Below are 127,979 nucleotides of genomic sequence, written 5' to 3'. Positions count from 1 at the left end.
AATATTATGATCACATTTCTAAAGAGTTTACAACTGGTTCTGGGCAAGGAAACAAGCCTGCATTTTGCATGACACCTTTTCAGCAACATCTCAAAGTATTCTTTCATTAAACCTACTCCTGAGGACATCATTGATAATCCAGCAATGTAATTGAGCAATGTACCACTCACACATCAGAGAATTGTCCTTGCATAACTCCAAACCCAACATTATATATTGTTTTACAAAACATATAGAACAATATATAAAACTCAAGGGCCATTTTATTCCCAATAAGCAACACCCCAAAATTAATCTGCTCCTTTCACACCCCAAATCTTGCACTCATGTAGTTTCTCAACACAATATTGAAGAGACATTTTCACATTAATGTTTATTAAGGGTCTTATTATCTAAATAGCAGTCTTAAGAAAACATTAGTGTGGGGGCATTGAAAGTGGATATTATTTCCATTCCTGAATATTAAACTGATTTCTCAGCAATTTAATGCATTAAGCAAATGTGTTCCTGCGATCCTATTAACATTTCAGTGGTTAGACCAAGCATCTCACTATTTCCTGAACAAAAATAGAAATTTCAAACCTGACTTGCTGAGTTCATTGCTTAATTTTCACATTGTTACTTAGTTCTTTCATAGTTGGAGCTGCTAGATTATCACATCCATAATCATTTCCACGTAAGATGGTAGATATTTACAGAAATGCATTATTTGCTACATTAAAAAGATCACAGCAAGAGAACTGATTTCCTTGCAGCACATTGCCAGTTTGAAGAACAACACCTCATTTTCCACTTAGCCACTTTACAGGCTCTATGACTCAATATTGAATTTCACAACTTCACAGCCTGGCTACATGAAGTCTGTTGTCCATTTTCCCTGCATTCTCTCCTCACACTCCTACAGCCTTGTCTTGTCTTGTTCACTTTGCTCTCTGTTGAGAAGATGGATTTTCTCCCTTTCACTCCTTAATGCACATCCATTTAACATCTCTTTTTTTCCCTCGTTAACCTTTGTGTTTTTCACTGAAATATATTCCATACTCTCCTCTTCTGCCTTGTATATTAAAAACTATTACATATAATTTAATATAAAGTATATTACATATTTTAATATAAAGTATATTAAAAAATCATTTTCCAGTCCCTTTTAGTTCTGAAGAAAAATCATATCAGTTTGAAAACATTAATTCTGTTTCTCTTTCCACAGATCAGATGTGGAAAGATATGCTGAGTTTCTCCAGGATTTTCAGTGTATGTTAGGGGAATTAATGCCTCAAACTAAGTTATTGGAGGAAGCTAAAGATTTGATTCATGGCTTTCAGCAATCATTAAATGGATTCATGATTTTGGCATCATTATTGAAAGATCAAAATACTTAATTGTTTCATGTTGCCCTTAAGATACCTTTTTTAAATAGATTGCTTCTGATATAGAGTCTGATCACTTTGCTTAAGTTAAACCCATTTTCTTTGTTTACTCCTATCACCTGGATAATTAAAAAAAGCAAAGACCAAAATCCAGTGATATTTTTGTCAAAGGCAGATATTTAAAACAAAAGCAAAAGGATACCATTGTCAGCAAAAACAAACAAACAAATGGGTTTTCTGAATTATTATGGCTGTGCAAAATAGACATTCAGCTCGTAATAGTACATTCACTGCCAAGAGCTTCTCTTTCCCACAGTGAATTTCAATCATTGCATAACATTGCTACAGAAGGAGGCCATTCAGCCCCATGTGCCTGTGCTATCTAATTAGTAATATTCAAAGTAAGACGGTTATATATATCTTTCACAGAAAATTTCAAAATAACATGTTAGTTAAAAAAAAACCTATCCTCATTAATAGGTTTGTTAAATAAAATTTGAGCAAACAAGGAATGTTTCTTGACACAAGAAACAAAATAAGAGTGTGTCTTATAAATAATTGTAGGAGTGATATATTGTTGTATTGTCTGTAAGAAGCTAGAAACTAGGTTTTATTTGTAAGTGTTCTGGGGGCTATATTCATTGCTACAGTACAGAGTCATGTAACTTGAATCAGCACCAGCCTAAACCTATTCTTATCATACAAGACAGAATGAAAATTATTAAGTAAAAGTGTTTTTGTCTTTACAGGCCTAAAATGTGATTATTGGCTACATCTAGTAACCAAAAGACAACCAGAACAGCAGAATGCATTGTTGAAGAGTTGAAGAACTGGACTTCTTATCAAGATCATTGGTCCAGTATTTGTGTGTAAAATATGACAGCAATTAGTCTCAAATTAATATTTGAGCTGGCAGTTAAATGATCCTCATCCCAGCTTCACACAAATAAAATTTTCAATCAATCTTCAGCCATTTTCTGAGGTCTGATGGTCTTTTTATTGGTTTCTCCAATGTCCTACAATTGAACAGAGCAGATGCACTTGCTCCTTTTGCAGATAAATGGAAATTGCTGGAAAAATGCAGCAGATCTGGCAGCATCTGCAGAGAGAAAGCAGAGTTAACATTTCAGATCCAGAAACCTTTCTTCAGAATCCTTCTTTGGTTTTTATTTGCTCCATTTGCACTGTTGAAGTGAGCCTTAGGCCCTGTGGGATAAACAGCTGTTGTTCTGAACACAAACAGAAGGCATTTTAATCCCAGCTACACTAAAACCTGTACAAACAGGAGGCAAGAAATAATTTATTTACAGTAATGGGGCTGTGATGTCATGGTAAATTCTGTAATTAGCCCAAAAATAAATCACACCCAATCTTAGCCTTTTCTTTTTGGCTGCGCTGTATTTGAATGTAATCTCCTTTGTTTAGATTCAGAGCTCAGCATTCACTCTTCTAACTCACAACAAATTAAAATTCCAAATAAGTCATCAAATTGTGTGCCCATTTGAAAACACAAAATTTGTAGTGTCATTTGATACTTGATACAAGTGTTTGATACTTGTTGATGGATGTGGCTACAGACATGAGTAACATTGGTTTGACGTTTTACTGGCAAATTGATCATGTGACATTGATCACATGGTATTTGCCTATTGCTTGTGAATGTTATTATACTCACTTTAGTATCCATCACCAAGTTCTGAATAAAATACTTGACATTTTCTTTCACAGTTTAATGAATGAGATAATTCATAAATCAGCATGCAAGAAAAGAAAGATTTGAGGATGTGTAAAAGTCAAATTAAAACTACCTCCATGACATTTCTATGTTCTCAATCACAATGAGACACATCATCAATATAAGCAGCTTCTGATTGAAGTTTTTGTAATTTTTTAATCTTTGATAATATATCACAAAAAATATAAGAAATCAAACTCATACCAGACAAACTCTAATAGCACACTATCGAAGTTCAGACTCAGAGGTGATCCTGTTATATGGGACAAGCACTGAAACTTCCTGACTGATTCCAACACTACCACACAGATAATAAGCATCCATCACAGCAAGGGCTGCGCAAACATTCATTCTAATTTCTGTTACCTTTCCCCAGTTTGTATTTCGCTCTTACCCTCTTAGCTTGGAATTTTTCTCACTTTCTCCTCCCCTTCCAATTTTGTGTTACTTGTTTTCTCTCTCTCTTCACCAATTTGAATGTTCCTAATTCTCTCTGAGTTCATGTTTCTCTGTCTCCCCAGTTCCCTTCTCTCATTTGCGTATGTCCCTCTCTTAATACAGTTTCTGTTAAACTCTCTCCCAGTTATGTAGCTTTCCCTTCTTCCTCCACTCTATATTTCCTTTTTCACTCATTCCCACCCTCCCATTTACTGCATCTTTCTCTCAATTCCTCACTCACATGACAGAACCTGGTCAAGACTATAGGGGCCTCAGCAGCTGGCTGGAGAGTCAGTGAGTGAGAGAACCACACTGCCTCTTCCACGTAGGTATGGCAACCCATTCAGGCATTGGCAAGGCCAGTGGTAAGCCTTCAACTGGAATTAAGACTCCAGGGTAGAGGGGCTGCTCAGTGAGAGTTGGTGCCTAATTCGAGAATGGTCACACTCAGCAGTGTCAAGGAGATGGCCGTGGTTGAAAGAAGCACTGGGATCATGGAGGACCCAGGAGTCAAGTTAATGATTTATGGAGAGGTGAGTGATCTGAGATGGGAATCACGGAGAGGAGGCAGCAGGGAGCAGGGGTGGTGTCTGGCTCCCAGCAACTTCTCCTGTGGAGAAAACCAACCCCACACAATCACTTCAATTCAGGGTCTCTCCCTCTCCTGAGGTGACAATCATGCATGAACAGCTTGACCTGTTGCGCATGCCACATGGTAATGGGTGTGCTTTCAGTTAGGCTAATCCCAGCAGGGGATGACCAAGGAACTTATGTGGCCCTTAATTGGCCTTTTAATGGCTTCCATTGATTTTGGGGTGTGAAGTTGAACATGAGTCTTTCTGTCCAGTATTTAATTCTGGTGGAAGGAAGAAGCTACCATGCCACTCGTTAAATGCTCTGCCCACCACCAAACTTACCATCTCTGGGAACAGAAGATTCTGCCTACAGTTTGGGTTTCTCTATCTCCCTCCTCCTCCCACAGTTTTGATTCTCTGCTTTCTTCTCCTCTCCAGTTGCTCTCCCAGGACACATAAAAGTTTGCAGCTGATTCTTATTGGTGCCAATGACTTATCCTTACAACCACCAAGAAAGCAGTAAGTTTCGGTTCATCAAGGTGACAGAGGCTTAGACAATTCAGTTTGGTTACAATTACGCCGTGACAGCTGAGGTCACAGGGCATGTGGCTGATCAAAATGAATAAGGTTCATTTGTGAAGGTATCAAATACAATGATAGATTTTGTGGGTAATGTTCAGAGGTGAAGTTGAGGTCTCCGAGAAATGCAAACCTCTGAACAACTCACCTAACCAACTCCACAAGGGCTATCTGCCCTGCAAATGTCAGAGGTCACACATTGAATGTATCAGCCACCCCAGTACCAATCAAACCAGTATCCAAAGGGACTGTCTAAGATGGAGGAGAAAGATCGACAAACCATACAAAACATTAAGGGCCATTTCTCTTGAGTCACCAACAGCAGCACTCGAGAAAGCAATGAATCAATCATTCAGACAGACTCCTGTCCTAACTCCTGGGAGTTAGGAACACAAATTAGCAGAGATATTTTCATCAAATAAATAAGGGCTAGATTGAAATTTTGTCTGCAGGATTTCATTCCCTCCTGCTTTTGGTTTGACTGTAAGACACCATGACCTTACATTTCTTTGCCAGGCTAATTAATTAAATGCCTCGGGCAACCTGTGTAAGCAGACTGGCAGTCTCTGTTGCTAAAGATGGCACAAACATGATTAGCAATAGTGAATGAGATTCATTGCTTCACCATTCCATTTTCTTTTTATGTTTTAGCCACAATAATATGTCTTTATAAGTACATAGTACCAACTGCATCAAAAATATCATCAATGCACTTTCTCCTTCTCTTGAGTTTTTCAAAACAATTTGCTCGACTTTCTCTTCCTTTCAAGAAAATGAGTCCAATTAAATTGTTGATTTCAGCTTTCAGATTTTTACTGACTTGTATGTGTTATGGACCACAAAGGTCAGTCAATACTTTACAGTAATGTAACTTTCTTACTGGGCACGGTGGCTCAGTGGTTAGCACTGCTGCCTCAAAGCACCAGGGACCTTGGTTCAACACAAGCCTCAGGCGACTGGCTGTGTGGAGTTTGCACATTCTCCCTGTGTCTGCGTGGGTTTCCTTCCACAATCCAAAGATGTGCAGGTGAATTGGCCATGCTAACTTGCCCATAGCGTTCAGGGATGTGTACGGTAGGGGCATTAGTCAGGGTAAATATGGAGTAATAGAGTAGGGGAATGGGTGGGTGGGTTCCTCTTTGGAGGGGTGGTGTGGACTTGTTGGGCCAAATGGCCTGTTTGCACACTGTCAGGATTTTATCTGCAATGGAGCACGCAATTTGAAGATTCATTATCAAATGAGAATTATGTAATCCACCACAGCCTATGTAGCAGAATTCTGCAAGCATTAATGAACAAACAACATGCATTGGACACACTGTAGTGGAAACTTTGCTGCCTTTGAAAGCAGTGAAATCTGGAAATGATGGTACTGGAGTTCCATATTAAGGGCTACCAGACGAATTTGGACTAGTTCCATCATTTCCAAGTTTCACTTTCACCTTTTTTTCACTGCAGAAGAGAGCCGAAAATTGAGAACAGGTAGCTAAGCTAGTGCAGACTGGCAGCCACAGCCATCCTGGTTTCAGTGGGGGAGGAGGCCTCAGAAACTGGCAGGGCAGCCAATCTACAGCCTGTTAGTGATGTTATGACAACTGTGGTGCAGGAATTCAATTCTCCTCTTTCCCCTCATACCACTGGTTATAACAGAGTTTGAAATTATATTATCACATTACTCCCATCTAGTTCTCATGTTATAGGAACGGCCATCAGCATTGCAATATCAGGTACAAATACCCTGCTGGAAGCCAAGCCCACACCATACTGACTCTGGATTAGTGGTGCTGGAAGAGCACAGCAGTTCAGGCAACATCCAAGGAGCAGCGAAATCGACGTTTCGGGCAAAAGCCCTTCACCATACTGAAGCAGTTCAGAAGCAATAGCAACGGTGCTCAGAAGGTCCTGCCCTATGTTGGGTACCTCTTTCTTGCGCAAATTGTGCACATTGTAGGAAATCCCCTGAAATTGTCAGCCTGACCACACTGGCTCATCAATCAGGTAGGCTAGGTCCCCTGTCATTCCTCCTGCAACTGAAATAATTGTAGCCCAGGCAGGATGAGTGGTTGTTAATTAATCACTTCAGGGCCTTATTTATCACGGAGAACTTAATTTCTGAGGTGGCACTGTGTGGTTATCTCCAACTAACCAATTATCTAGCCTTCCTCATTTCCCAAGAGGGGAATATTCCACCCTTGGTCTTGTTTATTTGATTTGCCAATGGGTACCTCTTAAGTATTGTCGGTGCATGCCAGGAAGCCCCTTCACCAAAGACCATAATAATGCTTTTAATCAACCTGGTTAGGATACAAGGTAGGTGGTACTTGATCAAACCACCTCTAGTCCAGAAGTAGGAACACTACCACTACAGCACAAGACCCTTACAAATGTTAAGTAGGTTCGTTTCCATCAGGGCATGAGCCTGCCTGGTGAACCTGACTGGATGGTAGACCCTGAATCACTAGACCACATATATGAGCAAGCAAATTATTTATCTCGTAAAACAGAGAACTGCGGATGCTGGAAATCTGGAACAAAAACAGAAATGGCTGGAGAAGTTCTGCAGGTCTGGCAGCATCTGTGGACAGAAAATAAATGAAAGTAAATTATTTTAGTTAACTAATAACTAGCCAGCGGTGTCTTGTAAGAATCTGCGCTGATCACATGTTGTTATCATCCAAGACTGACAGCCAGCCTTAAAAATGGGATTGTTCCTGATAATTAACAATGGGCCTGTACCCATGAGTACACCATGACATTATTTAACTTCCTTTCCTACAACCATGTCCTGAACTGATCCATTGCATTAATCACTAATCATTGTGTCAAAGTTGAGGGCCTGTAAAAGCTGCTTCAATGCAGAGAAAATATAATCTTTTCAAATAATGTTTTGGTCCTGAAGAAACTTCTTTATTAATACCATCTGTATGTTGGTAAACAATATAAGCTAGGAGAAAGTGAGGACTGCAAATGCTGGAGATCAGAGCTGAAAAATGTGTTGCTGGGAAAGCGCAGCAGGTCAGGCAGCATCAAAGGAGCCTCCCTACCTTTTATCTTAGCCTGCTTGACACACCCTCCTCATTCCTAAAGAAGGGCTTATGCCCAAAACGTTGATTCTCCTGCTCCTTGGATGCTGCCTGACCTGCTGCGCTTTTCCAGCAACATATTTTTCAGCAAACAATATAAGCTCACGCATCATGGAAATACCAGAGCTGCTCCTGATCTGCCTAGTATTTAAGAGGGGGTTTGTTGAAAATAGATCATTCCCAACCATCCTCTCTCCCCCACCAAAGCCTTATCTGTATTCCTGCAAACATTTCTCCAATATATAAAGTTTGATGCCATTAAATCTTATCTTGCAGCTCATAAAATGTAAGTTATTAAAATAAAGTTTGTATATCATATTCAACTATAATTTAATAATCTGGAATTTCCACCATTGACACTGACATTTCTCTCTACATTGTACTCTCTGATGCTTCCCTGCCCTCTAACAAAAATAAGTTTAAACTGCAAAATATACTGGATATGTCTCATTAATTGTTGATTCTGTAGCTCTTTATTGTATGATGAGATTTTTTGTGAGCTGTATCGGAAATATTTTATACAAGTACGAGGCAATGTGATGGGAGTGATTACGATGCAAGTGGGTTGTTCAGGCCAGTGTGACTAAGCATCCTAGACTTTACAGAACTGATCCATGCTTGAAGTGATCATGCCGTGGCCTGAGTTGACTACATCAGTTTGGCCAATACTTCAACTCTTTAAATCTGGTGCATGTGGAGTGTATATGAGCATTTATATAGCTCAGCAAAACCTTCTTGCTCTTCGATGCTATGCCATGGTCAATAAAGGATATGTGAGCAGGCTTTTCCCATTTGCAGTCAGTGCTTTGTTGAGTGAGATTCATGACACCCAGATCCACTATGGCTTGTATTGACTTTACTCACACAGTCTTCCTCTCTTCACTTCATTGTGCATGATTTTTGCAATTGTCATATCAGGCAAGACAGAAACAATCGTCACTGCTGGAACCTTTCACCGTTGGCAATGTATTTAAACTCCAGCCATACACTGTTCCAGATGCTGCAAGTCAGGAACTGGCCCACATACTGTGGCACTTGACTTATCACTGATCAATTGGCTCAGAGAAAAGGGAAGGTCACTCCGCACTTCATGGACAGGACCTGGGGGCTTTGGTGGGCAGTGTGGTGGAGAGGTGGACAGCCCTATTATCAGCGAATCATCACAGTCACAGCCAACCTGAGCACAGAATGCAGCCTGGGTCAATGCTGTGTGCTGGGAAATCTCAAAACTGTAGAATGAAGGGCAATGATTTTCTGCACTCAACAAGAGTAAATTTCTCCCTGCTACCTTGGACACACAGGGACATCACTCACTTTCACTTGGCCATTTCACTTTCCTCTTACTAAAGCTTGTGTGGTTCCTCCAATAACATCAGTGTGAACTCATTCTTAATCTGCACTGGTTCTTAGACAACTAATTCTTCTCCTCTCTTATGCAGGCACCAGTGGCACCCTGCAACTCTCACCCAGAAGATACCAGTGCCAGAGATCCTCAGCTCCATCTCTACCTCCTGAGAAAAAGCCACTGAACCCTATGCAACTATCATAATTGCATGTGTTATGGCCACACAATGGCCCTTCCTGCCCTTTTCACTTCCTACTCACTCATTTGGGACTTTCTCCTGATAATGTATCACCACTAAGTGATCTTTCATCCATTTCCATCACTCTCATTCTTTCCCTTTATCTTATTGTAGAAACATTGACCAACAGTTTGGTTGAGGGGACCAAGACAAGCATGGATTAGCAAACAGTGGGAGATAACATTCAGATTCATCACTTCATATGATGATGATACTATGGATTTAAGAGGTGCATTTTGTCCTGGGTTTTTTTTGAAAGACAGTTTGAGTCATAGATGCCAAGCTGTCTCTACTAATCCAACAAGTTAAACAACTTGTTAGGTCTTGGTTTTATTTTAAGTTAGAACAATAGAAGCAGCATGAACAGATGGAGTCAGACTCCTACAGAACCACAGTTTTAGTTTAGCTTTCAGTAGTTGCTCGGATTTTGAAGCTGGTTGTGGAAGCTGCTACATCTTTCTCTCTGCTACAGCTAAAAGCTTGTATTCCCTCTCAGCTGTGAGAATCACACGTGAAGCATTCTGTTATACTGACATCATCTTTGCCAAGGGTGTGTTTATGGCATGTTACTATATTAGAACTGTTTAGTAGTTAAATTATCTATTATTCTGTTAAGTTTTCCAATAGAGTAAAAGTTATATCAATTTTTCTTTCTTTTCTTTGTATTCTAACTGTAGTGTAAGAACAAAGTGTGTTTGGCTTAAAGCTAAGTAGTGTGACTAATCAAATCACTTCTGAAATGCAGAGCCTTACACTTGCTGATAAATAAGATAAGAGTTAGGTCTCGGCTTTCTCTTTGACATATTTTGAGCGGGTTTGGTCTGGTCCATAACAATATGAAGAGAAAAGGTTTGATCTAGCTGCAGAAAGCATGATCACTCTTGTGTGGCTGGGAGATCCCAATGACCAACAAACCTAGTAAGCTTTGTTCTGTTGTGTGGTTCTTCCATTAACATCTATTTGATGCATTCTTAATCTGCACTGGTCCTTAGGCAACTAATTCCTTCTCCTCTCTTATGCAGGCACCAGTGGCACCCAGCAACTCTCGCCCAGAAGATACCAGTGCCAGAGACCCTCAGCTCCATCTCTACCTCCTGAGGAAGAAGCCACTGAAACCTATTCTGTTGACAAGCTCTGCCCTGTACGAGGGGAAGCTGGCAGAAGTGGACAATGTCTGAGCTGCTCAACTCTTCTCATTACAGAACAAGGATGTGATCTAGAGAAACTGGCATCAGTTGCATCTTGGATTCATTTGTAAGTTAACAATTGGGAGATGCCATACAAGGCCCTAGTTCCTCTCCAAGATAGGGAGGAACTAGCTTTGTGGCAATGTCACTGGACTGGTAAACCAGAACCACAGGTAAATGCTCAGGTGGCATGAGTTCAAATCCCACCATGGCAGATAGTGAAATTTGAATTCCAGCTTTAAAAATTCTGGAATAAAAAGATGACCTAATAACCATGTAATTATTGCTGATTGTTATAAAATTCTATCTGGGTCACTAATGTCCTTTATGGAAGGAAATCTGCTGTCCCTACCTGGTCTGGCCTACATGTGACTCCAGACAACCAGCAACATGGTTGACTTTTAACTGCCCTCTTAAATACCCAAAGAATCACCTGTAAATCCCATGAATGAATAAAAGAAAATGAACCATTCACATAAAAATCAAGGCAACTGTGAATTTGACCAGCACTGGGATGGGATGGCCACCTTTCTGCATGTAAGTTCCACTCCAGCAGCTGACACAGTTCAATATTGATGGCCCAGAACATAATTAATTGGTGCTTGCACTGTCTTTCAGAGAGAGTGAATGAAAATGCCTGCGAGGCCTATAGATCCAGATCTAATCATTTGTTTCCACACCATCAATTGATCTTCAGCTGCTGCTTCTTCCTTTGAAGGATGGGCCTGTCGGCTGGAAGGTGCATGTCTTGCTGACAATGTTGCAATTGCTGTCTCTTTCTGTACTGTTTTTAGATCTGAAACAAGGCCACAAGGACTTCAGCCACAGCAATGTCCATGTCAGATGTGTGAACAGATAATCTAAGGGGTAGTTCAGAAAGACAACATGAAGGAAATCCTGAGGCCTCATATCCACCACAATCAAGCCTCATGCTCTCACTGTGTGAGATGGGGATGTTTCAAATGGGTCAATGTCATGCCTCCATAAGGAATGCTGACGATGTCTTACTCAATTGTACATGACATAACCAAAGTTTTCCTTCAAAACTAGGTATAGAATTCCACCATTAAGCCAACATGATAGCAAACCTCTCCCCTGAAGGAAAACCAGCCTTGCACATCACACACATTGTCCTCGTATACGTATAGTTTAGTGCGCAAATATGGCACTGTGTTGTTTTCCAGTCTAGCTATGGAATGTGTTTCTAAAATGGAAAGCTCAGATGACACTTGTAAGTACTTTTGTACAATTACATTAGCTTAGCTGACATGACAGGTAAGCAGTTAGTGAGCACAATATATTGGGCCAGATTGCTTGTAGCCGTCATTCTGATTCTTCACATTCAGCAGTATGAAGCAACATATTGTGGCTTCAGTCAATGTGGCATGGAGGGTCTACTGTCAGTGAGAGGTCAATGTATTTCTTGCAAAAATGTTTTGAGCTCTGTACCATTCCATCAATGTATATTGCAGAACCAAAGTACACACGCTATATTGAGAAAATTTAATGCAGACACTGCTCCACTGTGATAGCACTCTCTCTGATTAAAAAAAAAGCTATCCTTCCTTGAATGTCTCAGGTCATGTCATCATATACTTACAATTAAGTGTGGAATGTGCCAGCACCAGATCATTGTGTTCCAGTGTGAAGTATGAAAAGTGATGCAGAAATGGCAAAGATAAGTTAACTTTTTCAGCGTGCACCTGCTTGGCTGCATTTGAGATGTCAGGAAGCAAAGTATGTAATAGTCATGATTGCTTGAGGCCATACTTTATAATGTTAATTGCTGACAAAAGGGTGACCTTTCAATTACATCTAATTTGATGGCAGATGGGGTACATTATATAAGCAGTGGATGTGTGATTGATATAATTGCTCTGAGAAGGGCCTCACATGGAAATTATTGTGCCCCCTCTCTTGAGGAGGACACAGTAACTTACTCTACCCACTCTGCATGAAGTGGCAGCCACCTTCCTTCTTATTGTGCAGTTGAATTTCATATGAAGATGGCAAGGTTTTTCACAGGCTCTGCCCGTGACCAACATTGATTTCCCCATCGTTTATCTTCCCTTTTATGTTTCTATACCCGATGATCATACAGCCACTCCACATCCCATTCTGCTTCTTTGTACTTCTGTTTAAGTTCCCCACATACTCTGAGAACTATGGCTGTGAGTTGCCATATCTTTGCTGGCCATTTGTTATCCTCATATTAAGATCTCAGTGATTGCCACTTGTAAGATCAACACCGCACCAAATCGCACCCCCTCCATCCCTTCCTCACTCCTGCTATGCTCTATGAAATCCTACCCGTCTGTCCTGAAGTGCGTCTTTTCACCACCATCATTCCCTCAGCAACCCAGTCCAATGAACCCAATCCCAGACTTGAGCATCCCATTTTCCCTCAGATTACACAGATTACCTCCTGATATGGTCTCATTTTTGAGTCGCCCTCAAGGTGTGACTGTGGCCCACCCTCCAGACTGACTTGTGAGATCAGTCCTGACTGAAAAGGACCCAGTCCCTAGCCTGTTATCTCCACAGATCCCTGACTGATCTACTCGTAATCCCCAGGCTGGATGTACTAGACCTGCAGGACTGATCATGGCCCGCTCCCTGGACTGCAAGGATGGAGATCCCCAGACTCTGGTCAACCAAGCCTCTGACTGACTATGGCCAATCTCCTGCACTCAGATTAAATGAGCCCCTTGAAATGTTGTGACACTTCTTGACTGAACAGAGGCTCTTTCATGGCACTAAGGACTTGTCGTCTTTGAATTTCAGACATGGCCATTGTTTAAATCACGTGCAGTGTGTTTGCCATTTGTATCACAGACACACACTGTAAGTTTGCCAGTAATGTAATACTGTGATCTACATCGACATGTCCTACCCATGAATGTTCATTACTCCCAACTGTGAGAAGATGGCTGTGTCTACCCCTCTGAACGAAACAGCAATGCAAATCAGAAGTCTCAGAGTCAGCACAAACCGAGTGAGCACAAAGAAAGCAAACGAAGAGCTATAAGTGGTATCTCTTGTCGATACATGAGATGTGTGCATGCCTCTGCTCACAAAGTGATCTGGCAGAAACATGCAGATCAAAATTGTCTTTGAGCTCGAAAGTGAAGTTCTGATGTGGCAAATGAATTGGTCCAAAAGCAGCCATGAGGAGATGGTGTGGCTGGTGATTTGGTGATGCCAAGTTACGTAGATGAAGGGTGAAAGATGGCAGTGTTCATAGAGCCAAAAGGGAAATGGCAGTGATGGTGGAGCTGGATAAAAACCCGAGAAGCAAGCAGTGAGCCATTACAACATGTAACCACCCTCACCTTTCTCTGATGCCATTTCGTTTCTCAAAGAAGGAGGGGATAATTGGAAGCTGCACAGAAATGAGGAGAAATTGGCTAATAATGAGATGCAAATACATGGAAATAGGATATTCATTGCTCTTTAGTGAGATTCTGAGCTCGCTTTTCAAATTTTGATTGGAACATTAGAAAACGTTGCTCAGAAATTAGACGTTTTCATTGTCATTGCATTTCCCAATTTGCTTGTTATTGCCCACAGCACTCAAGACAATGGGAAGTTCCACCATATCCACCTTTGTTTTCAGGTCTTCTTAAAGTGGTTTACTTACACATCACCCATTATTTCCATTAAAATTCATAATGGATAAGAATATATATAAAAACGTAAGAACTAGGAGCAGGAGTAAGCCATCTGGCCCTTCGAGCCTACTCCACCAATTAAGAAGATAATGTTTAATATTTTGGTGGCTTAAGGTCCACTTGCCGCCCATAATCCTTAATCCTTTGTTGTTTAAAAAAAATCTATCTTAGCTTTAAAAACATTTTACTGATGTAGCGTCAACTACTTCACTGGGCAGGGAATTCCATAGATTTACAACCCTCTGGGTGAAGTAGTTCCTTCTCAATTCAGTCCTAAAGCTGCTTCCCCTAATTTTGAGGCGATGTCCTCTTGTCCTAATTTCACCTGCCAGTGGAAGCATCCTCTCTACATCTATCTTATCTATTCCCTTCATAAGTTTGTATGTTTCCATATAAAATCCTCCTCATTCTTCTAAATTCCAATGAATATAATCCTAGTCAGCTCAGTCTCTCCTCATAAGCCAACCCCCTCAACTCCACAATCAACCTAGTGAACATCCTCTGCACTCCCTCTCATGCCATTACATGCCTTCCTCAAGTAAGGAGACCAAAACTGCATGTTGTACTTCAGGTTTGGCCTCATAGGAGTCTATACAGCTGCAACATAACTTTCCTGCTTTTAAACTCAATCCCTTTAGCAATGAAGGACAAAATTCTATTTGCCTTCCTAATTACCTGTTGTACCTGCAGACCAACCTCCTGTGATTCATGCACAAGAACACCCAGGTCCCTGTGCATAGCAGCACGCTGCAACTTATTAACCATTCAACTAACAATCCTTTTTACTGTTATTAATGAGTACAGGCTGTAACCCAGGCTCATAAGAAATGCTTCAAAATCCGAGAGAAGGCATTTCAAGATTTAGTATATTCCTCATCTTGCATGTAATGCAGTAAATTACACTATCCAAAAACTGAAGCTGTATTTTTAGAAAATGCCATGCATCATTTTTAAAATAGAGGGAATTATTTATTAATCCATAGAATATTTTATGAATGCATTAATCCATACTGTATTTTATAGATGTATTAACCCACTCTATTTTATTCATAAAATTCCATTTTGTTCCACTGTGCAAATGATGGATTTTCCTAACATTAAATAAAGGAATGCATTCTAATTAAACACTCCTTGAAACATGTTTCATCAAGTTTGAGATAATTAAAACTTGTCAGACTATTTATAGGGTCTATAATCTGTAATGATAACAACAAAGTCTCTAATATGTGCAGAATATAATGATAGTAAGTTTCACTATGAAGACGTTACCAGACATAAAGATGAGACAGTCAACTGCAGATTAAAGAATTACCATATTTCAGCTTGTTCTAGTGAAGTGATTTAGTTTCTCTGACAGTTCTGCAGAAATGAGAGCGAATATTTCAAACAAGGTAAAACTGCACAGGATGAGCTCAGGCTACAGCCATTAATACATAAAAAAGTGTTTATCGCTTCTCCTCTTTCACATTACTCATAAAAAAAGTATAATTCATTTTATTTATACTCATACATTTAAAAAAAACACAAAAGTCAGCATAATCTTTACCTGTTCCAAGTGTGTCTCTGTAGAGAGAGGATCATTTATCCAAATATCAGTAATTCTCATAGAATGCACAATAACAGCAACAGAACTCCACTATTCCTCAACAGGAGCATGTCTGTTTTTTTTTATGGCCTGTCACTTACAGGGCTATGTACCATGTATTTAGACACTATCTGAAACTACAGGATCTTTAATCTTCATACTGGTCAGGATTTCTTTTCGTTATACGATCAGTGATCCCAAGAAGACCAGCGGTTACTTTGTTTCTATCAGCTATTAAAATTACATTCTCTGGTAATGAAATATTAAAACAAAGCCTCAGATGGGTAAGAATCCTTTGTCAATTCAAATTGCTCTGAAGAGGTGACAAGGGGCCAATCATGTGATGGTCACTGGGGAGGTAATCTCAGGGCCTCAGCCAGGAGCATTGAAACTCTTGGCTACAATGAATATTGGACAGAAAATTCTGATTCAACCACTGAAGCATATATCTATGAAGGGCATTTTCCAGTTTATGATAGCTGTTGTGATCAGGCAAACTAGTCCAAAACAAGGAAAATCTCCTCTCACCTCCAGCCCATCAACTAGCTGCTGTTGTTAACATTCATGTTGCCTTGATTATTATTCAGAACTCAACAGCTACCTTCAAGTAAATTTGGGATACGTTGGGCATGAAGATGAGTTTGTGTTGCATTAGAGTAGATAGCAGGCATCCCAGCATTAGTACTCTGCTTGATATGCATTCTGGTAGTGACAAGGTTATCGATAGAGAATCTATAACTTCAGTGTAACACTGACAGCAGAAATGCAAATTCAGTCAGTTGTCACAAAGATGGTATTTCAAGAAGCAAGCAAAGTTGTGAGATACTCATATACTTCTATGATGTACTGCAATGCTGAACCATCACATTTATACCACACTAGACTTTGTTTCTCTTGTTAGGTGCTTCTGTATCAGAAAATGCCTATAAGTGCAGCAATGGTACAATGGCAGGAATTTTGAACTTGCATAATAGGTTGGTTTGGGTTGGGTGGGATATAAACCTTTTTAAATTCTTAAACCAGAAGGAAATCTATTCATTTCTGGATTTAATATAGGTAGGACAAAGAGACAGGTGATCAGTCAGTTCACAGGATTTGAATCATTGGTTTAAACATTTTAATAATCCTGACTGTCTCAGATTTTATGCATTCCAGACTTAACCTCAGCCAAGGAAACCCAGCAGCTAAAGGGAGCTGAGGGCTGGAATGGATTTGATCTCCAGCAGGGTGTCTTTAACTGATGTGGCAATTCTTATGTCTCATAACATAAACTGTGTGGATATCAACATTGAGGAATAAATCAGGCATTGTAGTAAACATTTTGCATAAATATTATATTCTGCAGTGACAAGGGGTCTGGGTTAATGTTAACCTATAAGGTTAAATAGAAAAACATAATTCAGTAGAGTGTTATGCTTTAAGTGATCTGACAGAAGGAGTATGAGATTGTTATGTTGTCAGGTCACAAGCTGTGATACAGAGATATTTAATGACAATGTCTCCTTGTGGTACGCTGATATACTTACTGTGGAACATAATCCAAACAACAGCTGGTGCATGTGAGGGGTTCACAATTTTTCCAACAGTGAGCCAGGAAGAAGAGTATTCCCTCCAGCTCTGCTCCCAAACAAACTAATCTGCTTTCCTCCCTGCATTTGATTTTTGCTGTGTTTATGGGATGTTGCCTGTATTGGAACAGTTAAAACCTAGTGGTCAAACAATACATTAACTTGTTAAGTATTTCAATACAGTAAAGTTATGCCATTCTATTTTAACCGTGTTGCAGGAATAAAGTATGTTTTAATGATGGACCAATCAAATCATATCTGAAATAGAGTGCCTTACACTTTCATTTTAAAAAGAGGATATAAATGTTAGTGTCCAGGCTATCACTATAATATACTTTGGGGGTGGGGGGGTAGGGAGGTTGATTGGTTGGTTGGTTTGTGTCTGGTCTGATGTAGTCCACAACCCTAGCTCCATCCAGTCCCGTAAAGACTGAAGGAGATTTCACTATATCTTTGGTCAATGTGATATGAAAAATAAATTGAATGATTTCATTGATGCAAAGAAAAATTGGTCCTGATTTTATTCCCAATCTTAGATGCATTGTACTTATTTTCTCTTGTCGCAATGTTTTGGCCTATTTCTGTGCTTTTGTTCTTTTTCCTTACCTTCACTATTTTTTCCTAAGCTCTTCCATTCTAAACTTTTTACTTTAACTCCAAATGAACCACTAATGTAAACATCACGTGTAATGAACAGTAGGTTTGCTGCAATGAATCACAAAGATGGGTTATTGTTTTTAATCCACTGGTAGGAGAGACTAGCATCCACAACCTCAGGGTGAAGGGGCGATCCTTTAAAACATAGATGAGAAGGAATTCCTTCAGCCAGAGGGTGGTGAACGTTTGGAACTCATTGGACAGAGGATTGTAGAGGCCAGGTCAATGTATGTATTTAAGATTCAGATAGAAAGGTTCTTGATTAGTAAGGGGATCAAGGGTTACAGGGAGAAGGCAGGAGAATGGGATATCAGCCATTATCGAATGGCTGCAGACTCGATGGACAGAACGGCCTATTTCTGCTCTTATACCTTGTGGTCTTAATCCTGGCTAATAGCTTTGCACCATAGAGGTTTCGCTCTCAATCACTCCCAAATTATAGTTCTCAAAATCACAGTTACAAAGTCAAAAACATCTGGTAGTCATAAATAACCCTAAATAGGTACAGGTCTGTCTTTCTTTTCTCAATCAACATCACGTAAGCAGATTATCAGGTCATTATCACATCACATTTTGTCAGAGCCATCTGTAGGCAAATTCACTGCTGTGCTTCCTATACTGCAATGGTAACTACACTTCAAAATTACTGACTGGCTGTAAAATGATGAGACATCTGATAGGTTGTTTAATTGCAATTTTATTTTAAATAATGCCTGTGACAAGTATTCTCATTCATCTCTCGCAATGGAATTCACTTAGAGAGAGGTCTATGTTTGGGCTTCGAAACAGAGGCGTTTCGTGGCTAGTTGATGTTCATGGATGCGGATCGTTAGCTGTCTTCCTGTTTGTCCTATATAGTGTTTTGTGCAGTCCAACCTCATATTGAGTGAATAAATCTCTCACATGCCTTTTGACAGGACAAATGGCTCTCACGTTTATGATTTAGTTTTGTGACAAGTCAAACAGACAGTATTGCTGCCACAGAAATGAGTAATATGTTAGATGAATTTCAATATTGCTGTAGTGCTAAGTATAGAGGGCTATATGCCCTAATTACTGATGACTATCAAACAACACTTCTACAGCTGGCAGCCTGAGGAAGGGGAGTTGTTTAAGGGTGGTGAGGATGTAGTTGGGGGGGTGAGATAAGTACAGGTTCATTTGAATAGTTATTTCAGATGTAAATTACTTATTCAATAGTCTAATATCTCCCAAGTATTATTTTATTTATTTGCATCAGAACCCGCTGAAGTCTGACTTTTATCAGAGGGTTCCAAGTGTAGAGGAAATGCCGAGAGGAAAATTCAATTTCAGGGTGTCCAAAGTTTGAGAGAAGATTTGTAGCTCGGGTGCTCGTTGCTGTGGTTCTGTTCGCCGAGCTGTAAATTTTTGTTGCAAACGTTTCGTCCCCTGTCTAGGTGACATCCTCAGTGCTTGGGAGCCTCCTGTGAAGCGCTTCTGTGGTGTTTCCTCTGGCATTTATAGTGGCCTGTCCCTGCCGCTTCCGGTTGTCAGTTTCAGCTGTCCGCTGTAGTGGCCGGTATATTGGGTCCAGGTCGATGTGTTTGTTGATGGAGTTTGTGGATGAGTGCCATGATTCTAGGAATTCCCTGGCTGTTCTTTGTTTGGCTTGCCCTATAATGGTAGTGTTGTCCGAGTCAAATTCATGTTGCTTGTTGTCTGCGTGTGTGGCTACTAAGGATAGTTGGTCGTGGCGTTTCGTGGCTAGTTGATGTTCATGGATGCGGATCGTTAGCTGTCTTCCTGTTTGTCCTATATAGTGTTTTGTGCAGTCCTTGCATGGAATTTTGTGCACTACATTCGTTTTGCTCATGCTGGGTATCGGGTCCTTCTTTCTGGTGAGTTGTTGTCTGAGGGTGGCTGTTGGTTTGTGTGCTGTTATAAGTCCTAGTGGTCGCAGTAGTCTGGCTGTCAGTTCTGAAATGCTCCTGATGTATGGTAGTGTGGCTAGTCCTTTGGGTTGCGGCATGTCCTCGTTCCGTTGTCTTTCTCTTAGGCATCTGTTGATGAAATTGCGCGGGTATCCGTTTTTGGCGAATACTTTGTACAGGTGTTCCTCTTCCTCTTTTTGCAGCTGAAACTGACAACTGGAAGCGGCAGGGACAGGCCACTATAAATGCCGGAGGAAACACCACAGAAGCGCTTCACAGGAGGCTCCCAAGCACTGAGGATGTCACCTAGACAGGGGACGAAACGTTTGCAACAAAAATTTCTAGCTCAGCGAACAGAACCACAACAATTTCAGGGTGTGTTGCCTTTCGGGATTCTGCTGGGTCCCTATGCACAATTCCCATCTACACCGGAACAACAATTATCTGGCTATTGTAAAACCTGGGCCGATATTATTTAGAGTATCGCAGGCCATACAAGGTCTTCAGTAAACCAAAGTAACAAGTATTCCTGAACTGAAACAGTTTATTTACACATTTCAACATCAAAAAATGTTTAACACTTGTAATATTTACAATCAGTTCCAAATGTAATTAATATTAAGTTGAAAACTACATGCAATGTACTGTTAGACTATTCACACAACACAAAGAACGCATGCATTTATAAACAAAGTTAACTTTATTAAAAACGTGGACAAGCCAATTATTGAAGTATTGAAGATGTTCATTAAAAACTTGGAAACTTTAGCCTAGAAAGTTCTAGGAAGAAATTACATGAATAACCAAGATCAACAGTCAATGAGCTACTCAATCATATTAAAGTGTGATCTTTCATTTTCCCCTGAGGATTCAAACTGTTTTTTTATTTCCAATTGTTTTTGGAGGTCGTATTGTAGCTGATTAAAGGGTACCATGTGATTCAGTGCTCTCCTGGTTAAAAAAATTGTTCCATTACATTCATCTGAAAATACAACCATCTTAAACAGCCAGGCTTTCAACTTGATTCCAGTTCAAGCTTAGATTGGTGCAATATGTCGTATACAATGAGGCTACATATTTAAGACATTAAATGAGATGAACACTTTTCTCTCAAAGTCACTCTCTTTTCCAGAGGATATTGGAGGCTGGATCTTTAAAGTTATTCAAGGCTGAGTTTGAGATTTTTGACAGGAAACAAGGCAAGGGTAATGGGGTGAAGGCAGGAAATTTGAGCCAGGACCACAATCAGATTAGCTGGGATCTCACTCAATAGCAGGGAGACGTTGCCAGGGCCAAATGATTTACTCCTGTTTGGTCCTATATACTCATGTTCACGTGAATTATAAAACTGTCTTTTCTTTGCTGTTCTTTTCTCCTGAAGTCAAGATGTAAAGCTCTTATCAGCAAATAAAGCCTGACTGGATTCAATTGATTTTTAAACAGGTAATCAATATACATTACAATCAACTACAGGAGAATGGAATGCTCTTTTATATTTAATATTTGCAAGTGAATTTCTGTAGTTAATAGAAATGCTAAAATCCTTTCCATTATTCAAGCTATCATCAAACCTAATCTCAAGAGCACTACACTTAATTTCACTTGCACCACCAATAAAACACGACACAGGTAACTTAAGCTTAAAGACTTCATTCTTATTTTTGGTCCCTCTGCATTATTTTGCAGTCTGAGAAGATAATCTAATTTCATTATAGAAATACATCAAGTTAGAATCTTGTGCTTTTAAAAGTGCTAACGGCAAAACGAACTGCAGCAAATAGTGTGACATGACTTGAACAGTCTCTCTATATTCAAACATTTTAGGACTTTTAAATTCTGGTTGTTTACATATAGGACATTTGCTCAAGTACTACAACTGTGGACACTTCTAATCATGTTTTCCACTCATTAGGGGCTATGCACAAGGCATCAATATTAAACCCACCTACAATATCTAGTAAATACATTCATTTCTCTAAACTACCTCTCATCTATATGCACTAATTTATTATTTGAAGGCTAAATCTTTCATGAGGCAACCATCATCATGAAACACAAAAGTCAGCTGTTGAATTTCAGAGATTGAATACATGTGAAGGTAAAAGCTCTGTATAATTCTACAGAGAATTAATTATATAGCTTAGTCTTGCAGCCTGGAAATTAAATCAAATTATAATATTTCTAATTTCTTAACTAATTGGTGTTGGTTTCTAGGCTGCTATTCTGAGTTTAAGAAGAAATAGCATTGACTCCATCTATTCTTCCTGCTGCCTTAGGAAAGCAACCAACATAATCAAAGACCCCTCCCACCTCCGTTATATTCCCTTCCATCCTCTTCTGTCAAGCAGAAGATATAAAAGTTTGTACAAACTTTCAAACAGATTCAAGAACAGCTGTTATCAGACTGCTGAATGGACATCTTTAATGTTAATATTGATCTCTCTCTGCATCTTCTCAGCAGCTGTATCCCGTACTCTATTCTGTCAGTCTGATGCACTTGTATAATTATGATCAGCTTGTAAAACACGTGAACACTTTTCACTATATTCAGTGTGCGTGATAATAATAAATCAAACAAAAATAAGCAGCAAAATTCCAATAAATTAATATCTTCGGTAATCTCACAGGTTCTCTCATATTCTGTATATATAAACATGCATCAGTGCTATCTAACACTGAGAGATGATCATTTCAGAACTATTAAACACCAGTTTTGTCACTAACTGGCATCTGTGCGTAAATAAGATTCAAGGCCACTGTTAAACATGAGTTCACAATTTGATTAACAGCTCGTCTGGTATTGTATCCATCGGAATACAGTTCTTCAATAAATGGGAGTTCATTGCCTTTGATATTCTACACTGGCTAAATGTTTATAAAAATTGCCACTTTTTGCAATCTGATTGATTGCACCAGTGACAAACAGCTCAACCTGCTCTCAACCATTTGGATCTACTTTTTGTTAGGTTTTGTTGAAGTCAACTTGCAACCGCAGCTCCGTTTCTGTATGTTTCAGTTTGATTTCAAATTCTTCAATATTTTTCATTTGCTCTTTACTTCAGGTTATCAGGACAAAATCAATGTAGGCATTGTATTCAAGTCCACATTACAAGGTCATAAAATGCAAGAGCAGAATTAGGCCATTCGACCCATTGAGTCTGCTCCATTATTCAAATCATAGCTGATATGTTTCTCAACCCCATTTTCCTACATTTTCCCCCATAACCTTCTTACTAATCAATAACCGATCCATCTCTGTTTTAAACACACTCATTGACTAGGCCTCCACTGCCTTCTATGGCAATAAGTTCCACAGATTTACCATCTTCTGACTGAAGGAATTCTTTTACTCAGTTCTAAAGGACTGGCCTTTCGCTCTGAGGCTGTGCCCTCAGATCCTAGTCTCTCCTACAAGTGGAAACATCTTCTCAGTGTCCCCTCAATATTCTCTAAGCATCACCGAGATTTCCACCATCCCAACGCTACTAAATTCCATCAAATACAGACTTAGAGTCCTCAATCATTCCTCATACGATAAGTCCTCCATCTCCAGGCTAATTGCTATAAACTACATCTGGACCCACTCCAATGCCAGCACATCCTTCCTTAGATACAGAGCCCAAAGCTGCTCACAATATCCCAAATGAAATTGGATTCTTCCATAGCATCAGCAGTACATCCCTGCTTTGGATTCTAACCTTCTGGAAATGAATGCTGACATCACGTTTACCTTCCTAACTGCCAAATGAAAATATATGTTTACCATTAAAGAATCCTGAATAAGTACTCCAAAGTCCCTTTGTGTTTCAGATTTCTGAAGCCTTTTCTCATTCAGAAATACAGGTCATTCTGCTAAACATGCATTTCATCAGCACAAATTGGCTATAACATGATTAACGAATTGTGAACATTGTTTGGATAATGGGACTTTTATACTGAACAGGTATGATTTTCCATTAGTGATCTTCTACAGCAGGATTTCCTATGGCGGTTTTCCATAGCAAAACTTAGCATTCCATAGCATAGAGGAATACAACCGTTGCGTTATAGCAGAACAACCTGTAGTCCTCAGCTCTATTCTTTCCAAAGAGTATAACCTCACAGTTTTCCACATTGTAACCGGTCTGCCACTTCTTTGCCCACACTCCTAGACTGTTCAAGTCCTTCTGCAGGCTCTCCGCCTCCTCAACACTACTTGCCCCTCCATCTTTCTTTATCTCTAACTTTTCAAAAAGCCAGCTCACTGCACTGAGAATAAAGTCATCTTCACTCACTAACCATCATTCATAGACTGGAGTAAAATGATTTGATTCAGCTCACACCTCATGGACAATTATATTATTACTTGAACTTTTAATTATTTAACTACAAAAGCACCACATCATATTCCTCCAAAGATGCCCATGCTTATGTTTTGGTTGCTAACCATGATATAATCTCAACGCTAGCTAATTCTATTGAAAAATTAAGACATGGAAACCCTAACGAACAGGTATTAAAACCCAGTCATTAACAGATGTAATATCTAAACAAAGATAATAGATGTTTAGTTGGAACAAAATATTTAACTTTTCACATGCTTTCTCTCAGAATAAATTCAATGCAGTTTAAATCCTAAACTTAGCACCAAGTATTTCCTAAAGATATTGAGATTGGAGTTACATTTCTACATGCCTTTGGGATGGTTTTTAACCTTACAGCACGATGCTTTTAAGTCGAGCATTGGTGCAAGTATATCATTTAAGAGAGTGACGTATGTTTCAAATATAAAGATCAAGTGCACAAAAATCGAAACTAAATTATGTGAACACATACACTGCTTTGATATTATAGTTCAGTCATATTTCCCAAAAAATAATAAGACTTCATAAACCGAATTAGAGACAACATTGCAACACAAAACAAATTTCCCTTCAATTGGTAGTATTACTAATGTCTATGATTGGTTTTAAAATTACATCCTTGAATAAAAATATTAGCAGTCACAACTCAACAAAATTAATTTATATTGAAACAAATAATCATATATCAAGGAAAACAAGGCAGTATGACATGCAACGAAACTGAGTTCAAAGACCACTTAGCCAACCATTTAGTGTGTGCGTGTGTTTGTTTTCCCCCAAACGTGGAACAGAAGTTCCATAAGGCGTCAATAGACCAGTTTCGCTGCATTGAGTTCATGAAAAATGTGTTTGCAAGTATTGACTTGTTAATGTCAATATTCCACTACATCACTGTCCAGATTTCACTTCTGTCCATCAAAATGCTGCTGTTATATTTCCAGGATTATTTTACAATGCAAACATCAGATTCAACACGCTGAAATAGTTCATCAATTGGCACGTTAATTTAATTCTTGCTTTCTTCTAGCTTTTCTTCTTCTTCTGTTTTAAAGAAAAGCAGTGGAAACATTCCTAGGATGCAACCAATGGTCACACCTATAACCTTGCCCTAAAAAGAAATCAAGAGAAGTGTCAGGATTTTTTTTTAAATAGATGGAATATCCACTTAAAACATGAAGTAATTCACATTTCAAAAGGCTGATCATTATACAGATGGCAGTGTTGTGCTCATTTAAATTAGCCACAAGAAACTCAGTAGGTGAACTTTAGAACAAACACTGACCCTATTACACCTCAGTTCCCAGATCCACATCCAGTTTTATATTATTACACACTGCAGAACATTTTTATTTTAACTGCCACCAAATCTCCCATGTGACTAAGTAAAATAATTTATAAACACAGCCAACAGGGGGCAGCACATCAATAACAAATGTGAGGGAGTCTGGGAAGGAATTAAATTGAAATCAGTTTGGATGGGGAAATGCACACATTCATGCCCACATCCAGTTTTATCTCAGGGCCCAGGGTCAGCCTTAATTAAAATGCTCAACACTCTGGCATGACCCCAATTACAAATCAGAACACTCACCCACTAAACCTACTTCAAACCTTCCAAGTCTAGCTTCTGCCCCAACGTAACAGGATAGTACCCATTCTCGGTCCTTGACTCTTGCAGTGTAGTGGTTGTGTCCCTACATCTGAGCCAGGGGGCCCAGGCTCAAGTCCCACCTGCTCCAGGTGTGTAATAAATATCTGAATAGGTTGATCAGAAATATATACCCATTCCCTGATCCCAGTTACCCTTCACAGGGTCTGCTGATCCTAATTGCGCAACCCATGACTGAGACCCAACTTCACTTATCACAACATTATCCATTGCACCAATCAGATCTCATATTACCCAATTCTGACCCTATTTACAGCTCTTAGTCTGCAGCATGGGTTCAGCTAAATCTCAGTCCTCCACCTTTACCATTAAATCTCTTCTTAACAAGGTCCCAATCAAACATAAGTTAAACCTGAGAATACTAAATGATATTAATGAGACCTTGCAGTGGCCAGGTAATTCCTCCAATCATAGGAACAGGAGGAGGCCATATGGTCCTTGAGATTTCACTGCATTTCCATTAGATCATTGCTGCACTGTATTTGGACTCAATGTGCTGTCGATCCACTTAACTCTATATAGCACCTATAGTTAAACAAAAATGTGCAAACAGTCTGGTTGAGCATAAGAATGGAGTTGTTGGTGAGGAGATGCATCAGGGATTGAAGACTTGTTAATTTTTAAAAATTAATTATTTGATCGGATGAGCACGCCCCTGGCGAGGCCAGCATTTATTGACCATCCCTAGTTGCCCAAAGGGAAAGTAAGAGTCAACCACATTGTTGTGGGTCTGGAGTCACATGTAGACCAGACCGGGTAAGGATGGCAATTTCCTTCTCTCAAGGACATTAGTGATGTATTTTCTACCAAATAATAGTCAATTCATGCTCATCATTAGACTCTTAATTCCAGACTTTTATTGAATTCAAATACCACTACTTGCTGTGGGGGGATTCAAAGTTGAGTTCCCAGATTAACAGTCCAATGATAATACCACTAGGCCATCATTGTCCCCGGTCAGAATTTCAAATGGAAGAAACGGTTGTTCACCCCATTATGACAGCATGGCATTCTAGAAAGTGTAGAGGAGTCAAGAGCGCTGGGGTCTGGTTCCCGGTCATGTGGAATCTGACATGTTTCTGGGTGATGTTGATTGGGCATCATGTGGATGAGAAATAAAAGAATGGGGCAAAGGTTGATCCTTGGCAGAAGTCCAAGGCAATGGTACAAGGTTCCACAAGGGAGGCACTACAGATGTTCCCCTGTCTAGGACGAGATAGATAAGGATAAAAACAGGCAAGATCAGTTGGGTGATAGAAAGAAAGTGAATGGCAGTGATGTGATCAATCACATCTAAGACTGTAGACAAGTCAAGGGGGATCAGGAAGGATACATTCCTGTAGCCATATCTACATACAATCTTACTATACCCTTTCCTAATGAAAATCCACAGACCTCAAGATTGAAAATTTTAACTGACCCAGCCTTTTGTGGAACAGAATTCCACAGCACATACATTCCTGATTTCACTCCTGAATGACCTTGCTCTTATTTTAAGATCATGTCCCCTGTGATCTGGATTTCCCACTAGATAACCCTGAAAATAGTTTCTCCAATAAACAGAAGATTGAGAGATGACCCAATTAGTGCAAAAGAAACCAAAAAGTGGTTTGTCTGACAAAAAAAAAATGTTTTGAAACGTGGAGAAGCTCAAATCTATGAGGTCCCAAGTCTAGGATGGACATAATGATATCCACGATGAATTCAGGAGAAATGTCAAGGAAATTTTGTCTTAACCTACGCAGGGGGATGAAAATAGAGAATTCACGATCACATGAGGTGACTAAAGCAAATGGTGAGGATGCATTTCAGGGAAGTTAGATAAGTACTTGGGTTTCATAACCCCATCACCCTGTGGATAACAAAATGTACTCAACTCCCTTCCAATCACTTCTTGCAAGGATGCCTGCCTTGAAGAAGTTTTCCTTCTCTCTCTACAAGAATCTCAGGGAGTCCCTCTCCCACTGCAACTCCCAGGTCATGTCCTCTGCCCTGAAGCTCTTCAACCATGTCGTGAAACAAACCCACTACTACAGCCACATCTGCTTCCTCAGTGCATGCCTCCGTAACCAACTCATCCCACACGGACTCCGGACCACCTTCAAACCGGCAGCGTTCGGACCCGAACAGGACAAACAGTACAGACTACAGATTCAAAAACACCAGCAACAGTTCTCCTTCAAGATCCTCCGCTCCACGCTTGCAGCAACACGCCGGCACCTAACCTCTCTACAGTCTGCCCTGCCTCAGCTGAGGGCCACACTCTCTCAGAATTGCAAAGGACCCACTCTGTACTACATCCTCAGGAGAATCCATACTCTCAACAAACAGTATTTCAATTCCATCTCAAACATCAAAAACTGTAAGTACAACAAACTTTTATCCACCCACCTCCATAACCAGCGCTCCTCAAACATTCCAGAAGATTCCCCTGGCCTCGGAAACGCCATTAGCCATGCGGCTGATGCAGCTGCCACCCCCACGCTGATTGATGATGTCACTTCCGCCCCCATTATGGCCACTCCCACAGCCACTTTCGCCCCTCACATCATTGCCGATGCCACATGCTCAGTGACGTCCGCCACCCCTACTGCCGTGTCTGCCACCACTTCCGCCCCCACCAGCGCCACTCACCTGCATTCTGCTGACACGCCCCCCACAGACCCCACTGTCACTATCCCCACCCCCCAGAACCCCGAGGGGAGCACTACCCCTGCTCATGCCTCCACCCCCATTCCCCCCACCATCACACCCACTCCAGGTACTGGCTCCGACCCCACTCCCAGCTCCCAGCCCTGCCGAGTTTTCACCATCCCCCCGGACCTCCCACTCACTGAGGACGAATGATCAGTCCTCAGCAAAGGACTCGCATTCATCCCCCTCCGTCCACGCAATGAATTTAATACACGCCGTGACATCGAACACTTCTTCCGTCGCCTCCGCCTCCGAGCTTACTTTCACAATCAGGACCCCCGCCCACCTTCCGAGGACCCCTTCGCCCACCACCAACACACTGCATCCACCTGGACACCCCACGCTGGCCTATTACCTGCCCTCGACCTCTTCATTTCCAACTGCCGCCGGAACATTAACCGCCTCAACCTGTCTACCCCCCTCCCCCACTCCAACCTCTCACCCTCAACGCGCAGCCCTCCAATCCCTCTGCTCTAATCCCAACCTCACCATCAAGCCAGCGGATAAAGGGGGCGCAGTGGTAGTCTGGCGCACTGACCTCTACACCGCTGAAGCCAAACGCCAACTCGAGGACACCTCTTCCTACTGCCCACTCGACCATGACCCCACCCCCCATCACCAAACCATCATCTCCCAGACCATACAGAACCTCATCACCTCAGGAGATCTCCCACCCACAGCTTCCAACCTCATAGTCCGGGAACCCCGCACTGCCCGGTTCTACCTCCTTCCCAAGATCCACAAGCCTGACCACCCTGGCCGACCCATTGTCTCAGCATGCTCCTGCCCCACTGAACTTATCTCTACCTACCTCGACACTGTCCTATCCCTCCTAGTCCAGGAACTCCCCACATACGTTCGAGACACCACCCACGCCCTCCACCTCCTCCAAGACTTCCGTTTCCCCGGCCCCCAATGCCTCATCTTCACCATGGATATCCAATCCCTCTACACCTCCATCCGCCATGACCAGGGCCTCTAAGCCCTCCGTTTTTTCCTCTCCAGACGTCCCCAACAGTACCCTTCCACCGACACTCTCATTTGTTTGGCCGAACTGGTCCTCACCCTTAACAATTTCTCCTTTGAATCCTCCCACTTCCTCCAGACCAAAGGGGTAGCCATGGGCACACGTATGGGCCCCAGCTATGCCTGTCTCTTTGTTGGCTACGTAGAGCAGTTGATCTTCCGTAATTACACCGGCACCACTCCCCACCTCTTCCTCCGCTACATTGATGACTGCATTGGCGCCACCTCGTGCTCCCGCGAGGAGGTTGAGCAATTCATCAACTTCACCAACACATTCCACCCTGACCTTAAATTTACCTGGACCATCTCTGACACCTCCCTCCCCTTCCTGGACCTCTCCATCTCCATTAGTGAAGACCGACTTGACACTGACATTTTTTACAAACCCACCGACTCCCACAGCTACCTGGATTACACCTCTTCCCACCCTATCTCTTGCAAAAATGCCATCCCGTATTCCCAATTCCTCCGCCTCCGCCGTATCTGCTCCCAGGAGGACCAGTTCCACCATAGAACACACCAGATGGCCTCCTTCTTTAGAGACCGCAATTTCCCTTCCCATGTGGTTAAAGATGCCCTCCAACGCATCTCGTCCACATCCCGCACCTCCGCCCTCAGACCCCACCCCTCCAACCGTAACAAGGACAGAACGCGCCTGGTGCTCACCTTCCACCCTACAAACCTCCACATAAACCAAATCATCCGCCGACATTTCCGCCACCTCCAAAAAGACCCCACCACCAGGGATATATTTCCCTCCCCACCCCTCTCCGCCTTCCGCAAAGACCGTTCCCTCCGTGACTACCTGGTCAGGTCCACGCCCCCCTACGACCCACCCTCCCATCCTGGCACTTTCCCCTGCCACCGCAGGAACTGTAAAACCTGTGCCCACACCACCTCTCTCACCTCTATCCAAGGCCCTAAAGGAGCCTTCCATATCCATCAAAATTTTACCTGCACATCCACTAATATCATTTATTGTATCCGTTGCTCCCGATGCGGTCTCCTCTACATTGGGGAGACTGGGCGCCTCCTAGCAGAGCGCTTTAGGGAACATCTCCGAGACACCCGCACCAATCAACCAAACCGCCCCGTGGCCCAACATTTCAACTTCCCCTCCCACTCTGCCGAGGACATGGAGGTGCTGGGCCTCCTTCACCGCTGCTCCCTCACCACCAGACGCCTGGAGGAAGAACGCCTCATCTTCCGCCTCGGAACACTTCAATCCCAGGGCATCAATGTGGACTGCAACAGCTTCCTCATTTCCCCTTCCCCCACCTCATCCTAGTTTCAAAATTCCAGTCCCCTTGACTTGTCCGACCTGCCTAGCTCCTTTTCCACCTATCCACTCCACCCTCTCCTCCCTGACCTATCACCTTCATCTCCTCCCCCACTCACCCATTGTACTCTATGCTACTTTCTCCCCACCCCCACCCTCCCCTAGCTTATCTCTCCACACTTCAGGCTCTCTGCGTTTATTCCTGATGAAGGGCTTTTGCCCGAAACGTCGATTTTGCTGAAGCTCCTCGATGCTGCCTGAATTGCTGTGCTCTTCCAGCACCATTGATCCAGAATCCCTTCCAATCACGCTGCATTTACTTTATATCTATGTATCTTCATTATAGATTTCTCTAAGAGAAATAGGTCCAAAAACTCAAAGCCTCTCAATATTTTGTAGACCTTAATTAAATCGCCCCTCAATCTCGTTTTTTCCCAAAGAATGAATCTAGCATAACCAATCTTTCCTCATTGCTACAATTCTCCATTTGAGGCAACATCCTTGTAGATCTCCTCTGATCCTGCTCAAGTACAATCGCATCTGTCCTGCGATGTGGTAACTAGAATTGTACAGTGTTCTAGCTGCAATCTAATTAGCATTTTATACAGTTCTAGCACAAAATTCCTGCATTTGCCAATGAAGGAAAATATTTCATTTCTTAATCATCTTACCTTCCAGCCCTAATATCTTAAGGGATCTGCATACAGGCACACACCACAGTCCTCTGCTCTCTAAATCTCTCTGTACCTTACATTTATTCCTCAACTCCTTCACCCTCCCAAAAATCCATTAGCTCACACTTCCTTGGACTGAATTTCACTGCTTCTTTTCTGCCCACAGGGTCAATCCATTGTCATAATCATAGAGTCATTGAGATGTACAGCACAGAAACAGACTTTAGTCCAACTCATCCATGCCAACCAGATATCCTAATCTAATCTCATCCTATTTGCTACCACTTGGCCCATATCTCTTTAAACCCTTCCTATTCATATACCCATCTAAATGCCTTTTTAAATGTGGTGATTGTACTAGCCTCCAAGACTTCCTCTGGCAGCTCATTTCATACACGCACCAGCCTCTGAAAAAGTTGCCCGTTAGGTCTCTTTTATATCTTTCCCCTCTCACCCTAAACCTATACCCTCTAGTTCTGGACTCTCCCACCCCAGAGAAAAGACTTGGTCTATTTATCCTATCCATGCCCCTCATGACTTTATAAACCTCTTTAAAGGTCACCTCTCAGCCTCCAATGCTCCAGGGAAAACAGCACTAGCCTATTCAGCCTCTCCCTATAGCTCAAATCCTCCAACCCTGGCAACATTCTTGTAAATCTTTTCTGAACCCTTTCAAGTTTCACAACATCCTTCTGATTGGAAGGAGACCAGAATTGCACACAATATTCCAAAAATGGCCTAACCAATGTCCTGTACAGCTGCAACATGACCTTCCAACTCTTGTAGTCAATATTCTGACCAATAAAGGAAAGCATACCAAACGCCTTCTTCACTATCCTATCTACCTGTGATTCTACTTTCAAGGAGCTATGAACCTGCACTCCAAAGTCTTTTTGTTCAGCAACACTCCCTAAGACCTTACTATTAAGTGTATAAGTCCTGCTCTGATTGGTTTTTCCAAAATGTAGCACCTCATTTATCTAAATGAAACTCCATCCGTCACTCCTGAGCCCATTGGCCCAACTGATCAAGATCCTCTCGTAATCTTAGGTAACTGTTTTCACTGTCCACTACACCTCCAATTTTGATGTCATCTGTAAAATTACTAACTATAACACCTATGTTCATATCCAAATCATTTATACAAATGACGAAAAGTAGTGGACCCAGCACAGATACTGGTGGGTCCACCAGTGATCACAGGCCTCCAATCTGAAAAACAACCCTTCAACCACCACCCTCTGTCTTCTACCTTTGAGCCAGTTCTGTATCCAAATGGCTAGTTCTCCCTGTATTCCATGAGATCTAACCTTGCTAACCAGTCTCCCATGGGGAACCTTGTCGAATGCCTTACTGAAATTCATATAGATCACATCCACCGCTCTGCCCTCATCAATCTTCATTGTTACTTCTTCAGAAAATTCAATCGTTAGTGAAACATGATTTCCCACGCACAAAGCCATGTTTACTATCCCTAGCCAGTCCTTGCCTTTCCAAACATATAAATCCTGTCCCTCAGGATTCCCTCCAACAACTTGCCCACCACTGAGGTCAGGCTCACCGGTCTATAGTTCCCTGGCTTTTCTTTACCACCTTTCTTAAGTAAGGACACCACATTAGTCAACCTCCAGTCTTCTGGCACCTCACCTGTGACTATCGATGATACAAATATCTCAGCAAAGGGCCCAGCAATAACTCCCCTAGCTTCCCTGAGTTCTAGAGTGCACCTGATCAGGTCTTTTGAGGTTTTTTTTCAATGTTAGTCTTCCAGTCTATAGATTTATTCATCACAAACCACATCAATCATTTCTGAATTTCTTCATCATACCCCTACAGTCACGTTAAATTCTTTACTAGACACTATGACCATCTAGGGACAGAGAGCCACTAAGCTCCTGTAGAACTCCAGTGCAAATAACCTTCCGGGCACAAACACTCATCCATGACAATATTTTGCTTCCTGTTGCTGAGCTAATTTTAGATCCAGCACACGAACTTGTCTTGGAACACATGCTCTTTAATTTCCAGCTGGGTGCCTATGTGGAACCTTGTTTCTGTGAGGAGCCGACTCTCAGCCTGCATCATCTTTATAATTAAAACAAAAATTGCTCAAAATACTTAGCAGGTCTGACAACATTAAGCTGAAAATATTAAGGTGTTTAAAGAGAATCAAGTTAACTGAAGATTAGAGAAACAAAACAAAGCAGAGTTAAGATTGAGTCAATGATGGTTTTTCACCAGAAAACCGAGAGAGAGGGGAGCCTGGGGTGAAGAGATGCAGGGGGATGAGGAGAAGAAACTGAGGGAAGGTAGAGTTAAGGTTTTGAAATAGGCACACCATCCTGAAACATTAACTTCGAAATCCAGAGAAACGTCTAAATATAAGTAATGTCTCATTTCAGAGCAAATCTATGCTTTATATGTTATTTTTCTCTAAATTTCATCTTTCTGCTTTTTCACATAACGTTTGAAATTTGCAGTGAGCAAGCTGGCTGCATTTTTTCATTGATGTTTCTCCCACAACTGAGTACGGTACACATCATGCTGATGCCCATGAATGACATTCTGAGCAATTAGTGAGTGAAAATGCTCTACTGCTCTTTCAACTGACTACAACTGGGACAAGTAGTAAATACCAACCACAGGTGTCAACTGGAAGTCTAGAAACTGATAACAAACTGGCCTCAATTCCCACTTGAAGCTGGATCCAACAAATCCAACTGAACTGGCTTTTGCTAAAATCCATATAGACTACATCAAGTATACTACCTTATTTATCTTAAATATCTCAATATTCTCAGCTAAATGAATACAAGTCAAGGTTTTTGGAACTTGATTTCACAACTTTTTAACTTGTACTGTAGCTTTTCTCAGATGTAGAAGACCAAGTCAGTTTGCCACAACATACTCTGATGTCAGTGATAATGCGAGTTCAGTCCCTGTAAGATAGTTTTTGAGGCTTATCGTATTTCTTTGTACAATACGGATATTGTCAAATTCACACGTGTGCACAACTATGTTTAGCAACTTGCAAGTGAAGAGGATGTTACATGTAGTGAGGAAGAGCCTCTGGAGATCAATTTGATGCTGAGGAATGGTGTCTAAAACCAAAGCAAGATTCCAGATGGAGTTTAATCAGAGCTCTGTCCAACTGAAGAACAATTTCCTCCCTTTGATCTCTTGAAATAAAAGCCAACATCCATCTGCTTTGCTTGTTGTTTATTTTGTGAGAGTGCACAGAAAATTTGAATAATTTGTGTTTATTTCCTCTTCTGAAGTGCTTAGCCTCTTGCTTTTTGGTAAGTATTCCAATATCTCTTTTTTGGATTCAAAGCTGATGACCGCACACATGAATTCCATCTGTCATGTTACTGCCCACTCAAACTATATATGTTCCTTTTATAACTACCTGCCATCTGTTCAGTACAACTTATTAGGTCTCCTATCTTGATATCATCTACAAACTTCTGTCTATAACTTTGTCCAAATCATTAATAAATAAAGAAGGTTATGAAGAAAAAGGAACTGAAGGCTGCCATTCAGCCCAATTAGCCTGCTCAAACATTTGAAAAAGGTGTAAAAGTAGACCATTCTGCCCCTCAAGCCTGCTCCAGTATTCAGGAAGATCATGGCTGATTTGTTTGGATTTTGTATCCCACATTCCCATTTACCCCAGAAAGTTTTTAATCCACTTGCCCAACAAGAATCAAGGTGCCACTAACTTTAAACCTCTTTGCTTCCATCACCTAAAGTTGCACTACATTCAGAAAAAAAAAAATTCTCCTCACCTGTCCTGAAAGGACAACCTCAAATTTCAAAACTGTGTTCCCTGGTTCTGGACTGACACATAAGAGAAAACATTCTCTCTACAGTCACTTGGTCAAGACCCTTCAGGATTTTATACACTTCAACAAAGTCATCTTTCATTCTTCTAAACTCCAGTGCAAACAAGCCCAGTCCAGCCTGACAAATGTATCCACATACAACCATACACTTCTTTCTTGTATCAATCTAGTCAACCTTCTCTGAATTATTTCCAATGAGTGTTTATCCTTCCTTAATTATGGAGACCACAACTACGCACTGCATTCAAGATATGGCGTGAGCAGGCAGCCCGAGATGGTGGCGTGAATACACAACCCGAGGTCTCCCAGCATCTGCAGCACCATCAAAGGCAGGGAGATCTAGCCAGCATGGGGAGAGAGATATAAGTGCCCAGCACGAAGGAGACCAAGCCCTTCTGAGGATTGCGAGGCCTGTGAGAAGGACTGTAATGTTGAACTTGGAACTTTTTTTCCTCTTTTTCTACTTTGTACATAAGAATCTGTACCTCGGTACCTTTATGCCTAAGATGGTGCCAGGAATGGTGACTTTATACACTTTTCAGTGTAATCTTGTATCCCTGAACTACAGTGCACATGACAATAAAATCTAACTCAATTTCTCATGTTCTATATAACTGAAGCATAAAATCCTTACTTTTATGTTCAATTCCTCTTAAAGTTTAGCATCCCATTAACTTTCTCAATTACATGCTGCACCTACATATGAACAACGTTTAACTCCTGCACACCTAAACTCTCTCTGCACCTCTGAATTTACAATCAATCATTCTTCTGCTTTACCATTTTTCCTGCCTGAGAACAATTTCACATTTTCCCACATTAGATTTCATCTGCCAGAGTTTTGCCCCAAAACTCAACCTATTTCTCTTCACAACATACTTTTCTATATATTGTTAACAAATTTCTCTCTCATGTTTTTGTTCCCCTAAACTAAGTAATTGATGTAAATTGTTAAAGCCCACTTATGACATCCTACACCAGGAAAAAAAATCCATTTCTACATACCGTACTTCAGCCAGCCAACCTTTTATCCATGCTAATATGTTACATCCGCACCCCACCATGAGCTTTTATTTACCATAATAATCTTTGGTGTGGCACCTTTTCAAGTGTTTTCTGGAAATTCAAATATGCTTCCAGGCTCCTTTCTATCCACAGTACTTTACTCTAAGACCATAAAACACAGAAGAAAAAGTAGGCCTTTCAGTTTATTGAGACTGTTGTTTCACCATTCAATGAGATCATGGTTGACAATCCTCAATTACACCTTCCTGCCTAATCCCATTAACCCTCACTTCCCTTACTTATTTAAAGTCTATCAAGCCTTGAATATACTTAATGATCCAGCTCTATAGTCCTCTGTGGTAAAACATTGTGCAGATTCACTACCCTGAGAGGAAATTCCTGCTCATCTGTCTGAATTTGGTGACCCCTGATTCTGAGATTGCACCCTCTGGTCCTAGACTCCCCTGGAAGTCATACCTCCAAAGAATCTTGTAAACTTCAAAAGTTTACTCCTTCAACAAAAAAAAGGTCTAATTAAACTCAACATGATTTCCCACTGATGAAACCATGCTGACTCTTCTGAATTTTTGTGTGTACAAAGTTATAATCTCTTAAATGACCTTGACTAAATGTTCCTCACAACAGACATCAAGCTAAGCTAATCAACCTGTTCCCTGTTCTCTGTCACCCTTCCTTCTTCAATAGAAGGATTAGATTTATTATTCTCCAAACTGATTGAACATATCCTGAATTTAGATAATTCTGTAAATTTAACACCAATGTCACAATTCTCTCAGTAGAAAAGTCTTTGAGCCTAGGATGTAGTCTTCCTGGAATCCAAAGACAATCAACCCACAGCTCCATAATTTATTGGTCCACTTTCTTCATCATTTTAGCTCCTTTCTACCTCATAATTTACAGCAAGTACTGGAGTGCTCTTTGTATCTTTATTAATATTCTCCATTCTCACTTTCGAAAGGACCAATACCCTACTGCTTTTTTAAAAATGCATGCAAAAACTCTGGCTATCTTTTTCAAAATTCCTAGCTGTATTCCTCCCGTACTCCAATTTCTTTCCCCAATTGAACCTTTGGTCATTTTCTGCAGTTCTTCATATTCTCACCAATTACATGATCTGCCATTCACTTTTGTGCAGGTGTATGCTTTTCCCTGAAGTTTGATGCTTTCCTTATTTAGTTAACCACAGAATGTGGATCATCCCTTTAGATCTTTATTGTCAAACGCTTGCAGCCTAAGCAATTGCAGCTGGACTTGAACACAGAATCTTCAATCACACTGAAGTCAGACTGATCCGTGAGGCCACCCTCTGCTGTTAATACCCTCTGGTTCCAATTGCAGCTTGGCTGATTATCAAGTTTTCAATCCCAGCCATACTTCACATTACCCAAATCCTATTCCCAGTTATAATTTAAACCCACACAAATTCCTCCTCTGAATCAAGACTTCCTGCTGCTGTGGCTCATACCATCCTGAATTACTTCAAACACAGGAGACAAACAAACAAAATGCACTTTTGCCAAATATGTAAATAATGTAGTTTTTTAAGCCAGTAATTTATTTGTTCAAGCAGATTAAATATAAATGACATGGTAATACCTTGTTTAAATGCCAATTCAGGCTTTTTAAGGGGTTAGGGTCTTTTGTCAGATGATGATAGTTAAAGGCAACTGTCATGCTTTTAGTCATCCAAAACTTCCGAGTCTTGGGTTGGAATGAAGGTTGAATGCAAATGAGAAATTTAACATTTCACGCCATCTAGACGGACAAGTTCTGAGTGCAAGTTCAGGCAATCTTAAAATTGAATTACATTTGTACTGGACAAAATTATTCAACTGAATTAGGCAACCTTAAAAAATGCTTCAAGGTGTGTGCAAGGGAAATAAAAAGCCTGACTTGTGAGGTACTCTTATCACTTAAATTCATACAGTCCCTTTATTGTACTAAAATACCCTAGGGGTTTTAACAGGAATGTATTCAAACAAAATTTTACACAACCTTATGAAAAGATTTTCAGACAACTGGTAGGATATAGGGAGAAACTTAAAGGAGGTAAAGAATGTAACAATGCAGAGGGGTTTAAGGGAAGCAATTCTAGACCCTAGAGCCTAGTCAGCTATCCACAAAGAATTGACATGGCCCATTTACATTAGATGTTGTGGTAACCAGATTCTTTTCTTTCTGACATGAAAAACTACCTGCTGAAATTAATGATGCCTGCAATAAAACAGTTTCACAATTCAAAGATATGCTGCCTCCAATTCATAGGAACATAATATTAAAAGGAGAAAGCTAAAAAGCCATCCAAAATTAAAACTGAAATTAAAAAGAGTGGAATCCTCACAACACAAAATTGTCCAATTTCCTGGAAGGGATCAGTAAAGTTCTCGAGAACCTAAATCCTTTCAAACACACGTGCACATTAAGTATCATCTCCACCGATACATCATACTTAATTATAAAAAGAGGTGCAAATTCCATCACTGACTCCATGCTACGTTCATTGATTTACTTGTAGTACAAGGGTTCTTGGAGTTTCAAAGTATTTTAAATTAAAATTACAGCCACTGAAGGAAATGTTACCCTCACCAAAAACAAAACACCTTTTAAGCCTGGTCTTCATTGCATACAATGTTGGATATAGAAGAGCCATGAGTGTAACTCTCCAGTTTAATTATCAAAATTAGCTACAGGAGCGGGATTACTGCAATTACACAAGCAAAGAATTAGGAATGGTTTAATTTCAGTTTAAATGATAATGACGACACTATATTGTCACTGCATAGACCAATTTAACGAACTGACCAAGTTAGCCAAGGAGCAGGAATTGCTCTTACAATTTGTGCAAAGGGGGAAACTATGGCTTTTTTCACAGAACAATGCACATCTGGAACCTGTTTGATTATGTGATGAACACTGATTCACGAGAACTGAACCCATCTCAGGCTGAGGCAGAGACCATCTCATGGAAAAGGGAGGTTTCTTGCAATGATAACACTAATCAGGGCTAGGGTGGTCTCCTAGTCTAATGTTGGATGGCTGCCCCAGTTGGTTCAAAGGTCAATTTTCCAGTTATTGCTACCCTTTCCAATTAGCCTTTGTTTTCATTTATTTGATTAGTTAGCTCCCCCAGGAGATTACAATGAGTCTGGGTGAGTGTGGAGTGATTTGTAATACACAATACATTGCAATAGCATGGGGGGGGGGGGGGATGTATGCTGGATAAACCTATGCATCTTTTCTTGCTATCATTTACATACCAATTTATGTTACCTTAAATTCATCTTAAAGTTATGCTAATTCCTTGAAAAATTCTGAAGTCTAAATTGATTTAAACTCTGCTTTGAGCAGGTTTAAAAACTGGATTAGCTCACTAGGATTTTTTTTAAAAAAAAGTAAAAACCCAACACAACAAAGATCATTGAGCATATAATCACACATCCTGAAATCTGTCCATCCTCAGGCACTGGTGTCAAGATGGTCATCCAAAATGGCTCACTGAATTTTTTTGGGCAAGTCAGGGTGGAATAAATGAGTCATGTTCAGAAAATTGTCTAACGTGCACAGCATAGCTTAATCAGCAAATCAGAAAAATCAGCTCCTCAGAAGGATCTAACCTTTCCCTGAAAATAAATATTTAGATGGTATACTATAATGAAATGTCACAAAACAAAACCTTAAAACTGAAACAACTTCATGATTCATAAAATTTCAAGAGATGGTATGCTAATCCAAATCTATTTTGAACTTTGTCTTCTTGAAGAGAATTCAGCCCCTGTCAATCCACAAATAATAACTGCGTTACTTTGTCAGTAAATATCTTAATGTTCTGCCAACATATCCTTGTGGAATGAGGAACATTTCAACTGTGATCTAGACTTCAGCCAAGTTCAGCAATGCCAACAGTACATGAGAGCTTCAATGCGACCATAGCACTATGCTACTATAGCAAGCAGACCATTTCATGGAAGCTATATTATCAGGACAAGGGGTAAAGGAAAAGAACAAAGAACGACGCAGTCTAGATGACGTAATCCAGGATTTAAAGAAAGGTATTTGGGTGAGGAGTGTGATAATGGTCCTTTATTTAATTTTGGCCTTTTAGTTGATACCTGAATCTCTTTGCAAACAGAAGTTCACTTTTCCAGTTGTTCGTCTCAAAGCTGTCACTTGTACTGGGACAGTAGAGTTAGGGTCTCAACAGGATATTTGCTGGTGTGACAGAGTATAGTAACCATGACTCTGTTTTCTGACTCCAGATTTCTAGCAGACATAGTCCAGATGTAGCTAGACAACAGTCAAAAAATAGGGGACTCTGACCAAAGTACAATGTGGATTAAAAAAGGGACTGAGGTTTTTCATTTAGAATCCTTCCCGGTGTCTGGTAAGTTGGACAGTTAAGCACCTTAAAAAAAAGGGAGTTGGTTTTCTCCCACTATTGAGGGTTGTCACATTCATTCAATAACCTCCCCATTTTTCTCCTCGACCTTTACAAAATAGATTTCCAATTCTGAACTAATTCATTTGCATTCTTTCCCTCGTCTCTTCCACAACATCATTTGTTGAAGATGTTAAAAGCAGAATAGTGGCTACCTGGAACAATATATGAAATGATCTTATAGAATGGTTCTCATGATATCACCAGCAACACTTCAGCACCTTAAAAGAAACCCAACTGAAGTTTGATGCTTAAGAGAAAACTGAGCCCAGCCTTATTTAACACAAATCTGTCCTCAAAGACTGCATCTTATACTGAAGACAAATATTAGAATGCCATTGGCCTATCATATCACAGTAGTCAAATACAAATCAGAGATCCAAATATATCACGTTCTCGAGCAGTCTCCACCAGTTCAAAATATGGCCACATTTTGCCAAAATAGAAACACCATGCGGGTACGATTACAATTCGTCACATAATCTTCATAACAAAACAAGAGAAAAACAAATCAGACCCAGGTATAAATATAGCCCTTCCAGCAGCCATATTATTGTCACTGGATAATGATGTATCCGCCAACATTCATGAAAATTTCCGTGCTTGATGTACACTCTTGTATTACTTAAGGTCCGAGGCAGTCTAGACAAACTAACAACTGAAGACTGGCCTACCTTTGTAAGAAAGGGTCACAACAGTCTTTGATTGGATCTGCCTGTACCCACCAGAGTAAAACGAGTTACTCAGGATGATAATTTGTACAGTGCACCCATAGAAAATGTTTGGGTAGAAACTTAAAGGAAGATCTCATTGAAACGTTTAAGGTGGTTCAACATTTGATCAAGTTAATAGCTGGAAACTATTTCCTCTGGCAGCAGTCAAGAGCAGAACCTCGAAATTATAGTGAGTACATGCAGGGTGATGACAGGAAGCATTTTTTCATACAAGGGGATAATGGAAGTCTGGAACTTCCTCTGCCCAGAAAAAGCTGTTGAGGTGAGATCAATTCAAATTTTAAACTGTTATGAAATAAGGGAGGGTAGATTGATTGGAGATACAGACAGCCATGATTTTATTGAATGATGGAACAGGCTCAAGAGATTGATTCATCTTTTCCTGTTCCTATCGATCTCTCAGCTGACTTTCACATCCAGACAAACATGAAGATAGCTTGTGAGCACTCAGATTCTACCATGACACTAATGGCATGACATTTAGTGTCTCGTTTTTTTGCCTTTCGATGAAAAGATGATAAACACCTGATCAGAGAAGTTTAAATAATTTAAACATGAAGGTTAACTGTGCTAGTTTCCCCTATTTTTCCAAAGAAGGGTTACTCGTTATGCAATACAGATGATTAACAGGTTCAATGGGAACCTGTTAATTAATTTTACCAGCTCCAAAGTCATTTAGTAAAATCTAATTCATTCCAACATAACTGATTTTCATGGCAGGCAGCTTAACCAAACTGCTTTGTGTAAGCTGCAGCATGGAGCCTGTAAGATGAGCCTGTAAATTGATGAGAACGGACAGGAGTTTGCTTGGCTTCAGATATAATATTTTCCAACATACAAGGCAGGCTGCTGAGATATTTGTAATCAGGAAATATGGAAAAGAGAAAGGGAATATAGCATAGGAGTAGCTGAAAATTTAAGCACTCACCAGCTGCGAGCTAAGTCGTGTTTGCCACATATCAGCCTGTTTTGGGTTTAGATCAGGACTTGGTAGACCCAGTCTTGATGCAAGAGCCTCCACATACCCTGCAAGTCTGAAGCAGTCAAAAATAGTATTAGATTAATCACATATTAAGTCATAATCACATATTCCTAGAGAGGGAATGCAACAGGCAGTTCACTCCCAGACCTCTTTAAAGTAGGCTCATGTATGCAGGTGTATGTATAGGGATGGGCAATAAATGCTGGCCAGCCAGCAATGCCCATGTCCCATAAGCGAATAAAAAAAAAAACTGCTGTGCCCCTGACAGCAGGGTAGTTTTATAGCCTTTTTTTAAAAAATGGTGTACTGTATAATATTCCAAAATGGGAGGAATGTTACAAATACGTCCAAGTTCAAAAGAATGTTCACTCCAACCAATCTGATTGGGACAGACTTTAACACAGACAAGTTGGTATTGAACTAACATCACAAAAATGTATTGCTTTCCATCTCAACTAATGTTTAGTCCAACTGTCTGTCTGAATTTAATGCATTTGCAAGCTTCAATTCAGTTCACAGTCATCGTCTATTTCTTGCACACCACAACAGTTGGTAAATAGGGTTGCAAAGCAAAAAAATTATAAGTTTGAAAAGTGAGAAAGACTTTTACATAATCTAAATTATTCTGTGAAATGAATAAGTAAACAGTGAAAACAGAAGGCAGTTTTATCTTTTTTTCGAAAACATGAGCGATTCCTGAGGGACCTAATCAGCATGTAAATTAGTGGATAGTTTGCAGATTTCTTCCCTAGCTCGTACCCAGCATTCCCTTCCTCTGAAATCTTAAATTATCTTGGGGAAAAATTTATCCAACAGACTGCACTGAAGGATCACTCAACCCAAAACATTAATTCTGAATTCTTTCCACAGATGTGAGGCCTGCTGAGCTTTTCCAGCAATTTGTTTTTGCACCAGCATGATATAGGCACAAGATACATAATACAGCACAAAGGAATGTGTATTTCCAATAACAGGCAAGTGAAGACCTCATTCAAGGGGTCAAAACATTGCTCTAAACTGATGTGACCCATCACATTAAAATTCTAATAAACGCTCTTCAAAATTGTTTTCAATTTTGATCTATGAAATATGCTAATGCATTACAGTCTCAACAAATCCAAAGACCTCGTACAAAATATCCAACATTCCAAAAACAGTTTATCCACTGTCTAACAGACACTGAAACTGATGGCTCTCCACCCAAAGATGATATTCATTAGTCCAAGGGGTGAAAAGTACACAATATCCAATGACTCCATTTGCTTTTTTTAAAACTAATTCTTTGCCTAACAATCTGTATATAATGTGGAATGGGTTAATAGATTGCAAAATTTCCATTTAAGAATAAGTTAGCATATATCTTGTACACAAATCAGTCAATGCTCTTAGATATCTGTCCAACAGAGACTACCTTTGTAAAACACAGTTGTACAGAGAAAGTACCTCAAGCATATTTCTTGTCCTTAAGAGCATAGATAACTGAGAATATAATTTTTTAAAATATTCAAGGGATGTTGAAACTGCTGGAAAATATAGCACTAATAGCTCACATCCTTAATTCTCTTCAAGAAAGTGTTCGTGAGCTGCCTTTTTGATCCACTATAATCTGTGCAGTGTCAGTACACCCACAATACAGTTGTAGAGTTCCAGGATTTTAGACCCAACAATGTACAGTTGCTCCAAATCAGGATAGTGTGAGAGAGTGAGTGGAAAATGTTCTTAGTAATGTTCCTATACATTTGCTGCCCTTACACATCTCAGTGGCAGAGGATACAGGTCTAGAAGGTGATGAAGCAGCAGCATGGGCAAACTGCTATAACACACCGTGCAGATGGTACATGCCAGTTCTATGTCATGCTAGTGATGAAAGGAGTGAATATTCAAAAGGTTCCTTCTAAATTAGAGTCACTTACAACTTAAAATATTAACGGTTTCTCTTACTACAGATGTTTTCAAACTTGATTACTGCCAATGACTTTTTTCTATTAACAACAGACGGTGGAAATAATATCACACAAGCTGCCTTCGCCTCAAAGATTACCAGCCTTTCGGTTTGGAGGTGCACGCATCCAGCAAATGGACAGCATTCCATCACATTCCTCACTTGCGCCTTGTAGTGGGCAGACAGGCTTTGAGTAGTCAAGAAGCAAGTTACTTGCAGAACTTCCAGGTTCTGACCACCTGTTGTGGCTGAAATATTTACACAGATGAGCCAATTCATTTCTGGTCAATGATGACCCTCAGGAAGTTGATGGAGAATTCAGTGGCGATGGTTACTTGCCAACGATCAAGTCAAGCCTCCACCAGGTCTTGTTGCATGTGGATTGCTTAGGTAGGTGAGAAATTGTGAATGGGACTGAGTACTGGAATTATCAGTGAAGAGCTCCATTCTGATATCATGTTTACCTCAGGGAAATCCTGTCACGTCCTGCATGAACCTCCAACATCCAAAAGCATCTTCCTTTAAGCAAGGTATGACTACAAACTGTGGAGCTTTTCCCTAATACCATTGACTTCAGTTTTGCTAAGGCTGTTGATATCTCTTTTGGTCAAATGCTGCACAGATATCAAGGGCAGTAATCCTCATCTCATCTGAAATGTTCATTATTCATTCAGGGATGCAGGTGTCACTGGCAAGGTCGGTATTTGTTGCTTGTCACAATTGTTTTTGAACTGAGTGACTTGCCATGGCAATTGCACAGCCAACCATGTTGCTGTGGGTCTGGAGTCACATGTAGGCCAGATCATGTTAGGACACCATTTCCTTCCCTGAAGGAAGTTAGTTTACAACAATTGATGATAGTTTCATGGTCAAAATCACAGGGATAAACTTTATATTCCAGATTATATTAAACTTCATCAGTTGCACTATCTTAGGTCTCTGGATTGCTAATGCAATGATATGACCAGCATACCACCATTCTTCAAATAAACTCTTACCCACGTTTGCCAAGGTTGTAATGAAGTCCAGAGCTGGTGGTCCTAATGAAACCCCACACTTTAAAAAAGACAATAAAAGGCTAGATTAGGCTACATTTGTCCAACTTTCATGGCTAGAATAGATCAGAGCAATTTTCCACTGTCAAGTAGATATAAATCTTGCAGCTGTACTGGAGCAGTTTGGCTGGGACACTGCTCATTCTAGAGGACAACTGGTGTCCTGGTCAAAACATGCTGAGCTACTTCTTCACTGGCCTTTCCTCCATCTGAATCAGGTCAGAATTGCGGATGATTGCTGATGATTACACAATATTCAGCACCATTCATGACTTCTCACTGGAGCTTAGATGAATGAGAGGAAGTCTAATGGAGGCTTACAAGATGCTGAAGGGGATTGAAAAAAAAAGTGAACTTGTGTGGATCAATCTAGAACGAGGGATAGAAAGAAGAGTTTTAGGGTAAGGATACTCTTTGGCTGAGGGATAGCAGATTTAAAACAAAATTGAGGAGAAATTTGGGTTGGAATATCTTGTCGGCATGGATGGATTGGACCGAAGGGTCGGTTTCCATGCTGTACATCTCTATGACTCTAAATTACTTCGCTCAAAGGGTCTGAAACAGTTGAATTCACTACTCCAGAGCACAGTGGACACCAGGATATTGAGTAGTTTAAAGGAGGCAATAGACCTATTTTTAATTAGTAATTTTTAATTAGTAATGGGCTGAAAGCTTATGGTGAGCAGAGAGGAAAGTGGAGTTTAGGTCAAGATGAGATCAGTCATGATCATATGACGGAGCAGGCTTGAGGGGCTAAATTGCCGACTCCTAGTTCTTATACTCTGTTCTCAGGTACTATGGCAGTCCATGTCCAAATGCAGCAATTCCAAGTTTGGGCTGACAAGTGTAAAGTAACATGCTTGTTACCAAAGCGCCAAGTAATCACCATCTCTAATAAGACAGAATCTAACCATCACATGACATAGAACTGGCATGTACCATTCAATGGCATTATTAACACTGAACTATCAAAATTCTGAAGGCTACCATTGACCATAAACCAAACTAGGCTACATATTTAAAAACTACAGCTACAAGAGCAGATCAGAGGCTAGGTAAGTGGCAAGTTACTCACTTTCTGACTTCCCAAAGCCTGTTCATCATTTACAAGGCACTGATTATGAGCATGATTGAATACACCCCACTTGCCTGGATGGAAGCAACTTAAAAAAGTTAAAGCAGCTTAACACCATCCATAAAAAAAGCATCCCACTTGACTAATACCACATCCACTACTTTCCACGTTCATTTTCTTCATTGCAGCGCGTACCATCTATGCGATGCACTGCAGTAACACACCTAGGCCTGTTTGAAAGGACGTTCCAAACTACAACCTCTCCCACCAGAAGGGCAAGGGTACGAGATATCTGGAACACCATAACTTATAAGTTTCTCTCCAGGACACAAACGGTCCTGACATGGGGTGTTTCATGTCAAAATCTTGGAGCTTCCTTCCTAACAGCATTTTGGGTATCCCTACACCAACAGGTTCAAGAGCAGAGCTCACCATCACCTCCTTTAGGACACCAGGGGTAGGTAATAAATGCTGGCCTAGCCAGCAACACCCTCATCCTGTAAATACATTTTTTCCAAAAACTCTAGCCAGAATACTGTCAGGACCTACAGTTTTTATCTAATGCACCTAGTTGTTTCTTCACTGCCCATCAATTTTCTGAGCCAAAATACAGAAATAATTGGCACAGCAAAAATATGTCGATCAAAGAATGAATTTACCAAAATCTAAATAAAAACTGAACGAACTGTGGTTGCTGTAAATCAGAAGCAAAACCAGAAGTTGCTTGAGAAGCTCACGTCTGGCAGCACCTGAGCAGAGAAATCAGAGTTAAGCTTTCAGTCCAGTGACCCATCCTCAGACTGATGCTAGCTAGGAAAATGTTGTTTTACATGCAGAAGATAGAGTAGGAGGAGGGGGGCAAGTAGTAAATGACAGGTGTGGCTAGAGCTCCAAGAGAGAGAACAGTTAGACAGACAAAGGGGTAGATAACATTCTGTCAGGGGTAGGGAATAGATGTTAATGGAGACTGTTAGTGGCTAACAATACGTAGTGTGTCATGGCCTTGTATGTGCGTACCTCCCACAACAGGACTTGTTATTGCATAGTCTGCCATTACTCACTACCTGTTGATAGTCACTAACAGTCTATATTAATAACTGTTCACCCTCCCTGGCAGATTGTCTGTCCAACTCCTTTGTCTGTCCAACTGTTCTTCTCTCCCCATGGAATTCATCCCCACCTATCATGTACTCCTCACCTCCTCTTCCGACCCTAACTTCTGCATTTAAACTGACACTTTCCTAGCTACCGTCAGTTCTGAGGAAGGGTCACGGGACCTGAAACATTAACTCTGATTTCTCTGCACAGATGCTGCCTGAGCTTCTCCAGCACCTTCTGTCTTTGTTACCAAAATCTAAATTGAGCAGTTAAAGTTGATAGAAGCTGATAAAGTAAAAATATGGCCGTAAGTATTTGTCAGAAGTTATACAGTTCAACAGCAATGTTAATTTTATACTGCTCATTAAAAACATAACATCCTTCAGCTGAATACAGTGCCCAACAAGGAACCGCTCGCTTGTAGGAAATTGGGGAAATGCTAGGAATAGGACAAAAACTTAATCTAAAGTCCTCGGGTTTATAATTATTCAAATTCATAAGTTATACTTACCCCAGGCCAGCTACGTCAGACACAAGGTTGCCGAGCGCTGCAGCTGTTTTGTTTATAAAGAAAGGATAGAATTAGTCAAATTATAGACAGAAGGTCAACAAACTGGGTCTGTTTCATAAATAATTAGACGGCACAACTTTATTTATTTCCCTCTGCTGAAGGCACAATGCTGAAGTACAGTTAATTTAGAGAGGAGATTCTTGATTATGTGAGTTGCCCGAGGGACATTTGAGGCGAACATCGTCAATTCCACTCTCCCCCGAGAGTCAAACACGTACATAGTACACAGCAGGACTCATTGGAAAGCAATTACAACAGACTCCGGCTGAATTCTTCCCTCAATAATCCCAAAATGATGAGAGTAATTTTGGGATCTTTACCACTGCCTGCCGTGATTAGTAAACTCCGCACACATTGGGAATTGAACCTGTGATTTCTTTAATGGATTTGCGAACACGTGGGAGCCCGTAGTGCAGACTCGCCCAGTTGTGATAGACATGGGTGGGGGGGGGGGTGAGGGGGGGGGTGAGGGTGGGGTGGGGGTGAGGGGGGGGGGAGGGTGGGGGGGTGAGGGGGGGGGGAGGGTGGGGGGGTGGGGGGGGGAGGGTGGGGAGGGTGGGGAGGGGTGGGGAGGGGGGGGGGGGGAGTGGGGGGTGGGGGGGGAGGGGGGTGGGGGAGTGGGGGGTGGGGGGGGAGGGGGGGTGGGGGGTGGGGTGGGGGGGGAGGGGGGGTGGGGGGGGAGGGGGGGGGAGTGGGGGGTGGGGGGGGGAGGGGGGGGGGAGTGGGGGGTGGGGGGGGAGTGGGGGGTGGGGGGGGAGGGGGGGTGGGGGGGGGGAGTGGGGGGTGGGGGGGGAGGGGGGGTGGGGGGGGAGGGGGGGTGGGGGGGGTGAGGGAGGGGGTGAGGGGGGGGGTGAGGGAGGGGGTGAGGGGGGGTGAGGGGGTGAGGAGGGGGTGAGGGGGGAGGGGGGGTGAGGAGGGGGTGAGGGGGGAGGGGGGGTGAGGAGGGGGTGAGGGGGGGGGGAGGGGGGAGGGGGGGGGAGGGGGGAGGGGGGGGAGGGGGGGGAGGGGGGGGAGGGGGTGAGGGGGGGGAGGGGGGAGGGGGGAGGGGGGGTGAGGGGGGAGGTGGGGGTGAGGGGGGGGGAGGGGGGAGGGGGGGTGAGGGGGGAGGTGGGGGTGAGGGAGGGGGGGGAGGGGGGGAGGGGGGGGGGGAGGGGGGGAGGGGGGGGGGGAGGGGGGAGGGGGGGAGGGGGAGGGGGGGAGGTGGGGGGAGGGAGGGGGAGGGGGAGGGGGGGAGAGGGGGGATGGGGGGAGGGGGGAGGGGGAGGGAGGGGAGGGGGGAGAGGGGAGGGAGGGGAGGGGGGAGAGGGGAGGGGGGGAGGGGGGGGAGGGGGGGAGGGGGGGGTAGGTGGGGGTGAGGGAGGGGGGGTGAGGGGTGAGGGGGGGGTGAGGGGTGAGGGGGGGGTAGGTGGGGGTGAGGGAGGGGGGGGGGGGGGGAGGGGGAGGGGAGGGGGGGGGGAGGGGAGGGGGAGGTGGAGGGGGGGAGAGGGGGGATGGGGGGAGGGGGGAGAAGGGAGAGGGGAGGGAGGGGAGGGGGGAGAGGGGAGGGAGGGGAGGGGGGAGAGGGAGGGGAGGGGGGGGAGGGGGGAGGGAGGGGGGAGGGGGGAGGGAGGGGGGGGTGAGGGGTGAGGGGGGGTGGGGGGGGTGAGGGGGGAGGGAGGGGGGAGGGGGGGGAGGGAGGGGGGGAGGGGGGGGTGAGGGGGGAAGGGGGGTGAGGGGGGGTGAGGGGGGAGGGGGGTGAGGGGGGGGTGAGGTGAGGGGGGAGGGGGGGTGAGGGGGAGGGGGGGTGAGGGGGAGGGAGGGGGGGAGGGGAGGGGGGAGGGAGGGGGGGAGGGGAGGGGAGGGGGGAGGGAGGGGGGGGAGGGGAGGGGGGAGGGAGGGAGGGGAGGGGAGGGGGAGGGAGGGAGGGGAGGGGAGGGGGGAGGGAGGGGGGGGAGGGAGGGGGGGGGAGGGGAGGGGGGAGGGAGGGGGGGGAGGGGGGGAGGGGAGAGGGGGGAGGGGGGGGAGGGGGAGGGGGAGGGAGGGGGGAGGGGGAGGGGGAGGGGGGAGGGGGAGTGAGGGGGGATGGGGAGGGGGGGGTGAGGGGAGAGGGGGGAGGGGGGGTGAGGGGAGAGGGGGAGAGGGGAGGAGGGGGGAGTGAGGGGGGGAGGGGGGAGGAGGGGAGAGGGGGGGAGGGGAGGGGAGAGGGGGGGAGGGGAGAGGGGGAGAGGGGGGGGAGGGGAGAGGGGGGAGAGGGGGGGGAGGGGAGAGGGGGGAGAGGGGAGGGGGGGGGGAAGGGGGAGGGAGAGAGGGGAGGGGGAGGGGGAGGGGGGAGGGGAGAGGGGAGGGGCGAGGGAGGGGGGAGGGAGGGAGGGAGGGGGAGGAGAGGGGGAGGAGGGGAGGGGGAGGGGAGAGAGGGGAGGGGGAGGGGGAGGGGGAGGGGGGAGGGGAGAGGGGAGGGGCGAGGGAGGGGGGAGGGAGGGAGGGAGGGGGGAGGGAGGGAGGGAGGGAGGGGGAGGAGAGGGGAGGAGGGGAGGGGGGGGGAAGAGGGGAGGGGAGGGGAGGGGGGAGGGGGAGGGGAGAGGGAGAAGAGGGAGGGGGGGAGGGAGGGGAGAGGGGGGAGGGGAGAGGGGGAGAGGGAGGGGAGGGGAGAGGGGGGAGAGGGGGGGGAGGGGAGAGGGGGGAGAGGGGAGGAGGGGGGGGAGTGAGGGGGAGGGGGGGGGAGTGAGGGGGGAGGGGGGGGGGGGGAAGGGGGGGAGGGGGGGGAAGGGGGGAGGGGGGGAAGGGGGGGAGGGGGAGGGAGGGGAGGGGGAGGGGGGAGGGGGGAGGGGGGGAGGGGGAGGGGAGAGGGGGGAGGGGGAGGGGAGAGAGGGGGAGGGGGAGGGGGAGGGGGGAGGGGAGAGGGGAGGGGCGAGGGAGGGGGAGGGAGGAGGGAGGGGGAGGAGAGGGGGAGGAGGGGAGGGGAGGGGAGGAGGGGGGAAGAGGGGAGGGAGGGGGGAGGGGAGGGGGGAGAGGGGAGGGGGGAGGGGGAGGGGAGAGGGAGAAGAGGGAGGGGGGGAGGGGGAGGGGAGAGGGGGGAGGGGGAGGGGAGAGGGGGGGAGGGGAGAGGGGGGGAGGGGAGAGGGGGGGAGGGAGAGGGGGGGGAGGAAGGGGGGAGAGGGGGGGAGGGGGAGGGGGGGAGGAAGGGGGGAGAGTGGGGGAGGGAGGTGGGGGAGGGAGAGGAGAGGGGGGGTAGGGAGAGGGGAGGGGGGAGTGGAGGGGGGGAGTGGAGGGGGGGGGAGGGGGAGGGAGAGGGGGGACGGGGGAGGGAGAGGGGAGGGGGGAGAGGGGAGGGAGGGGGGAGGGGGGGAGGGGGAAGGGAGAGGGAGGGGGAGGGAGAGGGAGAGGGGGGGAGGGAGTGGGGAGAGAGGGGGGGGAGGGAGTGGGGAGAGAGGGGGGGGAGGGAGTGGGGAGAGAGGGGGGGGAGGGAGTGGGGAGAGAGGGGGGGAGGGAGGGGGGAGAGAGGGGGGAGAGAGGGGGGGGAGGGAGGGGGGAGAGAGGGGGGGGAGGGAGGGGGGAGAGAGGGGGGGAGGGAGGGGGGAGAGAGGGGGGGGAGGGAGGGGGGAGAGAGGGGGGGGAGGGAGAGGGAGTGGGGGAGGGAGGGGGGGGGGCGGGGGGAGAGGGGGGGGAGAGGGGGGGGAGAGGGAGGGGACGGGGGGAGGGAGGGAGGGGGGAGGGGGGGGGGAGAGGGGGGGGGAGAGGGAGGGGACGGGGGGAGGGAGGGAGGGGGGAGGGGGGAGGAGGGGGGAGGGAGGGGGGGAAGGGGGAGGGAGAGGGGAGGGAGGGAGGGAGGGGGAGGAGAGGGGGAGGAGGTGGGGAGGAGGGGAGGGGAGGGGGAGGAGGGGGGGAGAGGGGAGGGGAGGGGGGAGGGGAGGGGGGAGGGGGGAGGGGGAGGGGAGAGGGAGAAGAGGGAGGGGGGGAGGGGAGGGGGGGGAGGGGAGAGGGGGGAGGGGAGAGTGGGGGAGGGAGAGGGGGGGAGGGAGAGGGGGGAGGGAGAGGGGGGGGAGGGAGAGGGGGGGGGAGGGGGGAGGAAGGGGGGGAGAGTGGGGGGGGGGGGAGGGAGAGGAGAGGGGGGGGAGGGAGAGGGGAGGGGAGGGGGGGAGTGGAGGGGGGGGAGGGGGAGGGAGAGGGGAGGGAGAGGGGGGACGGGGGAGGGAGGGGGGAGGGGGGAGAGGGGAGGGGGGGAGGGAGGGGGGGAGGGGGGGAGGGGGAAGGGAGAGGGAGGGGGGAGGGAGAGGGAGAGGGGGGGAGGGAGTGGGGAGAGAGGGGGGGAGGGAGTGGGGAGAGAGGGGGGGAGGAGTGGGGAGAGAGGGGGGGAGGAGTGGGGAGAGAGGGGGGGAGGGAGGGGGGAGAGAGGGGGGGAGGGAGGGGGGAGAGAGGGGGGGGGGGAGGGGGGAGAGAGGGGGGGGGAGGGAGGGGGGAGAGAGGGGGGGGGAGGGAGTGGGGAGGAGGGGGGGGAGGGCGGGGGGAGAGGGGGGGGAGAGGGGGGGAGAGAGGGAGGGAGGGGGGGAGGGTGGGGGGAGAGAGGGGGTGGTGGGAGAGGGGGGGGGAAGGGGGGGGGGAGAGAGGGGGGGGAGGAGAGAGGGGGGGAGGAGAGAGGGGGAGGGAGGGGGGGGGGTGGAAAGAGTCCGGGGGGGGAGAGAGCAGAGAGGGGAGAAAAGGGGGTGGGGGGAGAGAAGGGGGAGGGATAGGGGTGGGAGAGGAGCCCGAGAAGTGGGGTGGGGGGTGGGGGTGGGGCGTGAGAGGAGACCGAGAAGTGGGGGGGTGGGTTGGGAGAGGAGACCGAGAAGTGGGGGGCTTAAGAGGAGACCGAGGAAGGGAGAGCAGCAGCCGGGGACGGGGGAGCGAGAAGGTGGGAAAAGGGAGAATGAGGCGGGAGATCTGTGGGGGAGAGGGAAGGGGGAGTGTGGGTTGAGAGCAAGGGAGGGGAGAGGGAACAAAGTTTTACTGATGTCCATATTTCTGCACTTCAACAAAAATGCAATGTAACCAGTTTTCTTGGGTGTAAATCTTACAGAGCCACATCAGGCTATATCACTTGCTTTGTGTTTTTAGCAGTTCTTCAAGCCACAGTCAGAAATTGAATGTCAGGTATGAAAATCCTAAAAATAACTAGTGGATTTATTGGGTTACATGACAATATACAGTTTCTCTCATTTCACTGGCTTATAAAAAGACTGCTTCATGCTGAATAAAACCAAGACAACAACATGCACTAATGATGTTTTCTTATTAGCAGCACCAATAAGAATTAATGGGCTTCTCAAAAGCTATTTCTCATTCTGGTGAAATAAGTTATTAACATACAATTGCAAGATTTGACTTTGCTAAACCTGAACAAAATACAGAGCACAAATGTAAATTATTTTGCACTGTAATTGACCTATATGTTCTGAGAGTTATTTGAAAAGATGGAATACGTAGTGAAGGATTACTTCCTTATGGATATCAAGATGCACTGCAGAAATTTACCAAAGTTCTTTAGACCAATCCTTCCAAACCCACGACCACTTCCAGCTAGAAGGACAAGGGCACAGGATACATAGGAACACCACTAATTGCAAGTTACCCTCCATGCCACTCACCATTCTGACTTGGAAATACATTACCATTCCTTCAAAATACTAGGATTCACTCCCTAGCAGCACTGTGGGTCACCCAGAGCACATGGACTGCAGCGGATTTTTTTAAAAAAAATCATTCACAGGATGAGGACATCACTGTCTCGGCCAGCATTTACTGCTATCCCTAATTACCTATGGGGCAATTAAGAGTCATCCATTTTCCTATGGATTTGGAGTCACATGTAGTCCAGTCCAGATAAGGTTGGCAGTTTCCTTCCCTGAAGGACATTAGTGGACTAGAGGGGTTTTTCCAACAATCGACAATGGTTTCATAGTTTCACCAGACTCTAAATTCTAGATTTTTATACAGTTTAAATTCTGCCGTGGCAGGATTAGAACCCAGGTACCTAAGTGTCTTAAATTAATAACCCAGCAATAATACCACTAAGCTGGGCAGTTCACCACTACCTTCTCAAGGGCAACTAAGGGTGGGCAATAAATACTGGCAAGCCAGCAATGCTCACATCCCATGAATGAATAAATAAATTAAACAGTAGATCTTCCAAAGAAAAGAAATTGAGATGGTGACAAATAGGAGCTGGCAGGCATACATTTTCTAAGGACACAGGCGTGCACACTTAGCTAGATGGCTGTCTTCATGACCCCAGGTTAATGGTGTAACATCTTCTTGTAATATGGCAGCCAACACAAACATGTGCTTGAGTAAGTTGAAACAGAAAAACATTAAGAGGTCATTGAAGCCCAGTGGATATTTGTTTGAAAGTTAGGTACTTTGTGAACTGCTTACAGATAGTTGAAACAGAAAAACATTAAGAGGTCATTGAAGCCCAGTGGATATTTGTTTGAAAGTTAGGTACTTTGTGAACTGCTTACAGATACACAATAATGGGAACTAAGTCTGTCATACTGCTGCTTCAGCAACCTAAGCATCCGGTTGCTGCCGTGTAAACATGTCATTTTCTGAGCAGTAATTGAAATGTCATAACATTTAAGGCTATGGCCCAAGTGCTGGCAAGTGGGATTCGTGTGGACAAATTGGTGCAGAGTTGATGGGCTGAAGGGTCTCTTTTGTGCTGCATGACTCGATCAGAAACCTAACTTCCATCGAAGTCTTACACCCACAATTTGCTATACAGGGTGACAGCCAATTCTTTCGAAATTGACCAATTTCAAAATTGTGGCGAGATGGGAAAAAACATTCCCAAGTACACAAAATTGACAACAACCCAGAAGCAATTCAAAGATTTCTTGAATGAACTAAAATTATTTTAAGAATGCTCACCTGCCATTGTGGAAATGCCAAAAATGACTCCAATGGATAACTCAATCTGTGTCCCCTAAGGAAAAGAGCAAAAATCAATATTGTAATAAAATGTTTCACTACTTTAAACTATGCACATGTAAGGTCTGGCTCATTTCAAAGCGCTACTCTAAAAGGTAGCTAGAAAATCATTGCTGTACAGTACAATAATAAAATATTTAACTTTATAATACTGGGTCAGTTTAAGGTCTAATGCTGCACACCATTTGATCCCAAGCTCAGAGTCATAGAACTGTTCATCACAAACAGATCCACCAATCCAACTTGTCCATGGCAACCAGATATCCCAAATTAATCTCATCCCATTTGCCAATATTTGGCCCGAATCCTTCCAAACCTTTCCTACTCATGTACCCATCCTGATGTCTTTTGAATGTTGTAATTGTACCAGTCCCCATCACTTCCTCTGGCAGTTCATTCCATACATGCACTATCCTCCGCTTGATAAAGTTGCCCCTTTGATCCCTTCTAAATCTTTTCTCTCTCACCCTAAACCAATGCCCTCCAGTTTTGGACTCCCCTCCCCTGGGAAAAAGACTATGATTATTCAGCCTGTACATGCCTATCATGAATTTATAAACTTGTGCAAGGTCATCCCTCAGCCTCCATACTCTAGGGAAAATAGCCCCAACCTATTTAGCCTTTCCCTTGAGCTCAAACCTTCCAACTTTGGCAACAACCTTACAAATAGATAGATAAAAGAAAATAAAACTAGGCAGATTACTTAAGTGATTTTCACAATGTGTTGTTTCACCAGCAAAAATGATTGTTTCTTGGTTGATTTTTTTAAGATGTTGATTGGGCTCACCTTTACAGTACACTCAAATAAAGGCAGTCATGCTTTTAACTTAGTTTTCTATTGTTTGAGCTTCCAAGAGCTGCTCATGTTAAGTTAAGCAGAAAGCTTTCAAATTTTTATGCTGTAGCACCAACAGCCAGATTCCTTCTCAGAGAAAACAGGAGTCCAAAACCTAATTCATACACTAACCACTCCTTGACAGACTGACCATCTCCAGCATAAGCCCCAGTTACCACACAACATCTGCCATCTGTTGGAGAATAAAGTACCTTCCAGACATACTGGAACCCATTCCAAAGGTACTGATCTCATTAACAGCCATACTTTGCTACCTGCTTAAACATAATGACCTCCCCTGGTATCGAAAGGTCTGCAGAATCTTTTGATGAGAAACCAACCTGCAATTAACTTTCAGGCCTGGTCTCACAAATAAACAAAAACGTTTGTTTGGTCTGTTTACCTTTTAACACAAGCTGCTAACTATAGTCCAAAGTCATATTTAGCCAACAGTTCCCAGTTCACTGCTCCAAATCAAAATTGATAAAACAATAAAAATGAAAATAATGAAAAATCAGTGTGGCATCTACTATCAGACTAAAAGCACTTTCCCTTTTTCTAGTACAATCCAATCAGCTTCTCCCTTTTTTTTTTAAAATATACAGTATCTCCAACAATTCTCACTTAGAATTCGTGTAATTTCCCGAATACCTGGCAGAGATATATTATAATAGGGTCATTTCAACAATGGATGGCAAAATAATAACAGGAGAAAATAGGGAGGTCTGATAACTATTTAACTCATGGATTGTCTTGAGGATCCTATTTACTTTAGTTTGTGAGAAATTTATTTCCACTGAATTTCTTCTATGGTAATTTTTGAAAAAAAACTCAAATTACAGGTAGTTCTTTAAACAACTGGAACAAGAAATTAGAGTTTCTCGCTGCAGACAACACTTGAAAGTGTGCTCAAAATATGGTTCCTTTGTAATTCCTTAAGTAAGCACATTCTCCTGCAAGTAATTCTGCAATGAAGTCCACCCAATTGCCCATTTTCTTTTCCATTTTCAGAACTGTAATGGGCAATTTGAAAAATAATTTCATTGGATGTGGCCGTCTTTGGCAAGTCCACCATTTGGTGCCTATTATCTTGTTTCCCTTTCACCTGGATGATCTTCTGTCACCCCAATCCCATAAAATATGCCCATCCCTTTCCTCTAAGCTTTATAGAGGAACCAATCCCTCCATGACACCTTGGTTCATCCTTATAGCTCCTGTTTTCCTCTCCCACACGCTTTCCTCTATAAGCATAAGAGATGCAATATTTCCCTACACATTTCCCATACCATTATCCTGGGCCCGTATCTAATAACTACTCTAAGCTTCATTACATGGAGAAGATTTCACAAAAATGTTCTACTTGTAAGCCTGATCTTCCCCTTACTTGCCAATTTCATCACCCACTAGCTCTCATTCTGATGTCCCAATCTTTGTCTTCTGTACTGTCCCAGTGAAGTTAACTACAGTCTCAAGGAACAATATGGCGTTTTTTTTCTACAATGTCCTTTGCAACTGTTTAGTCTTAGTTGTGTTTAAGGACTTCATGCCATAATGAGGCTCCTGTCTTCTTTCTGCAGTCAGTGCTAACAATAAAGGTCACTTAAACAACTGTTCCTGTCCTTCTGTGACTATTTTAGACTGCCTTTAGTTCTAGAAATCACCTTCCAAAACTTCCAAAATTAAAATCAAAGAAAAGTTATGACACAGAAAAAAGCCATTCAGCCCACCCGGAAAAAAACCTGCCACTCTTTAATTCTACCTATGAGCGTCAGGTGCTTGGTTTATCAGACAAAACCATTCAAACATGAGAGAAACAAAAACTGCCTACATGCTTAGGTTATGCAAATATACCATTTCCAAGGAATGCTTAATGTATCTGATTACTGGAAGGTACACAGACACAGTTAGGTGTAATCCACCATGCCAGTTTTCAGTGGTTAGCACTGCTGTCTCACAGCTCCAGGGACCCGGGTTCAATTCCACCCACGGGCAACTTACTGTGTGGAGTCTGAAAACATTCTCCCGCTGCGTGGGTTTCTCCAGGTGGTCCAGTTTCCTCCAACAGTACAAAGATGCGCAGGTTAGGTGGATCGGTCATATTAAATTACCTGTAGTGTCAGTGATATGCAGACCATTATGGATTAGCCATTGGAAATGCAGGGTTATGGGGACAGAGTAGGGTGGTGGGTCTGGAAGGGATGCTCTCCAGAGAGTCCATGTGGACTTATTGGGCCAAATGGCCTGCTTCCACACTCTCGGGATTCTAAAAGTCTAAATAGTCCCCGGTTGCCACTTTTTCAGGTGTCACCTGACTCAAGTCAAACAAAAAGGATTTTTTTTCCCCTTGTTCAAACTGACATTGCTTCACTGCAGGGCAGTACAATGTACAGATAAATTTTGCTTCTCTACAAAACCTATATAGTAGACTTACCCCTGAATCATAGCATGGAAGTTAGCTATTCAGAGTCTAATGTTAATGATTTTATGCTCCACACAGGCATCTTCCCACCCCAAATCAAATCCAATAAGAATTTCCTTTCCAATCTTTCCAAATGTCAATTAGGGTCTAGTCACATTTCTTAAAATGTTCCCTTTAAGATTAGTGTCTATGATAAACAATGAAGCAAAGGACATAGGTGAAGTACTTACTGCAACAATCATTATAGCATTGTCCAGGAAACCAAACCCAATGAAAGGTATCGCACTGTGAAGAAACACTGTAAGACATAAACATAATTGAATGAAAGATGTTTTCCCCAAGTAAGAAATTAAATAGAAACTCACTATAATTAAACATTACAATTTATGACCACAACACAATTCTAACAGTCAGCTTAAAATCAATATATTTTCACAAAGTTATCAAAACTATATTGATTTACACATTTTATGCACTATCAAGATTTACAAAAATATCAGAATTGTAAATTCAGAAATCCCTGTCAAATCCAAATTATCACCAGTCAGATTATTTGTCACTTAAATGTGGCTTTCAAAGGATTTTACAGAAAGCTATGGGGGAAAATAAAATTTTATTTTCTATAATTAGCATTTTGCTGAACAATTTTCTTAGACATTTTCTTTTCTCCTCTTGCATCTCTAATTTGGTAATTCTGTGAGGGAAATTGTGACATGGCAGAGTAGTGGCCTGACCTCAACATCAAGACGCTGTGATTGAATCACACTGTGTTCCTATAGTCAGAGGAAATTTGAATAGAACTTGTCTAAGACATTGATACCCATTTAATAATTTTTGGTGCCTTTGGGAATTATTGCGTATGTCCAGAACAAAGAGGAGATTTCAGATCAATTTCCATTAAGATCATGCCAGTAAACTGAACTCAGTACGCATACAGCTTTTGGGAATGAGAATTACAAGTCAGTACAAAGAATTAGATCCAGCTCAACTAACAGAAGGAATGGTGTCCTGCATTAAAATCAGCCTGAGAGAATGGGAGGTTAGTTAACATCTTTCTGATTGACATTCACACACTTTCAGGACTGGCTCTTTCAATTTGGCTCAATGGTTGGAAGTTTATATCCTGGTTTGACCAGCCTCTCAACCCAGCAGACATTAGCGATGTCCAGCCTCTGGCTTCTGGCCCAGCTGAGCAAAGAAGAGTTCAGAAATAATGCTCGCAGAAATCTGGTTAGTGAATCAGAACGGAGCAAGGTTCTGCAAATGTTTAGTGGTGTCTTAAAAGGTGAAGAATTTATTATTTTGATAGATATGTTTATCCCAGTGGAATATGTTTTATACTTATTATATTAAATGAAGTATTTCAAATGGACTGCAATTCTTTATGCACCTTATTTCAGATTAAGCACTTTGAAAATAAAGCTAATTGCTAGTTTGTCAATGGCCTGGTCTCAATAGTTTGTTCATATCCTAGAAGCTAAGAAAGAGATATTAGAGCATCAGAAAAGTTACAGTGTCCAGTTCACAAAGAATTTCAATAATATCACCCACTTCCCGAGACCCACAATCTTACGTCATTGATCAGTAACTATTAGGTAAAGTTGAACTGGTGCCCAACATAGACAGTGTCTGATTATAGATGATAGTAACTTCACCAAATCCAAAATAATATCAACTACAAGATTTGAAGTTTGTTTTTTCCAGCTTAATTCAAGTAAAAATAAGTTTTCAAATGTATAGAGATTGCTTTGTTGCAGCTAGCTGAAGAAAAGTGGTTATAAAGCAGAGATGCATTACCATATCTGTGCTGTGCTGACGACGGAGGCTTAACTTCCATTTCTTCTGCAAAGAGAAAAGTGAAATGTTTAGACCTGAATAAATAACTACTTCTTCTAAATTACACATCAAAATAGCACACCACCAGAACACTACACCACCATGTAGCACAGGACACTAAGGCATTAATGAGATTGACAAAGATGATAAGGTACCCAACCTCTAATGTCGCTGAGGGCAAATCAATCATCAGTCCTCGAGCCATTTTGTACAATGCCCAAATTTCAGAGGATGCTATCACCATCTATCACTGTATTCCCATGTTGCAGAATTTCAATACATCACCCACCTTAAAGCCTTGGCTTAAAAAAATGTTCTGAGACACTTTCCCTACATTGAACATGTCTCATTTATCACCATAGTTTGTGACACTCTCTAAATTGAACCCATAATGAAAGGAATTGAGTGAAAGATTCTGTTGAGCCTACCTAAAATGTTTCTACATAACTAAGATTCCACCACAAACAGGGTGAAGTCTAAAGCTCAGATCGAATCTCTATACTAAACTCAATAATTTAAATCTCAAAATGATTATGTCCTTGCCTGTATCATTAGAACTAAAAAGTAATGTTAATTTTCCAAGGCCTATTAGTACCAGAGGCAAACATGGGGTGGAGATCATACCTGTATTGCTGAGGCTGGTTGTTCATTTTATAGTGCTTACTTTTAGGGGTCACATATTTCATTTAAGATATTTAATCATACAAATAGCATCCAGGGAAAACTGACATACAAAGTCAACAACCAAGACTATAATTTTGCACAACCAATCCTCTTTAATCATAAAACACCATTGCAATGCTTCAAGAAATAATTTAACAGAATAACTTCAACATCTTCATATTAATTCAAATCATTAATGCAAGCATGATTCATTTCAGGTCTTGATCTGAAAATAGTTCTTATACTTGACTTTATTATTGAGAGTAGTTAAATATTAACTTCTGGTGATACGTTTCACCCCATATGCTTCAATGATGATTCACATATCTAATATTGGTAACATTATGTCGGTTTGCTTAAAATAGTGCTGGAGATAGTTTACATCTAACTAAGAGGGTGGCATGAGAGTTTTGGTTCAATGTTTCAGAAACCTCCAACAGTACAGCCATCCTTCAGCTTTGAACGGAAGTGTCAGCCTAGATAACTTGAATCTACAACCTTCTGACTCCTAAACATGCTTTCACTACTAAACCACAAGAAAAGGGAAGACGATTAGGTCATTTATCCCCTTGAACATGTTTCACCATTCAACTAGATTATGGTTAACCAATGCCAAAACTGATCAAGATTTCTGAGCCAGCATTACCTAGTTTTTCATTTTCTTCCATTGATTGTATCAGATAATGCTCTCACGTGTTCGCCATGGATGTTGAAAGTAAAAGGACATCAGTCTCTAATGTCAGAGAAAACAAATTGGCACAATTTGAAGTTGATGATCTCAGCTGTGTGAAGGAGTTGAATTGCACTCACAGCTGAAGCACCGAGAGCCTTCAACTGTTCAGCGAGGCTTGCAATACCGCCTCTTCACCGTTCAAGGTACAATCATTTTCATTCTTATTACCTACATGGAAAGAGCTGTATGCCTATTATATTGAATTGACTTAATTTTAGTTAGTTTTCTTGTCACTCAACAAGACCAAATATGCATGAGTAAAGATGCCTCGTGACTTAAATGGAATTCAAAGCCGGATTGTTAGAGTCTGCAATCTAACAGCACAAACTGAATCATGGTCTTAAAACCTTTACTTGATTTTTACTAAGGTGTGATTACATTCTAGGTTTGGTGTAGCCAAGAAATATCTGAAATACTCAATTCCTTGAGTTTGTCCTATTATAATTAGCCCTTGTAAAATTTGCAGCAAAAGACTCTCCATTTAGATGGTGTCAATTATATTATTATAAATTCTTGAACACAGACATTACTAAGTTTAAGCTAAATATGCCTAGCATCCTGAAGAGAAACAAAATTGGATTCTGGTAAAGGAAAGTTAAATAGACAGATGAATTTGCTTGGTGCTCTTTCATGACAGAGTGCAAATTATTCATCATCTTGAAGAACATGAAGCATTACTTTCAAAGAGCTGTTTGCAGCTTCTTGAGGATTATACTAATATGGGCCAGATGGATTATGTAATGTTACTTGTCACAAGATATTGCAGATGTATTCAAAATAAAACTGTATTCCAGAGCCACACATTAAAGTTACAGATTTACAGGAACTTTTTCTTTCAACAATTGTGCCCACACACAGTCTATACTTATACGGTCAGAAACCCAAATTTCCAGTACCTACAAGAGTTAAATTACTCCAGTGGTAATAATCTGCTTAATCAAGTCAATAGACATGTACTACACAAAATTCTGGTTGACATTACTCAGAAGAAATAGTTTTATGCCATCGTTTGGCTTAATTTTTAACTTGTGGTGCTTTAAAGTGAAACAATTATTAATATGTAATATGTCAAAGTACATACAACACTTTGAAATTAAGATCAGTTCAGTGATAGGTTTTGATTTCTGGAAATGAGATTCTTATTTCTCTGGAAAACAAAAAGTGACTTTTTAATTAGCTTGTTACAGGAAGCAAGAGTTACTGCAAAGTCACACGTTAGCAAATGTTTCTTTTAACTGAAATTTCTTGATAGGATCTGGAACTCTGCAGAACCTTCAGATGTAACCATTAGACATAAACAGAAATTACCTTGCAGTGCCTCATTACCTTAGTTGAAAGCTATAAGCTTGGTATACTAACAAGGAAAAGCTATAATGAAAAGGTTGCTCTCATAACTGTTCATGGATTGAAAGGATTTAAAGATAACCTTTTCCATATGGAAGAAATCAGCAATAATTCTGTCTGGAATAAGCTATTAAGGACAAGGCTATACAAGGATTGAAAGCAAATCAGCCATGTCTGGGAAAAAAGGGGGTTTAAAGCTACATGAACAAAACTGGTTGACATCAAATTGATAACTGGCTGCTTTACACTACAAAAATAAACTGATTGCCCTGCAGAAGAACTTAAGGACCTGCAGGAAAGCTGTGTCTTCAAACAGACAATTAAGGCTAAATGTATACAGGAACAAAGAAGCTACTTTTAATAAGAATCTAAAGAATCATCATGAATATCACATCACAGACCCCAAGGACAAAAATCTGAAGAAACCAACATCTGAACAATTCAGCAGCAGAACTTCAAAGAACAAAACTGCACAAGGATTAAACCTTGGACACTTCCAGAGACAGACACTGGTCAAAATCATAGCTAAATTCCACCATTAATCAGGTCATAGCCAAGCTGAGTTGAGGCTTAACTTGTTTACTTGAGGGGGTCATATTTTGGTTGCTACATGCCACACAGTGTTCAGATGATGCCACACCTTTCAAAACAATGCTGCTGACGTGGCTTCCTTCTTCCATAACAATGGTTTTCGCTCACTGTGGTTAAGGTGGTCCTCAACTGTGTCAGACCTATCACCCGTACTTCTGCACTCACCCCTTTCCATCACTCACAACAGTGGGATCGGAACCCCTTGCCCTCACTTTTCATCCCACCAGCCTCTGCATTCAAAAAGATTATGCTCCACTATTTCAGACAACTCCGGCAGAATGCCACGACCAGCACATCTTCCCCACATGCCCCCATCTGCACTTTGCAGGGATTGTTCCCTCTGGCACACCCTAGTCCATTCCTCTAATCACTAACACGACCCCGCTTCACACAGCATCTTCCCATGTAACCACAGAAGGTGCAACACCTGCCCCTTCACCTCCTCCCTACTCACCATCAAAGGCCTAAACAGTCTTTCCAAGTGTAGCAGCATTTCACCTCTATCTCGTCCAATCTTGTGTATTGTATTTGTTGCACCCAATGTGATCTACTCTATATTGGAGAAGCCAAATGCAGGCTGGGTGACCACTTTGCAGAACACCTCTGGTCTGTGCGCAAGCATAACACCATCCTTCCCGCAGCTGGCCATTTTAACACAGCGTCCTGCTCACATACTCACGTGTCTGTCCTCAGCATGCTGCAATGCCCCAGTAAATCACAGTGAAAACTGGAGGAACATCTCATCTTCAGACGAGGCACTTTACAGCTTTCTGGACTTAATATTGAGTTCAACACCTTAAGATTGTGAACACACTTCCATTCCTTACCTTTCTTTTAACTGTACTTGTTACATTCTGTCATCATATCCTCTTCCACCTTTTCTTTACCCCAGTGTGACTGCTTGTTCTTTGCAGTCTGGCAATATTCCGCCGTTCTCACATGACAAAAACTTATTCTGAACTGTCAACATCCTTACTCCCCTGTACCCCACCCCATCCATTACCCGCACACCGCCTCCCTCCACAACAAACTATAGCATAAATGCTGTCCCTTCCACACTTCAGCTTAAAACATTAACTTGCTTTCTCTTCATGATGCTGCCTGACCTGCTGGAGTCTCCAGCATTCTTTGTTTTTAGTACAGATTCCAGCATCTGCAGTAATTTGTTCTTATAGTTTAAATAATTGTTTCAGTATTTGATAGTCTGTGAGATTTCTTAATATTTGCTGAATTAAAGGTAATTTCAAGTGATTTATCCACAAAGCTGTCTTCTTAGGGAACTAGGATTGTGGGTAATCCAAGATGGAGGACAGAAAAAAAGTGTGCCTTTAAGAGCTGCTCCTTTTGAGGTATTTTAGGTGTTGGAGGTGATTTCCTCAATTTCCAAAAGCATAAATTACTGTTCGATAAACTGTTCCGTTGTTTTAGAACTTTGAGGAAAGTCACACAACAGCACTTTAAAAAGGAGGAAGAGGGACAAAGACAGAGACCACATGGTCAGAGAAAGAAACCTACACTGACACAGAAGTGAATCTGCACAGCTACTGCCTTTACTGATTGAGTTCAAGTATCTCTGGATATCATAGTGCCTCTAAGAAAAATTTACAGACAGCGAAATTCACAGCTGACCTTGGAGGAACCTGCGTGGGAGAGCTCACAGCACAAGAGAAGCTAAGTGCATAGTTTTTAAGTATAACCTTGCTGTAAATCTACAACAGTGAGTCGACTGGGTTCATTTTTGATTATATCTTTTGCTGAGATCTGTCTATATTATTTTATAAAATCATGAGGAACATGGATGTGGTAAATAGACAAGATCTTTTCCCTGGGGTGAGGGTGTCCAGAACTAGAAGGCATAGGTTTAGGGTGAGGGGGAAAAAAATTTAAAAGGGGCCTAAAGGACAACATTTTCATGCAGAAGGCGGTATGTGTATGGAATGAGCTGCTGGAGGCTGATACAATTACAGCATTTAAAAAGCATCTGGATGGGCACATGAATAGGAAGGGTTGAGAGAGATATGGGCCAAGTGCTGGCAAATGGGACTAGTTTAATTTAGGATATCTGGTCAGTACGGATGAGTTGGACCAAAGGGTCTGTTTCCGTGCTGTACAGTACACCTCTATGACTTTAGTCAGAAGATGACAAGTAGTGATATCAGTAAGACAGCTATCAGCCTGAAGAAACTGGATACATAACACCCAACCAATCAGAGAGATCATATGCTTTCATGTGTTCATATACCAGTGTTTCAGGGATGCCACTGACCATGCAAAGGAGCAGCGGTTAGCAAGGGTTCATAAGCAATACCTCTGTGGATGGGTGTGTAGAAGGAGAAGCAGAAGACTAAGATCAGTCAAAAGAACATAACAAGGGACAGGTACCCAGTTAACCAGAATTAATGAGTTGATATCCCAATTCATCCCATTCCCCACATGAAGGTAGTCTTTCATACTTACTGTTCTTCATGAACTCCAGTCTCTTTAAATGCTGATATATATGAAAAGTATATTTTTGAAATATAAAAAAAAAGAGCCATTTCTCTCGGTCAGATCCACTGATGTCAAGTCGGTGTTCTTCTCCGACCACTGCCTCCTGCTGGCCGACTGTCACCTACAGGACGAGCAGTGGGCTGGTAAGGGAACGTGGAAGCTGAACACCAAACTGTTGACCCTGGGAAACATTGAGGAGCTCAAGAGGGACTACGCAGGTTGGAGAACCATGAAGCCCCTCTTTGAGTCCCCAGCGGACTGGTGGGAAACAGTAAAAGGGAACATTAAGAGGTTCTTCATCCTCAAAGGTGTTCAGGAGGCGAGAGAGAGAGGCGGGGAAAACTGTCCCAGCTCCAGGAAAGTATGCAGAACCTGCTCCTGCTGCAGATGATGAGGGTGGATGTCACGGAGGACCTCAAGGAGGTGAAGGGCCAGCAAGCCTCGCTCTTTGCTTCGGAGGCCTCCAAGATAACCTTCCGGTCCAGGGTCCGCTCGGTGGAGCAGGACGAGACGTGCTCACGTTTCTTCTTCCAGAAGGTGCACAAAGAGAGCTCTGTGCTCAGCAGCCTGAAGGAAGAAGATGGCTCGCTAACGTCATCTCAGGCTGACGTCATGAGAATCAGTAAATCCTTCTACGCCAGTCTGTATGACGCGAAACCGACCGACAGCGCGGCCTCCCAGTCGTTCCTGTCCTCTATCACGGAGGTCTTAGACGACAGAACACGGGAGAGGCTGGACCAGCCGCTATCTCTGGACGAGCTGACCAAGGCCCTCGAGTTCTTCGAAAAGAATAAAACTCCCGGAAGTGACAGCTTACCAGTCGAGCTCTATTCCGCTCTGTGGGACTTGATTGGCCAGGACCTGCATGTCAGTATGCTTCGGGCAGGTACCATGAGTGAATCCATGAGGAAAGGCATCATCACCCTCGTCTACAAGCGGAAGGGGGAGAGGGAGGAACTCAAAAATTGGAGACCAATCTCGCTGTTAAACACAGACTACAAAATTCTGTCAAAGGTAATTGCCAACCGGGTCAGGTCTGCTCTGGGGTCGGTGATTCACCCTGACCAAACCTGTGCTGTGCCGGGCAGGAAGATCGCTGAGAGTCTCGCGCTCCTCAGGGATACGATTGCCTACGTGCAGGACAGAGGGTTGGACACCTGCCTGATCAGCCTGGACCAGGAGAAAGCCTTTGACAGGATATCTCACAGGTATATGAGAGATGTTCTCTCCAAAATGGGCTTTGGGGAGGGAATCTGTAATTGGATCAGATTGCTCTACACCAACATTGTCAGTGCAGTCTCAATCAACGGGTGGGAATCAGATAGCTTCCCAGTCAGATCTGGAGTCAGGCAGGGCTGCCCCCTCTCTCCTGCCTTGTTTGTGTGCTGCATAGAGCCATTTGCCGAGTCCATCAGGAAGGATGCGAGCCTGAGAGGGGTGACTATTCCTGGCAGCGGGGGCCTGCAGGTTAATGCCTCCCTGTACATGGATGACGTCGCCGTTTTCTGCTCGGATCCGCTGTCCGTGCGCAGACTCATGTGCATTTGTGACCAGTTCGAACGGGCCTCGGGGGCCAAGGTAAACCGAGGCAAGAGTGAGGCCATGCTCTTCGGGAACTGGGCCGACCAATCCTCGATCCCCTTCACTGTCAGGACCGACCACCTGAAGGTGTTGGGTATTTGGTTCGGAGGGGCTGGGGCGTGCACCAAGTCTTGGGAGGAGCGTATCAGCAAAGTGAGGCAGAAATTGGGCAGATGGAAGCTACGGTCGCTCTCCATCGCGGGAAAAAACCTGGTCATCAGGTGTGAGGCACTGTCATTGCTATTATACGTGGCACAGATCTGGCCTATTCCCAGAACCTGTGCCGCTGCAGTCACCCGGGCCATCTTCTAGTTTATATGGAGGTCAAAGATGGACCGGGTCCGAAAGGACTCACTGTATAAAGATCTGGGCAACGGGGGAAAAAATACACCCAATGCCACCCTCACCCTGATGGCCACCTTTGTGTGTGGCTGCATCAAACTGTGCGTGGATCCCCGGTATGCAAACACCAAGTGTCACCACGTACTGAGGTTCTACCTGTCCCCGGTGTTGCGAAGGATGGGCCTGGCCTCGCTGCCGCGGAACGCTCCAAGTAGTTGGACCGTTCCGTATCACCTGTCCTTCGTGGAGAAATTTATGAAGAAAAACACCTTTGACCACAAGTCCATTAGGAAGTGGTCAGCACGTAGTGTCCTTGAGACTCTTCGGGAAAAGGAGAGGGCGGATCCTATCGAGCGGTTCCCTGAGCAGACTGTCAAAGCCATTTGGCAGAATGCCTCATCGCCAGAACTTTCCAACAAGCACCAAGACATGGCTTGGCTGGTGGTGAGAAGGGCTCTGCCTGTGAGATCCTTTATGCACGCTGCCCTCGAAGCAGTTGCGGGGGGAACGAGACTGTCACACACCTCCTTCTGGAATGTGCCTATGCAGAAGAAGTCTGAAGAGGAATGCAGTGGTGTTTGTCCAGATTCGTCCCGAGCAGTGCCGTAACGCGGGACTCCGTGCTCTACGGCCAGTTCCCCGGGACGCACACCGAGACAAACATCAACTGTGCCTGGAGGATCATCAACTCGGTGAAGGATGCTCTCTGGGTGGTCCAAAACCTGTTGATCTTCCGGCTGAAGGAGTTGACCCCAACTGAGTGTTGCAGACTGGCACATTCCAAGGTCCAGGACTACGTGTTGAGGGATGCGCTGAAACTTGGGGCAGCTGCCGCCAAGGCGCGGTGGGGAAAGACCACCGTGTAACATCTGCCTGCCTAAGAAGAACAGGGGACCCACGCAGTCATTTGGACTCTGCTGACGCCTCAGCTAAAAATGTAATTGTACAGACCTGTAAATAGGAATGATTTCTCTGTTTTCGGTATGCAAACAAATGGAATGTTTACATATGTATGGCATGTCCAGTTGTACAGATCATCAAAGTATTTTATGAATAAAGTATATTTTTGAAATAAAAAAACTTACTGTGAGAAACCTGATATTTTCACAGGTTTCACAGAAATCATATGTCCAGAATGCTCTTGTAGCTAAACAGGACTGGGAACTTTTAGAGCTCCACAACTACTTAAGAAAATATAGTAATTGTAATTGACTCAAGCCTTACAAGTCAAGTTAAATTGCGTACCTCAGAGCTTACAAGTGCTATTTGATGTTTTTTTTAAAAAAAAGCACTTCTAATCAAATCAAGGAATAAAGACAATTCTTCTGATTAGTAAACCTGTACAAAAAAACATCAAATGTATCTGTTGCTGAATGAAGCCCTGGGAGAAGATTAATTAAAAAGAACCAGTGTCTTTACTCTCCCCAGTGATCAGATCAGAAACATGTGAGCTTTGCTTGTTCACAGAATGCACCATGTGGAGTTAATCCTCACTCAGACAGAATGCACTGGCATTAAATTTTACAGGGTTAACACAGCCTGCTTTTTTTTTCCCCAGGACACAATACCTGAAAGGACGAATGGATTTTTAAACAATAGCAACAGATTTAATGGAACTTCAGCTTATGTTAATGATACAAAACATTATTCTCTCGGTGAAGGACAGAAGTGAATAATGTGCCCTCTGTTCCCCTAACTGAATGAGCAGTGACACAGGTATTTGAGGAGGGCTACACCACAAATGCAATAATACTCAATACTGTTTCGAGCATCTATGATCTGGATTTTGGTGAATCGACAGGGGTGGCCTTAATCATCAGTTTAGTGGGGGAGACTAAAGTTCCCTTCAGGAACTGAGTAGTTGGCTGTTGGTAAATGCCCCACAGTTAAGGCTACTAATGAAGGAAGGTTCCATTTGCCAGGAAAAATCAACTGGGGTCCATAGACATCGCCAATGGGAGCCATGGCTACTGGTGATATTCCCTCGAACTAAGGCCCAGGATCCTGGAGCAAGCCTAGGCCACCGGTTAACAAAGGCAGGACAGGAGTCACAGGGGAGGGGTTGGAGAAAAAGAAATAGATTTCAGTGTGGGTCAGAGTGCTTAATAGTGAGGGATACTACTTCTGGGAAGCTGTAGGTAAACTAGACAGGCTTTATTGGGCAACCCTCAGAGAATCTCAGGAGATGATTGCAACATTTGATCCCTAAGCCACTACTAAAGTGTGGTGGGATAATGAGTGCTAGTGGGCTCATGAAGGAACCCAATTGTCAACTGATCACTGGCAGCTCAAAATCCCACGTCAGCTGCTTCCACCCTCCAGCTCCATCAAGTGAGGTTTCCTTATTGCTACGAATCCTATACAAAGCTTCTCTACAATCAAGTGGACCCTGAAGTCATTGCCCAGCTCGACAGGCTGCATAAAATCCAAGCCTCCGAAGATGATCGCAGCCAGTTCAAGAGTGCCCTGTGTCAGCAGTTTTAAAAACAAATGACGCAAGTAGCAACATTAGTCTTGAAATTCTACATTTTCATCACCATGAGAAAAATGTGACACACAAGTGAATAATTTGAAGGTTATATCCATTGTGCTGAACATTTAATAATGAAGCTCATTTACCAGTTCTGGATCATAAAGCAAGAGTCCAAGAAAGGAGCTGCTGGACAAATGCTCCAGTTCAACACTGAGAGAGTCAGAGGTGCTGATGGCAAACAGTGCAACAACCAATTGCTACCGTGTTTCATCTACATGACTCATTATGTCTGAAACTAATTAATTCATCATATGAAGCTCTTTTAGTCATTGCAGAAATGTGCTAATGTATTATATATAATTATACAGAAGTCCATAAACAATTATTTACTTCTACATTTAATTCATAAAAGGAGAAAATATGAGCAACCATATGATGTTGAACTCACCTGGCAATGCAGGTTCCAGCTGTCTCCAACAGAACTACCCAGGACACGTAACAGGTAATAATGGTCAGAGGAACATTGCTGATTGTGGCACATTCTAATGGACCAATGATTTCTGATGCTCACCTTAAAAGCAATCATTGGCTGATTAGCCTGTCAGTGGGGATGGTCTCTATCCAATTGTCACACTTATAAGACCATAAGAACAGACATTAGGCCATTCAGCCCATCATGTCTGTTCTGCCATTCAATCATGACTGATAAGTTTCTTGTCCCCATTCTCCTGCTTTCTCCCTGTAACCCTCGATACCCTCAACAATCAAGAATCTCTGTCTTAATATACTCAAATGACCTGGTCTCCACAGCCTTTTGTGGCAGTGAATTCCAAACATTCACCACTCTCTGGCTGAAGAAGTTTCTCCTTATTTCTGTTCTAAAATGTCTTCCCTTTACTCCAAGACTGTGTCCTTAAGTCCTACCAATGGAAACATCTTCCCAACATCCACTCTCTACAGACCATTCGGTAGTCTGTAAATTTCAATTAGATCCCCCCTCCCTACCCTTCTAAACTCCATCAAGTATAGACCCAGAGTTGTCAAATGTTCTTCATATGTTGCATTGGAACTATTCGCATGAATCTCCTCTGAACACACTGCAGGGCCAGTACATCCTTCCTGAGACATGGGGTCCAAAACTGTGCACAATACTCCAAATGTGGAGTGTCTAGAGCCTTCTAGAACCTCAGAAATACATCCCCGCTTTTATATTCAAGTCCTCTCAAAATAACTACCAACATTGCATTTGCCTTCCTCACTACTGGCCCAACCTGCAAGTTTACCTTGCGAGAATCCTAGACTTGAACTCCCAAATCTCTTTGCACTTCAGACTTCTGAATTTGCTTTCCATTTAGAAAATAGTCCATGCTTCTATTCTTCTTACCAAAGTGCATGACTTTATACTTTCCCACATTGTACTCCATCTGCCACCTCTTTGCCCACTCTCCTAATCTGTCCAAATCCTTTTGCAGCCTCCGCACTTCCTCAATACTACCTGTCCCTTTACCTATATTTGTATCATCTGCAAACTTCAGCAGAATGCTCTCAGTTCCTTCATCTAGATCATTAAATGTACGGAGTGAAAGGTTGTGGTCCTAACACTGAACCTTGCGGAACACCACTTGTCACTGGCTGCCATCCTGACAAGGACCCTTTTATCCCCACTCTCTGTACTTTTTGCCAGACAGCCAATCTTCTTTCCATGTTAGCATCTTGCCTCTAACACCATGGGCCCTTATCTTATTCAGCAACCTCTTGTGTTGCACCTTGTCAAAGGCCTTCTTAAAGTCCAGATAGATAACATTCATTGACTCTCCTAGGTCTAACCTGCTTGTTACTTCAAAATTCTGGCAGGTTTGTCAGGCATGACCTCCCCTTGACGAAACCATGCTCACTTTGCCCTATTTTATATACACTTCTAAGTATTCAGAAATTTCAACCTTCACAATGGACTCCAAAGTCCTTCCCATTGACTGAAGTTAGGCGAATTGGCTTTTGCCGTCTTTTGCCTTACTCCCTTTTTAACAGAGGCGTCACGTTAGTAATTTTCCAATCCTCCAGGACCCTCCCTGACTCCGGTGATTGCTGAAAGATCACCACTAATACCTGCACTATCTCCCTTAGAACTCTGGGGTGTAGACCATTTGGTCCGGGTGATTTATCCATCTTCAGGCCATTCACTTTTTCTAGCACCTTCTCCTTGGCGATGGCCATCATACTCAGCTCTGCCCCCTGACTCTCTTGCATGTTTGGGATACTATTGGTGTCTTCCACCGTGAAGATTGATGCAAAGTAATTATTCAGTTCCACAGCCATTTCCTTGGTCAGGAGATCCAAGTTTACTGTCCCAGAAGTAAAATCTCTGAACAGATTCATCTTGATCCAATCTGTGATGTGGAGTTGCCAGCACTGGACTGGGATGGACAAAGTCTGGAATCAAATGAAACCAGATTATGGTCCAACAGGTTTATTTGAAATCACAAACTTTCAGATCATAGACTCTTCGTCAGGTCAAGACAATTCACCTGACGAAGGGGCAACACTCTGAACGCTTGCGATACTCTGTATGCTTGGTTGAAATAAAACTCGAACTACAAAGTTTATCCTTAGACTTTGTCTAAGAGATTTAAATTTTAGTGTACAGCACAATATTCTCAACCCAAGATGCTCAAAGTATTACTGGTGGACCAGCATCCCAGTGTCCTCAACAGAATACTCAAGTCAAGACCTGGAATTTCTAACAGTGCTAAAGTTAGACCTTTGTATTTAAGCCAAGAAAGAAGAAAGTCAGCACTTTGAGCACAAATCTTTAAAATGGATCAATTTCACTTGAACAGTATTAGAAAGCAAATTTCATTGGCTTCTAGACTTTTTTTAAAAGATCAACTTTAAATATCATTCATAGTAGAACCACAAAAACTCTGACAATAAATGACTTGGAAGAGGAGAGTTAGCAACAAATGACAGAAAAGTGAAAGTAAGCCAGAATGAAAAAATAGATTAGTTTACGCTGAACAAAAGACAAAAGGTGAGGGGTTGAAGAGAAGGGAACAATAATTGTAAATTTTAATCTAAAAAGATATACTTGGGAGACTTACCAGCTCAATTCATACAACCAATGCAAAATATGTTTCTTGATACATACACAGCAACAATGAGTAAAGGAAGGTGGCAAACTACTCTGCTGTTACTTAATAATGTTTTTGAATGGGTAAAATTGAGAACTTGGGAACATTTCAGCAATGGTCAAAGGACCATCAAATCTGATCCTACAAAAAAAGATGAAATGAATCAATCAGGAAAAGCTATGTAAGACTGCTTTAAAAAAGGCAATAATGAAAAATGGTGCAAAATAAGGAAAAACAGGAGGGAGAAACAAAATCATTTAAGGATGGATTAGAGATTGTGGTGAGTAAATGTATTAGATTACAACGATAGCCAAAAAGGATTATAAATTCCGTAAAAATGGAAACAGGAAAATATTTTAATCCAGATTGAAGATAAAGATGTCTGAAATGAAAAAATGAAAAGCACATGGATAGAATACTAAGCAAAGTGAGAGTACTTTCACAGATTGTAAAATAAAGAATAAACAAGATCAATCAAGACAAACCATGTGATGCGATAACGTTTAATTATTGGGCAGGGTAGAATCAAAGTTCACTAGATTTATAAAGAACAGGTCAATGATGCAGTAAAATACCCTTCCTGAATAATTGGAAGAAAATCAACAGATGAAATATGTAGAAATGAGAGTTCACTTTACCTATGTATTCCAGCATCTGGTGCACAGTGTCTTAAAAAAGCATTCAACTTTGCTGAAGAATATTTTATGTACAACTACCAACATTAGGATGAGGATTTAAGCAACACCTAAAAGATCATTTTCCCAGGGGAAGCTTTCCTTTCCAAGGTTTACTAGCAAAATGGTTGAACAGTTTAAGTCAACATAAGGCCATGGTAACAGAATGAAAAGAAGAGACCAACAATAAGAAATTGTATCTCTCTCCCTCCATGTGTGTATGATGTCTCATTGCATGTCAGTTAGTGTACTCTAATTTGGTAAGTATAAGCACGGATTATAGAAAATCCAAAGTAAAATTAAGGGTAGAGTAAACCATTGTACACTGGAGTCATGCAGAACACACATGGCTTAGCTCTTGTAGTAAAACAGAAACCTAGTAATAAAGAAATAGATAATCACATGGAATCACAATGCAGAATTATTTGCCAGAGCACTCAAGTTGGATTTTGTGTAATATGAGCTTGTCAAAGTCCCAATTTTATGGTTGGTACAATAGATATCTGTAAATTCTAGGTGTTAGACCAAACAGGGGAAAACAGACTTAACTGAAGATATTCAAGAATATTTAGAGGGATCACAATATAAATTGGGAGCTAGAATTTAACAGTTTACTAGGTTAGGCGATCGGGGAAAACTCACCATTGGTTTGAAACATTCCTATCATACTGAATCCCCAATATCAATAACCAGGAGGTTACCATTAACCAAAAATTGACCTGGACTAGTTGAACACACACTGTGGTTAGATAAGCAGGTCAGAGGATGGGAATCCTGCAGCAGGTAACCCACCTCCAAATTCCCCAAAGTCTGTCTACCACCTTCAAGGCAACAAATAAGCACGGAAAACTCTCCAGTTGCCTGGATAGGTATAGTTCAAACGACAATACTAACAGGTATATGTATGCGAAATGAACACAGCAGTTCAGGAAGGCAACTCAATTCAGTTTTCTCAAGTGCAACTAGGGATGGCATTAAATGCATGCCCATATACCAATAATGAATTTTAAAAAAAAATACAAACTAATAAATGAAGATGTCAAAACAATTCTTGATAAAGACCACAAGCACAAAAAAGAGAGACAGGAATGGAAAGCACCATTTCTGAGATTTAGATTTATATGATGCAAAGTAGTTAAGGTTCTAAATTTTTGGATTCATAAGGCAATTTATGAACCAATCTAAGAGATTTACAATTCATGAAAACTCAAACGAGAAGGTATAAATTAATTTTAGAATTAACCAACTGGCAACAATGATGATTAATACAAAGTCCCCAGAGGCAAACAATGAAAAGCAAAACAACATAGTTCATATTCTTATTGAATAAGAGCAGAGTGCGGGAGAAGGCAATTTACTCATCAACTCTGCTATTTAGTACAATCATAGCTGAATTCAACTCAACCTCAACTCCATTTTCTGCTCCCCACAAACCTTCAACCTATTAATAGAAGCAGATTGATTTGAGTACATGGATACTATGTTTTGTGCAAAAAACAATGTTCATTGTGGAGGGGGGGGGGGGTGGGCGGAATGTTATTGGATGTTAAGGAGAGGTAGTTGGCATTTTCTTGTTGGAGATAACACCTTTCAATGAGATTCGATTCTCACTTCAACTTTTGTTTCATATGTTCAGCTTCATTTTGCAGTCTTCTAGATTTCAACTGTCTCCCCTTTCCTCTCTTCCACCATCACCCCCATAGATTACAGAATACATATATAGTAATGTCAATGCAAATTGCATGCATGAATTTGCTTCTTAAAATGCTCAAAAAATTGAGACATTTAAAGAGACTAGAATGAGACCAGTAAGATTTAACCCAAAACTTTGCAGCACTATTCAGTTGTGAATAATAGTCATTAATCCTCAGTCAAAAGCCAGACATTAATATGCAATTTTCTTCACATTCTAAATCACTCATTCTCAAATAATGCTTTGAAGGATTGTTTGTGTTTTAAATGTCAGACGGAATGAAAGCTTCATCTCAATTTTACTGCTGCTATCTGACAAATATAATCGAACTATTCAATCACTGGATATGGCAATAGCTAGGAGATGCATGAAAACACAATAGCTTTCATGTCTTTGCTTGTATATGTTTTACAGTGTTGCTGCAAATGCTCAATGTAATTTTTTTGAGTCAAAGACCATGTAATCAACATTTTCTTTCAAGAGTTCTTATTTGATTGGGCTTTATTGGCAAAACTTAAGCAAGTGGCTCAATCGGTTAGGGTTGCCAACCCTCCATGGAATCTCTGGGAATTGAAAATCAGTGTCTATGATGCTGTGTGCAACCCTAGGGTACCCCAGGATATTGAAAAGAACTGACTTTTTTTTTTAAATTGCTGAGAATGAGAACCAAACAGGCTGTCTGGCTAACATGGAGGGTTGGAGCTACAGGGAGAGGTTGAATGTGCTGGGGTTATTTTTCCTAGAACATCAGAAGCTGAGGGGTGATCGGACAGGTTTTTTAAATCATGAGGGTATGGACAGGGTGAATAGCCAAAGTCTTTTTTCCCAGGGTAGGGTAGTCCGAACTAGAGGGTATAGGTTTAAGGTGAAAGGGGAAAGATTTAAAACGGAACGAAGGGGCAACTTTTTCACACAGAAGATGTTGCATGTCTAGAATGAGCCGCCAGAGGGTGGAGGGTGATACAGTTACAACATCTAAAAGGCATCTGGATGGGTATATGAGTAGGAAGGGTTTAGAGGGATGTGTGCCAAATGCTGGCAAATGAGACTAGATTAATTTAGGATGGACTGAAGGGTCTGCTATACATCTGACTCTACAACTGCCCAAGAAATTGAATTTTCTGATGGATGATTGCCCAGTATCTGGAACCCTTCAAAACAAAGCCATTAAAGTTAGAGAGTTTAGAGGTCACTGACTCAGTTAAGCTTAATAGTTACCCAGGGAAAGTGAGAATTTGTCTCTACTTCTGTGTAACTATTAAACTGAATGCCCCCACCCCCCCAACCTCAATGTCCCTCCAACTGCTCCCATTCTCCTCACCAATACTCTTTAACCTGACCAACCGAACAGGCCTGACATCACACCCTGGCCTGCCAAATTCAACTTACACCCTGACCCCAGCCAATCACCAACCTGACACCCCAACAACTCAACTCAATCCGACCCCACATCCCCTCGATTCAACATATAAGGAAGGCAAGGTTGATGCCAAGTGCTTGCATGACTTTGCTTCTTAAACTGCTCAACAATGAAGATATTTAGCTGAAGAGGCAAGAATGTGACTGCGAGTAGAAAGACCTAACCCAAAACTTTGCAGCTCCGTTCAGTTATGAGTAATTAATTCTCAGACAATTGTCAGATGTTAATATGCTATTTTCTTTCAAATTTGATAGCACATTCAGCTTAAGTCGTGTTACGAAGGATTGATTGTATTTTAGCAGTCAGAGTTGAACCTTACCACAATTTCACCACCACAATCTGAAAAATGAAATTAAACAATTCAATCATTAGAAGTTAGTTCAGCTTGTACCACACCTTCATCCTGACTCTGGACCAATTGGACTGCCCCCAACTGCACCCACCCTAGCCCAAGCATATTCACTTAACTGGATCCTATTATCCCCAACTCCCCCCCCCCCCCCCCATATCAAACTTACACATCAACCTTTACACAGAAGCGGTCAAAGGGACTAGCTATGGTGTTAACTTTTAAAACCACAGAACATTGACTGCTGCAAAAGATGGCCTAGTTTCTACAAAGATTATTTTGTTGCTGGATGTGTGGATTCCCAGGCAGGTTCATAACAGGAGGCCCCTGTTCTGTGGGCAGTTAAAGGCAAGTGGGTTATTTTAAACCTCTTAAAGCGCTGAGGTTGAAAATAGCGTTTCTAACCCTGAATGGAATTGAGGAGACATTGTTGCAAAAAGATTCCTGAGCACCCGTTTTCATTAACTTATTGATTTTTTTTAAAAAAATGAACAAACAGCTTGAAATGCCACAGGATCCTTACCTTCAAGTGAGTGATTTACCTATTCTCTCCCATGCTCTACAGTTAACCTATTCTCTAAAAACACCAGCCTCCTCAAACCAATATGGGAGATTTGATTCTGTTCCATTTGTGTTTTGTTACAGGATACTGTGGAAACTGGAACAGTGGAACCAACCATGCAGAACAGGGAACACCACAGAACTGAGCTGGTACACTCCCTTTTACAGCCAGTGTAGGGGGCAGGGAAAGGGAAGGAAATCACAGACACGGAAAAGAGTATTTACATAGTAAGTAATCTCCCAAGATATCTGTACGCTCCTTTAATTTCATATTCACTTTAAAACAAAAAGGACACAGGAGAAAGATTAAGTACTTTTGCGACTACTGACTTAGGTCAAATCTGCACATAATGCTGTTGTTAAACAGAGTCCAGCATCTCAATGAAACTTGCAGGCTGGATCTATGTTAGTATAGAAAACTTACTACAAATAATCCCGACGGTGAAATTAAATAGTTTGACACTATTTCAAATTATCCACTCCAGGAAATGCTGCATTGCATATAGATCATTAATATCCTTTCTACGCTGCCTAGTAATTACAGGAAAAGTCTTAAAAATTGGACAAAACTCAACCTCGGTCTCAGGATGCAATTGATTATGAGAACATAGAAATTTATTCCAGTTTACTGAAGCAATGCAAGTTAAAGAGGATATTTCCAGCTGCTGAAAATCATAAGAGGGTAAGTCAGTATTCAAAATTATCAAAGGAGGATAATTGCTGAAAGATTCTTTCCACTGACTGAACATATCTGCATAAATGTAGGATTGGTACTGGAGTTATGAAAAGAATGGTTGAATGATTTTTTTTTTGCAGAGCAGCGGAGAAACAAGAATGGAATTAACTGAATAGCTCTTTCAAAGAGACAGCAGCACGACAGTCGGTCAAATGGCCTCATTCTGTCCTAGCGTTTTGTGAGGCAAAATCTAATGATTTCTTGTTTAAATTCATGCTTTTGCTCAAGTATTGCAGTGGGAATTTGGTTTTGATGCATCTCTTACTATCTAGCAGTAAAGGCCAAATGATTACTGCATTTGACATGTGAAGAAAAGTAATACATGTCTTTTCAATTTTGCATTACCGACAAGTTAGTCATCTGAATTGGACTGACTGCTGCGAATCCCAGAACTAAATATTTTGTAGCAAAATTCACAAAATTTTCATTTCCTAATTATCCTATCTGATTCATTTATTCTTCCCTCTTTTGATACTTTATGCAGTAGTCTGATGTATTGGCCATGAGCGGACAAATGATGAAGCATCTGCAGCATAATAACTGTCATTGGCGTTAAAATCCAAGATAATAGAAAAAGGCACAGTAACAGCAAAAGATATGAAGCAGAGAAGGAACAGTAAAAGCCTATAAATCGATTATGTGTGTTGTTTTCACTGTGTCTATTTAATGGGCAGCAAAGGGACAAAGTGACTTCTGCAGAATAACGTTTCTTACAATTTGTCGTATTCCTATCTCATGCCACCCTGCTCTGAAGGTTAAAACAAACCTTCCTTTGCTTATATTCTTGATAAAGTGCAAATGCCAAGTGACAGTTTGGCACTGTAGATATGAGGCTAAGTTCTTAGGCATTGCTACTTGAAAGAAGGCATGTGTTCAAACTTGAAAAATTCTAATGTTTCCTTATGCTTTCAATACCATTTCCAAAACCAAAAAAAATGTTCTTGACTGAAAATAAATGATTCACAGTATTCGAGGGGCATTTTTTAAATTACAAAATTAAGACAGCTCTAACCAGTTAAGGCTGCAATCATAGGCCAATGATGATTGCAATAAGCAGCTGGCAGATAAGAAAAACAAAACACCTGAACTAGATTTGTGAACAGCACATCAACTGGCATTGCTCTAGATCACAAAATCACATCAAAACAACAGCAAAGCCACAAGCATAGAACACAAAAGGCAGCAAAAATAAAATTGACAACTGAACAACAGGTCTACAAGTTAGTCAGTGAGTGCATTCCAAAGCACGACAGAAATCTTGCGACTATCAGGAACAGGAGCATGGACACACAAGAAAGCAACCTGCGTCACCTGCTGCAGCCTGTTCTCTCCACGTGCTGCTTATAGGAATCTGGGCTCTGGGGTAGCGGTGTCCAGGGCATGCTATAAATTCAAATACAAGTACCACATTTATTAACTTTATTTCAGCAAGTACAAGACATTCCTTTCCCAAACTTTAACAACATAGCTCAATATAGGACTCATCGTCCCCTAATTCAGTGACCCCCACCCCCCAACTGTAATATTGATAGGACACATGCTGTTTGAAGAAAGGCACAATATTATTGTCCAATAATCCTTGCTGTATTGTTTTCACCTGCCTCTCAAATGTGCGAATCAATAGCTTTTCACCACAGTTGGTCAATTCTACAGTTCTGCAGGCAGGATTTAAAAATTGTTGATACTACGCTGAATAGGAGCCTGGGTCTTTTTTTTTAAAAAACCCACTGATTTCAAATCATATTCAGGTGTAACCATGCTCCCACTCTCAGTATTATCTGGGTTCATTTGCACTTGTTTTACACAAAGTAATATGCTTTCAGGTAGGGTTGAAAATCAATGATGACAGTTCAATAGTCAGAAGGAGATGCTATTTCAAACCATCTATAATTCATGCTCAGTAATCTCATCAAACTGTGGCTTCAATAGAACTTGTTGCTTCTTTCCATCTTAAACCAGGATGCAGGGAAATAGCCTTCCACTGGAAGAAAGTCTTTCAATTAATATATGTGGAACAGGAGGAAGAAACAAAAGATAATCAGACCATTTGTAAAGAAAATAAGACTCAAAATTGTGTTTTTATTAGGATCAAGCTCCACGATTTTCAGCAGGCCAGTGTAAACTAAAGCAACAGTATGTATAATGGAAACTTTTTAAAAAATAGCAGCAAGAGTTGGCCATTCAACCCATCAAGTCTGCTCCACATTCAACATGATCATGGCTGATCCTCTAACTTTACACAAACTCCAGTTCTGTCCCATACCTCTTAATACATTTACTGTGTAATAAACTTATTTAATACTTCAATATATTTAGAGACTTAGCCTCCACTGCCTATGTGGCAGAGAATTTCACAGACACCAGCCTCTGGAAAGAAGATTATTCTCCTCCTCTCTGGTCTAAATGGCCTACCCTGTATCCTGAGACCATGACCTCTTTTTTATGAGCCCCTTGCTAGGGAGAATATCACTGCTGCATCCAATATGTCCAGCCCAGTTAGAATTTAAATGTTTCAATGAGATCTCTTCATTTTTCTAAACTCCAGTGAGTAGAAGCCCAATAGACCCAATCTTTCATTTATACAACAATCCTGCCATCTCAGGAGTGTACCTGCTGAACCTTCATTGTATTCCCTCTATGGTACATCTTTTCAAAGACAGGAAGACCCAATCTGAATGCAAGATTCCAAGTGTGGTCTCACCAAGGTGCAGCAAGTCATTCTTGCTCCACTTCAAGTCCTCTTGCACTGAAGGCCAATATAGCATTTCTCCTCTTAACTTCTTACTACACATGTATGCTTACTTTCAATGAAAAGTATACAAGGATACCCAGATCCTTTTATATATAAACTCTTCCCACTCTGTCACCATTTAAATATTTGTCATTTTACTTCTTCCTAATGAATTGGATAACTTCACACTTAACAACATTATACTGCATCTGCCATTATCTGCTCAGTCAACTTCTGTAAATGACCTTGAACCTTCTTTACATTCTGCACACCACTGTTAACTCCTCAATGTTTTGTCTTCAGAAAACATGGAAATATTACATATGATTTCCTCATTAAATTGCTGCTATATATTGAGAATCGCTGGAACCTAAGCATTGATCGCCGTGGTAACCACTTAGTCATAGACTCACGTTCTGAAAAAGACCAGATTATTTATACTATTCCACTCTTAACCAATTCTCAATCCATGCAAGTATATTAACCCCAAAACTATGTGCTTTAATCTTGCACACTAACCTCTTATGTGGGATTTGATCAGAAGTTTTCTGAAAACCCAAATACACATCTAATTCTCAATCATTTTATTAATTATATCCTCAAAACTTTTCAGTAAGCTTGTCAAATATGGAATGTCTTTCATGATTTTTATAATCCTCTTGATGTGCTCTAAATACCATTATTGCATCCTTAGTACAAGATTTTAAATGAGGTGCTAAATCTGGCATGCATTGTTTTTGCCGTGATACTCCTTTTGAATTCCAAATATTTAAAATACCTGATCACCAACTTGCACTGATATGGTCGCATTGACAAAATTGTACATTCCAATGTGTTTCATAGGCTCATTACTAGTCAAAATTTGATATCAAGCCTCATATGAATGAATATCAAGATTTAAAAGTGCAAGCCACCACAATTCAGTCGGTTTTCTCATTAGTGAGAGACAACTGGTGGTGAGTTTAACCTGAGGGTCACCACACTTCAGGCAAATGGTGAAGTTGAGAAGACAGGGTATTCGTGGTTACCTCAGCCATTGCAGGAATTGAACACACACTGTTTCCATCACTTTGCATTTCAAACCAGCTATCCAGCCAAACGAATTAACTGACCAAATGGACAAAATTTCCTCAGCCTTGTGCTCTCCCCTGCCAAGGCTGTTGCACCAGTGAACTTGTGACAATTCACCTCCCTTCAACGCAAAACTGTTCACAACCTTGATTAGCCATTACTGAAACACACCAAAGAATTGACACTGATGGTTTTATCAATGTCAACTTGCACTTGTCGGATATTTGACAATTTATGCGGCACTGTTATCTGGTGTAACTTGAAATGGCTGCAAATTTTAGATTAGATTAGATTACTTACAGTGTGGAAATAGGCCCTTCAGCCCAACAAGTCCACACCGACCCTCCCAAGAGCAACCCACCCAGACCCATTCCCCTACATTTACCCCTTCACCTAACACTACAGGCAATTTAGCATGGCCAATTCACCTAACCTGCACATTTTCCTCCCACAGTCCAAAAATGTGCAGGTGAAGGGGTAAATGTAGGGGAGTGGGTCTGGGTGGGTTGCTCTTCGGGGGGTCAGTATGGAATTGTTGGGCCGAAGGGCCTGTTTCCACATTAACTAATCTAATCTAAAAATTGCAGCCATTTCAAGTTACACCAGAGAACACTGCCGCATATTATTAGCCACCAATGAAATATCACAAGACTGCTGAAGAACTGAGGCAAAATATTGCATTACAAGCAACTCAAAACCTGTAATTAAAGATCACCATGTTAAGATTTTACATTATTTTGAAACATACTCACTGAGTACTGCCCCAACCGAGTGATGGCCAAAGAAAACTAGAGAAGTCAAACCCACTCCAATGCAGAGAGAAAGGATTCACTTATAGAATGATCCAAAATATACATGAACAAAAACAATATACGATCCAAAAGTGTCAAAATACTTCACACAATGAATCACCTTGAAGGGTAAGGAAGAAACTGGGCAGCAGATTAATGCATTCCTTCCCACAAGCAATGAAATTAAATATCAATGAATTTTTTTTTTAAAATGGAACTGATCCAGGCAGGGAAACTGGCCAACAGCAAGAAGTCTCCATACAAATTTAACAGCAACATTGTGGTATCTTTAATATCTATTGATAAATTGGAGGACAGCAAATTGGCAATGTAGTATCCCACTCAGTACTTTATACAAATGTGGCCTTCCCATCCTGCACCATTCTGTTCCTGGATTAAGAATACTAGCAACCAAGGGAAACCTGACAAGTGAAGAATTCAGGAAGCTACCATCACACTGAGCAGGCATGGATGATGACAATGTGGTTCTTCAAAGTGGTTTCTCACTGCTGGACTCACTGGTGCAATCCATTCACATTGTCTAGTCAATGAAAGTGCCTGCTTGCTCAGGGACGTCAGAAATAAAACCCTGAATAATTAAGATATAATTTGTTAACATAGGTTTATCTGTAATGAATCATTGGTAATGAATTAATGCCTCTGCAATAGATTCAAATAAGAAGATGTACAAAAAAGGAAACAAACTGAGAAAGAAAGTTAGTTCTGCCATATATCTTAGATTAATCTATTATATAATTCTTCCTATCCCAAGAATAGGAATGTTTTGTAAACCTGACGACTGTTTTAAGCATAGCTATGAATCATCAATGTCCCATTGAAATGTTCAACAGAACCAATTCAGGTTTTAAAGCAAAATTCTAGTTTGAAGTGAAGCCTGAAGCACCTGAATTTTTAAAATTCAGTCATGGGATGTGGGCATCCTTGTCTCGGACAGCATTTATTGCCCATCCCTAATTCAAGAGAGGGTGGAGTTGAGCTGATTCATGAACCACTGAAGGGCTGTTAGAAAGAGAGTTTCTGGATTTTGATCCAGCAATGCAGGACAGTGAGATTTGGAGAGGAGACTGGCACCTATGAATCTACTGCCCCAGTGCTATTAAAAGGAGAATTTCAGATTTTTGACCATGCAACACTGAAGGAACAACGATGTCGACCCAAGTTCAAGATAGTTCAATGGCTTGGAGCTGAACTTGCAGCTGGTTGTGCTTCCACGTATCTGCTGCCCTTGTCCTTCTATACTGAAGTGGTTGTGGGAATGGAAAGGGAGTTGTGGATGGTATACATTGCAGCTCCTGTGCACCAGTGGAGGAGGGAGTGAATGTTTAAAGGTAAGAAATGGGACAGGATTGATAGAACAAACCTTTTTTTTGTAACAAAATGGGCAAGATTAAAATTACAAATTGACATTTTTGAACAAACTTTATAAAAATAGTAAATATTCTTTGAAATTCTTGCCTGTGTGATGGGAATTGAACAAGGGAGTTTATTATACCTTGAAGCTGCCAAGGATTAAACTCCGGAATTCCCTCAAGATTTTCAGAAACTTTATAATACATTCACTCTTCAACTAGGTTTTCTGCTATCTGCTTCAATATCACTGCATAATGTGATGTCAAGTCATTGAAATCCTGTCAGGACTCTAAAAAAAGTTGTACATCATATAAGCCCTCGATGAATCACTAGTTTTTGTACCTGCAGCAGTTCATTTACTAGAATTACACTGATGAAACATGACCAGTTACCTAGGCTTTGGCCATAGAACGCTAATAGCACTGTTATTACAGGTCTGTGTCCTTCTGCCTATTGCTTTATCATAAAGCAACACTGTTAAAGTCCTCAATATCAAAATCTGTTTTTAACATTTAATTTGCACTGAAGGAATCTGACAGAAGAGACTCCATCACAGTGTCCAGCAGCATGTTCTACCAGATTTTTTTCCTTCTTCGGAGGTGAAAACCTTCCCAAAAAATCAAAATACATTGTAATTAGGACAGTCACAGGCTAACCCATGTATTGCTGTTTTAAAAAACACAGGTTTTTTATCTGCCTGTCTCATAAGCAAGAAAATACTTAAAATGTATATTCATTCTGCAAAGATCAAGTTCTTTTTAATCTAAGTTGCTAATTAGAAACCTGCTCTGCAATTCTTGCACTTCGCTATTTTTAAGTGATCAGCCAAAGAAGGTGTTTTGGGTATTATTATTATTATTGAGCTGTTGGCAACAGATAGCTAGGAAATGTCAGTTTGGTTAAATCTGCTGGCATAGTTTTGTTGGTGCTTGTTTATGTATTATCCAATTTCATTGTGCAGCTGGCAATTTATAAAAAAGCAGGTTGGGCTCATCCTAAAGTCAGGCAAGGGGGCAACAGACCAAGCTGACAGCCAGAACAGCACTGTCTATTTTCAAAACTAACTGCAAGCACTGGTTTGATACAGCACATAGCAAGGTTTAGAGTAAATCCTCCTTGCCTGGAGGATAAAGTTACCAAATGCAGCACAGCATCTCATTTAACAAAAACATAGAAAATTGAATGCCATCTAGAATGTAAATCTGCCATTGCTTTAATTTTGCACAAGGGATGACTTCTTTTAAAAGGTCTTTCACAATGTTATTAAAATCTATGATTGTTTAACCTTGCACAGTAACAATACCATTACCAATTGAATTCTGCGGTTGATATTTAAACCACTATCTCACAGCCGCAACATCAATGGTGATGATCAAGACAGACTTATGACCGATCTCCTTCAGGTTTACATCTGAAAGCTCTCTCACTGGCACAGCAAAACATACTGACAAACCCATCTGTTGTATATTACAACCTTGCCCGAAATATTTAAGGCTTTACTGACTGATCTTTTCAGATTGCCAAGTTATTTTGTATAAACCTCAGGTTGCAAATATTCTGTTACACTATCTAAAAATAAATACAAGTGACAAGAATGTTTGCATTAATGTTTCTTTCAAGCAGGGCTTCTCGATCTGCAGGTGGTGCTCCCCCAATCCCCGGTGGGGTTACAAAACTCGATTTTCACGTCACTAGCTCTGAGGCTTCACACCTCTGTGACCATTACATTCCAAACTTTGAGCATGGAACTTCTATGCAAGAGATAGGGACACTTCCACTGCACTAAAGATTCCAGAACTGTGGCTCAATCCTGACATGGCTCCTTCAAGTCTTCATTTTTATTGCTGTGTGCGACCTAATGGGCAGACCCCTTAGGTTTGATTGTTGTGACAGACAAAAAGTCTGTGTAAAGTTAGTTTTTTTGTGAACCTTGCAGATAAAAACAAATCTTAACATTGAACTGATCCTTTCAGCCCACAACATATTAAAAAAAAGAGCCAACATGATTGAGAGAGTCAGTGAATTTTTGTCAATGTATTATCCCTAGAAATGGGGATTATACATAATGTGGAAGAATCTGAAATGGACCATATGAAGGTGAGGGTAGGAACAAAATTGAAAACAAAACTCAATTTTTCCCAGTTCAGAACAAAGAAAAGGAAATAAAACCAATACAATTCATTCTGCCATTTCCATTTGCATCTTCTCCAAACCAACCTTCTGTTTCTTTAATTGTTCAAACTTCAGCTTTGCCCCATCACCTGTGTCATGATTTGATCTCTCCAGCCTTCCATCCTTTGCAGTTCTTAATATCACCACCACCTGACAGCCCCAACCTTTCCCTTGCTTGAAATCCGTCATACCTCAAACTGACAACAGGTTGGAGACATGAAACATTAACTCACTTTTCCCATTCCACAAATCTACCCAACTCTCATATTTCCAGCACTTGTTTCATTTTTAAATTTCAGGCATTGCTTATTGTGATTTAGTGTGAGCCTCTAACGAATTTCCTAAAATTGTGCACACTCAAAAGCCTCTCAAATAAATCAGCACCAGATTTTGTGGTTAACTCAGGGTTTTAAAAAAAAGCCTTTTCTCTCATATCTTATTCCAGTTTCCTAAGGTTTCCTTTTATCTATATCAAGCCATGCCTTCCTTTTCTACACTGCACATCAACAATGAAAAATTGAAAAGTTTGCCCAATTGCAGTTTTTCAACCACACGTGCCTCATGTTCAAGACTGATGGTAGAATAAGTGGAAAAATATATTTTCATGCTTGGAAAAACCTACAACAGCATTGGGTGCTTTCCTTGTTTCGTCCATTTAATTTCTAGGTTATTCCCGTGAAAAAGTTTTAAAATTTCAGTAGATATTGACAAGGGCAGAATGGGCAAGGGGAATGAGGCCACTTACAGTTGTAATATCTGAATTGCAGCCAAAGAGACAATTCCAGAGCCTGCATGGGTTCTTGGCAAGCAGCAGCCCACTTGGGCAGCCTGGCTATGAACCTTCTATGAGAATGCTCCTCATATGCATTCCTACACAAGTCTCTTTAAATTTAGACAACTTGAATGCAGCACTTGAAGGGTCACAACCACATTCAACAACAAATAAACAAATCAAGTGTTGTGATACATGGAAAGCTGAATTTTGAAAAAAAATTGAAGAACAAAGAAAAATACAGCACTGGAATAGGCCCTTCAGTCCTCTAAGCCTGTGCCGATCCAGATCCTCTATCTAAACCTGCTCCCTGCCCATTCATGTATCTGTTCAGATCCATCTTACATAACGCTATCTACCACCTCCGCTGGCAAGGCGTTCCAGGTACCCACCAACTTCTGCGTAAAGAACTGTCCATGCATATTTCCCTTAAACTCTTCCCCTCTCACCTGGAGTTCATGACCCCTAGGAATTGACCCCGCCCCCTCCCCCACACTGGAAGAAAGCTTCTTGCTATCCACCCTGTCCATACCTCTCATGGTTTTGTAGACCTCAATCAGGTTCCTCCCTCAACCTCAGTCTACTCAACCTCTCTTCATAGCTAGCATCTCCGAGTGACCCTTCTCTGCATCCTCTCCAAAGCATCCACATCCTTCTAGTAAGGCAGCAACCAAAACTGTACGCAGTATTCCAAATGTGGCCATACCAAAGTCTTATACAACTGTATACAACAATAATCTTCTCTTTTCAGAAATCAATGATGTTAATGCTGTGCATATTCTTGTCACCATATTACAAATAAGTGAAACGAGCATTCAGGAAAGAACATGCCTCTGCCAAGCTGTATTGCCCAACACTATTTATGAGGCTCTGCAAGGCCTTTTCATACCTAGTGGATGTACTGTAATGTCAAAGTTCAAAAACAGCAAACACATTTATTAAGACCTTCAATCCCACTCAGGTGGTTTCAGGGCAATCCATCTCCAACAACCTGCACTGAAAACTCTGTTGATATTTTAACAGCTGAGAAAACTTCTAACACGTTAGTTAAGACAATCCACAACATTCTAAAACAGTCAACCTATGGTATTCTGAAAAAAGTAGTCAATTTGATCTATCTCCCAGTATTAACAAATCTTTTCAATTACTCCATAACGTGGCTCAGTCTCTTGAGTGAATTACAAAGAAACAAAAAGTCTGCATTTACATCTTCACCAAAAATGAATAATTTCTTCCCTGGACCATGCCCTAACTGTGAACTATGTTGATGTCTGTCGATTAGCTTTTGAGGTATATTATTTACAAGCACACTAGCAAAGTGGGGCAAAAACATAACCTTTCTTCCCCATTCCCCCACTTTGTGACAAAGGTAAAGAGATGCTGCAGCTACTGGAAGGAAATCATATGTAGCAATGTGAAATACTGAAGCAAGGGAAGGATTGCATTCAACGACTCTGCAAAGTGTGCATGTCTTCACTAGAAAGAGAGATTGTTGAAGGGTGATTAGAATCCTGCAACAGCAATTTTAAGGAATTGGATAACAGACTGATTGACTGTTGCACTGCATCTGTAGTATAATCAGAGGACATAGTTAAAAGAAAACAGGATTGTATTAATCTCTAATTGGAGTATTTCATTGAGCAAGCAGTCAAACCATGGAACAGATTTCAATGGAAAGAATGGAAACAATTAGTAAGAATTCATTTTAACACAAATTAAATACTTTGTTTTAGAAAAATGTGCAATAAAAACATGTCATATGCCAGCAAATGGTAGCTTGGGAGGAAAATGATGAGTCTGGAACAATGGTTCCCAAAATGTCCTCCACTTTACCCCAATTTATAGAACATAGAAGAATACAGCGCAGTACAGGCCCTTCGGCCCTCGATGTTGCGCCGATCCAAGCCCACCTAACCTACACTAGCCCACTATCCTCCATATGCCTATCCAATGCCTGCTTAAATGCCCATAATGAGGGAGAGTCCACCACTGCTACTGGCAGGGTATTCCATGAACTCATGACTCGCTGAGTAAAGAGTAAAGAGTAAAGATTGTTGGAGACTAATTGGCTGAGGTTTATTAATGTGATTCATCAACTCCATTATCAGAGTGAGTAAGATAAGCCTGTATTGTCTGGAGTTTAAAGGAATAAGAGGTGATTGAAACAAAGAAGATTTTGAAAGGAAAAACTGAGAGAATTGCGAATGCTGAAAATCAGAAACAAAAACAGAAGTTGCTGAAAACGTTCAGCAGGGCTGACAGCATCTGTAAAGAGAAATCAAAGTTAATGTTTTGGGTCTGATGATCCATCCTCAGAACTTGCTCTTGATGAGGAGGGTCACCGGATCTGAGACATTAACTTTGATATCTCTTCACAGATGCTGCCAGACCTACCAAGCTTGTTCAGCAAGATCTTGAAAGGGTTGGACACAGTCAATGTTTAGATAGAACTTTCCTCTGCCTGAGTGTCTGGAAACAGGAAGTATAAACTGCTCCTATTTATTACTATATTGTAATCATGCACTTACTGGGACGGAGGTAGTGGTGGCATTGAGGGGGGCAGGCGATGGCTGTCCTGCATGTATTGGAAGCAGTTTAGGAAAGGTTCACTCTGCCAATTTCAGGAGAGGGGAAGAGAAAGAGGGGTTTGTCTTGTAACAAAAGATTGATGGGATTCATCTTATCCTTTTTGGAGGTGATCTTACCAAACAATAACTTGAGGAGTTATTTACAGGAGTACGGGAAGAGTCTCAAACTAGGACACAATTCAAAAAAGAATGTAGGAGGTGGGGGGGGTGGGGTGGAAATTGGGGGAGTTAGGCCATTTGGCACCTCAACTGCTCTGTTGTTGAAATAGATTATAATTAATCTTCTACTTCAACATCATGATCCCCCACTAATTATTGAACCTCAACAGCCCTCTGGAGTAGAGAATTCCAAAGATTCGCCATTCAAAGGATAGTAAAATTCCAACACAAGTGTGTGTGTGTGTGTGTGTGTGTGTGTGTGTGTGTGGGGGGGGGGGGGGGGGGAGTGTATATATAATTACACTCTGTTCACTGCTGTAAGAATTTTTGTTTGCTTCAATGAGATTACTTCTCACTATTCAAACTCTAGACAGCACAAGTCCAGTCTCTTCAATCTCCCCTGACACCATAACCCACCCATCTGATAAGCCTTTGATGAGATCCATCTGTATCAAGTACACGCTCCTTTAGTTAAGGAGACCAAATTATGCCTTTTATACAACTGAACCAAGATGTGCTTGTTCCTGCATTTAAGACCTCTAGCAATCAAAGTCAATCTACTATTTACCTCTCTAATTGTTTGCTCCATCTATGTGGTAATTTTGAGCGATTAATGGAGATGGAAACCTAGACTCTTTTGTACACTTTCCAAAAGCTCATCATTTAAGAAATACTCTACATTCCTGTTCTTCCTCCTGAATAGTTAAAATTCACTTTTTTTCATTTTGCATTCCACTTGCACTATCCTTGCCCACTCACTCAGCATTTCTAACTTCCCTCAAAACCTCTCTGACTCCTCACAAAAAATCCTTTGTGTCAGCAGCAACCTTGGGAGCATTACATTTGATCCACATATCCAAATCATAAATTTTTGAATAGATGGTCCCCAAGTACTGATCCTTGTGGTACTTCACTAGTCATGACCTGTGAACCCACGAGTGACCCATTTATTCCTATGGTTGTCTCTCCTGGCAAATTCTCAATCCATGCCAGTGTATTACCCTAATCCCATGCACTCCAATTCCATTTACTAGCTTGGGACTTTATCAGAAGCTTTCTGGAATTCCAAATACATTACATTCGCAGCTCCCCTTATCTATTCTTCAGTAACATGCTCAAAAATCTTCAATAGGTTTGCCAAACATGATCTCCCCTTCATAAATCCACGTTGGCTCTATCCTCCCATTATTTTTTATGCATCTAGTTATCACATCCTTTACAGTAGATTCTAGTATTTTCTCAACTGATGTCAGGCTAAGTTCCTCCCAATTTAAATGGAGAAGAGGTTTTTTTTTCCCCTTAGTGGGTATTGTGTGTTTGGAATTCTCTCACAGTGAATTCTCTCATTGCTTTACACGTGAACCACCTTTCTCCTGGATTAGATAGTTCATTTATATCATGCCAGTACTACACCCTGTTGTGTGGGGGATGCTTGGGTCATTGAATATGTAAAGCAAACCATTTTTTGATCTACAAAGGTAGAAGAGATTAATAGGAGTAGACAGGAAAGTGATGTAAAGCCTACAAACAAACTAACCATAATCTTATTAAATAATGGGCCAGGCTCGGTGGGCTGAATGATCTACTCCTGACCCTATTGTTTATGTTCTTATGGACTACAGTCTTCACTCATCTATATTTACTATGCTAACATTGACTTACATTTACATCATATGGAGGCTTAAACTTGTCCAAGGAACCTTCATGAACATGATGTACATTAGAGTTACACTAACTTGCATCCTCCAGCACATTACTCAACATTCCTCTCTGTACACAGGCTAATCCTCTCTCAAGTGTTATTTGACAAAAGCTTTAATACTGGGCCAATAAAGCCGTAGTTGTGCAATATTTTCTTGAAACCCTGGTTAAACAAAGGGGTCCTCAGACGTGCATTTTCAGATTTTCTCCATCCACAGTTTAAGGTATTCATAACCAAACAAATCATTTGTTTCAACTTCAATTTTTTATTTATTATATTTACAACCTTAAATATTGTGATCATGCAGTCTGAGTTCTGGGTGAACATTTTTACAAAAAAATTCACTACTTTTGCACAGATTGAAATAGCCATTTTCTTTAATGTTGGAATTTAATCCAAACATGAACCCTCCCATGTCTAAAGTGCAGCTTGCTACAAATAAATTTGTATTGCTTTGCTACTGAAAGCTACTAAGCAATTTTAAAAGGCAGTTGGACTTGGACTTGGACATGAAGAATGCTGATACGCGATGGAATGGAATTAAATTGGACAAAGTAACAGACCTAATGAGCTGAATGGCTTCACATTATTTCAACTGTATCCAAAGCATAAAGTAAACCGATATCAGTACAGGAACAAGGCAATGAATAAATCTAATAGTATAATGCAGAATTAGATTGGGTTAATCTGCAGGATGAACATGATACAAAATGGCTACAAAAAAAGAAACCAAAAAGTAATTAATATACCTTGAAGCCAACAACTGATCAATAGATTGTGATAAAACTAAGCAAAACTGGGCAATTAAGGAACGTGCAAATGCTCATGCAGTGTCATCGCAGCAATTCATTTTTATTAGTATTTTGGCATACCAATTTTCATTGGTATACAGCATGTATCAGATACAAGAGTATCAATTCAGCATGGATTTTTCTTAAATTGAAGATGACAAGGTTCTGAACAGTGAGCAAGGGGAGTTAGACCTTTACATAAATAAGACCCAACCGAAGTATGATTGCCTGAATTCTTCAGCCTATAGATAAACTAAAAAAAGGTAATTAATAGGATTGCTTCTTTCCAAGGTAATGATTTATTTTGATAGAAGGGTCAAAACGTTTGAGCATAATGCACATAATGGGGATTCTAAATCACTGTTTAACCTTATTTTGCTGATAAGAAAATTTGAATTAGAAATTGATTCATTGCTTTACACGTGAACTACCCTTCTCCTAGATTAGACATTTCATTTATATCATGCCAGTGCTACACCCTGTTGTGTGCGCATCACAACAACCCTAGCATTGTCCTGTATAGCTGTGACATCCCATTGAATTCCAATCCATTCAAAAATAGCCAATGGCAACAAAATGTTTTTGTCCCTTGATTGCAGCATAATCACCATGGAGAGAATCTCAAATTTCTATCCTTCATTAACATAAACCCATTCCTCAATTACATGTTGCCACTTCAGTGATTTTGTATGAATGCCAACAAAATGTTCCTTTCAACAGCACAAAATTAACCCGTCATCTGATCACTTGTCCGCTGCAAATCATGAATGTGTCATAAGCCTGCCAAGATCCAAAACATCTTTATAATTTTTGTCAAACACTGTACCCTCACCTTCAAGATCCAATCTCAACTTGGATTTAAAACTAAACAGGGCATAAATTTGATTCAGTGTAACTTTTAAACATTCAAATGTTTATCCTCGCCATCACAGACTGCTGACTCCACTATATTTGCTTCATTCACACTACTGCTGGAATCCTTATCCACATTTTTACTAACTCTCTGCTCAACCTCCCTGATTCTCCCAAACCTGATCTCCAAACTTCCACCATACATGAACAGTCAGTCCTGTAAGACCATAAAGATGAAGGAGCGGAATTAGGTGAATCAAGTCTGCTCCACCATTCAGGGTCAAAAAGTTGTGGTGCTGGTAAAGGACAGCTGGTCAGACAGCATCTGAGGAGCAGAACAATCGATGTTTCAAGCATAAACTCTTCATCATGAATGAAGAGCACCACACTTTTTGACTCTAATCTCCAGCATGTGTAGAACTCTCTTTTTCTCTGTTTCACCAAATGAAGGCTAACGTTTCTCAATGCTATTGTCCTGCCTTCTCCGCATAATCTTTGATCCCCAAACTAATCAAGAACCGATCTATTTCTATCTTAAATATACTCAATGACTTGGCCTCCGTAGCCCTCTGTAGCATGGAGTTCCACAGATTTACCACTGAAGAAATTCCTTCTCATCTCAGTTCTAAAAGGTCATGTCTTCACTTTGAGGCTTTGCCCTTGGACCTAGTCTCTCCTAGTGGAAACATCTTCGCCACATCCACTCTATCCAGGCCTCTGTATTCTGTAAGCTTCAAGTAGGTCCCTCCTTCAGCCTTCCAAACTCCATCCACTACAGAATCAGAGTCCTCAACTGCTCCTCATACGACAAGCCCTTCATCCCCCGGATCACTCTTGTAAGCCTCCTCTGGACCCCCACCAAGGTCAGCATATCCACGATATTTCAAATGCAGTCTGACCAGAGCCTTATACAGCCTCAGCAGTTCACTTATAGTTTTGAATTCTAACCGTCTTGAAGTGAATGCTACATTGCATTTTTTCCCCAACTGCCAGCTGAACCAGGATGTTAACATTAAGAAAATCCTGAACTAGGACTCCCAAGTCCCTTTGTGCTTCAGATTTGCAAACGCTTTCCCAATTTAGAAAATAATCTACACTTCCATTTTTCCTATCAAAAAGGGCATAACCTCACTTGTCAGTAGTAATCAGTTATCTTGACATGATTCCTTGCTTTCATACCAAAGTGAAGCTCACAATTTTATTATTTCTACTGTTCCGTTTTGTTCTTTTCTTAAATAACAGGAACATGAGCCATCTTGCAATCCATCAGAACCAACCTGCTGAATCATAAGAATTCATTGATTACTTAATCCCACTGGCTCACATATCACTTCTCCCATTTCCTTGAAGCTAAGTTCAATAGCACCGAGTTCAATTGCACAAATATTGTCCTCGTTAATCTTAGCTACATTAAGACAAGCATCACCTCTTCAGCAGTGTTTGTGAAGCAATTCATAAATTCATCATTTTACAATTGATTACAGACTCCCTTGCTAAAGAATTCTCCCATTTGCTTACATGTTAAATACAAAACTGCATAACTCATACGGGCTGGCCACAGATTCTAATTGACAGTTTGAACTTACAGAACATTTCCGGTCAGTCATTGAGACTTTACAGCCCAAGCTTGAGTGCTGACAAGTCTTGTTGAACTGGGACATGAACTGTTACAGTATCTGATGTATTATGATAGATGGCAAACATTGTGGAATCAAATATCTGTGGTGTATCCCTAACCATGGGACCAGCTCCATTCACCACTTCTCCTCCCACCAACTGCTCGTTTGTTTGCACATGTACGATGCATCATTGCCATATCGGTTCCCTCTGATTTCTGCACACTATTCCCCTTAAGTCACCCAAAATTTGTGACTCTGGTGTGGAATTTCTGCCACGCCAACCTCCAATTCAATCAGATTTTTTTTCCCTAATACTGCTAGCACTCCAGAAATCATTCATATTTTAATGTCAATTTATCAACTTTTCATGTGCAAATATTACCAATTTTCCTCATCTTCACAGAACTACACCACTGGCATCTACCCGACAATGTGGAAAACTGCCAAGGTATGTAATGTGCAAAAAAAGCAGGACAAATCCAACCTGGCCAAATACTGCCCCAGTCTACTCTTGATCATCAGCAAAGTAATGGGAGTGCTCACTGACAGTGATATCAAAAGTACACTTCCAAATGAAATACCAGCTCATTGATGACCAGTTTGAGTTCCACCAGGACTACTCAGCTTCTGACATCATTTTTGTCATGATCCAAATATGAACAAAAGAGCTGAAATCCAGAGGTGAGATAGAAGTAACTGCCCTTGACATCAAAGTAGCATTTTACAATGTGGCATCAAGGAGTCTGGACAAAACGAAACTGGGAGAAAACTGCTGGTTGGAATCATACCTGGCAGAAAAGAACAGAGTTTTCACAACTGCAAGTCAATCATCTCAGCTCCATGATATCTCTGCAGGAGTTCCTCTGGGTAGTGTCCTGGAGCTACTTCATCAATTTCCTCCCTTCTGTTATAAGATTAGAAGTGGAGATGTTTGCTTATGAGTCCATAATGTTCACTGTCATTCCATGATGCTTCAGATACTGAAGCAGTTCATGTCCAAATGTAACAAGACCTGGACAGCACCAGGCTTGGGCTGAAAAGCCTCAAATATCATTGATGCCACACAAGTGACAAGTTGGAGATGGTCATTACAAGGTGCATTAACTATTGCCTCTTGTAGTTCACTGGCTATAACTGGTTACCATCACTGAATCCTAACTATCAAAAGCCTGTTGTTACCATTCACTAGGAACTGAGCCAGATACAAATATTATGGTGATAGGTCAGAGGTTCACAATCCTGTAGCAAAGAACTCACCTCCAATATTCCAAAGACTGTCCATTATCTACAAGACAGAAGTCAGGAACATGATAGAATACTACCCACTTGCCTGGACGAGTGCAGCTCCAACAATCTTCAAGAAACGTGACACAAAGCACCTTGCTTGACTAGTGCCATATCCACAACATCTCCTTCATTAATGCAAAGTCAGTAGTGTGTACCATCTAGAAGATGCATTCCAGTATCTCACAGAAGCTTCTCCAAAACCACTACCATCTAGAAAGACAAGGTAGGCAGATACATGGGAACTCACCACTTGCAAGTTCCTTTCCAAGCCTCCCACTATCCTGACTTGGAAATATATTACTGTTGCTTTTGTATCACTGTGTTAGGATCCTGGAAGTCTCTTGCTAACAACACTGACATTGCTCCTATATCCCAATAACTGCAGTGGTTCAAGGGGGCAGCTTACTACTACCTTCTCCCATGCAAAAGGGATGGGCCATAAATGCTGACCAATCCAATGACATCATATGACCAAATAAAAACACTTTGTATTTCTGAGCTACAATACCAACGACCAGATGGGCATCTTCCAGGCTTCAATCTATTTAATCTGAGATTCAACTGTCATCAGCTAATTTAAATAATCCTAATATTTTTATAATTGAATAAATTTTAAATCAGGAAGAAAGCCAATGAAATGTCTTCAGTTAACATCTCTACAAAGAGGCATAACTTTACATTAAACCCTTGTTTTTTTCCCCTTTTGGACTTAGTAGCTCTTCTTGTCCTTTGACGGTGATAATGTATTTTCTGATGTAATTAGTTTTCCTATGATCAATACCACAACACAGGACTATTGGCTCATTTTCCAAATGGATATAGAACATTTCCCACACCTCAATGAAAAGTCATCAATCACACCTTCAGTGGGGAAAGTAATAATGCTCACTCAACAGAACATCAGGCTTTCTGAAAAGCCTGGGTAAACGCAAAGCAAAGCAACGCAACTAAGTTTAAATGCGGAACTTCATGGCTTGGCTCTTTGAAGAGTCATTACTGCTACCCTTTCATCCCAACCTCAAGAGTTCCTCTGTGTATCATCCTCAGGAAAAAGTATATTCATTTATAATCCTCAGATGACAAAGAAATTTAAGCCCATATGTAGCAAGACCAAGGCAACATTCAGGCTTCAAATGACACTACTGCTAACATTCACTTCTCACAAGAGATGGGCAATGACTACCTACAACAGGAGAAATTCTATCACTTGTCTTAACACTCAAATCCTCATCACTGCCAAGCCAAGAGGTGGTCACCACCCAGGTGTTGACAAAAACAACAGTATTTTTGGAAGTGAATGTACCGGTTGAACTAGCACTCTATTTTGAGGTATACAAGAGAAGTCGGGGAATTTTTTGTAACTCACAGGTTTTAATAATTTTTCCATCGGTGACAAGGACTGTCATAAATGCCAATACAATTTGAGTTGGTTAAAAAGATTAGATATTCTACAATGGCTCCCCAAGGATATCTACCCCCTATAAACTACAAATGAGAGGTGTGATGGAATCCTGTCCACGTGCTTGGATGGGTCCAAGTGCAAGAACACGCAAAAGACTCTACACCAGTTGTCTCCAACCTTTTAAAGAACAAGATCACTTTTTGAATTAGAGTACAACCTAGGATCTACCCCCAAAAATTTAGAAAGAAAAGCTTATTTTCAGTCCTATGTAAATCAAAACCATGTGTATATAAAATTATTCATTTTCCTCAACTCACCCAAGTCTCCAGGTGACACCAATAAACTGTGGATTACTTAGCAGTGCCTCAAATTCTGGGCTGTAGTTTGAATCTGCTCATTCTGTACAATCCATCAAATGACTGGATAAGCTGGTACAATACTTGGACTTCATCTTCATTTGCGAGAATGCTATCTCACAAAGACATATTGAGCTTAAGTCTTCATTGTTTTTATTTGGTTTCTTAAATCACTTCACTTCAAAAGCACAGGATGACATATAACATAAGAATATCTGCTTCTGTGTCCCCAAAAATCACTGTTGCCTGATCTAACTTTCAGCTCAATATCATTTCACATAGCAGTTAACTCTATAAGTTAAGTCCATTTGTAAATCATGCTGTGGTCGCCTCCAGCCAGTTTGTTCCAACATAGCTAAATCTGATATCTACGCAAAATGTTTAAACAAAGAAATTACTGTCTATCCTTGACACAAATCTAACTTTGTCAATTACTGAATTTCCAGACTACCTTCAATTATCAGAAAGTTTGGTAACCAGCTCACCAATGACTACCTGAAGTTTAGATTTGAAATAAACATGATATTTTGTTATATTACATCAAATCCCTGAAATCACCTGTTAACTTTGTCTCCTAATGTCCTCAGGTATGCACTCACATTTTCTAGGAGAAAGTGAGGACTGCAGATGCTGGAGATCAGAGTTGAGAGTGTGGTGCTGGAAAAGCTCAATGTTTTGTTCTCCTGCTCCTCAGATGCTGCCTGACCTGCTGTGCTTTTCCAGCACCACACTCTCAACTCACATTTTTTTTATTTGGGACCATTTTCCTTTGCCTTTGATCCTTTATCCCCAGTATTTTCCCCAGATGTGGAAGTGTTCCAATGCTTTCTTTTTAATTGGGAGGACTCAGACCCAATCTCAATATGAGTGCATTCACAGCCCTGATCATTTGTACTAAGTTTCTAACCTATCCTTACAGTTCATAGTTCAACTCAATTTGACTTGTTTGATTTTAGTTTTCAGTTGCATTTAAGGAACCCAAAGTCAAGCAAAGTCTGACAGCTCACTGTATAGTCCACTTCACATTAAGGGAAATAATGACCTCAGGCAGATATAAAACTGTTTGCAGGACTTTTCCTCAAATTAAACACCCCACAGCAGCATAGAGGATTCGCCCAGACTCTCTGCCGCACCGCATGCTGCCCGCGAGTGGGGGGGGGGGGGGGGGGGAGAGAAGACTGTCACATACCTCCTTCTGGAATGTGCCTATGCAGAAGACGTCTGGAAAGGAACACAGTGGTGTTTGTCAAGGTTCGTCCCGAGCAGCGCCGTGACATGGGACTCCGTGCTCTACGGTCTGTTCCCCGGGACACACACCAAGACGAAAGTCAACTGTGCCTGGAGGATCATCAACTCGGTCAAAGACACTCTTTGAGTGGTCCGAAACTTGTTGATCTTCCAGCTGAAGGAGTTGACCCCGACTGAGTGTTGCAGACTGGCACATTCCAAGGTCCAGGACTACGTGTTGAGGGATGTGCTGAAGCTTGGGGCAGCTGCCGCCAAGGCATGGTGGGGAAAGACCACCATGTAACATCTGCCTGCCTAAGAAGAACAAGGGGCCCTCTCAGTCATTTGGGCTCTGCTGATGCCTCAGCAGAAGAGCTGGATAGTAAATGTACAGACTTGTATATAGGAAAAATAAATTTCAATGTCTGTATGTAAAGCAATGTAATGTGTGCACAAGAATGGCATGACCAGTTGTATAGAGATCAAAATAATTTTATGAATAAAGTATATTTTTGAAATAAAAAAAATTTGTTCATCATAAGCAGCATAGAAGTTCAATAAGGATTTAAAACAAATTGTGTTCAAGGGCTCTTGCTCAAATAGAATGTACTATTTTAACCAAAACTGCATTTCTCTGCCCAGAGTTTCCAGAAGCAGAGGTTATGCAGTGACATGACAATCAATATGCAGCTGATGAAAGAATGTCGGCAGGTAGTGAGATCAATTATCAGAGACTCTGCGATCAAGTCAATTGTGATTGGTGTGTTGAAGACCACAAAACTCTTCAACAAATGGGACAAAGCTCATCAATTTAAGTGACCAACTCATTCACCAGCTAAAAATATCCACTCACTCCAGCATTGGTGTATGATTGCTAGAGTGGATACAGTCTACAGGTCTCCAAGGCTGCTTGATTGCCACCTCTTTAACCACAACCACCACAAAAGGACATGGCTGATGGTGATTAGGAACACCATTGTTTTGTAGTCTCACACACACAATTAGGATATATAATGCCATTTGTTTATCATCAAGTCCTGGAATTTTGTCCATTACAGCACAATGGGAGCACATAAACCAGATGGACCACTACACTCTCAAGGGAAACAATCAAAAATAAATTCCAGTGACAACCAAATCCCAAGAATGAATAAAACTCCTCTAGTTGCTAGAAAAATGATGCTCTACTTATGATATCGCTTCGGTGTTAGCTGAATCAGGCTCTACTACATCCAAGAGGGAACTCCTTACTACTGTCCCAAATATGATGTCTCAGCTTAATCAAATAAGAGATTTGTAAACTATCTTCCAAACAAGCAATAATGGTAGTTTTCCAAGTCAAATTTCTCTCTTATTACTAACCGAAACATTATAGATCATTTTGAGCAGTGCATCAGCTCTCTTGGCGTACTAATAAAAATCCCTTACATTTATTTTAGTTAGGGCTCAAACATCTTAGATTCTCTTGCCTCAATTGGATTTTAAACCCATAAAAAATTCTGCGGAATTCTAAGAAAGGTTGTGCATAAGACCGGAAACAGATTAAAAGAAATAATCTACATTTATATATTGCTCAGTTATCAACTAATTGTTTAATAACATAATATACAGTTAAAACAACTACATGAAATCTACTGGGGCCTTCCCAAATACATGCAGTGGATTAAAATAATTTATCCTGCTAATTTCTATACATTGAATTTCTGAAAACATATGAACTTGGAATACCTGATACACTATTTAAAAATGGTAAAAGAATAATTCAGTTACATCGTCAAGTATACCTGGAATGGACAATTTTAAGGATGAATGTGCCAGGGCAAAATTTGACTGCGCAGTTTTGCTTCTGCTCTGATTGTCTGGTGTATGATTCATGTCTGTTGATTTATTTTTGTTATTCACGAAAGATGGTCAAAGCACTCAAGGTAGGAACCGAGACAACAGATCATGATGATAAACAAGATAGCATCTGGTGCTTTTTTCAAAGGAATACTGGCATTTTGAAGAGTATGAGATATTATTATAACATACATCATGCCATGACTAAACAGCAAGGGCAACGTACATGACTTGGGCTCAACAAAACATTCTTCAATAAAATAATTTAAAAAGGATCATCAAGTATTATGTCTCCGAGACTACAGGGAGCAATTGCATTTATTATTCTATATGTTTACTATGCAAGGACATTACACATTTTACGTCTGAAAATTATGATGTAACCGTATGTGATGGATCAAAAGCAAATTGTCCTATCACAAGTGTTTCTGAATTTAATCTATAATGCAACCAGACAGGAAGACAGAGCCACTAATTCATTTAATTTTCTAGAATTTGAGTTGCTTTAAAAAGAGATTCTGTTTAAATCTCAATAAACAAATGAGGATTTAGTCACAAATGGACAAAGAAAATTCAAAAATTTTATTTTTAAAAATGGATAAAAAAAGACAGAAGGTACCAACAACTGGAAGCAAAAAAAAAAAAATCAGAGTGCTCTGCTTTAATAGATCTATAAATAGATCTAATCGACCTGTTCAGAGATGTTATTATACATCTCTGGAACAGATGGGACTTGAACCTGGGCATCCCAGTGCAGGAGTGCAGAAGCACTGTGCCACAAGAGGGTCCCCTAAATTACATGACAATTAAACAAGTAACAGCTTCATCAGGAACCTGACAGTGCATTACCAGATAAGTGATCGGCTCACAAGGTCAGAATCACGATGCCATACAATGAGTCGATATAAATCAAACTTTCACAGATTTCAAACTTGCAAATTAATAATAGTTTATTGCAACTCCCAACAATATGTTTGAATAGTCTCACATCAAGCACCGAGAAAGAGAGGACTGCAGATGCTGTCTCTAGGACACCTGCACCAACCAATCCTGCCATCCCATGTCCGAACACTTCAACTTCCCTCCCACTCCACCAAAGACATGCAGGTCCTGGGCCTCCTCCATCACCACACCCTAACAACCCGACACCTGGTGGAAGAACACCTCAACTTCTGCCTTGGGACCCTCCAACTATATGGCATCAATCTACTTTTCACCAATTTCCTCATTTCTCCTCCCCAGACCATATCCCAGGTTCAACCTTCCAACTCGGCACCACCTTCATGACCTGCCCATCTTCCTTCCCACCTATCCACTCCAATCTATCACCATTACCTCCGCTGCCATCTACCCATCGCACTCTCAGCAACATTCCACCACCCCCCACCTCCCAAGGCCTACCCCCCTCGGTTCACAAGCCTCATTCCTGATGAAGGGCTCTTACTTGAAACGTCAATTCTCTTGCTCCTCAGATGCTGTCTGACTTGCTTTGCTTTTCCAACGTCCGACTCTCGACTCACTTCAAACACAGAGGCTACAGGCCAACAGCTGCACAGAATAGTTTTCCTCAATCTGAAATTTCTTTTTTCCAACTTATTGAAGTTACCGCCCAAACAGTCTCATCAGTACAAAGCGCAGTAATTAATGTCTCATTTCATTATGTTAGCAGACAGGTGCCTTAGTCAACTCGTACTTTATAAACTGGAGATAGTGGGGATTGCAGATGCTGGAAAGTCAGAGTCGATAAAACGTGGCGCTGGATAAAACACAGCAGGTCAAGTAGCATCAAGAGGGCAGGAGAGTTGGTGTTCTGGGCAGATCACGTCATCAGGGCTAGGGTGGTAAGGGGGCTGAGAAACAAAGAGAGGCAAGTGAGTGGGGCTAGACCGAGGTAAGTGGGATGATGATAGGTGGATGCAGGTAGGTGGTGAATGGGATTGGCCAGTGGAAAGGAAAATGGACAGATAGGTCAGGTCAATGGTGGGGAGGAGATGGAGGGCAGTCCTGGAATGAGGTGGGGAAATTTGGATGCTGGTGTATTCTACGTTGAGGGCATAAGGCTGTTGGCTTCCTAGGCAGAAAATGAGGTGTTCTTCTTCCAATGTACACATAGCCTTATTATGATGGAGGAGGCAGCCCAGGATGGACATGTTATTGGAGATATGAGGGCAGGGGGAGTTGAAATGGTTGGCAATTGTGAGTTGTTTGGGGTTGATTGGAGCATGCAGAACATAGATGTTCCCTGAACAGGTCCCCAAGTTTGTGCTCAGTCTCTCCAATGTAGAGGTGACCACATCAGGAGCAACATAAACAGTAAATCAGATTAGAGGAAATGCAGGTAAATCTCTGCCAGACTAGGAATGATTATTTGGAGCCTTGGACAGAGACGAGAGGCAAGGTGTGGTGGCAGGTGTTGCATGTCCTGAGGCTGCAGGTGAAGGTGCCATGTGTGGAGGAGAGGTTGGTGGAGAGTGTGGATCTAACGGGAAAGTTGCAGAGGGAACAGTCCCTACAGAAAGCATATGGGGTGGGGAATTAAATCTCTTTTTGGCGCTGGGGAATCTGCAGACTGCAGATGCTAAAAGTGACAGAGGATGATGCATTAGATTTGGAGATTGGTCAGGTGGAATGTGAGGACCAGGGATTCTAACCTCGTTGTGGTGTAAACTTTTATAAAACTGGAAAAGGAGACCTCACCACATGCTCAAGTGAAGAAACGAAGGATTCACTCCAGGCCCTATAACCCAGCAACCCAAATACAAACAACATCTACTCAGATACCTGCAAATCACACCCTTAGAAATGATGCATTATTAGATTTGTAACAGTACACACCCTCAGAACTGTTGATGGTAGGAAACAAATCCACATTTCAGTTTACAGATAGAAGACACTTAGCCATTACATTATGCTACTGTATAAGTCAATAAAAGTAATCATATGACATTTTCAGGCCAGATTCAAAATATGCAGACAGCATTGCACATGAATCTACAACCAGATGCATTTGGTCAAATCCAGAGCTACTGACTGTAGCCGGCATTTTGATAAAGTGCAACAGTACTGTGTGCAAGGCCTTTCAACAAAAAGAACCTTTTAAGTATTTTGTCATGTCTTTGAGGTGCTGCATCATCAGCTCAAACGGATTCACATCTTCCAATACACACACACACACATATCAATTAGCTAGAGACCCAGAAATTACAACCCTGTGTCACTTAAATTGAACACTGTTGCAGTCCTCTGCCCCCAAAAGAACTTTCAAAAGTTGAAACCCCTTAGTCTGAACCAGCATCCTTCCAGCCCCCTTCCCCACCCACACACACTACTGGTATGGTACAGTAAAGTCAAAGAGCACAGTTCTCCATGCAACAGGTTTCCCCTAACATTCAGGATGGCAGTGAAACGTTGACTCCTGTTTCCACAACTGAAGGTTCATCTGCCAATTACTATATACAAATGTCTACAAGTGAGTGCTAGTGATAAGGGACCAACGTCTCCCGGTGCTTTCAGCGGCTGGAGAGCGAGCAGCAAGGCGCAGTGGAGCCCATAAGCGTCTTTCACATGCGCTTGGGCTGCTGGGAGCGCTGTACCTCCACAGATGCCGCTCCCCAGCCACTGAGGCAGAAAAAATAACTAGCAGTAGGTAACCCCGCCGCCAATACCACCCATCCACATGTCCGACAGGTGATCAACTCAGTCTCACACGGCAGCACTGAACTAAACAGAGTCACACATATAACTCATTCCCCAAGATCGAACTCTCAGTCTCCTCCCTCCACCACACTCCCTCATATACCCAAGCATGTGTAAAGTTAGTACCTGACGGAGTTTCGAAACACAGCTAACAGGCGCACTGGACCATGTCGCACTGTCACGCTTCGGTTATGTCCCTGCAGATAAATTTGACTCTAATTTCCCTCAGAAAAGCATTGCCCCCTGATTATTTTCCGGAACTTGTTTCTCTTTGTAATTACACTAATAACTATGCACTCAAAACACATCATATCGAAATGTAACCCGAAGGAACCATGCGCTTTCGATATTCCATCATTGAAGTCAGAATGCAACTGGAATGGAACTAGAAGAAAAACAAACAGATGGGAAAACTAGTCAGTTCAGAATGAGCCATTTCATTTTTAACCTCGCCGCCAAAAAATAAATTTCCTCTTCCAGTTTATAAAGAAACCCAAGAGAAATGTATATCTGCAAACCAAGAACTGCAAATACCAAGCGTCAGAGCTTGATGCTCCGATAAAGGCATGTTTACGCGCGCAAGTTCTACCTGTACTCAAAATTGTCAAGTCATTTAAAAGAGCAGTAATCTGAAGACAGCCAATATACAATGTTATCAAGCAGAGACTCAAAAACTCGTCCAATGTACATATTCCATCCCCTTTGCCATTTCAACGCTCTAGAACAAATTGAAGACACCAACTCTGGTCCTGGTGCCAGCACTGTCAAAGCCTGACTTCAGAGATGCAAGTACAAACGTAGAAGGGATGCAGACAGATCCTCTAAAAATAGCATTCCAAGGACAAAGTCATAGATTAAATCTTCAATAATAAAAACACAAGGAGCAGGAGAAACTCAACAGCTCTGGCAGCGTCTTTGGGAAGGGAAGCAAAGTCAACTTTTCCATTCCAGCTTCAGTTCATAACAGAGGTGTCAAAAAAATGAACACTCTCTACACGGATATTGACTGCCGCTGAATTTCTCGGGCGCTTTTTCTTACATTTGCAGCATCCGCAGTATTTTAGTTTTAAATCTTTAGTAACCTACTTTAATTCATTTCTTCCACAATGATTACGTGTAGTACATTCAGTAACGACTTTAATTGCCCCATTGCTGATTCGAGCACTTTTCCCTGCCTGAGTAACTTGAAAGTCTCCACTTCTCTAGCTCTCTCTCTCCCCAAGTTACGCTGGACCATATTCCTCCCTGTCCAGTCATCTGCGTCCACAGCTCCTGTGTTCAGGTGTTCGCTTCCTTCCCCAACCCAGCCTCTGTCAGGGCACAACTCCCCCTCTCCACCCGGGACAGAACCACGACTTCAGTGGCTCTTTTCTCCCGTGGCAGAAACTCAGTAACGCCGCTCTGACGAGTCAGACAGTGTCCTTGTCTTTTCACACATACACTGTCATTCCCTTACCTTGTGCCATCGCCATGGCCTCGAATCTCTGGAGCTCCTGCAACAGACTCTTCCTCTCTTTCGAGTGCAGGCTGTAGATAAAATCCCGGGCTCCCTGCGCCGTGTTCAGGGGCTCCACCGGCTCCTTGGCCGAATGGGTGCCGAAGCAGCGCGGGGAAAAAGCAGCGGCTGGGGCGACGGTGCTCCGGCAGGACAGCAACGAAGGGGCAGGGAGAAGGAACGGGCATCTTTCGCTTCTCCTTCCAGAGCCCAGGCTACACGCCAGAGTCCGGGCGGGTCGCAAAACTCTCCTCAGACAAGGGACCAGCTGCAGCATGGCGAATGCAGAGAATGGAAAGCGATCGTAAGAGGATAGGAAGAAAAATAAAACGAAAAAGTCTTGACTTGCAGGATGATTGGGGGAAGGTTGCAGCCGCCCCGGTTGAAGAGGCAACTCGGCCTCAGTGTATCATTCTCTGCGCTACCAACACCACGTTCCAATCGAACGTCCGGAGGTTGTAAATTCCAAAGTCGAGTACCCCTCCTCCCAGAATCTGACACATTGGAAACTCCCAGAGGCTGCAATGAACAGCTGAGCGAAGCACCAATGCGCAGGCGTGCCCCTCCGGCCCACCCCCAACATGCTGGCGCGAGGCATTCAGGGACATATAGTCCTTTCCACCTTCCTGTATCAGTAACCCTGTGGGCGCGACTACAACTCCAGGGAGCGCTTCTGCGTCATGGCGCAGGCGCAGTGATGTCAGACTCTGACACGCCTCTTCAGCAGCCTGTCAATCATCCAATTGGAACGGCCATGATCTGTCAGAGGAGAAAGTGAGGTCTGCAGATGATCTGTCAGAGGTCAACCTGATTCACAATGAATCGGCAGCAGTTCGCAGGGCGTGAACTATACCTAGGTTTTTGCGTTCACTCAAGTCCTTTCCATTCATGGATTTCCGAACCGCCCATTTTGCACGAATGCAGAAAGACGAAACTGCTAGTTTTGTATCATGTTTTTACATGACCAGGAGCATCAGACTCGTGCACTGGACTAATCACTTGATAAACTTTTGCTATTTTGTCTGATTATGACTAAATAGTTTTGTGCACTTCGACTTATGGCTTTGCTTGAAGCAAGAATATCTCTTGCTTTTCGGTTGATGTCGAAAATTAGCAAGGATAGAAGGCAACCGAACAGAAGGCCATTTAGTCCATCGGATCGGCTGATACTGGTAATTTGGTGTAGTCCTTCAAGAATGGATTGAGTTCTCTTTTGATTATGAATATTGCGTTTATTTCGTCCACTCTTTCAGGCAATGTGAACCTGATTACCAAAGGATGTGATTACATCAGAGAGGGTGCAGAGGAGATTTACTAGATTGTTGCCAGGACTGCAGCGATTCAACCTGAAGAGACTCCTTTAGAGTAGTTTTCCTTAGTGCAGAGAAGGCTGAAGGAGTACCTGATTTAAGTATACAAAGTAATGAAGAGCATGGAGACGGTATATAGGGAGAAACGTTTCTCCTTAGTAGAGGAGTCATTAACCAGGGGACAAAGTTTTAGGGTAAGGAGCAGCAAGTTTAGAGGGATCTGAGGATATTTTTCACACGGAGTGTTGTGGATATCAGGATTTCACTGCTTAAACAGTGGAAAAGATGAAAGCTCCCAAGGCAGTTAAGAACTATTTAGGTGAGCAAAGTATAATGTTGCTGTGGTAGTGACCTTACCTCTGAACCAGGAGATCTGGGTTGAAGTGGAGGCTGAATAGGCTGGGGTTGTTTTCCCTGGAGTGTCGGGGGCTGAGGGGTGACCTTATAGAGGTTTATAAAATCATGAGGGACTTGAAAAGGATAAATAGACAACGTCTTTTCCCTGGGATGGGGGAGTCCAGAACTGGTGGACATAGGTTTAAGATGAGAGGGGAAAGATATAAAAGGAACCTAAGGAACAACTTTTTCACGCAGAGGGTGGTACATGTGTGGAATGAGCTGCTAGAGGAATACTGGAGTATGGTACAGTTGCAACATTTAAAAGGCATCTGGATGGTATATGAATAGGAAGGTTTTAGAGGGATATGGGCCAGGTGCTGGCAAATGGGACTAGATTAGATCGGGATATCTGGTCGGTGTGGACGAGTTGGACCGAAGGGTCTGTTTCCGTGCTATGACTGTAAGTGCACCCATTCCAGAGGTGTGTAATAACATCTCTGAACAGATTCGACAGAAAATAATTTTTGTTTCACAAGGCTACAGGCCAAGTGGTGAAAAATGGACTCAGAGTGACCAAAGTGGACACAATAAGACCATAAGACCAGGATGGGCTGGAAGACCTCTTTCTGTGCAACTAAAATCTCAATAACTTCCCCTAACAGCTCATTGGCGAAGGTGTTTTCTCATGTCGCCTCAGGTTCTTTGATCAATTATCTTAAATCTATGTTCAATGGGATTTAATCTTCCTGTTACTAGAATCATTCCTCCTTATGGAGTCTTTCAAAGCGATTAATAATTTTGAACATTATAACATCTCAATCTTCTCTGCTCAATGGAGAAGATCAGCTTTTTATCAGTCTCTTTGCATAACTGATGTCCCTCATCCTTTAAATCTGCTTTATCTTTTCCTTAATATCAATACTGCTCCCTTCACATTGAGATACATGTTGAGAATATCTCTGGGTGATGGGTGTTTATACAGACACAATCTCTGAGCTACTTGTCTCTTTTATCTAAGTAAGGCTTTTTATTTCAGTGCATGTATGGTGGGCCGAATGATAATAATTCTTTTGTCCAATGTAATGTCTATACCTCTCTCTTCCCATGCTCATGAGAGACTGGTGGTTTCTCTCTTTTACTCATATAATTAATCATTTCATCATGATTTACATGAAGTCAAAGCAAAATATTGTGAAAGCTGGAGATCTGAATTAAAAGTAGAAATGGCTGGAGAAACTCAGCAGGTAAGGCAGTATCTGTGGAGAGAAAGGAAGTTAATATTTCAAGTCTGATAATAACTTCTTCAGACTGATGGTGGCTTCGAAATGATGGTTTTTATGCTATTGCTGTCATTTTTCAGCTCGCTTCATTTCCAAAGAAGAATCCTGTTGGACTTGAAACATTAACATGATTTGTGTAAATCTCAGTATACCAATTAATTTGGTGCAGCAACCAATGTTTTGGCACCTTCCTGTGAGAAAGTTTATAGCGTGTGAGTTAGTAGGGAAAGAATTAAGTTTTGAGTTTTTGTGAAACAAAAGGTTCGGCTAGCACAGCGCGGATCAGATAAGAACATGCAGTAAACAATGAGGTGCTGGAGGCAAAGGGAATGTAAAGCCATTTAACAATATGAAGAAGTATTCGTATGTAAAGTCAGTTAACAAAGTGAAAAGTATCCATTATGTGAATCCAGTTAACAAGGTTAAGAACATTCATTGTGTAACAGCAGATGGCTTAATCTTTACTATTGACACTCGCTGATGGTAATGGTCACCCATTCAATATGTATGTTGCCTTACCTGGATGCTCCACCCTGTAAATGACTATATAATTCATTAAGAAACTGCTGTTCGAGAGAAGACTGAGAACTCATGTCTTGTGCACATGGGCGATCGTTCTCTCTCCCTCCAGGGCCCGGAATAAAGATGAAGGAGGTAACACTATACTGTGTCTCTGAGTGTTTTGCTTTGACCAACACAGGGATAGGGAAACGGGACGGATACTTGAACTCCGGTGCCTGGAACTGATCACAATACTCCAACTGGCACTTTGACATGTTTTATGAAGGTTAGCATCACTTTCTTGCTTCTTAAATCTAGACTTCAATCAATAAAGCTAAGGATCCCATTTGTTTTAAACTTGTCCCGCTATTTCTAAATATTGCGTACAACACACATCAAGAGTCTCTGTTCCAAAACCACTTTAACATTTCATCACTCATTCTTCATCTCCTATTCCTCCCACTAGAATTATTGTCTTTCTACATGTCTACAGGACATTTTATTTTCCACTCTAATCTCTCCTGTTTGTTCTGATCCTGCTCATCTATTATAAAGTCATAGAGATTTATAGCACGGAACAGACCCTTTGGTCCAACTTATCCATACCGACCAGATGTCCTAACCTAATCTAGTCCCATTTGCCAGCTGTTGGCCTATATCTCTCTAAACCCTTCCTATTCATATACCCATCCAGATGCCTTTTTAAAAGCTGCAATTGTACCACCCTCCACCATTTCCTCTGGCAGCTCATTCCATACACACACCACTCTCTGAAAAAGTTGCTCCTTAGGTCCCTTTTATATCTTTCCCCTCTCAATCTAAACCCCATGCCCTCTAGTTCTGGACTGTCCATCCCGGGGGAAAAACCTTGTCTATTTATCCAATCCATGCCCCTCGTGATTTTATAAACCTCTATAAAGTCAACCCTCAGCCTCCAGGGAAAACAGCCCCAGCCTAATCAGCCTCTCCCTGTACCTCAAATCCTCCAACCTGGCAACATCCTTGTAAGTCTTTTCTGAACCCTTGGATCACACCCTTCAACAGGAAGAGATTGAAGCAAAGGTCTCAATTTTTGCCCCACCACCAAAATGGACCCCATGGGTCTTGCGGCGGGTATGGCGGAATTCATCAGATGAATGAGACTCTGGGAATTCTTTCAAGATGCCAGCAGTGATCCCAATGAGTCCACTGAGGAACCGGATTAGTCATCAGGAATCTGTAGAGGGACAACCAAAGAAGGAGTCAACTTGTACCTCACTGGAAGGCCATTACCCTGAGCTTGACATGTATGCTCAAACCGTCAGGGAATATATAAATGCCAGATTCATCAGCTGCACCAACAAGGTAGAGCAAAACATCATCCGACCACAATGCAACGCCATCCATGCTCTCAAAACCAATCACAAAACCAACCAATCATCAAACCAGCAGATAAAGGACGAGCCATCATCATTCAGAATAGAACAGATTACTGCAAGGAAGTGTACCAACAACTGAACAACCAGGAATACTATAGGCAACTACTGGTCGATCCAACCAAAGAGCACAATCGTGAACTAAAAACATTAATCAGGACTTTGGATCTAGTCCTTCAGAGTTCCCTAAGCGCCCTCATCCCACATACGTCTCACGTCGGCTTCTACTTCTACTGCCTACCAAAGATACGCAATGCCAACACATCAGGACACCCCATCGTATCAGGCAGTGGGACCCTGTGTGAGAACCTTTTTGGCTATATCGAAGGCATCTTGAAACCCATTGTACAGAGGAACCCCAGCTTCTGTCACGACACTCCAGATTTCTTCCAGAAACTTAGCACCCATGGAGCAGTCGAACCGGGAACATTCCTCCTCACAATGGATGTTTCAGCACTCTATACCAGCATTCCCCACAATGACGGCATGGCAGCAACAGCATCAGTACTCAATACCAACAACTGCCAATCTCTGAGCACCGTGCTACAACTCATCCACTTTATCCTCGACCATAACATTTTCACCTTTGACAACCAATTTTCATCTAGACACACTGAACAACCACGGGGACCAAATTTGCACCCCAATACGCCAACATTTTCATGCACTGGTTCAAACAAGATTTCTTCTCTACGCAGCACCTCCAACCAACACTATACACCAGGTATATTGACGATATTTTCTTCCTTTGGACCCATGGCGAGGAGTTATTGAAACAACTACACAGTGATATGAACGAGTTTCATCCCACCCTCAGACTTACCGTGGACTACTCTCTAGTATCTAGCTCCTTCTTGGACACATGCAACTCCATCAAGGATAGGCATCTCAGCACCTCACTCTACCACAAACACACGGATAACCTCACAATGCTACACTTCTCCAGCTTCTACCCAAAACACATTAAAATAGCCATCTGCTACGAACAAGCCCTATGCATACACAGGATCTGTTCAGATGAGGAGGAACATGACAGGCACCTGGAAGTACTCAAGGATGCTCTCATAAGAATGGGGTATGATTCTCAACACAAGTTCTGCCAATTCTGATGTGCCACAGTGAGAATCCGTAATAACCTCCTCAGGAGACAGACACGAGCTGCAACTGACAGGGTACCCTTTGTTGTTCAGTATTTCCCAGGAGCCGAAAAACTACACCATGTTCTTTGCAGCCTGCAACACGTTATCAATGCGGATGAGCACCTCGCCAAGACCTTCCCCACACCTCCACTCCTCGCCTTTAAACAGCCACCAAACTTCAAACAGATCATTGTTCACAGCAAACTGCCCGGCTTTCAGGACAACACTATACAAGCTTGACACAGTGGACACTGCAAGACGTGTCAGAGTGTCGACCTGGATACCACATTATGCATGGGGATACCTCCCACCATGTACGTGGCGGGTACTCAAGTGACTGGGCCAACGTTGTCTATCTCATACGCTGCAGGTAAGGATGCCCTGAGGCATGGTACATTGGTGAGACCGAGCAGAGGCTACGGCAACGGATGAATGGACACTTCACAACAATCAGCAGACAGGAATGTTCCCTCTCAGTCGGAGAACACTTCAGCGGTCCGGGACATTCGACCTTGGACCTTTGGGTGTCCATCCTCCAAGGTGGACTTCGGGACAGGCAACAATGCAAAGTGGGCGAGCAGAGGCTGATAGCCAAGTTCGGTACCCATGAGGATGGTCTCAAACGGCACCTCGAGTTCATGTCACACTACAGGTGACCCCTATTTTTATATACATACACACACACACACTCCTATAGACGCATACACTCACGCAGACTCTCTTTCATACACAAGCTCCCTCTCATACGCTCACACATATATGCATACACTCCCACACTCACACATGCACCCTCTCATAAACCTATACCCCTTTACACTCATGCTCACACGCATACATGCAAGTTTGTGGGGTGAATTTATGCTTGTAGAATTACATTTTATTTTGCTCAAAAACTGCATTAATCCTTGTAAGATTCTGTAAATCCTTTTTTTAGATTAGCATCACACCTTCAATGCATTACCTGGGCCAAGGTGGCACCGATTGTTAGAGTTCACTTGAGAGTGTAACTTTAAGGAAGTTCTGTGATTTACATATGAAAGAACTGAAACCAACATACCCAATCTAAACAATGAGAGACTTCACAAACAATCGAGGTCTTTTTCAATATATAATTTCAGTTACATCACACTGTAAACATTTGATATAAATTCTGTGTCTGATGATCTTATACTCCACAACCATCTGATGAAGGAGCAGCGCTCTGAAAGCTAGTGCTTCCAAATAAACTTGTTGGACTATAACCTGGTTTTGTGTGATTTTTAACTTTGTAAATCCCAGTCCAACACCAGCATCTCCAAATCAAGTTTCACAACATCCTTCCGATACAAAGGAAGCTAGAATTGCATGCAGTATTCCAAAAGTGGCCAAACCAATGTCCTGTACAGCCGCAACATGACCTTCCAACTCCTGTACTCCATATCTGATCAATGAAGGAAAGCATACCAAACGCCTTCTTCACTATCCTATCTACCTGCGATTCTATTCTCAAGGAAATAAGAACCTGCATACCAAGGTCTCTTTGTTCAGCAACACTCCCCAAGACATTACCATTGAGTGTATATATCCTGCTCTGATTTGCTTTTCCAAAATGCAGCACCTCACATTTAGCTAAATTAAACTCCATCTGCCACTCCTTAGTCCATTTGCCCATCTGATCAAGATCCTATTGTACTCTGAAGTAACCTTCTTTGCTTTCCACTACACCTACAGTTTTGTTGTCATCTGCAATCTCACTAACTATGCCTCCTATGTTCATATCCAAATCATTTATACAAATGACGAAAAGTGGTAAACCCAGCCCACTCCTTGTGGTACACCAGTGGTCACAAGCCTCCAGTCTGAAAAACAACCCTCTACCACCATCCTCTGTCTTCTATCTTTGAGCCAGTTCTACATCCAAATGGCTAGTTCTCCCTGTATTCCATGAGATCTAATCTTGTGAACCAGTCTCCCATGACAGACCTTGTTGAATGCCTTACTGAAGTCCATATAGATCACATCCACCGCTCTGCTCTCATCAATCTTCTTTGTTACTTCTTCAAAAAACTCAATCAAGTTTGTGAGACATGATTTCTCACACACAAAGCCATGCTGACTAATCCTAATCAGTCCTTGCCTTTCCGTGTACTGCAAATCATGTCCCTCAGGATTCCCTCAGAAAGTCAGGCTCACGACCTACAATTCCCTGGCTTTTTCTTACCACCTGTCTTAAATAGTGGCACCATATTAGCCAACCTCTAGTCTTCTAGCACCTCACCTGTGACTATCAATGATACAGGTATCTCAGCAAGGGGCCCAGCAATCACTTCCCTCACTTCCCACAGAGTTCGAGGGTACACCTGATCAGGTCATGAGGATTTATCCACTTTTATGCATTTCATGATATCCAGCACCTCCTCCTCTGTAATATGGACATTTTTCAAGATGTCACCATCTATTTCCCCACATTCTATACCTTCCATGTCATTTTCCACTGTAAATACTGATGAAATATACTCATTTAGCATCTTCCCCATCTCCTATGGCTCCACACATAGAACATAGAACATAGAACAATACAGCACAGAACAGGCCATTCGGCCCACGATATTGTGCCGAACATTTGTCCTAGCTTAAGCACCCATCCATGTACCTATCCAATTGCCGCTTAAAGGTCACCAAAGATTCTGACTCTACCACTCCCACAGGCAGCGCATTCCATGCCCCCACCTCTCTCTGGGTAAAGAACCCTCCCCTGACATCTCCCCTATACCTTCCACCCTTCACTTTAAATTTATGTCCCTTTGTAACACTCTGTTGTACCCGGGGAAAAAGTTTCTGACTGTCTACTCTATCTATTCCTCTGATCATCTTATAAACCTCTATCAAGTCACCCCTCATCCTTCGCCGTTCCAATGAGAAAAGGCCTAGCACTCTCAACCTATCCTCGTATGACCTATTCTCCATTCCAGGCAACATCCTGGTAAATCTTCTCTGCACCCTCTCCAAAGCTTCCACATCTTTCCTAAAGTGAGGCGACCAGAACTGCACACAGTACTCCAAATGTGGCCTAACCAAAGTCCTGTACAGTTGCAACATCACTTCACGACTCTTGAATTCAATCCCTCTGCTAATGAACGCTAATACACCATAGGCCTTCTTACAAGCTCTATCCACCTGAGTGGCAACTTTCAAAGACCTATGAACATAGACCCCAAGATCCCTCTGTTCCTCCACCTGACTAAGAACCCTACCGTTAACCCTGTATTCCGCATTCTTATTTGTCTTTCCAAAATGGACAACGTCACACTTGGCAGGGTTGAACTCCATCTGCCACTCCTCAGCCCAGCTCTGCATCATATCCAAGTCCCTTTGCAGCCGACAAGAGCCCTCCTCAGTATCCACAACTCCACCAATCTTCGTATAGGCTGCCTTGCTGATCATTGAGGGGCCCTATTCTCTCCCTAGTTACCCTTTTGTCCTTGATGTATTTATAAAATCCCTTTGGATTCTCCTTAACCCTATTTGCTAAAACTATTTCATGTCCTCCTTTTGGCCTCCTGATTTCCCTCTTTAGTGTACTCCTACTGCCTTTATACTCTTCTAAGGATTCACTCGATCTCTCCTGTCTATACCTGACATATGCTTCCTTCTTTTTCTTCATTAAACCCTCAATTTCTTTAGTCATCCAGCATTCCCCACACCTACCAGCCTTACATTTCACCCTAACAGGAATGTACTGTCTCTGGACTCTCATCTCATTTCTGAAGGCTTCCCATTTTCCAGCCATCCCTTTATCTGCGAACATCTGCCCCCAATCAGCTTTTGAAAGTTCTTGCCTAATTCCGTCAAAATTAGCCTTTCTCCAATTTAGAATTTCAACTTTTCGTTGGATCCATCATCACTGGCCCCAAAGTGCTCCCTCACTGACACCTCAGTCACCTGCCCTGCCTTATTTCCCAAGAGTAGGTCACGTTTTGCACATTCTCTCATAGGAATATCTGCAGACTGAATCAGAACATTTTCTTATACACACTTAGCAATTTCCTCTCCATCTAATCCCCTAACACTATGGCAGTCCCGGTCTATGCTTGGAAAGTTAAAATCCCGTACCGTAACCACCCTATTATTTTTACAGGTAACTGACAAATGTGTTTCTTTCCATTGACTATAATATAATCCCAATAATGTGATCATCCCTTTCTTATTTCTCAATTCCACCGAAATAATCTCCTTGAATGTATTCCCAGGAATATCCTCCCTAAGTAGAGCAGTAATGCTATCCCTCATCTATAACACCAACCTCCACCTTACTATTTTAAATCCTCCCGAGCAGCTCTAACAAATCTCCCTGCCAGTATATTAGTTGCTGTGGTTCTGTTCCCCGAGCTGGAAGTTTTTGTTGCAAATGTTTCGTCCCCTGTCTAGGTGACATCCTCAGTGCTTGGGAGCCTCCTGTGAAGCGCTTCTGTGGTGTTTCCTCCGGCATTTATAGTGGCCTGTCCCTGCCGCTTCCGGTTGTCAGTTTCAGCTAGCGGCAGGGACAGGCCACTATAAATGCCGGAGGAAACACCACAGAAGCGCTTCACAGGAGGCTCCCAAGCACTGAGGATGTCACCTAGACAGGGGACGAAACGTTTGCAACAAAAATTTCCAGCTCGGCGAACAGAACCACAACAACGAGCACCCGAGCTACAAATCTTCTCACAAACTTCGAAGTATATTAGTCCTCTTCCAATTCAGGTGCAATCTACCTTTCTTGTACAGGTCATGTCTTTCCCAGAAGAGATTCCAATGATCTAAAAATCTCCCCTGCACCATCTCCTCAGCCACGCATTCATCTGCTCTATTCTCCTATTCCTACCCTCACTAGCTCATAGCTGCGGGAGTAGTCCTGATATTACTACCCTTTTTAAATTGCTGCCTAATTTTACATATTCTCCCTTCACAATCTCTTCCTTTTTCCTCCCTATGTCATTGGTTCCAGTGTATACAATGACCCCCTGCTGGTCTCTCTCCCCTTTGAGAATATTCTGCATCCTCTCCAAGATATTCTTGATCCTGGCACCAGGGAGGCAACACACCATTCTGATTTTTTGTTGCTGGCTGCAGAACTATCTGTCTGTGCTTCTGACTAGAGAATCCACTATCACAACCAATCTCTTGGAACCCAACGTACCTCTCATTACACTAGAGCCAGTCTTGACACCAGAAACTTAGCTGTTCCGTGCTGCATTCCCCTGAGAGTGCATCACCCTCTACATTTTCCAAAATAGCATACTTCTTTGAAATAGGGGTAGCCACAGAAGACTCCTGCATTACCTGCCTACCCCTCCTACCTTTTTTGGAGTTAACCCACCTACCTGACTGTATCTGCAGATTTTCTCCCTTCCTGTAACTGCCATTCATCACATCCCCTAGCTCTTGTAAATTCCTGATTGCCTCTAAATGTTGCTTCAACTGATCCATTCAATCTGATGGGATTCGCAACCAAAGACACTTCCTGCAGATATAATCAGTAGTAACATGGAAACTCTCCCTAAACTACCACATCTGACAGGATGAGCATTTCACTCTGCTAAGGGCCATCTTTGCTCCTTCACAATCTACAGAGTCAGAAAATAGCACCATCTTTTTGCTCTAAAAAATAGTGCTCCAGGCCATCTTAGCAATTATGGTTTACAGAGGAACCTCGATAATCCGGCATTCAATTATCCAAATTTCAGATTATCTGAACAAGATTGCAAGATCACAATGCTCGGCTGAATTGTGTTATCCAGCATTTGATTATCCAAACAGAGTACTTCCTGCCCATGTCATTCGGATAATTGACATGTATATTTTTAAAATTTAATGAAGAGATATTTCAATAAAACATATAATCAAGAAAGAACCCAGTTTACGCACTACTGCAGACTTACAGCAAGGTTACCCGTTAAAAACTATGCACTGATCTGTTCCTGTGTTGTGAGCTCTCCCCTACAGGTTCCTCCAAGACCAGCTGTGCTGTTTGTTAATTATTCCAGATGCACTTTGATGTCCAGAGATACATGAACTCAAACAGCCAAGGCAGTAACTGTGCAGATTTATTGCTGTGCAAGTTAGCAGTGGAGGTTTCTTTCTCTCTCTCTCCTTCAGTGACCATGCGGTCGCTGCCTTTTATCTGTCTTTCTCCCTTTTAGAAGTGCTGCTGTTTTGACCTTTTTCCCCAAAGTTCCAAAACAATGCAACAACATATAATACAATAATTGCTGTTCCTGGAATTTGAGGAAATCACCTATTTATATATTTTGTCTCTTCTGCAAACTTTGAAATGATGTTCTGTATCCAGGTTTGGATCATTAATACATATCAAAAGAGCTATTTTTCTAATATTGCTCCCTGGAGAACAGCTCTTCAGTCTGGAAAACAACTGTTTATCATTCTTCTCTATTTGCTTTGCCATACTGAACTTTCATTCCAAATTTTCATTGTCACGTGGATCTCATGAGTTTAAATGTTATGAATACATTGTTTATGTTGTGCTTTTGACAAATATCTTTTGAAAATCTATGTACGCAATGCCAACTTTAATACCATCATCAATCTTTCCAGTTACTTCATCATCATAGAACTCAGTCAAATTAGTAAAAACCACAATTTTCTTTGAACAAGATTAAATTACTGCTGATGCTGGAAAATGCTGGAAAAACTCAGCAGACCCAGCAGCATCTGAAGATGCATTAGTTCTGATTAAAAGACATAACCTGAAGCATTAACTCCACTTCTCTCTTCACAGATGCTACCTGACATGCGGAGTTTTTCCGAGAATATTTTGTTCGTAATATAGCTTGTTAAATTTCATTTACTGGCCCATACCTTTCTAAATGTTAATTTCCCTTGACCAAATTATTGACTGTTAAAAGTTTTCCATCATTAACATTAGGTTGACAGGTACATAGTTGCCTATTACTTCCTCGCACATTTGTTGAACAGAAATGTTGTCTAACACTGACTCTATATTTATGGAGGATTGCAGGATTGTGGCCCGAGGCTTTGCAATTTTAATTTTTGCTTCCCTCAGTAACCTTCAATGCATCTCCAGGTTTGTCTAGCAATCCCCAGAATCCTAGGTGCAGTCTTTTGCCAATTCACTTCCCTCCACATGATCCCAATAAATGGCTGAAAGCACTAGACACTCCAAAGGCTCTGAACCTGAAAACATTCCAGCAGTAATGCTGATGATCTGTGCTCCAGAACTAGCTGCACTAATAGCCAAACTCGCACAATACCACTACAACACTGGCATTTACTTGACAATGCAGAAAATTGCCCAGTTATCTTCTGCCCATGAAAAGCTGGACAAATCCAACCAAGCCAATTACCACCCATTATGTCTTCATCATCAGGAAAGTGATTGAGGTGGAGGTAGCACTTAGACAGCAACAACCTACTCTCGAAGGTTTAGTTTGGATTTGGGTTCTGCTAGGCCCACTCAGCTCCTGATTTCATGCTTTGGTCCAAATATGAGCAAAAATGCAGGATTTAAGAGGTGAGATGGGTGCAACAGTCTTTACCATCAAGGCTGCAATTGATGAAGTGTGTTATCAGGGAACTCTGGGAAATCTAAAGGCAATGAGAATCTGGTTGTAAACTCTCCACTGATTGGAGTCATACCTAACAGAGAGAATGATAGTTCTGGATATTGGAGGTTAATCACCTCAGTTACAGGACCTTGCTGCAGGGAGTTTTCAGAGTAATGTCCTGGGCCCAACCATCTTCATGAATGACTCTCCATTCACTATAAGGTTAAAAGTGTGTATATTTGTAATTGATTGCTCAGTTTTCAGCACCACTTGCAAGTCCTCAGCAGTCCATGTCCACATGCAGAAAGACCAGGGAAATATCTTGGCCTGAGCTGATAAGTAATATTCATGCCACACGAATGCCAGCCAAAGACCACCGTCAGCAAAAAGCAATCAAACCATCTCCATTGACATATTAATGTATTAACATGGAAACATTGGCATAGTAAACACGTGTAAGTTATTCTGTTCTTGGAGCCTGCTCCACCATTCTGTGGCTGATCATCCTACCCTGTTCCCATTTTCTCACATTCCCTTTGATCCCTTTAGCCCTAGGAACTATGTATAAATCCTTCTTGAAAGCATTCAATATTTTGGCCTTAACAGCTTCCTGTGGCAGAGAATTCCAGAGGCTGACCACTCTCTGCCTCATCTCTGTCCTATATGGACTATCCTTATCCTTTGACTTTGATTCTTGGTTCTCAACTCCCTGGTCATCAGGAACATCCTTCCTGCATTTGCCTGATCTATTCCTGCTAGAATTTTATAGGTTTCTATGAGATTCTTCAAACTCCAGTGCTTATAGCCCTAACCAATCCAGTCGGCAATGAGCCACTATCAACGTCAGGCATCACCACTGAACAGAATGGAATTGGACCAGTGACATAAATACTGTGGCTACAAAATCAAGTGAGAGGCTTCAAATGTGGCATATAACACACCTTCTGACTCCCCTGTATACCACTTGAAAAGCACAATTCAGGAGTGAGTCATGGCCATAGACTAAAACCCTAAATTACTTTCAGACATTGAACATTTAAGTACATTGTGGGTTTTTTTTATGAAAAAGGATGTAAAGCCAAAAGAAAGCTGGGAAATTAAATGAGAATAAAGAAGTTTTCCGGATTTGAAACATTAACTCTGCTTTCTCGCCACAGATGCTGCCAGGCAGAAATCGTTGTGGGGATTACACTAAGACATGAGAGAGAATGTCAGATCTCTAAAGTATTAAGGCAACTTCAGACAGTAAGACTTCAAAAAGATAGGCTATGATCTCCTGTGGGTTCTGTTCCTTTCTCTGAACACGATGAGCTCACTGCAGAATCAAGAATCACCAACCGCCAAAGGCAACGCTACTGAAATCACCCACTTCAATAGCTGAAAAATTTCACAATCTATTTATCATGGACAAGCCAAAGACTGATTCAAACTTAATTGCTTTTACATTTTGGAGTCACTTCTCCTTTCTCATCTGTATGTACGTATTTCATGTTTTATTAGCATTTTTCTGCTTTTTAATTGATTGACTCAAGCTTTCTTGAACTCAAGAAATTTTCTTTAAATTGGCTCCTTTTAAAACAAATATATTTGGATTTGGAGCAGGTATGCACAAGGAAAGGAATCTTTTTCACCTTAATCTTGTTACAACTAAGAGAGGGAGAGATTAATTAAAGAAGTAGAGAGAGTTCATTAATTCTCACCTGGGAAAATGACCTCTTGGGGTGTCAGCACAGAATTGTAACGAGTTAGGGACCCTTGCTATAGACAGATTGAAACAAATCTGCAGGGGTCTTCGATTTACAAACATCTGACTTCGGAATGCTCATACTTATGAAAATATTCTCATACAAGGATGTGATTTTAAAAATCTGATACACAAACTTTTCCTATATTTCTGAATGGCTCCGTTATATGGCCCTACATTGTCTTCTGATTTGCATACAAATAGATTTGCAAATGGACTCCTGAACATAACTTATTTGCGACCTGGGGACTGTCTTTACATAAACTATATATTTATATACATTGTTTCACCCAACATGCAGAAGTGTGTTTAATTCTGGGCACCATAAGTCAAGTATGATGTGAAGATTTTAGAGTGGTTTTCACAGAGATTTATTGGAATGGTTCCAGAGATGAGGGATTACAGCTACAGAAGCTGGGATTATTCTATTTAGTGCTCAGAAGATGAAGAGGAGATTTGATAAAAGCATTTAAAATCACAGAAGGTTTAGGTAGAGAATGAGAAACTGTTTCCATGTCTGAAAGTGCAAAAGCCAGAGAACACAACTTGGAAGTGGTTGACTAAAGACCAGAGGAGATATGAGGAAAATCTTTTTAGAAATGAGTTACGTTAATGATAAACATAAACAATCGATATTCAATGTTCATCAGCTGATTTTAAGACCTGAAACCTTTCATGGTCAAAAATGAATTTTTAAAAATGACAAATACTGACCTAAAATGGTTGCTGTAATCACCTGAAGAATTTGTGCCAATGTCATCAAGCCATTTGTAAGGAAAGATTAGTTTGAGCAAAAATTAATGCTGTTATGAAAAGCATTGAAACTCAGATCAGTATCTCCCAATTGATACCCACCTTTCTGGAATGGAAGTTGGAATGGAAGTTGCAGATTCTCTAGCTTTGAGAATTAATGATGTGAGATATCAACATGCACAAAGTAACAGCTGCTTCTGTGTTGCAGTGCAGAAAAAAGGAAACTTGTAAGCAACAACTGGGAGATTCTCTCTGCTCCAACCTCAAATTCAGTGCCCAGTGAAAAAAACAACTTGAAGCAACATTCACTCACCATGGATTCAGGAATCTGCAAACTTCATCACCACTGAAGAATCAAAGTGATAGTTGAACAGTCAGGATTCAGGTAACCCTAACCCTAACCCTAACCCTAACCCTAACAACTCAAAGACTCAAAGAACTTTAAACTGGAATTACTTTACATCCTACCAGTACTTGACTCCACCCCGATTTTTAAGCTTATTACCTATGTTTATGTGTGTGTTTGATTATTATTTTCTCAGCATTAGTAGATAATAAAATTCTTCTCTCATTCACTCAAGAAAACGTAATCTCACTCCCTCGTTTTGAATGAGTTAATTACATTTTAATTTAAATACAATAAATGCATGAAAAACAAAACATATTTGTTGCTAAGAACTGAGAGGTGGTTAAAAAGAAAGGAGCTAATCGCCCTTCCTCACTACATTGTAACAAATTAATGGAAAGCTGTGCTGACAAGGGTTTTTTTTTCATTTGTTCACAGGATGTGGGCATCATTAACTAGGTCAGTATTTATTGCCCATTGGCCAGAGGGCAGCTAAGAGTCAGCCACATTAATGTGGGCCTGGAGTCACATACAGGACAGATCAGATAAGGATGGCAGACTTGCTGCCATACACATCATTTGTGAATCAAAGAGGTTCTTAATGACATTTGGTCACGATTAGGCCAGCTTTTAATTCTAGAAATTATATTGAATTCAAATTTCACCAGTTACCATGAAGAACATTTGCCTGGTGTTCTGGGTTACTAGTTCAGTAACATTGCTACCAAGTCACCCTCTCCCCATATGGTAGTGGAAACAGCTTCAAGAGTAGATTTCAAAAGGTAATTGATAACTATATGGAAGAAGAAAATAATTACTAGAATATGGGATTACGCTGGACTAAATGGATTACTCTTCGAACTAGTCCACCCAGTCTTTTTGTATTAAATGGTCTCCTTCTCTGCAGTTCTGTTCTGTTCGTGTTTTAGATTCTGTACTGCATAGCTACTGTCGGAGAAATTTGCCCAATAGGTTAGAGATCATAAAACACAGCTCGAAGTGAAATTGACAAACAGTTTATTGCAAGGGATATCGCTAGAAGAGAAAACAGACCAGCTGACACAGAATTGACAGTCTATACAGGTAGGTCAAATTTCTCTTCCCAGAGCTGAGGGTGAGACCAGTTTTATAGTAATGCTGCACAATGACACTGATTAAGAAATGGGAAACTGCAATGTGTACCTGGAAATGGAGTAATTTAGTTGCAAGGATGCTAATTGGAAAACAAATATCAGATGAATGTCCTGTTTCTTCACACAATGCAACATCCTGACACTATCACTGTTCCAATCCTCTTCACAGGTAGGTGTTAATATATGTTCTGAAGTGGCGAGGTGCTTCCATTGTCCTGTTCCTGGAGTATGTCCTTGCTGGTGCCTCTCGGTCTATCCTGCTCTTTGTGTGGCTTTGGTATTGCTGGATTGTGAAACTGCCCTTGGGGCTTTGAGATATCTGTGATGCTCTGTTATTTTCTGTGGGAGCTTAAAGTGTATTCCCTTGTCTGCGTGCTGTCTGATTTGGCTTGTGAGCTGCTTGGGAATTCTGGGTGTTCTGGTACAGTTTGGCCAATTTTGGTTTTGTGGGCCTATCATGGATTAGCAAATCTTTTCCAACAGCTACCTTTGTAGGGAAGGATGGTACTTCACTCCAAACTGATGAAGGGCTTATGCCCTCAAATGCCGACTCTCCTGCTCCTCGGAAGTTGCCTGACCTGCTGGGAGGGTGAATAGCTATTAATGGGGACTGTTAATGTCTAATATTGGATTGTGTGTAATAGCAGACTATGTGATAACAAGGCCTGGTGTGTGGGGTTTGGATAAGGACATAGGATCCATCGTGTCATTTAGATGGCTGTTGTAGTGCAGTGGTAATGTCCCAAGCTTTGAGTCGGAAAGCATTGATTTAAATTCCAACTGCTCCAGTGGTGGTTTATAACACAGGTTGATTAAAATTACCTTCCCTCCATACTTGAGTAATAATCAATCTTGTGCAAAAGTCAACCCCCTATTTTTGGCAAAATATCTGGAATTTTCCATTTACCTCATGTAAATGTCGACCCTAGTTTTTCACAGATAACAGATCACCATTTGTGAGTAAAGATAATATCCTGTGCATAAATGTTAAGATGAAGAAATGATTTTTTTTTCTCATGCTGCTATGTGATTTGATATACAATTCACACTAATTGCGAAAGAGTCAGGTGACAACCAACCTTGTGAAATACAGACATATACCTAATTGAAGTTTTGAAATTTCTTTATCATTTTGTGTAAAAATCCACTTCAGAAAAATAAAGTAGACAGCAGTGCTTAAACTGAAAGTTATTGAAGTTACAGAGAAGATAAATAACAGTGTAGAGCAAGAGAATTTTGTGTTTCAGAGAAACCTGTGAGAGACTGGAAAAAGATATCAAACCAATTTCAGGCAAAGCTAAAATGCAAGTGTGCCAGCAGAAGTAAACCTAACAAATGGACACAACTGGAAAAATCATCAAAATAGAAAATGAGTTAGACGTGACGCTATCTGAATCCGTGCACGAAACAAACCAAAAAAGGATGGAAATGTGGATTTTAAGGCAAGTGCTGGATAGTGCACATGATTCATGAGAAGGCATGACTTAGTACTTTGGCAGAGAACAAAGATTGCACAAAACATGCTGGCTGAACTAGAAGATAAGATATTGCATTTCACCAGTTTGTAATCAGAAACGGCAGAAGGAAGGCTATAAGTTATCATGCACAGGAAACATGGACGAAATGCCCATTACTCTTGACATGCTGGAGAATCAACCTGTGAACCCAAAAGAGAAAAAACAATATTGATGTGAACCATTGGCCATGAGAAAAGTAGGCCAAAAGTTAGGACTGCAGATACTGGAAACCAGAATTTAGATTAGAGTGGTGCTGGAAAAGCAGAGCCGGTCAGGCAGCATCCGAGGAGCAGGAAAATCGATGTTTTGGACAAAAGCCCTTCATCAGGAATAGAGGCAGGAAGCCTCCTTTCCTGATGAAGAGCTTTTGCCCGAAACGTAGGTTTACTTTCAGTCTTTCTTGTAGAGCTGATGGCACCAAGTTAAAACCGATGACTGTTTTTAAGAGAAAAACTTTGCCAAAGAAGAAATTTCCAAAAAGAATTGTTATCCATGTGCATTCACAAGGCTGGATGGATTAAGGTGGATAGAAAAAATGGGTAAAGGAATTTTGGAATTTACAATATGGTGGACTACGCATCTGGGATCAGTTTAGATCACATCTAATAAAGAATGTTGTTGATAACACCCGATCACATAACACTGATGCAGCTGTAATTCCTGGTGGACTTACAAGTGTTTTTCAGCCAATTGATGTTGGCATCAATAAGCCATTCAAGAACACGATGAGAAAGAAGTGGAATAACTGGATGCATGATGGAGAGAAAACATGTATGAAAGGAGGCAGGATGAAGACTCCCATCACTGCCACTGATCGATTGTAGATTCATGGAAGGAAATACAAGCCGACAATATTTCCAAATCATTCAAGAAATGTGGAATTTTGAATGTGTTGAATGGTACAGATGACGATCACCTATGGATGACACAGATGACGAAGCAGGTGATGTGCTACCGCTAACTACTGACAGCAAGGATGAAGAGATTCCAAATGATGATATCATTCATCCTTATGATTGTGAAACTTTGTTGGATGCTGATGATATTGAACAATGTCACTTTGCAGGATGTTAATGAACTTTTGTATTTGACATGTTTAATTTAAGATGTAACATACTGGTAAATGTGATTTAAATACACATTATATTTCGACTTCACTTTTTATACGTACACATAAAAATTTACAACTGTTAATTCATTTTTGTTTCTATTGTCTTTATTCGGTAATTACTGTAATTTGTTGTTTTTTCTTCTTTATTAATTCAGAGATCAATTGGGCTTTGCTGATGATATGGTATGAATTTTGATGGGCCTGAATTTCAGCCCTTCAAAAGTAATATCCATGTAATAGTTGACCACATAAAATTAACATTAAAAAGTAGTCTAAAAAATTCAACTATTGTTCGAGTATATACAGTATACACAAATTGTAGGATATCGATTGTAAATGCAAGGTACAAATTACCTTATGTGCTTCACTCCCTTATTTCAAGCACTGAACAGCCATAAACTGCATTTATTAAATGTATCAATGTGGTGCAGGAAACTTTAAGGTATGCATGCTTTTCACTCCTCCCAGTTATCTCTGACCCAGCATCGCTCATTCAATGCTCCATTCCTGTTTTGGCACTTTGCTACCCATTTTTCAGGTGGGCTGAATTTCAGGTCACCTGTGTTGCCAGTGGTGGTCCTTAGATCAGGAACAGGAGTAGTGAATGAAAACAAATGGGCCAGGGTGAGGGGCAATTGAAAGTTGACAGTGACCTTTAGTCCTGTTCCTTCTAGATTTAAGCTGAGAAAAAGTTTCAAATACCTCAAGATCCGACAGGAGTATTTATTAAAAGCTGAACAGAAAGGTG

General features: G+C 42.0%; 1 protein-coding gene and 1 long non-coding RNA gene across 3 annotated transcripts; one reads left to right on the top strand and one right to left on the bottom strand.

Annotated features, from left to right (window-relative positions):
• Window positions 1-20,450: 20,450 nt before the first annotated feature.
• Window positions 20,451-107,620, bottom strand: tmem65 (transmembrane protein 65). 2 transcript variants are annotated; one of them, XM_043688531.2, is made up of 8 exons: window positions 107,061-107,620; window positions 80,490-80,561; window positions 60,362-60,406; window positions 58,795-58,862; window positions 55,251-55,305; window positions 48,309-48,351; window positions 42,574-42,679; window positions 20,451-25,371 (listed from the first exon to the last, which is right to left on the bottom strand). In XM_043688531.2, exons 1-8 carry the CDS (start codon window positions 107,374-107,376, stop codon window positions 25,270-25,272), a joined length of 807 nt encoding a protein of 268 aa, XP_043544466.1. In that variant the 5' UTR covers window positions 107,377-107,620; the 3' UTR covers window positions 20,451-25,269. The 2 variants fall into 2 exon arrangements, with proteins under 2 accessions (XP_043544466.1, XP_043544467.1); XM_043688532.2 differs by lacking the exon at window positions 80,490-80,561 and having other exon boundaries at window positions 107,061-107,617.
• LOC122549168 (uncharacterized) lies at window positions 70,952-79,464 on the top strand. Its single transcript, XR_015756972.1, has 4 exons — window positions 70,952-71,119; window positions 78,527-78,670; window positions 78,978-79,124; window positions 79,259-79,464. It is a non-coding gene; the product is annotated as an uncharacterized LOC122549168 (long non-coding RNA).
• Window positions 107,621-127,979: the final 20,359 nt, after the last annotated feature.

Source organism: Chiloscyllium plagiosum, unplaced genomic scaffold (assembly GCF_037043375.1).
Source record: "Chiloscyllium plagiosum isolate Xiang-an unplaced genomic scaffold, Cpla_swu_hap1 HiC_scaffold_4, whole genome shotgun sequence".
Classification (NCBI taxonomy): Eukaryota; Metazoa; Chordata; class Chondrichthyes; order Orectolobiformes; family Hemiscylliidae; genus Chiloscyllium; species Chiloscyllium plagiosum.
This window is presented reverse-complemented; position numbering and strand designations above follow the sequence as displayed.

What these genes read in the sequence shown, in the direction of transcription:
- tmem65 (XM_043688531.2), bottom strand. Translation starts at nt 107,376, where the DNA reads ATGCTGCAGCTGGTCCCTTGTCTGAGGAGAGTTTTGCGACCCGCCCGG. An exon ending in GGCCATGGCGATGGCACAAG is followed by an intron (nt 80,562 to 107,060) that starts GTAAGGGAATGA and finishes TTGAATTTATAG; the next exon opens with CATGCCCTGGACACCGCTAC. An exon ending in GTCAGCACAGCACAGATATG is followed by an intron (nt 58,863 to 60,361) that starts GTAATGCATCTC and finishes TATGTCTTACAG; the next exon opens with TGTTTCTTCACAGTGCGATA.